The sequence below is a fragment of the Aulonocara sp. 'chitande type north' Nkhata Bay genome, linkage group LG7 (genome assembly GCF_057382095.1).
Source record: "Aulonocara sp. 'chitande type north' Nkhata Bay isolate Kocher_YH1m ecotype deep benthic linkage group LG7, A_spYH_male_GT1.1, whole genome shotgun sequence".
Lineage (NCBI taxonomy): Eukaryota > Metazoa > Chordata > Actinopteri > Cichliformes > Cichlidae > Aulonocara > Aulonocara sp. 'chitande type north' Nkhata Bay.
In genome coordinates, this window is record NC_141350.1 from 49,937,711 (window position 1) to 50,081,411 (window position 143,701).

Consider the following 143,701-nt stretch of genomic DNA (forward strand, 5'->3'; position numbering starts at 1 on the left):
GCAGCAAAATTAATTAATTTCAGCTTCTAAATGCTAAAGTCATTGTTTGTGTGATGTTTGTCTTATATTATCAATCATTTTAAATCTGAGCTTTCTTTCTGAGCTTGTTCAGAATACTGTCTTTAAACCTAAAGTAAGTTGTTATATACTAAGAATAACCTTTAACGATGGAAATAAATAATATTTTGTCTTTACATATTTTATTTTGTGGAGTTGAATGCTCTTTCATTCAATCACTCACTTAAAATTACCCTATACGTTAGCGACACGTGGAAACTACAATTCCCAGAAAACCTAGCAGTTGTCTCTCTGAGGTCACCAGGAAGCTGCTTCTTCACAACAGACGGTGTTCGCTAATTATTCACCGGCGTACACCGCAAGCAGCCCAGCTAGGCGGAGTTAACCACTCTATTAAAACTAGCTCCCCAGTGAACTCCTTCGGAGTTGTTTACTTCGTATAAACCTCTTCTGAACAAAAAAACATCTTTTCAGCTGAACAGGTGAGGACGAGCAGGAGGCTTGGAGGACGGTATATTTGAGTGAGAGTTGGGTTTTATACAGCCTGTTGGTTGCACCTGTGTAATTTGGCCAGAATTACTTTTTATACATTTAGCTACGATAGTAACTCTATGACAGTTATGAGCGGTTTGGTATGACTGTTTCGTGTGTGTTTCTTTCTTAAGTTTGTTACTGTTATGTCGTAAGCATGTAGTTGTTGTTTAGTACACACGTGATTCACCCCAAAGTGTTTCAGACATATCCAGCGGTCACTGTAACGTCAGTCTGCTCAGGCGCCCGGTGCACGCAGCTTCAGCAGAGGTGTCTTGTCTTCTCCTTGAAAGTAAGCCAAACTGCTCCTTAGTGCTATACAAAGTGTCGGACGCAGTGTGAAGATGTGCTCCACTTGTGGTGCTGTAGCCTCCCCTTGTTGCTTCGACTGTTCATGACGCATAACGTAACCGAGAAATAGCCCGTTTTGGGCCAAACTGCAGTCAGTGATTGGCTCAAAAGCATTGAGTTTGTTGGTAGTGTAGTGTCGTTACTTGGGTACTAAACGGAGCTACGTGTGCATGGTGCCATAGACAGTATAAAGTAACGGAAAGAAAGGATTTCAGTATAAAAGTAGAATCTTATACTGTCTGTGGACATTTGTGTACTGTAGTGTGCATGGTTGCACTCACTGATAATGGATGTCACTTTGACCTTTGAATAAAATACTCAGGTCCAGTTTCAAAGTCTAAAGTTTAAACGTCTCTGTCGCTGCAGACCACCAGGAAGGCTATTTCAACTGTGGTTTAGTTTGTCCTCTTCTGGTAGTCTTGGGTGCTTGAAAAGAAGACAACGGGACTTTCTTGTTCTTTAGTTCTGAAACAACTATTGGAGATTCTTAATGATCCTGGTTCATTAACTCACTATTGTGGATACCCCAGGATAATTCAAGGTGTGAATTGTTTTTTAAACATTACCACCCTCTGCCACAATGTAAGCTATTAAGGGCGCATGGGTCAAATTGTGACTGGGGAGGGATCTCAAGACTGCATTGTAGGTGGGTGATAGTTAGTGTCTGCTTAGTGACGGTCATTCAGAGTGGATGTAGACAGCCTCCTTTATCCTTTTCTTAAACAATTTCTCTTGGTCAAAAAGATGAACATCTACTATGACCTGGATGACTGAGGACCTGCACAGACATCCATCTTATGTTTTTACTATAATACATATTTACATGTATATGTTATACTTAGAGACTTAGAGAGTTTTATTGTCATTGTGCAGTTTCTTGCACAGCGAAATTGGGCAGCTGGACCACAAGGTGCAAAAGTAAAGAAGGGAAAACAATATACAATGAGGGGAAAATAAATAAATAAATAAAAAGCAATATATTTTTATACATATATGTGTGAGTGAACTATATACATGGTGTATGCATAGGAAACATTGAAACAGAAAATAGTCTGTCAGTATACTCTACACTACTTGCCAAAAGTATTTGCTTGTCTGCCTTCACATGCATATGAAGTTGAGTAACATCTTATTCAAAAACCATGGGGTTTAAAATATGTTGGCCCACCTTTTGCAGCTATAAAGGTGCTCTGTCAGGTTGAGGTCAGGTCTCTGCAGGCCAGTCAATTTCGTCCACACCAAACTCATTCGAAAAAAAGATATATCGAAAAATATATATAAAAAGATAAAAGGATATCGGTGAGTAGTGGCAGCAAGTCGCGCCAGCGTTCACTCAACCGGAAGATGATAACTTGTACCTCCAATGGCATTGTGGAACCTGCTTTGTGGACTGATGTACAGTTTTGTTGGAACAGGAAGGAGCTAAGTCCAAGTCCCCACACAGTGCAGCATGTTTTACACCGCTTTAACTGAAGCTTTGGATTGCACTTGGCGATTTAAGGCTTGGATACAGTTGCTCAGCCATGGAAACCGATACCATGAAGCTCTCTATGCAATGGTGTTGAGCTAATCTGAAGGCCATGTGAAGTTTGGAGGCCTGTCGTGATTGATTCAGGAAGTTGGAGAAACCTGGCTACTTCTATGCACCTCAGCATCCACTGACTGCTCTCTGTGATTTTAGGTGGCCTTCCACTTTGTTGCTGAGTTGCTGTTGCTCCCAATCACTTCCACTTCCACTGACTGTGGGAGTCACTCTGGCACTGATTGCTTTTTCACAACAGCAATGTCCTTAATAGTAGCAGATCCAGTTTTTCTTGGTTTGTTTTCAGCAGACCAACCACATTAAAACCTCACCAATTTTACACTTAACCTTGGGTAGGTCACTTAAGAAAGTCCGCAGATACGCAATAGAACCAATATAGGACTTTTAAGACCAATATTGAAGCTGATATTTAGTAAAAGTCTGATCATTTTTTTCTTTCAGAAAACATAGCAGCTACATGTAATTATTTATGAGTCCTTATTAAGCTAATATGACAGTGCTGTATAAATTAAACTGTTTTATTGTCCCAATAGAGAAGTTCCAGAGCTCTGGTTGATGCAATATCAACACTCATAATATGAGTATTTCTGTTGAATGAGCATCATCCATCCCTCTGAACTCTCTTCAAATTTGTCTTCGTCTTTGGATTACCAATGTTTAAATAAACCAAAATGCGTGTTTCTTTCATTTCATATATAAACTGTCTGCCATAAGAAAACTCACTATTTTGTTTATCTTCAGGCAAATTCACATTACAGTACAGCTCAGGTACAGTGTTGAAGCTGTGTGTTATTGCCTCTTAACACAGTCTGGCTCCATTGCCAATAGCATTCACACAGAGAGTAGTGTTCTAAGGATCCTCTGATACGATGTGGCTTTGAAATCTGTTTTTTGATTTCTCACTCTTCCCAAGGTCGACCTCATTCCCCTTAAACAGAAGGTTTGTCGCCCAAGGATTTTTCACCCGAAATTGCACTTTCAGAGATTTGTCCCGGTTGCCTGTGTGTTTCCCTTTGATGCGCTGCAAAGCTTTCCATCTTAAAAAGAAAAAAATGATGTTGCTGTGTTGCAGCATGACCACAGCATCAATTTAGATGTTTGACGGATGTGCAAAGCATAAAATGGGCCCCCTTTCTCTGTCTTTCCCACAAAATGTAGGCACAATAATAAAAGATCATGTGATTGCAGGTCATGAGCAACATAGAAATGAGATCACATCAACTGATGTTACCAGTCCAGGAATGGGGCTGCTACTGTGCTGTTATTAACAGCTTTTTCTCCTCTGTCACAATGTGACACCCACTTTGAGCTGCAGGGCATAATCAGACCGTACCATTTCTGGCACTGAGTCCAGAAATGAAGCTGCACTTACAGTTAGTGCTAAAGGTTCCTCATTACAGCCAGTACAGTGTTGCTGTTATTGTTTTCATCTCAGTTTGAGTGTGTTTGTCAGTGAGTCATCATGGAAAACTGCTGTTCTGGAGACATGTACTGTTATATGAACTACATATTCTTGCAAACACTTTGACATAGACTGGCAGACTTTTAGACTGTATGTGTGTCTGAACAGATTTTTGTCAGCTAAACTTAAATTTCTCCTAACATCACAGGCTCTGATATTAGCCTCCCCACCCCATCCCCCCCAACTACTGCTATTGGTGTTGCATTGGATTGCATTAAACTGAAAGAAGTTTCTGTTATTTGATCCTATAGTCCTTTAATCATGGCACTGGCTGGGGTTAGAGTTATTGAGCTGGCAGGCCTGGCACCCGCACCCTTCTGCGGCATGATCCTGGCAGACTTTGGTGCCAAGGTGATCCGTGTGGACCGGACCAAAGTTCCTATGTCTTTGGACACACAAGCGCGGGGGAAACGATCTGTGGCCATCAACTTGAAGACCACGGAGGGTATAGCTTTGCTCAGGAAGCTCTGCATAAAGTCTGATGTGGTCCTGGAGCCGTATCGCAAAGGTGAGACCTGCAGCACAATAGTGCCAGCAAGGTGTCTTGCTCTCTACAACATTATTGTACTTATGTACAGAATTACTTAAGTAATTATAATGTTTAAAAACAACTTAATTCTTATAAATTCACTTACATAACAAGTTGGCAATTTAGGGAAAGAAAACTATATATCCTAATGTAACACAGAAGTATGGCTCTTTGAGTTATATAAAAAAACTTTGTGTTTTATTATACTCCTATTTTTTTTACACATAGAAGATTCTTAATTTTTAAATGCCATTGACTCTTATGTGTCTTCAAAGGGTTTACATAAGGTGACAAGCCACGTAGGAATATGAAAGTCTTTGAAAACCAACATCAGCAGTAGCAGAAACAGAAAAGGTAATGTGTGATTAAATTTACATGTGGACTTAATTTTGACTGCCCAGGTGTTATGGAGAAACTTGACCTTGGTCCACATGAGCTATTAAAGGAAAATCCTCGGCTGATCTACGCTCGCTTGACTGGATATGGTCAGAGTGGATCTTATGCCACCGTAGCTGGGCATGACATCAACTACACTGCCATGTCAGGTAACACAACTGTTAATGCTTTCAGATCAAAATTTTAGACTCATAAGACTGCAGACTTCATCAAATATTTATATGTATTTATTATTAATTGACATTTATTTTATCCTTCTTTTACGTGTGCACATGAGCTGTGAAAACAGGCCCTTTTAAGGGTGTCTGCATCTCACAGTTAGAAATGAGCTCAATGCTCCTTCATGTTTAAAAAAAGAAGCCAGTTAAGGTGGTTTAAGCACTGATCTAGGATGCTTCCTGGTCACTTCCAAGGTGAGGTGTTTTGCAGCAGAACCAGGATACACTGAGAGAATATGGGCCAATCCATTAAACACCAACATATTTAAATAGCATCATTTCAAAATTCTTTAAATAGAAATGTTAACATTTTCTTACCTACCATGTGGCGTTACCTTAACAACCACAAAGGCTTTTTTTTTTATCCTTCTCTGGCTTTGTGATTAAACTGTTTTCTTGTTTCGTTTTTTTCAAAACAGTGTAGTTAGAACCATTTCTTCAAACTTAAAATTCATATATAAAAAGGTATGTACTCACATTCCCAGTTCCCATTTTAAAACTTCATGGCAGCGCTATAAACTGTGTGAAGGACTGCAGACTGACACAGGGTTTGAATAAAAGGGTTTGAAATGACAAGGGAGCCTTCATGAACTTGATAATTTGAGGTTGGGATAACCCTAAAAAAATTAAAATCTTAACAAGAGTGTAATGTGTGAATCTCTGAGAACAGTGGGAATGGGTTTAAGTCACTCATAAAGATGTCGGCATCTCACCAGAAGAACCGGAGGCAGGGACCTTTTCTGGCCATTCACTGTAAAGCCTAGAGAGTGTGGGAAAATCCCAGTAGATCAAGAGTTTCTGAAATATAGACTTGCACATCTCGGAACTAAATCATATCACATTCAAAGCCACTTTGATCACTTTTCCTCCCCATTCTGATGTCGTGGTGGTTGTGTTGATCATGTCTGCATGCCGAAATACACTCAATTGTTATTGGCTGATCAGATAGATAAAGGTAAAGATTCCTTTATTGTCGCTATACTTGGGCATCGTAAGGTGTAATTAGAGCAGAGCTTGCATTTCAGCAGACTAGCGTACATACATTCTTACGTGCTCTCACTCAGATATTTGTGTTAATGAGCAGTTGAGCATGTCTATCTATTAAAAGGACAAGTGGGCGTATGACTACAAACTCCCAAATGAGGTCTGATAATGTAAACGTACTTTCTAGTTGTGCCTCCAATTAAACAAGCCCCAAGAAACCTTTAATAAAGCAGGATTTACTGCTTTATTAAAGGGTTCTTCTTCAGTCTTGTTAAAGCATTAATGAGAATTTTAGAAGAGGTTCTAGATATTTCTTTTATTCATATTGTTAATATCAATCAGTTGGCACCGGTTATACCAGATGAACTTGATGGATTTTTGAAAATATATTAAAAAGCATTTAACCCCCCACACACATTCCCCTCTCTTTCACCTACGTTTGGTGTCTTTACGAAATGAAAAAAGGCCATCTGCATGGCCTCTTGCACTTTCATGGCCATATGCTGGGTAATAAATTGTACTCACTAACTGCAGCATTATTTTATTTTATTTTTTTCAGAGAGTCTTTGCAGTCACCCTAAAACTCTGTTCAAGAACACATTTCTGTTATAATTAGCCCATTAGTGGTTTCCTAATAATATCATTTTAGTTTCAGCAAAGGAGGTGAAATATTTTATACATACATTTACACTTACAAGGATGCATTTTAAAGGTCTAGATAACAAGTTTTGATAGTCTGTTTGGGCTTTATTTTGCAGCACACCAAGCCAAACTATCCATGTTTATAAAGGATTAAAGGGAATGATGACATCAATGTAAGCCGAGCCAAAAATATTGTCTTATATGGTACTTTGTGAGAAAACAACAGAAACGATTTTTTTTGGCCTTATTATAGGGCCACAGGTCAGATATGAACCCGGGCCGGCCACGCTGTGCTATACAGCATATGGTCGTCGCCTCATCCCAGTAAGCTAAGTCGGTGCCCCAAGGTCCTTTTATGCTATTCCTTTGTTACAGGAAAAGCAAAAGGAGGGAAAAAATACAAAGCAAAGGTTACATGCTGCTTTAGCAATGCCAGCAATGGATTTGACAGACTAGAAGAAAAATAAACCCATTGAAGGAGTTCTGTTCACTTGCGCACCACTAAATATCTTTCATGCATTGCTGTTTGTTGTGGCTCTTTTGTTTTCACTGAGCTCAACAATACTTGTTTTTCTGCGTAAAGCTTCTACTTTTTCATTCCTGTCATAGGCCTTTTATCCCGGCTGGGTCGCAGCGGCGAGAAGCCTTACGCTCCACTGAATCTGTTAGCAGACTTTGGAGGCGGTGGTCTTACGTGCGCTCTGGGGATTGTCCTGGCGCTGCTGGAGAGGACAAAGTCAGGGAAAGGACAGATCATTGATGCTAGCATGGTAAGCACCACTGATGTAAACAACTACTATCATGAACTGTATAAATGTAATAGTTAGAAATTTTTGTTTTTATCATAACATGCTTAAGGTGCTCGGTACAAAGTGCTTGGCACATATTCAGACTTACAGAAGCCCTGCAAACTTAAGACTATGTGTTCTGTTTTATGTTGCACTGCACTGTGGTAAACTGTGTGGCTGTTATACCTTTCCCCCTGCAAGAGCATAGGAAACACTAAGCACACTATGAAAAATTAGTTTAATGTACTTATTGTAGTATAATAAAAAAGTAATCAGTGCGATGTCCACTCCGCTGCCCGTGTGAGTATCTTCAAGTGATTGTATTTCCTGTGATAGTAGGATAAGTCATTAGGTGGATTCCTTGCAAACATCTGGTTTATTAGGCAAAGACAGAAAAATGCTAGTGGGTGTGAAGCAGTTATAAATGTGTGCTCTGAGCTTGTCTTATGACAGAAAAATGTTTAGAACCAGGCGGCTGAATTAAAGTGATAGAAAGTGTTAAAGTATTTACAATGATTTGTCAAAATGCTGAAAAAAAAGAGCAGTATTCTTTGCTCTGAAGTGCAGCTACAGACTGACAGCCCTCACGTCAAATGCGCTGCACTGTTCAGATAAACAGAGTTGAGTCTGTCTTTAAACAGGAACATCACAACATCCTTTGGAGATTTTTGTTTAGTGCAATACGTTTGCAACCCTTTTATCCTGTTAGAAAAAAATAGCTACCAGTGTGGCTTGAAGTTGCAGCAGTTCTACAGTTTTTACATAATCCATCCATTCTTCTGTTCTCTTCTGCCTATCCAACTCAGGATCGGGCTATCTGGAGCCCATAGCAGCTGCCATAGGGCAAGAAGTGGGATACTTTTAAATAATAATTATATAAAATACTTCACTAACTGAGCGGTCCTGTATACTCTCAAGCCTATTAGACTATTTATCTATTTGTTGCTGCTGTCAGTGTAATGTTATAGAATAATATGAACTTAAACTAAACGACTTCAGAACTTTAACATATAACAACATTTACAGGTATGTTGTAATGTGTTACGTGTGTGTGTGCGTGTGCGTGTACGTGCGTGCGTGCGTGCGTGTGTGTGTGTGTGTGTGAAATCATGTAAAAATGCAACGGTATAAAATGCTGTGTATTTATAAAATGATAGATAGATATTCCTCTGCATTCCTAAGACAACAGTCTGCTTTTAGGATGGACTTTTTCTGTTTTCCCACATAGCATCCTCTGCACTTCACCGCTTCTCTTTAACTCATATTTGCAAATCTCTGGACAGGGAGGGATAAAACTCGATCATGTTTACTGAGATCAGCAGCAAACCTTTCAGATTAAAAGTCATAAATACGTGAAAATGATGCAGCTCTGTAATGTGTTTTACAGACTCATGGATCGCAGGTAATTGACGGCGGGAATGACGGTCAAGTTAGAGATGATCTTTTCACTCTGTCTTTTCACGCACTCTATCAGCTCAGCACAGCAGCTGTGCCATCAGCTGCAAAGCCAACAAACTGTACATGTAATTTCAGAGATGCCCTTCATAACTGAAGGATGTGCCAGACAGCAGCTGTAGTAGATAGCTGCAGTTTCGCAAGTTGAAAGAAGCTGCACATCTCACCCCTGTGGGGAACTGTTCACTGATCACAAGTTCTGAAAGTGAAAGTTATTTTGGCTGTAGAGAGATTTGAGATGCAGTGCTAAAGCTCAGAGAGGGGATGAAGTTTAATATTTTTACATTTTTAACTTGGGTACACAAGTTTGAATTTATTTGGGGTTTTATCAGATCCACTTAAGGTAAAAGGTATTAATACAGGCTCAAAGTTTAACACCACTTGAAAACGGGCAAAAATCATATTTTGCATGTTTGGACCTTAAAAATGTTCCAAGTAGAGCTTCAACATGCAACAAGAAGAAGTGGGACTGAGACAAAACATTTTTCTGAGCATACAATTGTTTGAAAACAATGCTTAAGCTGAAACAGGCCGTTTTACAGCAGATGAAAAGTTTAGGACCACACCTCCAAAAAAACTGTAAACCCCCCCAAAACATAAATGAAAGTTCCAAACATGAACTCAGTAGTAGAGTTGCAAAGGGGCGGAAAATTTCCGGTAAATTTCCGAAAAGTTTCCGGTAAATTTCCATGGTAAGTTAAGCTTGGGAATTTTGGAAATATTCCATATTGGAAACTGTCCATGGAAATAATGGGAATTATGGAAATTAATGGGAATTTAGGAGAACTAACTGGGAATATATTATTTCCAAGCATAAATATAAACAGAAATCATAAGAAAACCTCCATGCAAAATCTTTTCAACAGATATTTAAACAGATTTATTTGTAAGTACAGTAGAATAGAACACGTTTCAATAACTTGTTTCATGGATGAATAAAAACAGAAATGTTGAGTTCAATATTACCATCCCCTAACCCCGTTCATTCAAAAATGCCCCCTGTCCAAAAATCTCCACAAAGTCCCATTCAAAAGGTTAAATGAAAAATGCCACTTATCCTCCAAAACGTCCCATTAAACATGCAAATCTTCCTTCAAGCAATCCTCTTTTCTCATTTTTGCTCAGTCAATAGACTCTTCCTGGACCTCATCATCATCCAACAACATGTCCACTTCCTCAGCATCCAACTCTGAGTCTTCCTCTTCAGTGTCACTTTCCAGCCTTGTTGAGGATGGCTCTGTGTCAGGCTCAAAGAGCCGTAGGCTTGCCCGAATGCCGACCAGCTTTTCCACTCTCACATTTGTGAGCCTGTTGCGAACCTTTGTGTGGGTGTTTCCAAACAGTGACCAGTTGCGCTCAGAGGCGGCTGATGATGGTAGGATTTGGAGGAGGATGGAGACTACAGGTGCAAGGGCCTCAGATTCACATAGTCCCTTCCACCAGGTGGCTGCAGATATGTGCTGGCATGACTGCCATATTCCATCCCCTTTCCAAAGGCCTTGCTTTGTACGATACTTTGCTAAACTGCCTAGAACTTTGCCTTTATCGAGACCCAGGTGGTCAGACGTGGCTGTAATGACCGCATAGGCACCGTTGATCTCTTCCCCAGAAAGTATGCCCTTCTCATATTTGGGGTCCAGCATGTAGGCTGCTGCATGCACTGGCTTCATGCAGAACGCCCTCCGCTGTTCCAATGACTTGACCACAGCCATTTCCTCTGCTTTCAGTAGTAGGGAAGTGGGCAGAATTGTCTGGATTTCTTCTTTGAGTTCTGCAAAAAGGCACTGGACATCTGACAAGATGGCACCATCCCCCTCTATCTTTGCTATTGCTGCTGCAATAGGTTTGAGGATTTTCAGACTGCTAGATACTCTTTCCCAGAACACATCATCCAAGATGACCTTCTTGATGTCACTGTCGATGCCTACAGACTGGGATATGGCCATCTCTTGCAGAGACTCCTTTCCCTCCAGAAGGCTGTCAAACATGATAACAACACCACCCCATCGCGTTATGCTGGGAAGCTTCAGTGTAGTACTCTTGTTCTTTTCCTTTTGCTTTGACAGAAATGTAGCGGAAGTTACTTGTTTGCCTTTAACATATTTCAGAACTTGCTTCGCTCTCTTATTCAGAGTGTCCATTGTTTTTAGTGCCATTATGTCTTTTAGGAGAAGGTTTAGTATATGGGCAGCACAGCCAATAGTAGTTATATGAGGGTAGGTCTCCTCCACATGTGCCCAGGCAACCTTCATGTTGGCTGCGTTGTCAGTGACCAGTGCAAAAACCTTATCTGGTCCAAGGTCATTGATGATCACTTTTAGCTCATCTGCAATGTATTGGCCTGTGTGTCTGTTTTCCTTTGTGTCTACACTCTTGTAGAACACAGGCATAATACATAATCACATAATCACATAATACATAATACATAATACATAATACATAATACATAATCACATAATCACATAACTACATAATCACCACAGAGTGGTGATTATGTAGTTAATAATTCCTTGTCCCCTGATATTGGACCATCCATCAGAGATGACTGAAATACAGTCAGCTTGGTCAATGGTCTGTTTCACCTTTGCTTGAACTCGACTGAACTCTTCATCCAGTAGATGAGTAGACAATGCATGTCTGGTTGGGGGAATGTATGCTGGTCGGAGAACATTCAAAAATCTCTTCCAGTTCACATTGGATGTCAGCATCAGGGGTGAGCCAGTTGCATAGATTGCACGAGCGAAACACTCATCTGCGTTTTTCTGGCTAGTGTCATCCATAAAATCAAAGAATCCTCTGATGCCAGAGGGACCAGGAGCTGATGAGTGGGTATCTGAGTCTGATACAGCTGAAACAGATTCATTTTCCCCTTGAGTGGAACTCCTGGCTGCTGCATGTGTTGGGCCTTGAGGAATTTTTTTGCACTTTGCAGTGTGCTGCTGCATTTTTGTGGCATTCTTCACATACGTCTTATCACAATACTTACACATATATACAGATTTCCCTTGTACATTAGCTGGTGTAAAATGTCTCCACACATCAGATAGCGCACGTGGCATTTTTCTGTAAAATAAAACAAGAGCTTGTAAAAATGCTAATGCAATGCAAGAGATCGTAATAATACAATTGCAATATGATAATAAACAGATATAAATAGTAAGGCTAGCTAAACAACTGGAATGATCTTCAAAACAAAAAAGCCAAATGAGGAAGCTAGCATCTTCTTTATGTTATACTAGCTATGGCTTATTTAGCATCTAACAGATGCTAGCATTTTATTTAGCATCTTATCAGATTGCTATCTACCAGATTAATACATTTTATGTGATATTCACAATTTAAACATTTAATGAATATATTTTCCCATAAAATCATCAAAACTTACCTCACTTGTTAAGTCCACAGGCTCAAATGTGTGCCTTCAATACTCTTTGTCCTTCAGGCTCAAAAGTGTGGTCCATGTGTACATGTGATGGAGGCATGCACAGTGCCAGTAGGTGGTCTCAATAGCCATGCAGCAAGCTTGTGCTCTGTAAATGTGATTAAGGAATGGCATGGATATTCAAGTGTATTTGAATTGCATTTGTTTGTTTTTGTCAATATTATGCTAAAATATGCTTTGCTCAACTATATTTAAGTTCCCTAAGAAGAGCCAACCTTCAATTTTGAAAATTCCCAGTTTACTCCCATAAATTCCCGTTGATTCCTGTTTATTCCCATGGAAAGTTTCCATCTTTGAAAATTCCGGGAATTTTGCAACCCTACTCAGTAGTGAGTAGCTCCACCATTATTGTTTTTGATCACTTCAAAAATTTGTTGTGGCATGCTTGATGCAAGCCTTTCCATGAGGTGACTGGGAACATTTCTCCAAGTGATGAAGATGTCCACACGAAAGGCATCTATTGTCTGGAACTGTTGTCCATTTTCGTAAACTTCCGTTGCCATCCATCCCGAAAGGTTCTCATTTGGATTTAGATCACGGGAAGAAGTGCCTTGTCCTGTGGGCATTGTGCACTGTAGCATTGTCTTGTTGAAAAACCCAGTTGTTACCATGCAAACAAGGGCCCACGAGGGATGCTCTCTGCAGCATCTGGACATAGCCAGCAGCCGTTTGATGCCCCTGCACCTCCTGAAGCTCCATTGTTCCACTGAAGGAAAAAGCACCCCATTATGGTGCCTCCTCCACTTTGGCGCATAGAAAACATTCTCATCAGAGAATAAAACTTTCTCCCACCTTTCATTGTCCCATGTTTGATGCTCTCTTACAAAGTCCAAACGGTCAGTTCTGTGGTGTTCAAGGAGACGAGGTCTTTGAAGCCCTTCAGTCTCAGATGCCGTCTGATTGTTATGGGGCTGCAGTTGGCATCAGTAATGGCCTTAATTTGGGTCGAGGATCGTCCAGTGTCTTGACGGACAGCCAGTTGGATCCTCTGGCTCAGTGCTGGTGAAACCTTTTGGGGTCTTCCACTTGTCTTTTTTGTTCCATAACCCTCAGGATCATTTAAGAAATTCCAAATGACTGTCTTACTGCATCCCACATCCAGCAGCGATGGTGCACTGCGAGAGACCCTGCTTATGCAGTTCAACAAACCTGACAAGGCAAAGGCCTTTTAACTTCTTGTTAGTGATGTTGATTGACTACATCTAGTAGTTTTCTCAGCTGCATCCAAGCGTTAGTGTAAAGCATGCTGCAACCAGAGTGAGTTGGGCTCAGCACCGTAGTTCCAGTGAAACCAACTGTTAGTACTCTTACTAGCATACCAAGATATTTTGTACAATTTCACGTTCCAACATGACTGTGTGCACCAGTGCACAAAGCAAACCCCATAAAAATCCCATAAACACACTAAAACCTTGTGGGAAACCTTCCCAGATCAGTGGAAGCTGTTACAGGTGGAAAGGGTGGGCCAACATCATACTAAACTTATGAATTAAGAATGGGATGTTTAAGTTTATGTGCATGTGAAGGCAGAGGAGCAAATAGTTTTGGCAATATAGAGTATGTATTAGCGCTGTATTCAAATTCATAGAACTGTTTAATGCATTTTATGTTTGTTTGGTCTGGTGTAATTTATATTTTCATGCTGTGTTACTTAGTGTCCTCACCCTCAGGTTGTTAGTGGCATAAGCATATGCATGTCAGCATCCACTTAATGAGGGATGCGAAATGCAGAGTATTACAATTCAGTATAAAATCTTTGGCTTAAATTCAGCCTTTTTATGAAACTTATAATATGTGTGTTAAATAATTTTTTTTTATTAATGCATACATAATTATGGTTTTACCCTACCTACCTATCCTATACAAACATGATCAGTACATATGTTGACTGGATTTTACTGTAGTATAATCCAGTCAGGTACAGCACTTTTATGATGGCTTAAAAAAATCTATCCTCCAATTAGAATAGAGACAGTTGATTAGATTGTAGAGGTGTTGGGAAAAGACCATTAATAACCACAACGTAAGACTGCACACTAAAACTTGCATCTTTCGTATTGTATTTAATTAATTTTAACGTATTTTTATTTTACTTGTAGAATTCTTAAGGCCAGATTTACTAGTGGGTTTTTTTTTGTTGGGGTGGGGGGTTGTTTAGTTTTTTTGAACTACCAAAAAGAATAAGCAACTTTGATAAGCTACTATTGAGATGTCCTAAATAGGCATGGTGATAAATTGCGACTGAAAGGCAATTTTGAATGTTATTATTTGTGATGTGCAAATTTATAGAAAATATCATATCAAAACCCAAAATTAAGATACTGTAGTATTTATGTTATTCTTTCTAACTTGATTTTCAAAGGTTTGAGGCTGGCAGAGTGGCAACTTCTTGCATTTTGTGCCAGTACTTACAGCTTTATTTTGTGCCTGATATGGCTGTCAGTATTGCTGCTAGGAGCATTTGTTCATTTGGGCTTCCAAGAGGAGAATGTTATGTTGGTGCAGGTGGACTGCTTGAAGCTGTGGGGTGGTGCCAGAGCTGTGGCTCTGTCCTGTTGTTCTTTATGCAGTCTCAATCAGTTCCTTTGCCCACCTGTTTTTCATCTCCTTCCTCTGCTGCTTTAAATGACCTGATTCAGTCTCATGGCTCTTCAGCCTTGAGTTTTGAGGCAAGCTGAAGGTTGAGGTTAGTTCCTGCAGTTTTGTTGGTCCTGGTGAAGTGCATCCTATCCACTCGTTAGTCCCTGGATAAGCTTCTGATTATTCACTAACCTTTCAGCATGTGGCATTTTCTCTCCCCCACTATCCAGCTTACTGTCTTTTTGTTGCTCTTTTTGTACTTCACTATTCTTTTTTCAACCATTTTCGTTCTGTTAATGCAAATGGAATGAAACTTCCCAAAAGTGTGTATTTTTTTGGATTTTTTAATTTTCAACATCAGCTCCTTAATAATATCAATAATATTCACTATACACCAAATTGTTCCTCTTGATTATATCGTGGCTATTTTTGGCCAATTGAAACCCATTATAACCACCTTTTTTGATTCCTTGTTACTGACAGTACTATATCATGCGATTTAGGTAAAAATGGTTTCATTCTAAACTCAACACATGAAAATTGTAGTTTTTTGTTAATTTATGTTGTAATTTATGTTAGGTCAGTCTGTCTAGTCTGTCTAGCTAGCCAGCTAACTAGGCCTCTTAGTTAGCTAGTTTAGAGTTTTTCTGTTAAATTATGTTGTAAATTTATGTTGCATGTAGCACCTTGGTTCCTGGAGGAACGTTGTTTCGCCTCACTGTGTACTGTTAAACTGTATATGGTTGAAGTGACAATAAAGCCAACTTGACTTGACTTGACTTAATGTTTTTTACCAAATTACATCATTTACCCATTTTTGGCCAAGCAAGCGATTTCATGTAATATTCCGAGTTTCTAGTAGCGGCCTTTGATGGCTTACCACACTCCAATGGACCAAAAATAATGAAACAATTTTGACATAGGTTTGATCTTAAGGATCTAATAGTTTGTGTTTGAGCATGACATTGCAGCACAAACATGTATTTGCAAGATAGACTGGAATAAATAATGATGCTGCAGTGAATTTCTGTCGATGCAGGCTATTGAGCCCAGTCAAACTCAGCTTTGAAGCACATGCTAAAAGCACTTTTACTCAGTATTTTTCATAAAAAGAGACCATACCCAAAATGTTAACTCTAAAAAAAACCAAAACCCAATCACAGGACATTTTGTTCAAACCTGCAGCTGCAGCTGCAGCTGCAGCTCAAACGACAACAGCACTGTTTCTAACATTTTGAGTTATTTTCCAGTGTTAGAAAATCAGCACTGCTCAGTGTTAGCCATTGTTAATCTTCAAAACTGACTAGGTTACTTTTAAACATATAACACTGTCAAAAGTGTTAATTTAACACTCAACAGTGTTGTATTTAACACTCAGAGGTGTGGACCCATATAGACACTCTCCAGTGTTAAATTAACACTGGAGATTTTGCTGTGAATGAAGTGAGAAGAAGGTGCAAAAGGTGCACCTCCAGGATTGCAGCAGCAGCCCCTTGCACCAGGTGTAGAAAGTGTGCTACAAAAACCACTCTACTGTGGTTAGTACATCTTGCTGCTAATGAGGATGAACACAGAAGCACACACTGGAATATAAAATTGTGATTTTCTTCTTGGCCATTCATTCAACCCCCCCCCCCCCCCCCCCCCCCCCCCCCCAGTAACATTGTTACTGTTACTGACCTGCGATGATGATAAAAAAAAATATTAGGTTTCATCATTCATATGCTAAAAAATGTGAACTCTATTACTATTTTCCCCCAAAAGCGTAGTAATAATACATAATCTGACTGGTATTCAAAGGGTATAATATCTGAATTTGAATTATATTTTGGTTTTCATGACTAGGACTGGTGCTAATTTAAAAAATCAAGTCAATGAAAGTAGAAAAATGCTTTAATATATATGAATTTTATAGACATTTGTAACATAAACAGGGGTGGCCATTTTTGGCCACGAACAAGCTGAGAGGGAGTTTTTTTGTTCTTCTGTCACTGCACAAAAAAACAAAGACGCATAAAATTCATTGATACTGTTAATTATTGCTACACATCTAACCTCCATCATGGTTAGAAAAGAAATCAGATGGCATGTATTATTTTGAAAAGAAATTGGGGTTTTATGATGTTTTCCATTTATGAGTTCCTAGGATTATGTGATCTAACTGGTATTCAATGGTATTCAATAATCAATGTTGATGTGAATCAATGACATGCGCCAGACTCTACTATTAAACTGGTGTTTAAAGGGTTAAAATTTTTAAAAGTAATAACTATTTTATATTTATGAAAAGAACTGAAGTTAAGCTTTATGCAGAAAAAATGGCAAAAAACCATAAAAATAATAAAAATTTCATTATTCTATAAGTAGAATAATGCAGATGTTGTTTTTCAAGTTGTTAATGATACTACATAGACAGAACATCAATTTGATTAGTTTATTATATTGCCTTGGATTCTCTTTAATGAAGCGTGAGGTTGTAGAAACACCTGTTGTGGCCTGTTCTATGTGTCAGTGCAGGAGCTGATTAAATGCCCAGCAGTACACCAACTGCATCACAACTACCAACTGTGACACATGTTTGACATGATTTCTAATTTTTCTCTCAACATCACTGGTCTGCTATCAATTATATTATTAGTGTCCATTACTGTCCGTCCGTACCTGACATGCCTATCGTTTTGATGCTTAGGTGGGCTGCAGCCAGTGCCAGCACGCTCTGTATCTGAAGGCAGGGTGCATTACACGCTCATCGTGTGCTTTTCTGCCATTCTGACATACGTGGACATATTTAAATTCACACCTGTGGGCACTTTACAGACAATTTCAGGGAATTTAGAAACATTGATTGTGAAAGAGTCACTTGAAGGTATGATTACCTGTGTGTGCAGCTTCCTTTGCTTTGCTGATTTTCCCCCCATTGTTTAGTAATCTACTCTGAAGCTTCAGTGTTCATTCTCACTGCCCTCCGAGCTCTTTTCAGTGAAACGACTCTGGAAGGCTCGCTCAACACTACACTTTATACTTGGCAGCAGACAACAGACAGGCAGTATTTAGATGATAATAGAAACCACAAAAACAGCTAAATATAACTCAAGATAATAAATACTGGGTGCTTGTTCAGCAGGTGGATACAGACACAAGTCCAATAAGCAGCTGCTTGCTAATGTTTGCCAAATCGATTTAAAAATCTATGATATGTCAGTGTTGTGTTCCTTAGTTGTTTGCGTTGCTTCCAAGCGGTTAAAGACATCAATGATTGCAGGTTTTATAGCTTTAAATAAAGACAGACAATGATCTCCTATTTTTCTCCTATTTTTGTGTCAGCTCTTGCTCTTAGAGATCTTATTGAGGGGATGAGTGGATTCAGCTGCTGTATACAGTATGAGGTACACAAGAAAACAGACTATTAACACTGCACTCCACACTTATGGTCTCATTGTTCTAAACCAGAAATGCATTTTTCATGAGTGAAGATCATCAAAAGAGAAAGCAATATTCTTCAAACAATAATTTGGGGGTTTTTTTGGCAGCGAGTAACAGTGAAATCACTGAAGCCCCGACTAGCTGGAGATCTTTCTCCACTCTGCTTTGTCTCTGACGGCTCACAGAGCTGTATTATATAGATGCACAGCTTGTAAAATCCGGGGCTGATGCCAGCATTGGTTTTTATGATAACCATTTGGCCGGTACTAGTGCCTTTGTGCTAATTTAGTGCTGTCGTTGACCCTTCTAGTGCCAGGCAAGTAAAAAAAACAAAAAAAAACGTGAGGGGAAAAAACAAAGTCCAAGCACAAGATTAATGTGACTCAAAGCTTAAACTTCAGCCACTGCCATAGTTAAATGTTAATTATGTGGTATGTATGTTTAGCTGATGTATTGATAAATCCAGTTAAACGTATTTGCTCATGTAACCCTTAATAATAAGCATGCTGTCAATTAGAGGTCACACAAAGTGATTGTAATCAGCAGTAAGAGAGTGATGGTAGTTACTCTCTTACTGCCTTTGCAGAAGGACTATTGCTGACTGATTCCCTCCCAGCAATGTTATTATTTGCATTTTTTATGTCATGCATTCATTATTTTTTTGATCAAGCTTTTTCTGTTTACTCAGCAGCAGTGGAAGCGACACCAGTTTAAATAAGCTCTGAATACAGAAAGCTGTGTTAGTATTTAGAATGTGATTTGTGCGTGTCGTTGTTGCACTGACACCACATTTCATCTTTGCTTTGTATTTTCTGTTCTCTAAAGATTTTCATGCCAACCTGCTTAAAAAACAATATCCTCTGTCATATGTGTGACAGTTATCTACACTCACACTAATGAATTAAAGGAAAAAATAAAAATGAAAAGAAAATTGTTTCTTTTTTTTCAATGACATGAAATATGAATCCCTGTCTTCCTGTCTCATACTCTTCAGGTGGAAGGAGCAGCATATATGGGTTCGTTTTTATGGAAATCTCGTAGTATTGGTTTGTGGAACCGGTCTAGAGGAGAAAATATGTTGGACAGTGGAGCTCCCTTCTACGATACCTACCAGACTTCGGATGGACAGTTCATGGCTGTTGGTGCCATTGAACCTCAGTTCTACAAACAGCTGCTTAAAGGTTTGTTGACTTATTTGAATCAACAATAGGAAACATTTATGGTGGCTAAGAATCAAGTTTAAGGTTCAATCCAAAAATGAATGAATCAGAAAACTGCCTGTAACCCATCCAATCATGACTCTGATCAATATTTGAGCAAAGTGAAGCATTACAGTACACTGCCAAAGTCTCGAGCTAACCCTCATTGCTTCATATTTTACTTGGAAAATTGGAAATGAATGCAGCGATTTGTTGAAACAGGCAAACACTGAAACTGAATTCTTATAACAACTTTTATTCTTCAACACAGCTTGGATTCTCCTACACAAGCTTTTTTTTTGTTGTCATTTTTAAGTGGTCGTCAGGAATATTTCTCCTGACTTGTTGAAGATCATTCAAAGCCCTTCTTTGGATGTTGGCTGCTTTTTGTTTTGTTCTCTGTCAAGATGATCTTTCAGTAATATCTTTTTCAGTGATAACTCTTTCAGTAATCTTGAGGTCTGGGTTCTTTCTATCCAGGTATTCTTTTACTGCATTGACAGTGTGTTTTGATGCTGAAAAATGAAGCCGTTGCCAATCAGATGCTTTCCGGGTGGAATCACATGGGGGATCAAAATCGGACAGTAGTTTTCTACTTTCGTAATTCCATCGGTTTTGAAAACATGCCCAACACCACTGGCGGAAATGCAGGCAGAAACAGAAAATTTAGCATACCTCAGCCTTCTCTCCCTGTTTGCCTTCCTCAACAACAGCGTTTTTAGAGCCACGCTTCCACTGAGACTAGTTCTGATGAGGCTTCAGTGGATGAATCAACTGAAGGGCCAGATGCATCTCTCAGCTTCTGTGTCAGGTGTGGATTTTTTTTTTACCTTTTTCATAAGGACGTGACTTTCAGATACTGCTCATCTGCTGCAGAGTTTTTTGGTCCTGTCACTTTTTTTTCCTGTCCACCTGTCCAGTTTCCTCAATATTTTTTACATAATGTACATCATGCACATGTGTCAAGTTTTCAGCTAATGGCTCAATGGTGCAAAAGCTATTGAAGGCCTGTCAAACTGTCATCCCCTGAGTTAGGTGCCTTTTTGAGGCTTGGGCGATTCATAGGTCAGTATTATGTGGCACAACATTTCTCTAAAAATGGCCAAAAAAGAATGACGAGCCGCCTCTTATCTCTCAGTAATATGAAGCGTTGGTAGGTCTGCACGGCTTCAGGGTGCAGCATGTCACCATCAATTTCTAGGTCAATGCCTGAGAGTAGTTTGTCATCATGAAACTGCCCCAGTGGGAAATGTCCCGTGGGAAGAATTTCCAGAGAATTTCCAGAGCTGGCGGGACCTCATTCTAAGGACCCGCACTTCCAGGACCCCGCATTCACAGTGCCACCACGTTGTGGGATGGATTATCTCAATATGGCAGATGTGCCCACTACCACACATTTGGACTGATTTGTGACCACTGTTTGGGAGGGATGGTTATATTGTGTATCTGGAATGAATTTTAGGTCTCTACGTCCATCCCATGGGGAATGGGAGCAAAAACAAAAGTGTTGCGTTTATATTTTTGTTCAGTGTATATATATATATATACCTTTTATGTATTCATTATATGAAAATACTGCGCTGCTGATCACTCCTGTCTGTCGTATTTGGCTGAAAGAGAAATTGTGCATAAGAAATTACAGAAAAAAACTGCTATATTAAAGTCAGTGCTTAAATCCTGCACATGGAGTCATTATTCATTATTTAGTAGAGCAGTAACGAGTGGTTAAAATGATTACATCATGTGGCCAACTTGGACCTTCAGCAAGATCAGCAGCCCATACTGAGATGAAAGTGTTGGCTGCTTCTGCACCAGCTTGTTATACTGAAGTTTATTTAACTTGATATTACTTTTGGGTCATAAAAAGTTTTGTTTTTTTGTTTTTTCTTTCTAGGCTTAGAGTTGGATGCTGGAGAGTTGCCTTCTCAGATGAGCTTTGATGATTGGCCAGAGCTCAGACGAATCTTCACAGAGCGTTTTGCCTCAAAGAGCCAGGCGGAGTGGTCAGAGATTTTTGATGGGACTGATGCTTGTGTTACACCTGTGTTGTCTTTTGACCAGGTGAGCTCACACCCACATAACCGGGAAAGAGGCTCTTTCATGAAGGACTCCAGTGGGGAAGAAAGCCCCCGACCAGCCCCGGTTCTGTCTCGCACTCCTGCTGAGCCTTGCCTCACCTCCGACCCCGTTACTGGAGAACACACGGCTGAGGTCCTACAGGAGTACGGCTTCACATCCCCACAGATAAACCAGATGCTGTCAGCAGGAGTCATAGAGTGCAATGCTGTGAAGGCAAAGCTGTAAACAAACAATCAAAACAGTCAAGTTATAAATGTTTGAAAATCACACAGTGGCACCACCTTTTAAGATTTGAAGGAATCAGTAATTAAACATGTGATTGACATACTGGAAATAAACAACTGGTTTGGATAAAGCAAAGCTACATGCAGAGCACATTTGAGTGACTAACAGTAAGATTATGTCTAACATAACTGCGAACAAATCAAAAGAGAAACTAAGAAAGTTATTTTCTTTTCATAAGCTAGGATTTCACAGGAGGCTGCTGTGTGCAAAGTAAACAAAGATTTTTACTAATTCACTTCTGCCTATGTGTCTTGATTGGACAAGACGCCCTCAGAATATGTGAGTGAATTTTTTTTTTTTGCAAAGCACACCTACTCTATTAATCATAAACTACTGATATCTGCTAAATTATCCAGCTCAGGGTGAGCAATGGTCATACATAGCAAAAGAGGATTGGATATCTCCTGAAAGCTCAGCAGTACCAATAACTTTAAATTAATCAGACTTTGTTGTTGTTTTGCTCTCCCACAACAGCTTTTGATTTGTGTGCACTAATTCTGACACACAGATTGTTTAGAAAAAATGGTTGTAGCCAGACATGATGTCACCCACTAAAATCATCTTTTCAAGACGTTGGCTTGGGGTTTCAAAGCTCACCCTGCGTTTTTTTATTCTAAAGAAGGCCATAATTTACACGATGAATGTCAAGCTGTATTAAATGAGATCAGAAACCAGTGTTCGTGATTCATCGGTAAACTGTTTACTGAAGTTTTCAATTAGCATTAGGCTTGTTTACACTTAGACCCCCGGAGAGCAGTCATTTTGGTTTTCTACCTTAGACCCCTGCGGAGTCATCATTTTGCGTTTCTACCTTTAAAAGCCGGAGAGCAGTCAGTCAAATGCTGGAGTCATTCATATGTATATTAGGTCGTTACCTAGGAATTCTGGAGGGAGGGGAGTGGGGGTGAGTGATTGAGGGGGTGGGGGAGTGGAGTGTTGCATGATGTCTTGGAAGCGGTTTCGTGCCATAGTTCCAATTATCTGTGGGTTTCCCAGGTTTGCTGACCAGCAGTCATTTACCGATGGAACCCTGTAAACCCCCCGCAAGATGACAATTGCAATAAATGCCATTAGTTCAGGGAGGTCCATGAACCAATGAACATGCTCCATGCACCACTCAGCAGGCCATTTGTAAATATGTGTACAAATGGTTGGTTTTTTGTACTGTTTTTATCAATAAATGTCAGCAACAAAGGACATACAAAGGACATGTGTTGATTTCTCCCTAAGATGGCAAACTGAAACACTGAAACACTCCACTCCCCCACCCCCTCAATCACTCAGTGAGTGATTGAGGGGGTGGGGGAGCTGCTAAAAGCGGTGAGCTTCCTTTTGTGTTTCATCTTGATGCATTCTCAATCATCCAGGGAAACAAATCTCCAAAAGTCACCAACTTGGAGTGTTTCAGTTTGCCATCTTAGGGAGAAATCAACACACATGGGTGTATGTCCTTTGTTGCTGAGATTTATTGATAAAAACAGTACAAAAAACCAACCATTTGTACACATATTTACAAATGGCCTGCTGAGTGGTGCATGGAGCAAGTTTTGGGTGGCTTGCGACCTAAAATCCAAGTACACAGATGCAAAAAAAATCAGGCCACTGTGCGATGTGTTCACTGCTACAGGTACACATGTGGTAAATGCAGACGACAGATACCATGGCAGTGCCAGGATTGTGAGTGATTGCTGAAAATGTTGAAATGTACTCACTCACTTTTTATCATTATTTGTAAATATGTGTACAAATGGTTGGTTTTTTGTACTGTTTTCATCAATAAATGTCAGCAACAAAGGACATACAAAGGACATGTGTTGATTTCTCCCTAAGATGGCAAACTGAAACACTCCACTCCCCCACCCCCTCAATCACTCACCCCCACTCCCCTCCCTCCAGAATTCCTAGGTAACGACCTAATATACATATGAATGACTAGCCAATTTAGCTTCCACTTCCACCATTTGACTGCTCTCGGGTTTTATAGGTAGAAAGGTAGAAGCCTGGGGATGCTAGTGTTTATATCCAGAGGAGCTGCCCCCTGCTGGCTAATTGAAAGAATGAAGTTCTGAGGGACTTCCATGGGCTTAACTTTTCAAAACCACATGGAGACCTGTGTCTAACATTCAGTAGATCCGACTTTCGTGTTGCACTAACTGCACATTTCAGAGACAGGAAACGTTACGCCTACAAAGTGAAAGTAAAACTACTGCATTGATTATGTTGACAGGAGGCAACTTGGTCCTTTTTCGTGTAAGTGAAGTTTAAGTCACTTACCAATATCTCTCTTGCAAGCTACTAATGCAACTCTGCAAGCTCAAGTTAGGAGGCTCTGAAGATGATTCAGATTGACTAAATAAATTACTCAGTAGCTCATTGGGTATACATGTTCAGCTGCTTGTTAATCCTAATCCAATTAGCCAGTCACCTGCTGAAGTTCAAACTGAGCATCAGAATGGAGATGGAAGCTGATTTAAGTGATTTTAAACAGGGCACAGATGTTGATATTTCAGAAACGGATGACCCGGCAGGCTGGCTGCCTGCTCAGCCCTCTCTAAAGTTCAAAGGTAATGGTCCTAAAAAGAGAAAATATCCCCTGAATGGCAGTTATTTGGGTGAAAATGTTTGGTTGATGCCAGAGCCCCGATTAGAATAACCATTCATTGCAGTCAGTGTATGCTGAAGAGCATTTGTGAATTCACAACACCTCAGATCTTGAAACTGATGGGCTACAGCAGCAGAAGACCACACCGGGTGCTGTTCCTGTTAGATAAGAACAGGAAAAAGGCTGCAATTTGACAGTGAAAGAATGATAACGCATTGCATGCTCCAATGAGTCTCGAATTGCAGGAAATGGTCAGAAATTGATGTAAAAAACAATTCTGCTTTGTATCAATGGTTCATCGTTGTGGCGGTGTAATGGTGTGGGGAATATTTTCTTGACACACTGGACCCCTGAAGCAACTGAGCATCATTTAAATACCAATGTGTCCATGCCAGCTAGCCCAACCCCCTCTGTGACCCTGTGTTGGATAAGAGTTACATAGATACATGCATGCATGTATGTCAGAGGGCCCGGTGGCGCCAGTGTCCGGCAGCCTCGCCTCTGTCAGTGCGCCCCAGAGCAGCTGTGGCTACAATGTAGCTTGCCATCGCCAGTGTGTGAATGTGTGTGAATGGGTGAATGACTGAATGTAGTGTGAAGCGCTTTGGGGTCCTTAGGGACTAGAAAAGCGCTATACAAATGCAGGCATTTACCATTTACCATGTATGTATGATTGATTGACTAACCTTGTAGTTATGTGAAGAGAACAAGTAAACTGCATTACCTAAATACAAATGATGTGGAAGAACATGAGAAATTACCATAGTTATGTTTAGTATGCCTCGAGACAGTCAGTAACATCTCAGAAATATTATTAAATATTTATTTAAAGCCCACTACTAATAAATACAGACCTTTAAATTTAAATTTTAGAGCCCCAATCTGCTCAGCAGAGAAGATGGTGAAGCAAAGAAAAGATGTGCAAATGAGATACTTCCCTCCCTACGTATTCATAAATACTTGCAATCACTCATAGATGTTGTTAGTCGTGCATATTAAAAGTGCTAACGAATTTCCAGAGGATTGAAAACATAAATGAAACATAAACATAGTTTCACAACAGTCTAAAACGTAAAAGAAAAATAGCGTAGGTGTGCGTATATTACAGTCTTATTACAGATGGCTCCCTAAAGTATTTCCTAAGAAGCTGAAAATTTTAAAATACACATACAGGAGGGTAAGGAAATCCTCACAGGAGATATTGCATTCTTTAGGAGCTTCTTTTCTTTTCTCATCTGTAACATTTTGTACATCACAAGTTATTTAGTCATCTTGCTGCATATTTGCATCGCTTCACTGCAGCCCACTGGTGCCGCTAAAGGTTCGAATGATTTTGCTCCTGAAGTAAATCAGTCTTTTCCCCCCCCCCGACTTCATCGAAAGTTGGCAAACACCTCCACAATGCCTTTTTAAAATGCAAACATATTCCTCTTCCCTGGAGTATTGCAACACGTCTGTCTGTACAGTATATATCATTCCACTGTGATCGCATCCTTTAAAGACAGAACAGGGAAGTACAGCAGGAAGTACTAGCAGTAACAGTGACCCAGTGTGCCGAGCGGTGTGCTTTAATGTCTGCAAAACTAGCAAAGCTTTAATGACTCACCATATATTTAAAATAATTGGCTGTGTTGGGAATACATGTAAACAAGGACGAATGTCATTTGATTGAGAGAGAGCAGAAGTGTGCAAAGATTTAAGGTCAGTCCTTCAGAAATCAAGATTTCTCATTTGCTCCTTATTGACAGACATTTTTTATTCTTCGTAGACAGAGAGCTGAAATGTTTACCTCTAAGATGATGATGACCTGGAATTTGTGGCATTCAAAATCAAATTTACTTCCCAGTAAAGCTAACATCATCTTTGACTCTTTACAACTGAGTGTTTCCCTCCATCTAGCAATAGCAGAGTTGCCAGCTTTGTTTACCTGGTCAGTTTTTACTTGTTCCTGCATTTACTATTACACATTGTGCTGCAGTGTAAGACCTTGAGACATGTAAGAATGTGAGGAATGTCTGCGTTGTGACTTGAAACATCTGACTCTCATCATGTCAGGTCAAATACAGGGCAACTGAATGTGAGCTTGCATCATGGGATTACCTTTAAACACACTTTCATGTGAACGACTGTCAGAAGTTTTAAGGAATAATGTAAAGCGAGAATGGCTTCAAAAATAATACTGTGATTTTTTAACTATAGCTGTTATGGTGTACAGAGAAAAACAAGTGATCTGCTATGAGGAGGCTTTATGAGGATGCTTTGCTTGAGCTGTAGCTGTTCCAAGTACAGTTGTTGTCAGTACAGTTGTTTACATGTCAAAAATTTAATCCACAAATTTTCAGTAGGCTTGATGTCGTGGCTTTGGCAGTTCCAATAGCTTAATGGAGCCATTTTTACATAACTGCAGGCCATCAGTGCAAACAATTGTACATAAATACAAGTTATTCAGTTATGTCACTGATGTATATAAACTGTCACCCTCAGATGTAAGGAAATTGTTTAGCATGCACAGGAACAACCCAGGAAGCACCAAAGCTTAACCCTGCCATGAAACTGCTGGAAAACCAGCATCATTGTCCACAGTGAAGCAAGTTTTACATCGTCATAGACCGAGAGGGTGCTGACCAAGAACAAAGCTCCTGCTCTGAAGTCAACACCGTCAAGCTTGATTAAAATTTTCAGCATATGGATTAGCCAAATGCCTTCTGAAGAAAAGTGTTTTGGTCAGACGAGACAAAGATTGAGTTATCTGGTCACAATGACAAGAGATATGTTTAGAAGAAGAAAAGTTAGACCTAAGAACACTGTACCAACTGTAAGCATGGTGGTGGTAGCATCATGCTCTGGGACTGTTTTGCTGCCGGTAGTACTGGTACATTGCACAATTTGGATGGAGCAATGAAGGAAAAACACCTCCAATTTTAGCTCCACCTGATATCAACAGCACTGTTCCAAAAAATAGTAATGTCAAAGTATCTTACTGTATATTTTACAGTTTTAAATAGCCATAGCCATAGCCCTGACACTACATACTGCCCTGTCACACCTGGAGAAGAGAGACACGTATGTGAGAATGCTGTTTGTAGATTACAGCTCAGCATTCAATACCATCGTTCCCTTGAAGCTGGACGGGAAACTGCAGGATCTAGGACTGAGCAGCTCCCTCTGCAGCTGGATCCTTAGCTTCCTGTCTGACAGACGCCAAGTGGTCAGACTGGGCAGCATCACCTCATCCCCCATCACACTGAACACTGGTGCTCCACAGAGGTGTGTACTGAGCCCTCTCCTATACTCACTCTACACCTACGACTGCACAGCCACTAACAACTCCAACATCATTGTGAAGTTTGCGGACGACACTACAGTGGTGGGTCTTATCACCAACAGTGATGAGACAGCTTACAGGGAGGAGGTCAGCGCCCTGACCCACTGGTGTCAAGACAACCATCTCACCCTCAACGTCGCAAAGACAAAGGAGTTGATAGTGGACTTCCGGAGGTTCAGAGAAGTACACACCCCCATCACCATCAACGGCGCTGCTGTGGAGAGAGTGAGCAGCTTCCGCTTCCTTGGTGTACATCTGGCTGAGGATCTTACGTGGTCAGTACACACAAACAAAACCGTGAAGAAGGCGCAGCAGCGCCTCTTCTTTCTCAGGAGACTGAAAAGATTCGGCAGTACCAATGTACCTGCACATGTGATGTGACAATAAAAAGTGATTTGATTTGTTTTGTTTTGTACTGTCTAGAATATCATGAAATTTACATAAGTAGACTGTGATTTTACATGTCAAAGGTAAAATAACATAACATCACTGTAAATATAGTAAAACACAATTTACTTGTTTTTTAAATATATTTTTTGTACATATGCATATTTAGATTGTAAAAATACATTCACAAATGTATCATGATCTCACAAATATCTGTCCGTTATTTGAAAGATCGAACTGTTGAATTCAAATGTAATGCTATGGAAAAGTATATAACATGATTCCTATAAGCTTGTGTTACATCACATAAGTATTATTATTGTTGCTATTTAGGGCGATCGTGGCTCAAGAGTTGGCAGTTCGCCTTGTGATCAGAAGGTTGCCGGTTCGAGCCCCGGCTCGGACACTCTCGCTATTGTGTCCGTGGTCCAGACTCTTCACCTGGTGCGATATGGCAGCCTCGCCTCTGTCAGTCTGTCCCAGGGCATGCAATCCATTATTATTTAAACCAACTGTTAACTGTATATTTGTACATTTACGTATTATGATTCATATTGCCACATTCATTTACCTTGTTTATAGGTAATTTCATTGTTACGTTAAAATGTTCCTAATTTAATGTCTAAAAGCACTTGGAAAAGGCAGAATCCCATGTGAAATTAGCGCAACAAACTCTATTTTCATTACTGAAAATGACTGTATTTTCATGAGAAAGTTATTTTCTGTTATTTTACGCTAGTATTTTGGCGCCCCAGCTGCCGGAATATTACCGTTTTTTAAAGATGTTTTTGTAACAGCTATTAGGCTTAATAGTGAAAACTTGGATACGGCTCCAGCAAGGCACACACATCAAAGCGTGTTTTGGAATAGATAAAAAAAAGGCTAACATTAAACTTCTGAAATGGCCTTCCCAAAGCCCCACCAACTCTCTCTTGACCCCGCGTGGATTGGAGAAAATCCAAAATAAATTCAAACTTGTACATCTAATTCTTGTTTTTAAAGCTATTAAAGATGTATGCTGTACAATCCTGGGAAAAGAACAGTTCAAAGAAATCATTGTGAATGTGTGTGTGAATGGGTGCATGACTGGATGTGTAAAGCGCTTTGGGGTCCTTAGGGACTAGTAAAGCGCAAATACAGGCCATTTACCATTTACCATTAAAAGCTCAAAATTACCGTGACATTTATGCCCATGATGAGTGCATCTGCAGCTCTGACCACAACTATAATGTGAAAACTGCTTTGTATTTAGAATGTCTCTTACAGTTCTTTTAATGCCCACAGACTCCATAGTGCTTACATCGGATGTCTCTACTATAAAGCAGGAATGGGGTTTAGCAAGGTAACTTTAGACTTGGGTTTTCAAAGTTAAAGAAGAGGAAAAATAAGTCTCTAATAAGGATTTTAATTGCCTTGCAACATTTTGAGCTGTTCCTCAGACTTCAGACGCTTTAGAAGTCTTGACGCTTTACTTTGTGGATCTGTCTCTTTTTCTAATAGGCTAGATCTTTTTTTTTTAAATCTTTTTTTTATTAAGTATCACTTCAGCATTCGTAAAGCTGAATATTGGGATATATTGGTTGTCTATTCTAAATATGAACATGACAAACACAAACTAATCTATAAAGTGATATCATATGCACAATGTAGAGCAGTCTCAAAGAAAGTGGATTCTCCAGTGTAGTGGTTTACATTTTCACCTAAAATAATAAAAGCTCCCCAGTTTGATCACACAAAGAGAAACCAGTCCCTTTGGCATTGTCTCAAGAAGGGCATCTGGTGTAAAAAATAAAAATCTGTCAAATCAAACATGTGGAGCTGCTTGCCATGATGACCTCTTGTGTGCATAAGGGAGCTGCCGGGAGCAGCATTCATTAGAAAATGAAAATGACCTTTTTCTTCTCACTTCCTACATCTGACTGCTCCCACCTTTACCCCAAGGGATCACATGCACCATCACTTGATTAACTGAAAGTACTTCTGTAGTCAACCACAAGCCCCTTGTGATTTCATGGTTTATTGTACGAGTCGTCCATCATAGCATGTGCTTTGAGGAGCCTTTGCATTAACAATAGCTTTATTTGTATAGCACCTTTTTAAAACACGGAGGTACAAAGTGCTTCAGAGTTTAAATGAAACCACACATTATATATAAGTGTACGTGTTCCAGTAGTCACACATATAGACTTTTATAGATACATCATATGGAAAATATTTCCAAAAAGAGTAAAACAAAGGATTGAGTAGATGCTGACATAATTAGTTTTCAGCAGTCATTTAAAGCAAACCAGTTCACTCAGTGCATCATTTGTCCAGTGGAGGTTCTGAAGTCTTAAAGCCTGTCTCCATTTTTCAAAGGCTGTCGAGCACGGCTTTTTAAATAAAGGTCACATAGATGCATCAGATTCCAAGAAAGACTATCTTATAGATTCACCGCTGTCAGTATTTACTGACTCATCATTATAAAAGTACCTCTTACTCTGTAATTTACAGTGTTGATTAGGTGAAAGTTAAATTAAAGAATCTTTGAGAAATTGGTGATGGGGCTAAAGAGATTTATTATCTTAAAAATTATTATAAGTGTCTCTTATCCATACATCTAAGGTTGTTCCATCCATTCATTTTATTTCTGTCTGCTTATAGCACATCAAGGAGTATTTTCCAAAATCGAGGGGAAAAAAGAGCAGCTATATTTCAGACAGAAAGCACATAGGCATTAGTTCTTAAACAACAGCGTATTTGTGCCTACCTCTCATACATAATGCCATGTTTCGCCACCAGAAACTGACAATGCAGAAAACAATATGTCACAATTAAATTCATTTGAAATAAATCAAGTAGTTTTCTTAACTGACACATATTTAAACTGTGCCACTTAAAGTCATCACTGGTATTATTCCATACATTTATTACATCAACAGAAATGATGAATTTGGGGATGTTTTTCCCCCCAAGATGAAATAGATGGTCCTCGTTAAAGGGCACAGTCGTACTTAAAGGTCACAGATTGCAGAAATTTACTCCTACATCTGTCTTCCTGAACTGTCTGAACAAAATGTTACTGAATGACACTGGCAGTGCTTCAGTTATAGCCTAGCCACACTTTTACTTTATAAAATAGCACCAAATAACCACATGCAGCCGAAGCTTTGGCCCTGACCTCTTTTAAGGTGAATAAACTTAACAAGATGACATTGTTATTCTTAGACACAGGAGAGGAAATATAACACAATTCTGGCCAACACACTACTGCAGGATTCACAGCCGGCAAAGAGTTTGCACATTTCAGGCCATGGTTCACCATTTGAGTGTATGCAGGCAAGCGTGTGACGACTGTTTTCCCATATACTTCCATAGGACTGGAAGTCTTTTTGCACTGGGTAAATTGTTCCAACCTCAACAATTAAACTATGTTTTATTATGTCTAGAGGGTAAATTAGAGAAAAAACAATGTTCTCTTAACATGGCATCCTTGGGTAAACATAAATGTCAGCTTGTTAGCTCAAAGCATTGTCCCGTGATGCGTATTTTAACTGGCACTTGTCCTTTATATGAATCTTTTAAAGACTACCAATATGAGTTCAGCGCTTCCAAACTGCCTTTTTTTTATTTGTTTGTTTTTAGGTTAAAGGAGTGGTGACTATTAAAGAAACAGGCGGTCAAAGTAAATTCTCCTGAGCCTGTTCTGATGTCATGGAGATTTGATTAAGACCACATGAAAGACTTTTTCGTGGAAATGCTAATAATTCACAGAAATCTGAATCAAGCGGTTTAGTTAATCAAATGCTATGCTGGTTTTTTTTCTTCTGATCACTCAAGATGTTTGGAAACCGCTTAATCTTGATGATATAATATGTTGCAAGAGAAGTTCAGCTATGAGATAAGGGGCATGAAATACTATTTCAAATGAATTTAAACTCATAAAAAAGAAACAAGTACAAATAGCTCAGGATTTCCTAACTTCATTTGATGTAATTGTTAGCATTTTATTCTGGACTGGACCTCTGGGAAGTGGTACGTCACTGCAGGGTGTCCTGTCACGCTGCTTAGCACTGATTTGTCCTAAAAGATTAATCCTTTATTATAGAGATGGGGACTTATACATACTGGGGACAACTGCTGGAAGATATACTTTCAGGATGAAGTCTGAATGGTTGAAGTACGAACAAAGGATGGTTTGTGTGTCACTTGCATGCAGACTGCGTGTCTCCTGGTTCATGTCCTCTGATGATACACACAAGATGCTAATTTTGAGAAAGACGCTTAACTTTGAGACTGCCCTTTAGGTAGCAGCCTTAGGTAGCTGTAACTGCCAAGTATTTAGAGGTCACAGCATTCTAAGAGATTCTGCTATATCTAATGTCGTCATCCACACTTGAAGAGCTTGACAATCAGCCACTGAGATTAAAACAAAATCAAGAGGTTTGGGGAGGGGGTCAAAATAATACAAAAGCACCTGAGCTGCCATTAGTGCTAAATTAATATTGATACTTATGGATTGCAGTTATAGGGATTTTTTTTTATGATATAGTAGTGAGGACAGTGTTTAATGATTGTAATGGTTATACAAAAAACCCTTATTGAAGATTTAAGAAATCAAATCTATTTATCACGGCTGCTATGTCTTAAGTAAAACAGCACATGATATCATGTCATAATAGGCCTTTTTCTCCAAGTGTTTCAAAACCACCCCCATGACTTGACATTTATTGATGTCAAGTCATACATTTTGTGTTTATTTATTCTAAATTGATCTGTAGCTCAAAATTTGGCATACACAGAGGCAATAATACTGTGGAGGCATGAAATATAACCAAAATGCAAGAGTTAACCGGTAATGTTACAAAGGAAGGCTGCTTAAATGTACAATTACCACCCCTCTCCTTACCCTGCCTCCAACCAAAAACTGAATACCTGCACAAAATGACATTTATTCAGTTTTGAGTTGCATAAAAAAAATCAGTCAATTAAACTAACCCCCTAAATTAGATTTGCAACAATTAGGTTTACATCATAGCTGCCATAAATTAACAGTATTTAATTTTTTAACAATATTTCGAATGACCAGAATCATTCTGTAATTGTTCATTCATCAGTATGCACAAGCTGTTTATTCAAATGTATTATTTTTAATGCCAAAATATAATTAGTGTTGTTGTCCACAAATGTTCAAATTAATTGCTTTACAAATATGCTGATAAAAAACAGTAAAGTACACTTTTGGATTAAGATCACACATTACAAATATTTACTTGCACTCCTAAACAGATAAATATTGTTTTAGCTGTTGTTTCAGTTGTACAGCACACTAGTGTGCCGGCTCACGTTTGGATAGAAAAACATGAATTTAGCTTTGTGAATTCAGTCATCTTTACTTGTTTTAAAGTAAACACTACTGGCCAGTCATTAGTGGCCAGTAGTGCCACCCATTGCCAAAACTAACTCAGCCCCATGAGCTGCCCGAGGCCTTTACTAGACAGAATAGGAAAAGCCATTCTGTAATCTCTTTAAAACACTCCCTTCTTTTTCCTCCTCCCTTGTCTTTCTCTCCTCCTCGCCGAGTCTTGCTCAGACCTTCACATGCAAAATAAAGCTGTGTGGCGCTTGAACTCTTTGCTCAGCTATGCAGTAGTGAAGAGGATTAACTCAAGCCAAGCGCCAGTTTTGGCATTTCATCCATCCCTTGGCAGACGGAGAGAGACTACCAAAAGCTACCTCTTTGCCTCTCTTCATCTAAATCTCCTCTTTACTCCCTTCCTGTTCTCTTTTTCTCCTTCTGTCCTTTACCCCCCTCATTTTCAATTATGACTCTGTTATCAGAAGATCAGTCTGTGAGGCCCCAACCCTGCCGGATCTCTGAGCCTGGCAAACACATCAGCACTTCTCTGCACCAGGACTCAACAGACTGCAATGGCAGCAATGTGGACTACGTAGACAGTGTGGAAGACTCTGTCTTTGGAGCTGTGGAGCCTCACAGGCGCTCTCGGGGGCGCCTTATTCTCCACGGCCTGGTCATGTTTGGAAGGGAATTCTGCTATGCCGTGGAGGCAGCTTTTGTCACGCCGGTGCTCCTGAGTGTGGGCCTGCCCCAGAGTCTGTACAGCTTGGTGTGGTTGATCAGCCCCATCCTGGGCTTCCTGCTCCAGCCCATCATCGGTTCAGCCAGCGACTATTGCCGCTCGCCGTGGGGCCGGCGGAGGCCTTACATCCTGGCACTGGGCATCCTCATGCTTGTGGGAATCACCCTGTTCCTTAATGGAGATGCTGTCATCTCAGGTGAGGGATCAGTGAAGAAAACTTGAGGGTGAGGAATTCAGACAGAACAAGAGTGGAGGTAGTGTGCTATCTGTAATCTTGTTATGTCAGAAAATGCTTTGAGGCCACGCTAGCTTTGATTTAAAAGTATTCCAAAGATTTACTATCAGGCTCCACTCCTGTAGCTCCCACTTTGGATTCGGGAAACAGGCACCCTCTCTACTTTGAAGAATAGGCTTAAAGCTTTCCTTTTTGATAAAGCTCGGGCTGAATCAGGTGACCCTAAGCACTCTCTTAGTTACACTGCAATAAGCTTAGGCTGCTGGGAGGGGCTTCCTGTGATGCACTTAGCATTTTTTCTTCATTCACCTTGTTTCACTCTCTGTGTTTATACACCACTCTGCATCTAATCATTAGCCATTATTAATCTATGGCTCTCTTCCACAATAAATGAATGTCTCTTTCCCCTCACGCCCAACCAGTCAGGGCAGATGGTTGCCCCTCACTGAGCCTGGTGTGAGCCTCCTGTTAAAAGGGAGTTTTTCTTTCCCGTTGTCACCAAATGCTCCTGTGATCATTGGGTTTCTTTCGAATATTGTAGATTCTTTACGTTACATACCTTATATAAAACGCATTGAGGTGATTGTTGTAGGAATTGGTTTGATATAAATACATATGAACTGAACTGATTTAGGTTTTGCTGTCTTCTTTTACCTTCAGGACAAGGTTAAGGGCAAGTTTCAACCTCTTTGTAAGACTTTTAAAGACTCTGAATCCAAATTTCTACTTGTGCACAGATTTTGGGGGATAAAATGATACATTCATCATGAAAGGAAAAAGTAGGGCCCAGAGATGCTCCATTTGAATCCATTAGACCAGCGGTCCCCAACCCCCGGGGGTTGGGGTATAAGCCTGGTATAAGTTTTATTTTGTTGTATTTATCCGCGACACCTTAAAGGCCGGTCCATGAAAATATTGTCGGGCATAAACCGGTCCGTGGCGCAAAAAAGGTTGGAGACCGCTGCATTAGACTCCAAACAGCATCACAAGAGCGTCTGCACACAAAAGAATCTGTTACCATTAAAAGCAATATTAGGTTGGGTAAAAAGCCTTCTCTTAAAAAACAGAAACACTAACTGATTCACTGCTGGCAGTGACAGCGTGTGTGTGATTGTTCAGCATCCTGTGGAATCATTCAGAGATTAAATGCACATTTGGCCATAATTTAAGTCACTCTGATTTGAAGCACATCATCCACTTAACCCGAATCATTGTTTTTGATTGAAAAATCATGAAAGCAACACTCTGCAAAAATGTGACAAACTCAGATTCAGAGGTTTGCTTTGTGAGGAATAATGGAAATCGGTGTGTATGGGCAGCTTTATTTGCTGTAAGCTGTACATTTAAAATGCAGCAATCAGCTCAACAGTAACATTCGTTAAGTGTCTTAATTGTGTGTAGTTTGAACCTTTTTCACTCTTGTGCCGTCTTTGCCTGGATATCAGCTGTCAAAACACAATTAAACTAGATGCAGTATTGTCGTGGTTAATTTCCTTTTCAATCAAACTTAGTAGCGCAGATGTTGAGAGTTTTTATACCATGCTGAACATCACATTCACAAGTCACTGCTATGAGTTTGTTGGGTTTTTTACCTCTTCATTTATAATTTTGATGGTGCAAAAATAAATGTAAAAAACCCACTCTGTTCTGATATACACACACAAAGAGAATTGTTTTTCTTCAATATCATCCAAAGTGTTCAAGGTGGTTCAGTTTAGCCTGAAGCTGTTAGAGGATTTTTTGTGCGTGTTTTCAGGCAAAAATTACAAAAATAGACAAATAAACAGCCAAGGAATTAAAGATAAAGGCTCCTGGCTTTCTTATAGCGCTCTTATGAACTATAAAGTATGTCTCCTGACGTAGGCTGGATAAGCTGATTATCTCTCCATGTTCCCCGGGGCCGTAGTAAATGCCAAAGCGGTCGTGTGACATAATGTTTTCTATTGTCGTAGCTGCCCTCTTCTTAAAGATGAAAAACCTAACGCTGGCCTGCATCTCCCAGAGTTGCTCTTTTGGTGTTAAATTGTTTTTTTACTCTTTTTTTTTTGCGACTTCAGACTTTCTTTTTAAAGAAGTGACAAGTTAAAAATCCTTCCTTTACCTGTAGTTTTAATGGAATGATAAACCTGTCTTTCAGTATTTACTTGTATCTCTTAATGAAATGGTAAAATTGTCTTTAATAACTTCTAATTACACTTTCTCTTGTGGTGTTATTTGACACCTTTCATATCTCTAAAAGAGCAGCTTAGTGTTCAAGCATTCAGGTTTTAAAATATAATTGCTATGGCGTCAGTTGTAATAGGTTTTCTTTTTTTAATTATTGTATTGTTATTTTAAGTGCCTTCTGATGTGCTAGTCCTCTGAGGTTCTTGTGATGTGTATCAAGCCTAATTAAACTTGTGAATGTGACAGATAAGGCTCCTTAGTGTACTGATGTAGTCAGTGTATTATTATTTTAATCTTTCTCTGTGGTACGTGCTGAGTGCTGATGTGTACTGTTGTTTTCCAGCACTCGTCAGAGATAGGTCTCTGAAGAGCATATGGGCCATCGTGGTGGTGATGTTTGGAGTCGTGCTGTTTGACTTTGCTGCAGACTTCATCGATGGACCCATCAAGGCCTACCTGTTTGATGTATGTTCACATGAAGACAAGGAAAGAGGTTTACACTACCATGCTCTCCTCACAGGTATGTAGCACAAACACTGTTTGGTTCTTGCTTCAATACTCACAGCTTTTGTGTTTTGTTTAGACTTATTAATGCCGGTTACGTTGGTGATTGTTTCCTTTTGATGGATTTGGACTTTAGTTTGGCAATAATTTTATGTTCATTCTGCATCTGAGCAACTCACAGTAACGCTTTATGGAAGTAAGCCTCCAAAACTTCTCCTGCTGTGACTGAGTGGGCGGAGATGCACATATAGAGGGAGTGTGAAAGTTTCAGTGAACTGTGTCTGTTTGTCAGCGTGTTAAACTGTGGGTGGAAGCTATGTCTGTTTTTTTTATTTGTGAGTGCAAACAAGAGTTCACTTGGGAAATGTTCGATAATTTCAGATATATACATATATGCTTTTCTTAGTAAATTTGTCTGTAACAATAAAAGTTAGGTCAGGCTTGGATGAAGCACGAATATAAGAGCACAACTGATAAAACAGCTGGCTGATGATATTAGCCAATATAATGGTATAGATAAATAATTTTCATTCATCAACTAATAAATGAAAATTTAAAAAAGTAAAGAAGAGATGGGTATAAATGTCCTTCAACCATGTTATGAGTTTGGGCCTTTTCCCACTAGCGGGCACTCTTTATGACACAGAAAGAAATTTTTTTAAGGTTAATTAATAGAAAACAAGAATGTTGTACTCATAAATATACATTGATTTGTGTGTAATTTTGTCTTTCAATAAAGTAATGCATACTCTGGAAATAATTCACTAAAAATACATGCGGTTTGCCATCATATTGCGCTGTCATCTTTAATTCCATCACTGTATGCTTCATGTATATTGCTAGAAACCAACCACATAAATAATACATCCATAAGTTCCTTTCAATTTTAAAATCCTCTTTCTTCTTACCTCACGCCTCATCTCAGGGCTGTGACAAACAGAACCATGCATGCACATGCTATTTTTTTTACTGATAATGTCATAATTGCTAGCTGTCAGCAGATTAGATTTACCCTCCCATCTCCGGACAGCTGACAGCGAGCTGGCTAAACAACAATAGCAACAGTTCGTTATAAGCTAACATTATGCCAGCTAATCTTAGGCTCGAGTGTTCTAAAAATCACCCTTTGATTAACAGTGTGATGATATTTCCACATAGTATGAGCTCTAACAAAGTTAGAGCTACTGGCTAACAGCAAAAACTGCAGCGCTTACTGCCTGGCTCTTGTCGTCAGGGCATGAACCACCACAGTGCCTCTTGGTGTTTCTGTCCTTGCTTGACTGTTTGCCTTCTAGTTTTAATTGTGGTGTATTTTGCCCTCTTTGAAGGCTGTTGGTGAGAACCATGCGCACATGACGTATCAGAAGAATACAATGTGATGGATGTTTCAAAATGCAGTTGGTGGCACATATGAATTTCAGTTTGCTCCCTGTTTTTCCTACAGGGTTGGGACACCTGTCAATACTCATATAAAGCCAAACATAAGATGTATAAATATCTACACAAATGTTTGTGTCATGTGCCTGAAGAAAAGAAATATCAGCCAATTTTTTAAATTTTTAAATCACCAAATGTTGGTCTCAAATTTTCTGTATCAGTCAGGATCTACTGCCAAAAGCATTTGTTAATCTGTTTTCACATGCATATGAACTTAAGTGACATCCCATTTTTAAGATCTTGCTTTGTGTACTGGCGTACAGTCATGTTGGAAGAGGAACAAAGCTGGGAGCATGAAATTGTCCAAAATGTGTTGACATGGCGTTAGCAGTTCCTTTCACTGAAACTAAGGGGCAGAGCCCAACACTGAAATCCTTGTTCTTTTACCTAGCCTACCTCTCTGTGGCTCATTTGCTGTTGTTCCAATTCACTTGGGTGGAAAGACTGTGGAATATGTAGCAAGGAAATTTCACGACTGGACTTCATTTTGCTCCTGAGAGCAATCCATTCTTTCACAAATGTTTCTAGAAGCAGTCTGCATGCATAACTGCTTGATCACCTGTGACCACGGTGACTGGAACACCTGCAATTCAATGATTTGGATGGGTGAATGAATACTTTTGGCAATATAATGCATCTGAAAGTAACAAAATAAAAAAACTGTCTCCAGCGCATCTTGCTTTATTGTTTATATTCATTTGATGATATTTCTCATGTTAAGCATAACATCTGTGTTTAGTAGAGAGGATAATGCTCTTTACAGTTTAAATGCTCTGCTCAATTTAAAAATTGCAAACACGCCAATATAAACTGTTCATTACTACTATAAGAAAAGTCTAAGCATTAACAAAGGATGGTGATTGTGTGTATTCATAAGGGATTGCTCAAATACTGTGAAAACTGTAGGGTTTTAGTGTTTTTGAGCTCAATTCTACAGTATAGTTTTACAGTTAAAAAGTCGAACACCAAACCAAAATGCAGGACAGGTGAATGAAAAATTGAGCACAACCCATCATTCAAAAGCCTGTAAAACCACTTTTAGGAGCAATAAATTGAGATGATCATTATCAGTCTCTCACATTATTATGGAGGGTTTTGGGCCCAGTCTTCTTTTTATAGTTGTTTCTGTTTATTGAGGTTTGCAGACCTTCATTCACACACATCTCTATTAAAGGTCCACTACAGCATTTTTAATCAAATTGAGGTCTGGGCTGTTCGGCTATTTTGTTGTAGATTTGCTGTTGTGCTTGAAAACGTTGCAGTGTCTCATGACCAAATTTTGATTAATCTTTCGCTGTTGGACAGATGGCTTGACATTTGATGCTGGAATACTTTGGTATACAAAGGAGTTCACTGTCGACTCAATGACTGAAAGGCCCTGTGGCTACAAAACAAGCCCAAATCATCAGCCTTCCACTACTTCTGCATGTTGCAATGTACACTATGACCAAACATCTTCACTTTGGACTGCTCTGTTTCAAAGGTCTTGTAGTTCACTCAGGTGCAACGCTGTAACCTGTGAGGTGCTCAGCGCAGGTTGTGGGATTTTTGAGTTTTGGGGCATAACCCTCTTGTCCAAGGCCAGAGCATGGAACTGCAGTGGAGCTTTTGTGTGAGTGCTCTCGTGCCTTTCATAACTTTGCTCACTACATTAGCTTTTACCCAGCACTTCATGTTATGGCCAAATGGTTGAACTGATGAATATATTTTCCCTTTTGCTGAGCAGGTTTGCACTACAAAAAGTTCTCAGGCACATATTGGATGTAGCATGACATCAACCAGCACATCAGTTTCTCCTATCAGTTTTCATTTCCGTCTGATCCTTACTTCTGATTAAATAACACGTTTAGGCACACAAAGCTGCTGCTGTGCTTTTGACAAGACTCTTTGGCAGGAGGGCGAGTTAAACGCTTTTCAGTGTGGTAAATTCATTTGCACCTCAAAGAAAAGGGGTAAAAGATTAATATTATCACTTTATTTACGTTGCTGGAGGTATAAATTCAAATATCCTTTAAAAAGTTAGTATGTATACTAGCCTGCTTGAAGATTAAAGTTAAATATAAAGTTGAATATAGTTTGATGTGCAGACTTTAAGATCCCCCCTGCTTCCCCCAATTTCCATTTCCAACATTTCTGGAAGGCAGTGTAATTCTTTTTAATAATTTGAACTGAATATAATTTGAATATAATTTCCATGTCGATACCCATAATATTTTCACATTGGATGAGTTCACAATGAACAGATAAACCTGCAGCATATTGTAGTGCAGTAAATGTGATATCTTTGTATATTTTTGTTATTTCCGATGCACTAATGAAGCATTATAAACTTAAAGAATATTTCCCAAAGTAACTCACAAAGAAAGACAGACAGGAAGTTTCTTTATGGACATGATGATGATGTTTTCGGTGTGAGCGTAGTGGTGTGCTCAGCTCAAATGTCAGCAGGCACTGGGTGGTGTGAGCATTTGAGTGAGGCAGTAATCCAGCCGTGAGCTAGTCATGTGTTACAGTCATGGGTCTTAGCTGAGAGAGACCGGAGCCAGGCACATGACTGCCATGTCTGGTATGTGAAGTTTTAGTACTGTACTGAATACTTTTACATCTGAAAGTCACGTTTTTAAACCATGTTAATCAGTATAACATGCATATTATTACTGTACAACAGGATTTCGTAAAAAAATAATTCCATCGATAGCAGGGTTGAGCTAAGACTGAGATGGTCATATGAATCCAGTTTATCAGCAACATACTAATAACTGTTTGACGAGTCATTAGTCAAGCTGAAGGCTAAGACCTCTATGTGCATGTTAAGTATTAATCTATAAAGATTTGTTTTCTAATGTTTTCGGACTTTTTCTGTGCCCTGAATCACCAGAACAGCGTGCTCTCTGTGGGTGTAGACCTCCTGATTTCCAAATGAACCTCTGGGTTTTCCTCTCCTACTTAACAAAACATAGACACAGTGGAGCTGTGACTCCCTCCATCGGAGACAGGGGAGGGTTAGGCAAGGACAAATTTGCATGTTAAGATATAATTTAGTGCAAAGATATGAGTTTTAGGGTTGTAATTAATGTCAGGAGATGAACTTTATCTGTGGACTTTTGTTTGCAGCAGTGCTTTTTAAAGCTTGCTGTTTTGCTCAGATGAGGTTGTTGGTACCACCAGGGGTACTTTGGAGAATTGGAAAAGGTGTGAAACTTGGGTTTTTTTCTTATTTATAACAATGTTAGTCCTGCATTATTCCTAAACGAATTAGGATTATTTTTTAAATGTAGCTTTGATAAACTGCATTTGATATTCAGCATTCTTGTTTTCATTGCTACGGCAATGTGTGAGTAGGAACCCTTGATTCTAATATTTAATGAAGGATTAAATGTTACAACAGTATTCAGAGTATAGTGAAAGAACGCAATTGTATGAGGCCTTTTTGTGCAATGACAAAAGAAAGCAAAGAAATAAAAGAGACCAAGAAAAAGACCTAAGAAAGCATGTGATCATTGCAGAGAATGACAAAGACTTTATAAACCCTGTTTTTTAGATTATACAGCCAATTCTTTGTCATAAATAAGGAGATGTTTTTTGAACTATTGTATGTAAGTGATTGTCATAACAGGTTTGTTGTTTAAAAAAGCTCAATGGCTCAATCCTTTATTGTACTTTTTGTGGTGGCAAGGGGGTATTTGTCCTAATAAAATACTTCACGCTGGGATGCAGTATTTATGATGACAAAAGTTTGATAACCATGGGTTTACATTTTTACAATAAATCTATGCGCTGTTTGCAGCACCATCACGACTGAGAACAATCAGCCTTGAGTCTAACCACTTCAGCCTTTTTTTTTTACTTTTTACTTGAGTGAAACTGTAGGTGCAGACAATAGAAATCTCAACTATTACAGTGGTAGAAAAGACCAGAAAGAAAAGAAAGGAACTCTCTTGAACCAGGAATTGATCCCACATCAATCTTCAAGTCATGCAGACATAAGTGAAGCCTGACTCCTGAAGTGGTTATTACTGTACCTGCCAATGACTAAAATGTAGAAAAATAGCCTCTATTGAGGTGAGCAACTATAGAGGGCTGCAGAGGCAAGAGTTAGTGGACAAAGTTAGTGATTCAACAAAAACAATCAAGTAGTTTTATAACACCAATTCATAAAAAGTTTGGATGCTGTGTAAAAACAAAATGAGACAGTCTGCAAGTCTAATAAAGTTTATTCACAATAGAGCACAAAGAACATTTTAACATTTTACTATAAGATATGAGCTCATTTTGAACACATCTCAAAATGTTCAAAGTAAGAGGTGCTAAAAAGAAAGAGCTGAATGAACATTTTACAATGAATTAGGTTATTTGGAAACATGTCAGTAACACGATTGGGTATTTAAAAAAGTGTCTTAGAGAACATCATCTACAGTTCATAGCATCCTGAAAAGATTTGAAACTCTGGAGAAATCTCTGTGGGCACAGGACAAGGCTGAAAATCAATACTGTCTGCCCGTGAACGTCTGGACCTCAGACTGCACTACACTAAAAACAGGCATGATGCGATCATTGAAATCACTGCAGGGGCTCAGAAACGCACAAAAAAGCCATATATGAACATGATCGAAGCTCATTTCAAACGGGCAAAGTGGAAATTAGAAAATCATGGGATTTTCTAATGTAGGATGGCCCCTACATCTTTCTTTGTCCTCATTCTAAACAAGTTTTCTGTGTGCTAATGTGAATAAAATAAAATTGATGAAATTTGTAAATCACTGAAATCTATTTTTTGATTAATATGTTACACAGTGATTGCCTACATTTTTTTTGAATTGCTGTGTAATTCTGTCTTTTTAATTTTGTTATTTGGTTATTTTGCTTATGGCATGTGGTCAGTTAAACACGTAATCACGTTAAAAAAGAAAACTCAGTCTCTTCCTGCCATTTTAGAATAGGCGCTTTATAAGAATAACTTCATCACATTATAAAAACTATTAGTGGTGTACTTTTATGTGTTGCAAAAGCCACCAAGTTATAGAGAGGCAGTGATTCACTGAGGGTTCACTGAAGGTTCACTGAGCTATCCATAGCTCAGCAAAATTATGACGCTGACATAAAGAGACAGCTGTCTCCATTAAGCAAAATGCTCGATAATGACGCGGTCCATCTCGAGTGTGGAGGCTGTGTCGTTAATCAAAGACTGGTGTGATATGTCTCTCCAGCGTTGTGTGCGGGTGATAATTCGCTTCATAATAGTACGCTGCGACGGTGACAGACAGGCTAAATCCAGATTCCTGATGAGATATATCCATTGCCTGGATGTTGATCTTAGCTTATGTCATCTAATCTTAACACTGACATTAAAGTACAGACAATCTACATTTGAGCTTAAGCACAAACACTTGTGTTAGAAATACTCTGGTAAAAATGGAAGTATTGATTCAGGTTCTTCATGCAAATAAAAGTGAAACACTAAAAAGTAACTCTTTTTCAACTCCACAAACAGCTTTTGTGCAAACCTCATTGAACCTCCACCTGCCAATTTCATTTAACAAGCAACACTGCAAGAGTGCAAACCTTCACCGTGGCAGTTCACTCTCTGGGCAGTATTTGTATTTAAGAAAACAGTGTTGTATTTTTTATGAATTCATTTTGTTTTCATTGGGGTTTTTTAAACACACTTTCAGACGTTTGTAGTGCAGTGAAAAAAATTGCAAAGTTCAGGCTTTTGTTGTTCGTTTTGTTGAAACCTATTTTGATATACTTGACAAAATTGATAATACATATATATATATATATATATATATATATATATATATATATATATATATATATATATATATATATTATCAATTTTATTGTTATGGATATAATACATGTGTAGCATTCATTTAGTATTTTTTTAATATGCAATAATAAATGCCAAGTGAAAGTTTTTGCTCACCAGCTTATTTGGTTTTCCAAAAAAACAATACAATAAAATAAATTTTAAAATGTATTCAGGAGCATTATACTGTAGTCTGTATAATGTATTTAAACAGTTAAAACCTGTAGTACACACTTGCAAGAATCATAGTTTCTAAGTTGTAAAGCTTTTTTGTCAATTTTTGACCAACAAATCATTAAGTTGACCTTGAAGACCTTTTATTTGTTAGCCTGACCCCACTCTACACCCCTACACAGTTTTACCAGAATTCATTCAAAGCTTTTCAAGCTGTTGTGAAAAGCTATCGTGTTTACAGACAACATGACTCATGCTACCAAAAACATAAACACTTTGGCAGAGTTAATAAAAAAATATTAATTCGTGGGAATATTTTTTCAGCCTTGACTCTAATGAATGTACTCTGCTTAAACATCTGCTATGTAGAACGCAAGCAGAGGAAAACAAGGGAATTAAAAAAAAAAAACTCTATTTGCTGTTACCTACATTATAGATGGGCCACTTTGCCTAAACAGAAAAAGTTAGGAATGGATTCAGAAGTTGTGGGAACACTAAGATCAATTTTCAGTTCAATTCAATTTTATTTATACAGCACCAAATCACAACAACAGTCACCTCAATGCACTTTATATTGTAAGGCAGACCCTACAATAATAAATACAGAGAATAACCCAACAATTATATGACCCCCTATGAGCAAGCACCTTGGCGACAGTGGGAAGGAAAAACTCCATTTTAACAGGAAGAAACCTCCGGCAGAACCAGGCTCAGGGAGGGGCGGGGCCATCTGCCGCGACCGGTTGGGGTGCGAGAAGAAAGACAGGGTAAAAAACGTGCTAGGAAGAGAGACAGAGATTAATAACAAGTATGATTCAATGCAGAGAGGTCTATTAACACATAGAATAGAAGAAGAAACACTCGATGCATCACGGGAATCCCCCGGCAGCCTACGTCTATTGCAGCATAACTAAGGGAGGATTCAGGGTCGCCTGATCCAGCCCTAACTATATGCTTTAGCAAAAATGAAAGTTTTAAGCTAACGTTAAAAGATCAATGTTAGTGGTACAGCCTGGGACAAAAACAAAACAAAACAAAACACTAGAAGTAAGTCACATTCATTTCTTTTGTGAGTCCCAGTGGAGTTTGTGTGCATGACGTGATCAGTTGAGCAGCGCTGCCTTAGGTCTGATTTAACCCACCGAATTTAACAAGATATAACCACACGATCCACAGTGGGTGATTTCCAGTCCCTAGACAGCATAAACCTTGTATAAAGGTGGGATTCAGTGAGTAAATCTAATAAGCATTATCATCTTAAATTTATATTGATGCCTACTACCCTTGGTATAACCAAACTCTCTGCACCAGTTCAACAGTGCATCACTGTAAACTTCACCACAGCAATGAAAAGTAACCAGTGTATCTTGCACTAAATTGCCCAGTATTTTCATGTTATCTTTGAATAGCGCAAAGATATACTTAAAGTTGTTTTGCAGGATATTTCACAGTATGAAAAAAAAACAACTAATTTCATCAATACATCAGGTATAAAGCTGATATCAAAAGCTTATGAAATTGAGGACATTTAAGCTTTAAATTCTGAGTCTATCAAATGTCACTGAGCAGCACTTAAAAACAATCTCTCCTCCCCCTCTCCTCTTTCCTCATCGTTGAGTAAACTTCGCTCTCATTCTTTTCTCACCCTGGGAAATACAGCAGTGATCCTTCACACTGTCTGACAAACTGCACAGACTGTTGTGTTTGCTGACATTTGTTGAGCTCTTTAAAAGATGCATTTAAAATGACTTGCCACTTAAAAAAATATTACTCCCTTTGTGCTCGCTCCTCTTCTGCAGCGCTATTTCATCTCATCATGTGTCATAAGAACCGATGTGGGATACACCAAAAGGATTCCCTTTTATATGTTACTGTTTCTCCATTTACAGTGAAATCAGTTTGATGTCTGGAAGGTGAGTGAGGTCAAATAGCTCCCGTTTGAATAAACCTAAAGTAACAAGTGTTTAAATACTCAAATAAAGCACAGGTATCCAAAAACTCTATGTAAGTACAGTAACAACATATTACTTTTCCCACATCTGAAAATATTCAATTTTTTTCTGTCATGAGTTTTGAAATGTGCTTGTCCAGTGGTGTGTGCCAGTAAAAGTAATAAAATTACTTTTCTATTCATTTATGGAACATACTGTATGTACAGTCACATTTGGTTCTTTTAAAGAGTGTCAACAGATAAATGCGGTTTGCTTGAATAATATCTCAGATAAAATCCACTTTTGAATCGGTTATTTGATCCAACTGATTTAATAATTTAATTTTCTTTTATGGGAAAAAGTACGTTTATTCTTGGCACCAGAAGCTGTTAGCAAAAACTAGCTTTTGTAGCTTGTTTCTTTTGACTATTTTTCAATGCATAATTCCCAGGGTTTCAGGGTTTTTTGGAGGGGAATGTCTTTCATGTGCTGCCTGTTTCAAATCCATCACCTTACACTTTCCTGCAGATGGCCTCTAATCATCTTCCTCTCTTCACTCTTTGATATGATGCAAAATTCATAGTCGTTTCAGAGATCGCAAACACAGCAGCCCCTCAGGCACTGAAGCAACAACAAACCAGAACATTTCTACCATTATAAAGGAAATGTCAAGGCATTGAGTCACATAATTGTATGTTCAATGACATGTTCACCAAATGTTTTCTTTTTCTTTGCACCCTTTCCATAGAGGTCAAATTTAACCAGTCTAGTCCTGATGACATACAGATTTAAGAATTACCTGATGGAAGATTTTGGGATGAATCTTCTTCTGGATGCTCTTGATTTGAATTTGGATAAACTGGTTTAATAATAAGCAGAAGCCCACTTTTTCTGATGTTTTTAGCCTGGATAAAAGATCAGATAGAGATTTTTAGATCTTGGTATGATGACATTACCAGAACAGTAGGCCCTGGATGTCAGAGGTTAAAAAAGATGGGCTCCACTGCCTACATAACAAAAGGCACTAGATAATAATGTGAAATAGGTTTATCAGAGGAGATAAACTAGTTACAGCTAGTTGAGTTAAGCTAGTTGGCTTACACCTTAACTGCTTTGGTTACTGTCAAAGGTGTCATGGAGTCATTTATCCACATTATTACAGCTTTAAGCAACTACAGAAAGCCCGATAGAGACTAAAAACAGAGCTTAGAATCAAGGAGATGTTTGATTTGCATTCTTTAGTTGGTCTTAACACAACACACAATAAATGTCAGTGCAAATAACTGTTTTCTAGCTACTTCGCCATATCAGTTCAAAAGGAGGTTTCCCAACTCTTGATGCTGTCCCCAAGCAGTTGAAAATAGTAGTTATTTCATCAGTCACCGCTCTAGTCACCATGTATATAACTAATAGAGAACAAGTGCATTTGATTCCTCCCCTTTACCTCTCACTGCTCTCAGCCATGCTTCTAGAACAATTCTTGGATCTACGCATTGTTTTAATCTTTCATTCTGTGTGCACCAGGCCTGGGCGGAGCATGTGGTTACCTGGTGGGAGCTATGGACTGGGGTCACTCCGCGTTGGGCCGTCTCTTTGGATCCGAGTACCAGGTCATCTATTTCTTCTCAGCGCTGACCTGGGGCATCTTCCTCACTGTGCACCTCTTCAGTATTCCAGAGCAACCTCTGGGCAAGGCACCATCTCCATCTGATTCACCATCCAGCCCTCTTCGCCTGCTGAGCTCTCATAGCAATAGTTATGGAGCACTTAAGGAGCCTGTCTCTGCTGTAGTCTCTGCATCTGTCACAGATCTCAGGCCCAGATCTTTCTCAGCCCTGGGAGAAGCCAATTCAGTGACCTCAAGTGTCAAACAGCCAAACAAAGAGGTATGTAACATGCATAAAAAGTCTTTCAGAGAGTTTAGTGCATTAAGTGAATTACACAATACAGAGAGCCAATAAAACTAGTCAAACCTTGAAGTTGCCACAGACTATATTGAGATTCAAATGGTTAGTCAGGGTACGCTTGGCAGAGGCAACTATGGAAATAACACACTGAGTCTTATAGGAGTTTGAATACTTTCTCTACAGTAGTAAATGATGTGAGATGCAGTATTCAGGGAGTTTCAAGACTATTGATACACCTGCCAGTTCATCTTACTACTCCTGCTTTGCTGAATGCTTTGCAGAATATCTTAGTACTTGATTTGCCCCCCCCCCCTTTTGCTTTATTGACACCAGCCATGCAGCTGGCATGAACTCTCCAAGTTTGTATAAATCCTGAAAAACTATGCTATCCCAGCAGGATCTAAGAGGGTTCCACAGAGTATCCCAAAGGCCGCTGAGATGCAGGAATGCCTTTCAAGAACCCCTATAAGTACAGAGTGAGGCTGGGGTCAGCGGAGTGTTCAGGAAAGACCAATAGAACACATCTGCCCGAGTGTCATCTCAACAACTGCTTCAGTGCAGACAATACAACTTCCAACTTTATAAGTTCCTGCATTAAAAGTATATCCAAACTTTCCAAAGATTTTCTAGACTTATATATTTGACTGATGTGATCTCAGTCTTTTACATTTCAGAGGGATTGATGTGATCACCTTCCTCAAAATCACCTTTACAGTTTTCATTTAAGTGTTTGATGAATTATCTCTATGATGTCGACTTTTTGCCTGAATATTCTTCCTCCTTCTTTTGTAGATTCAGCTTTCCATTGATGCTTCACATTTGTTTGTTTTTTGCCTGTTATATTAGAAAGGTTTAAGAAAAAAGATGCTAAAAGAATTGCTCTGTATATATCTGCTACACTAGAAAATTAATAAGGGATGATTGTTCCAAAGAGCGTAGTTGTTTTTTTCTTTTTCAAGTCTTCCTTTTGCTTTAATCATCCTTAATCCTTAATCCTAAAGCCAACTCCTTAGTAGTAGTCCTTTATGCTGAATCCCTTCATTCAATCTAATTGCAGCCTTTTATGGGGCATGCATGTTTTTTTAATTGTAGAGTCTTTTGAAGTGTTGTCACTCATGGGCTAAAAACACCACTAGCCGTGAAATACCAGCAGACTAATGAGCACTCTGAGAGGGTTTTTTTTCCTCCTGTCAGTTTTTTAGCTGCTGGCACTGATGTCTGTGATGTTTTTGTGTATTTGCAGGACCAGAAGAAGATGACGTTCAGGTTGCTGATAAAAGCTATTGTCAATATGCCAAGTCACTACCGCTGCCTGTGTGTCAGCCACCTGCTGGGATGGACAGCGTTCCTCTGCAATATGCTTTTCTTTACCGATTTCATGGGACAGGTATTGATTTGCATGTGTCTCCAGTGAGCTTTTTAGAATTTCAAATAGTAACCAATCAATAATCTTATTTAGAAAGCTGGGCCATTTGCGACCTCATAAAGGTTACAATTCTACTTGATATTTATCATCGCTGCGTCCTTTCTTTCACATGTTGCTGTCAGATTGTGTTTCTCGCCAAGGCCTTTGTCTGGTGGAATAGATGAGAAAAAAGTGTTTATTTTTCTAAAGCCTTGAGTTTAGAATTACAGCCAACTCACCACAACGTTTTTGAATGAGGACTGCTAAAATGCCAGCTGTTGCTAGACAGCTGCAACTATAAACTGTACCAATAAAACTTCAGAGCAGATGTCTTCAGCTGGATATTAGTCCAATTAACCACACTGCAAGTGTTATATTTGCACTAAAAATGCTACAAAAGGCACTAACAAAAATGGATCCAGTTCAATTTCTCAAATTAACTGAGCTGATTTCTAAGGTCTACCAATCTCAAAGCCCTTAATGATGCATTACTTTAATCAATTTACATACCAACAAGCAATTTAAGCAAGTTAAGAAAATCATTTTTTAAAAAGGTCATGAATAGAGCCCAGCCAACATGCAATATTTGATGAATTAAAAATCAAATATTTTGATATATTGCTGTTTTCTTCTTTTAGATACAGGAAACCTAAAAAAGATTCCCCTTACATTAATACTTATTTATTCACGATATTACACACCATTTGTTGTTCGTGGTGTTCTGAACACGTCTTCCCGACAGGAAATTGCAGAGTACCTGTTGGTGGATAAACTCAAGTGGTGTTATAAAGAACTACTGTTATTTTTTGCATATCCAAGTGTCAATTTTTAAACAGATATGCACAATATCTGAACAATAGAGGGTTTTTTTTCCCCAATATAAGGTTATTTTCTCTATTTTATCAATTGTTTTACAATTTGTGTGTGTGTGTGTGTGTGTGTGTGTGTGTGTTGTGATCTAAATGTGTCAAGTAAAATATAAAGGTGCTGCTTTTATTCCAGTCTGTTACAGCTAGTGGTCTGTCTATAGGTGACCATTGGCTTTTGGAAGACTCCTTCCTTCACACTCATTGGCTAACAACGTAGTCATTAGCAATGATTTTTGTGATGTCAGACTGTGAGCAGCATTAGTGCTTGTGAGCTTCTGATTGGCCATCAGATCTAGGAGTCAGGGTTTAATCACCACCTGTTCAATGGCCTTGGTGTGTTCTTGACGGTGATTTTTTTGAATTTTCATATGAACAGCGATAATTTTTCCAAATAAAAACAGAAAATCCTTGCATGTGGAAACCGTCTCAATAATCCAAGCAAACAAAACAAAAACAGATAACATATAATTATCTAATTTACTCAGTTAGTTTGTTTGCTTTGTTTGAATATGGCAATTTAGTCTTTGGCAGAAACAATTAACAAAAATCATATCAGACTTATGTGATATCCCTTAAAATGACTTACGTTCAAATGAGGTAAGGTTCAAAGCAATTCAAAGCAACAACATTAGAGAGGAAAAGCAACACACTGCAACATGTATCTGCGTTCAAGCTCCATTAAGCTGCCTGCTTGTGTGGGGGCAGATGGAGGGTGAAGGGAGGTGCGGCGTGTTGTTATTGTTGTGTGCAATCCTCTGTTGACATGTGCCATTATGATGAATGCTTTCAGTGTCACAGTGTGAATGCTGATCAAAGGATGCTCTTCACACCATGACTCTGCCTCGCTTCATTAAGCACAGATGCACCAACTTATCTAAAATTGCAGGCTTATTTCTTATCTGCAATGAGAAATGCATAGTCAGGCTCCCTGTTCTGCAACAGGGCTACAGATGTTTTGTTCATAAGGAAAATAAAAAATAAAAGCCTGATTTTAACAAGAAGTTGGCCAGTATCTGATATACAAATCCTTCCTTTTTAAATGACCCTCCTCTCGTTTCAGATTGTGTATAAGGGGAATCCGTACGCCGATCACAACTCTACCGCCTATGCCACATATGAGAGGGGAGTAGAAGTTGGCTGCTGGGGATTGTGCATTAATGCAGTGTCCTCTGCTCTCTACTCATGTAAGTGGCAGTAATGTGTGAGGGGAAGCTATGTGAGAGAGTGGCAGGTGGAAATGGATAACAAAGGGAAATTACTGCTTTTGCTTTGGGATTGCAGGGAACTCCATTAGCATGCTTTTGCCAAGGCATCCTGACCTGCGTTATTCTGAACACGTAAGTCCACATGTATGCTTCAAACATCCCCTGTTAAACAGCACATGTGAACCTGAGAGAACTGTTGTGCTACATACAGGGTAAAGCTCAGCCAAATAATGAAGGCTTGGCATGAACTCAGCTTTTTTAGTCTTTTGCTGTTGAGAAGGAGTCTTGGCTTCTAGGAAATGTCCAATTATATGTACAGACGGTTTTGGTACATCTAATGTACGCTAATCTAATGTTCACATAATTATCTACCCTGACTCCACACGCCTCATGCGGGTTTGTTGATCCACCAGTAATTTTAACTTTCCGTGACGTACATGTCTGTGTGTTTTCAGATGTGCAGCGCTTCCTCCTCTCATACATCGGGCTGAAGGGATTATATTTTATGGGCTACCTTGTGTTTGGATTGGGCACCAGCCTGATTGGCCTTTTCCCCAACATCATAGCAACGCTCGTCCTCTGCAGTGTGTTTGGTGTCATGTCGAGCACACTCTACACCATCCCATTCAACCTGATAGCAGAGTATCAACGTGAGGAGGAGGTAATAAACTGGCAGTAGAAACACTCACTAGCTAAGGAATTGTTCAGGTTTCCTCAGTTTAAAAGGATCACATGGTTCTTAAATGAGCACATTTGTATATTGTACACGATACTGCATAACTATAGTATTGATTTTCCGTTTTTTCCACAGTGTAAAACATGTTTTGTTGTCAGTTTGCAGATAAATAATAACCCCATACTCCAAAATAATTATCTTTTTCCTAGTATAACTTTTGGTTTTGGGAATGAATCAAATGTAGCCCTAATGTGTCCTTATGTGAAACTGTAACAGGAACAAATTGATTGACAAGCAATCAATCAAGAAAATAATTTGCAGATTACAGTAAAAACATAAAAAGAAATGATTATTTCTGGTGTTTTTTAAGAAGCATACTGTAAGAATTAAGATGATCGAACATTTCTGAATGATGTGAATGAAAACTTCGATTTAAAAGGGTACATAACGACTGGAACATTTAGCGTAGCTACTTCCTTTAATCATGCTTTCCGATCAAAATTGGAGACTAAGATAAAGCATTGCAGTGATGTGCAAAATCTTAAGCCACACCTCAATCTTTATATTTTCGTCAGAAAATGTGCAAAAATATGTCAATATACATGGGAACACGGTATGTAAGGCAAAAACAGAGTGTGTCTGATTCTAATTCGTTTGAAAGTCAATGTTTCGTACGACCACTTTTGTGCTTCAATAGGGCCTGAGCTCTCTCAGGCGTCTTTCTTGTCATTTCTTAGTCTTCAGGCAAGTTCTCCAGGCGCCTTGAAGGACATTCAAAGCCCTTCTTTGGATGTTGGCTGCCCTTTATTCCATGGTCTGTTGAGATGATCCCACACTGCTTCATTTATGTTGAGGTCTTGGCTTTAGGGGGGTCCTTGGTGGCTGATTTTATTTTGTGTTTTTCTATCCGATTTTTCTACCCTGCACTGGCAATGTCTTTGGGATCATTTTGATGCTGGAAAATGAAGCCTCTGCAAATAAGCAACTTTTCAGATGGTATTCCATGGAGGATTAAAATCTGAGGGTACTTTTCTGTATTAATAATTCCATTCATTTTGATAAGAACCCAGACACCTCATGCAGAAATGCAACCTATCACAGAGCCTCCGCTGTGTTGTTACAGATGGCTGTACCAGTCACTGTTGACCATGCCTCCTGACCTCCTCTTTACATTCTGATTTGAACCAAAATTTTCAAATATGGATCCATCACTGCATAAGACCTGCTGCCACTGATTTTCCAGTTTTTATAATTTGGTATTCCTCTGCCTTTTCTCCTTTTCCCTTCCTGCTAACCTTCGACTGAGAACATTTGCATTGAGGCTGCTAAATCTGTCAGGTATGTCAGGTCTCTGCTGGTTTCTTTTTTTTTTTTATTTCTTAAGGACATGACTTTCAGATACTGTACATCTGCTGCAGATTTTTTTTATTTTTCCTTTAGGCCTGCAACTTTTGTCCTCAACTTGGTGTATAGTTTTCTTAAGCACAAACTGCACGCCATGGTGAGATATTCTGAGTCTTTGGATGTTGTGTATCTGTGTTATCTTTGGCATTTTTCATAGATTCAACTAAGGAAATGAGGAAAACAATCCAAAGTTTTTTCATCAGGCTGCTGGTAACAAAGTGTTTAAAGTAACAAGTTAAAAACTGGTTCTTTTTTTGTCTGATATGTGTAGACACGACGCTGGTTCATCTCTTGAGTTAGGTCTCTTTGTATTCTTAAACAAGGTCAGTCAATCTTCTAAAAATGTGGACTGAAAATGAGTGAAAAGGTAGCCAGCATGCACAGACAAACTCTGAAAGATCTTCAGAAAGTCTAAAGAACTATTCCAGGAAAATCTGGCTCCTTGGAAGCAACATATAAAGAAGTGAGGTGTGGCTTAAGACTTGTGCACAGTCCCATATTTTACTCCTTTAAAGTTCAAGTATTTACAAAAGACAGATCAAGAATGAGGCACTTTAAAGCCCCCGAAAAAACTATCCTAACTATTAATCCCATAACACAACTGACTCTACTCCTTCTGGCGGTTTTCTGTAGAAGTATTTAAAGTCCTAATGGAAACCAGAGATATTCACGAGGCTCTCCAAAACCATAAATATATGTCATTATTTATTCATCAATAGAACGAACGACTGAACTGACGTTTTTGTGTTAAATTGTTGTAATGCACCTTTTATACCTGTTAAATGGGGAATTAATTGGTTTAAATATATCAAACAGTAGCAATCATCTGTCAGTCAAGTACACAGGCATTCATATTTTATTGTGAATTTGAAATTGCATCATTCAGTGTTACATCATTGTTAGAGGCTGTTCTGCAGAACAAGATTTTTGGCAAGATTTTGCCACTTATGTAAGTTACATTTATGCATTTAAATACCAAAAAAATAACCGTATTTCCCGGACTACAAAGCGCACCTGAATATTAGCCGCACAAGCTAAAATCAGGGGAAAATCCTGTTTTGTACATACATTAGCCGCACCTGACTAAAAGCCGCAGGTGTTTCAATGTTGACTTATCATATGTAAGAGAATATGCACAAAGGGAATTGTCAGGAAAGAGATGGCTGTTTGGAGACATCACTTTTATTAATATTTTGAAAAACAAGTTATGGGTACATATTTGCACAACTTTTTAGGTATATGTAAAAGTAGCGGTAATTACAAGTACGAAACATGTGCTGTGCTTCATAAATGAGTAACAAATGTAGTACATAACAATAACCTACAGCACACCAGAAAAATAGATTCGGACTACCTTTTAGGCTCAAGAAAAGTCAGTCATTCACCACCATCTTCCTGCGCACTAAAACCACCAAAGTCCTCTTCTCCAGTGTCGGATATGAACAGGCTCAGGATGGCTTCGTCATCCACTCTCCGCTTCTCTCCTTTGTTGTCACTTTCAAAACCAAAGAAATCCTCGTTGTCAGTGTCAGAGTCGAACACCCTCTGAAGGGCCGTGGCGGTGTCCTCCTCTCCATCATGCAGCAGTCCAGTCCTTCGAAATCCGTTGGTGATCGTGGATGTTTTCACACTTTTCCACGCTGTCAGATTCCACCGAAGTTGAGCATAACTTGCTTTTCGCAAGTTTATTGCCGCTCGTCATCCACGCCTCCCGCTGAACGCGTAGAGCTACTTTGAAGCTTGTTTTTCGCGCTACTTGTACGGCACTATGTTGCCTGGCGGATGGACATGTGACCAACATACCACTCTTGAACCCCGATACTGTGTGTCTGATCACATGCCCTTCCGCCAGGCAACGTAGTGCCGTACAACAGCGGAACAAACAAAACAAATCGTCTTACGATATGACAAAAATCATGGACAATCCATAGAAAAGCCGCACCTGACTAAAAGCCGCAGGGTTCAAAGCTTGTGCAAAAAGTAGCGGCTTATAGCCCGACAATTACGGAAAATAAAATATCAGATTTTCATTTTAAAGGTTTGGAATAACACTAAACTTCTTTTCCCTTTTTTTAAGTGTCCACATAAATGTTTTAATACCGCTTATAGTATTGCTGCAACATTCTCAAAAAAGTTTATATAGTTCATCTATAAAACATTGGTTTATAATGGAGCACTGTAACAAAAAATAATTTCCCCCAGGGATCAATAAAGTATTCTGATTCTGATAAACTGCAATGTCATTCATAAGTGGTTGCCTCAAAAATCAATTGTTTATTTTTTTCTGTCACGGTCAATCAATACCTGATTGAACTAAATCAGGTGAGAGTTTGATGGAATTCAACTTGCAACAACTGAAGCGAGGCTGAAAAGAATCTATCTTTTTAAGAAGCTGTTTCTTCATATTCTCAGAGCCGTCTGTTTATCCAGCTGTTTGTTTGTGTTTTTTGCCACAGCCTCTCTGATTAAACTGAAATTGATGTTTCCATATATTGCTCTCTTGTTTTCCCCTCCCCGCCATCCTCCTCTTCTCTAATAAACCTACAACCTCCTGTGCTTCCAGCAACAACTGAAGCTGCACGGAAGCAATAAAAGTCCTCGAGGTTCGGGAATGGACTGTGCCGCCCTCACTTGCATGGTCCAGTTGGCTCAGATCATCGTGGGCGTGGGGCTCGGTGCTCTGGTCAACGCGGCAGGAAGTGTGATCGTGGTGGTCCTCTCGGCTTCGACCATGTCTCTGCTCGGCTGCATCTTCATTGTCCTCTTCATCAGATATGTGGAATGAATGATTCTGCTCAAATACAAATTTTAATGATATTGTTTTAAATAAACAATGATTGCTAATTATATCATCATAACGTCTGCAATTTTTAATCTTACCTCAGTGGCCAATTAACTGCTAATTATGACAATTTTTTTTAGGTTTCTCTGGTCTGATAGATCCTAAAAATGGTCTTTTTTGGCTAAAACAGCAACTGATATCTTCTTCAGCTCTTGTCTCGTGGTGCTGCAGGCCAGATATTTGCCACATTACAATGCACATAAACAATTTCATGTAGCTATTGATACTGTTAGTTCATTAAGCAACAAAGTTTCACAGCAGTAGTCTAAAGTGCTTGCAGGCATCTGGATCTCTTTTAGCTTCTTGGAGACATTTCACCACCCATCTGCAAAGGGTTCATGACATGAAGACACCAAACCAAGAGGGGTTTTCACTGAAATCCACATTGCTGAATGATCTGTGCGCCGGCATGACTGGTTGACAAATGGCCCGGAATAGTGAAGGGACCAATAGTGAAGGAATTGGACAGGAACAGATCAATAAGATCGAAAAAATCAACAGCACAGCAGAAGTATAGACAGTGGTTGCAGTGGATGACTTCATTACTTTTAAAACTCTGCTTCAGCTCTTTGTATGCTATAACTTCACTCATCTCTGCTCTGCCACGTCTGAGCCATAATATCATTCATTTCATTTCATTTCATTCAGTATTACAAAAAAGCCAGAGTAGCCTTGCAGGTCAAATTTTATCAGTCACACCTGTTAATGCAGCTCCCGTCTCCTAGATCGTGGCACTTGTTAGTGTGGGTTGGTTTTACAGGCTTGTACAATTGGTCCCAATGGAAGATATTAAAGGCTAGAACAACCAATTAGAGCTTTTTGGACAAAGGGTAAGACACCTGGATGTCAAGTCAGGCTCGCCCACATCAGCTCCAGAACCCTGTATTATCTACAAGGTAAAACTCATAGATTAAGACTTTTTTTTTTCAGAGAGCCAAAATCAACTTCCTGTATAGGAGTTTTGTGGGTGTACTGATCAACAGTATAAAGCATTGCCAATAAGAGCAGAGGATCCTGCAAACTGATGCACGACATGGTTGTAAATACTATCACTAGGAGTTTTTACGGCAATGACGGATCTTGGAGCCTCTCTCCTGGAAGTTAGCATACGCTAGCAAAGACATGGCAGCAAAAGGTTAAGACATTAGCAAGCAAGGCTTTATATTATCAGCACACATAAATTACAATAATTTGTGCCTGAAAACATGTTAGTTGATCAATCACCAATGACGTACAATAGATCTGGGACTTACAGATGAATTGCAGTTAGCAATACTAAACAATACTACCCAGTAAAACTATCCAATAACATCTATTTAATTTTAATCTACCTACAAATACCTGTAATTCACCATAGTTGATTTTAATTAGAGATCTTGTCTTTATCCCTTTTTTCTAGTGTTCATGTTCAGCTAAGCCGAACAACTGGTGACTTTAGCCCTTTCAGTGTTGTACAATTGAGAAAGAGAGTGTTAACAAGTTTCATGACAAACTATTCATTTATGGACTGCTGTTTTTTTCTTCTATTCGGGTTGCAAGGAGTGTTAAATTTGCAGCTGCATCATTAGAAATCATGTCAAATTTTGACATATTTTCGATTTACTGTCCAAAGCTATGTCCCATTTAGGTAATTGGTAACACAACGACCGAGACTGCCCCGGCTTGGACAGTCTCGGTCGTTGTGTCCTTGGGCAAGACACTTCACCCGTAGCCTACTGGTGGTGGTCAGAGGGCCCGGTGGCGCCAGTGTCCGGCAGCCTCGCCTCTGTCAGTACGCCCCAGGGTGGCTGTGGCTACAATGTGGCTTGCCATCACCAGTGTGTGAATGTGTGTGTGAATGGGTGGATGACTGGATATGTAAAGCGCTTTGGGGTCCTTAGGGACTAGTAAAGCGCTATATAAATACAGGCCATTTACCATTTAAAATATTTCTCAAAGGCTCTCAGGTTAATTTTTTGAATCTAACAGACAATTTTTTTGACTCAAGGATGAACTGATTACAGTTAGTTAGTTATCAAGGTGACTCCCACACAGAACACAGTGAAAATTTTTAACAACAAATATGGACATTAGGACAAAATATCACACCACTGTCTAAAATGATCAAATAAAGAAGTAACAGCATTTTGAATCAAACCAACTCGTGTTTATGTTATTGTTTTTATTATTTATTTAGTGCACACCCAAGAAGGGTAGAGACAAATGCTCTGTTATATTGTGGTTCACCAATTACATGATAAATAAAACAGAAAATCTAAACTCAAGAGAATGCAATTTGACCCGCGTATGTTTGCCCATTTACAGAAAACATATTTCTAAAGGTGCTGCTGAGATTAAATTTTCACCTGATGTCGGTAACAACTCGATCCAAGCATGCAAAGAAATCAAACTATAAATGTCACTAAAATTGAACTCGTTAGATGCCATAATACACCACGTTTGGAGGTCAAGAGGCACTGCAAATCACCCCCAAAACACCATACCAACAGTCAGGGGCGATTTTAGCCCATTTTTGGGGTGCTTCAGCACCCCAAAAATGAATGAAAGCACCCCAAAGATTTCTTACTTTTTTTGACAATATTTGCTGTTTGTGAAACACACTACTAAAAATATAAAAAGCATACAGTACTTAATTGAGATGGAACACTTTAACAACAAAAGTATAGATAACCCAGTGTATAGATAACAGTGTTTCAATATTTATATCTTTTATTAGATGTGCATGTGGTTTGGTTATTTGCCTTTTGGTTGAAAGTACACTGAGAGAGGACTTTTTTATTAGTGATTTTAAAAATATGTTTTTTAAATCTAATTGAATACAATCTATTTGTGTATGATTGTCAGTCCAAAGAGGGAGAGAGGAAAGAGGGAAAAGTACAAGGTCAGGACGAACCAGGTAAGAAAACAGACAGGGAACAGTGACAGGCACAACAGAAACTGTTAAACTGCCAAAGAAAAAAAAACACAACTAATTTTACTCGTACAATCTGGAAGTTGTGTTCTCCCTATATTAAAGCTGCTATACAGAGTCTGCAAAACAAACTGGGTTGTCAGCCCTAGCACTGCATTACCATGTTGAACTTCAGTCAGAGGAAGTCACGGTTGCCAAAAACTTTTTGAATCTCAAGAGTGAGGCTGGTGCCATTCCAGATATGTTAACATTGTACAATCTTCTGGATAATCAGATCTTCCCCACACTGAAAACTGTTATTCAGGTTGCCCTAACAAACCCAGTTAGCAGCTGTAGCTGTGAGAGGTCTTTTAGTGTCTTGAGTCAGCTCCATACCTGGCTGAGAAGGACCATGGGTCAAAGCAGACTCCAGCACCTGGCTGTGATGTCAGTTGAGAAAGAGATGCTGGAGAGACTTGACCACCAAAATGTGATAGACAGATTTGCCAACCTCAAGGTGAAGCGACATAGGATAAAAGAAAAGAAAAAAATCTGCAGAGCCATAGTAGCATCTGCACTAAACATCTTTTCATACATTGTATACATTGTACCAAAGGCCAAGGTGTCTCATTTTTCTAATTTTTTAATAGTATTTTGTACATTTGTACATTTCAAGGACTCTATTTTTGGAGTGTATTTTTTATATATCTGTATTATATCATACATACACTTTAAAAGTGAATCTCTGTCCAAAAAATGCACTCAGTTTACTTTTTACTCACTATGAGAATCATTGTCATCATCAGTTTTTGTTTTTTTGTTTTTAAATTCCAATCCATTCTTCTTTAGCAGCATTTAAATAACCTTTATCAGATTTGATGGTTTTGTTACAGACTGGTCAAAAAAGTGTTTAGCTTTTCTTGCACAAATGTGGGATTAAATTGTGTTAAAATGTACAAAACAGTGATGTCATGTTTTGTGATGAGGACCCAGGCACAGAGAGACTTGATGAATTTAAGAATCTTATGATTTAATAAAGAAATTTGCAGACTTGCACAGAGATGGTAAAATTATGATGACTGATAATGGAGATGAAGACAACAGACGATGAGGACAGGGAGGAACGGGGGTTTAAATGCACTAAGGAGACAGTCAGAGGGAACTCAGGAAACTGGAGACATTTAAGGATGCAGGGACTGACAGAGACAGGGAAGAAGGCTCATCATGACGAGTAAAGTTTTTCTTGCCTGGATGGGCAGCTCTCTGGGTGCTCAGCACCCCCAAAAGCTCTGATTCTAGCCAACAGTGTAGTTTGGAGGTGGGAACATCCCCGGTGTGGGGCTGATTTTCAGCATACGTGAATGAACTGGACGAATGAACGGAAAACGCACTGAGACGTTCTTGATAAAAATATGCTGCCATCTAGCAGGATGATGAAGATGAAACGAAGGTGGACGTCTCCCGTTTCAAGACAGTAATCCCAAAAGCACAGCCAAGGAAATTCTCAAATGGTTTCCGAGAAAGAAAATTAAGTTGTCATCTAGAAAGTATTAAATACATTTCATCAAGCTTGCTCAGTACTTTTTCTCTGTGTCATTTCTCATTATCAAACATAATTTATCGACATCTATGGTTTAATTTCATTGCATGTGTGGATTGGATTGTCACCAACATCTGGGGAGAATCTTTAGAAATATATTTACTTGGCAAATTGGTGACATATTAAATACTTATTTTACCCACTTCCTATATGTATTTGGAGATTATGTATTGGAATTTCAGGAGCGGGGCCACGCCTCCAAACCCGCGTCTTCCGGTTGTCATCTATATAGGTTACCCCCTTCGGGGCCTTCCCCAGACCGCAGCTCAATTCATGTCCAAGCGTTCACCTTTACCTACTAAAACCTAAAAATGAGGACGTGAGCCCAGCTAGTGAAATATAATAACTGGAAAGTTGCTACATCTGAAACCTACACAAACGCAGTATTTCACAGATTTGAGGTAATTCCAAAAAAGTTGGGAAGAATGTAAATAAAAAAGGATCTGCAAATCCCATAAATCCAGATTTTATTCACAATAGAACATAGAAAACATGTCAAGTGTTTGAACTGAGAAAACATTCAAGCGAAACATTAGTTCATCTTGGGATTTGATAACAACAGCATGTCTCAAAAAAGCTGGGCAATAAAAATAAAACGCTTGAAAAACATTTGGTGCTAAAAAGAAACGGTTGGAGAAACATAATAAACTAACTAGGTTCATTTGCAACAGGTCTGTAGCCTGAGTGGGTATAAAATGAGCGTCTTAGGAAAAGTTCCACGTGGACAAAAACTGGTGAAATTGCACTTCTTTTTCTTATACTAAAATTTACTGGTTTCACTGGTCTGGCCGTACATGGCCTTGGATGCAAAATGAGTTTGACATTCCTGGTCTATAATATCATCAAAAAGATTCATAAAATCAGAAAAGTTGATTTGAATTAGACTGAGGCAAAGTGGAAAACTGTTCAGTGCTCCCATCAGTGCTCATTTAAAAAGTCTGCATCTCTGATGGAATTAAGGTGCATTAGTACCTATGAAATTGGCGGATCTGAAAAGACACCATCATTGATGAAAGCTTTTAGAGTTCCATCCAGGTGACATCTTTTTCAGCGAGGTTCTCATGTATTTCAGCGAGACAGTGTAAAACCACACCCTGCATGTATTACAACAGAATTGATCATAGTAGAGTCCAGACACTGAACTGAGCTGTCTGCAGTCAGACCTTTCACCGGTTGAGAACATTTAATGCAACATGAAATGGAAAATATGACAAAGAAGAGCCAGGAATGGAGCAGCATCCCTCTCCCAACTACTCTCCTCAGTTCCCAGCTGTTTATAGACTGATGTGAAAAGAAGAGAGGATGCCACACTGTGGCAACTTTTTAGACATGTGTTTGATGCAGACAAGTTTTCCTCAGTTTATTATGTCTTCTGCGTTCTACTGCGAATAAAATATGGCTCTACAAATTACTGCATTCTGCTGTTATTTACATTTTGCACAATGTCCCAACTTTTGAAATTGGTGTTGCACATTTATAGCCAATTGAGTGAATAAGATAAATAGAGTTCACAACAAAAAAGCCTTTGCAGATTATCTAATCATATTTGCATCAATGTCCTTTACATCCAGACCCATGTGAGGAGGAGATATTAGATCGCCTTCTGAGCAATGAATATTACATTAAAATTTCTAATCATGATTTTAATTCAAGTCATTTTTTATTACTTCCATCAAAGGGGATTTTACTTACTTTCCACAGGTCCCATGATATGTGTGCGTGCACTGTGGGTTTCAGATTGAACACCCACATGAATCATTTCTCTGGTGTACTAATTTAAAACCGAGGTCCTGGAGCTGTTTGGCATTCACTTCACTAGATTAGCCTGTTGCCATGTGTATATATATTCTCTTCATTCCATAATGTTGGTTATTTTTGTGGGTTTGCAAGACATCTGTTAGTATTTCGGTGTTTTTGTTTCTTTTTCTGTCACTGTTTTCTGTCATGGGCTCACAGCTTGAACAGACGACGAACTGAAGGCTCTGGAGGCATATTAACCAAATGAGTCTTTAAATGGTCTTAAGCACTTAATTGACTGTATTATTATTTTTTTTTTTTTTGGGGGGGGGGGGGGGGGGTTCAATGTGGACACATAAATAGCTTTTCAGGGAGGATTTTATTCTGCTCACACTGCATCATTAACACGTGAGAAAGGGAGGAGAGGGAGGAGACTGAAGCTGTCAGTGAAATGCCATTTTTGACTGCTTTTAAATTCGATTTATATTTACTGAGAACTTTGCTCTCTGTTTATTGAAAGTCATCGCTGCCCTCTCAGCGAATGGATGTGAGTAAATGAGATCTGATTATGTGCTCCCATCTAGCAGTCACAAGTGGTGGGGTTGAGTGGGGTGGTGTTTTTAGAGGAATTATTACTCATTCTGTGATAGGTTGTGGTCACTCTCATTTTGGCATGTAAAGGTATACGTTTGTATTTTGATTTCTAAATAATGGAGCTTGAAATGAAAACACTTTTAAAAGCACGTTTTTCTAAATTCATCAAATTGCAAAAAAGAAAATCAAAACAAAAAGCAGCTAAATAAAAATGAATCTCCCATTTAATTTATTTTTAAAATTCAGTAAATTCTGCAGTAGCAACAAATATATGCAGTGTCCGTCATACTTAATTATAACACCTCTTCTCCATATGCATCAATCAAACTTTGCCTCCCACAGTTCAAAACATCAGTCTATGCAGCCCTCCGTGGACCCCCCTCCCCCCCCAACACACACACACACACACACACACACACACACACACACACACACACACACACACACACACACACACACACACAATCAGCACAGGTCTGTGAAACATTCTCTGTAACATTATAGTGGCATTTAACAACTAAATGTCATTCAAGATAAGGACGGGGCGAAGATGAGTAAATGTCTCACATTTTGTTGATGCACCTTACCTGCACATTTAATATATGTTTTGACACCTTATTAAAATATGCGTATTTTCTTATAGGTAAGAACGCCAGTAAGTTGGCTTTTTAAAACGTCAACCAGGGTGAAGCCAAAGTAGCATTTCTGTGGACAAACATGAGTCATAAGCGCTTCTGTTTGACGTTTTTCCTCCTCCAACTTGGACAGCTGTGAGGCAAACAAAACTGACCTGATTGATGTAAATGTGTATGAATACAACATCACAGAGGATTTAAAACGTGCCTTAGATTAAGCGCTGTTCTGGGGTAGGTCTCGCCTGTCATTGTAAATCACTTCCCCGGGAGGATAAAACACCACTGCGGGCTCCTCGGGTGCGCACACGGGGACCAGGACCTGCCCTTGCTCGTCCGCCTCCGGCTTTGTGGTGGCTGTGATCGGTCTCAAGGTGGTCAGAGTCGGCGAGGTCATCCGCCAGAAGAGTTTTTTCAGCGCTTTTCTGAACTCCCGCCTCATAAGACAGTACAGGATGGGATTCAGGCAGCTGTTGGAGTGCGCAAGGCACACGGACACGGGGAACACGTACACTTGCATGCTGTAGTACTCGTAACTGAAGTGAACCACGTTGAGTTTCACGAGGATGCCCCAGGCTGTGAGAGCCTGGTTGGGCAGCCAGCACAGAAAGAAGGACAAGACCACTATGGTGACGGACTTTGTGACTTTGGCGCGTCGCTTGGCGCTCGAGGTGTTGATGTTTTTGGAGGTGATGAAGCGCAAAAGGAGCAGGTAGCAGGCTGAGATGATGCCCAGAGGCACCACGAAGCCAAGCAACACTTTTTGAGAGTGATAGAGCGCGAGCCAAAACTGCGCCGATCCGTTGGTTTCCGGGAATTTGACGAGGCACAGGTCCTCGTTGGAAACTGTCACCGTCGTGGAGAAAACCGCGTGCGGCAGAGCGGCGGAGACGGCGAAAACCCAGATGATAACGGTGATGGACCGCGCGGAACAGCAGTGAGCCCGCCTCCGCCTGCCTTTCAGGGCAGACGCGAGTGACCAGTACCTCGCCACGCTCATGGCGGTCAGGAAAAAAACGCTGGCGTACATGTTCATTGCCGTCACATAGGACACTATCTTGCACATCGCTTTGCCGAAAAGCCAAGTGAAGTCCAAAGCGTTTTCCACAGCCCAGAAGGGCAGAGTCAGGACGAACTGGAAGTCAGTCACCGCCAAACTAGTTACGAAAAGGTTGATGGAGGATTTTTTCCACACATGTTTAGACTTCATTAAGTACAAGACCAGCAAGTTTCCAACCAGACCCAGCGCGCAAACCAGAGAGTAAATGATCGAGATGATAATCCTTACAACAGCGGCTCCATCTCCCACAGAGTCAGCTTTCTCAGAGTCTGGCAGGTGGAGGTAGTCCTCGTACGAGCTGTTGGTCGTGTTGAAAACATAGCTCAAGTTAAAGGAAGCAGCATAGACAATCCCTGGCGAGCCTTCATAAGCAGTGTCGCTAAATTCTCCAGACATTTTTTAATTAACTTTTATCCACGAGAGTGTTTAAGTCATGATCAAATCCAAATGACTCGCACCACTGAAATAATCTTTGTATTTGGCTCTATGTGCGAGTTTTCTGCGAAACAAAAACAAATAAAATGTTTCTGTGCGCACAGGCGACACAGTTCTTCACGAGCTTGTTGTGTTGCTTTGAGATTTTGTCAGTGCGCCTCATCTCTCCAAGAAGCTTCCTGACGCAGCTCACGTATAAACGTGGCGCTGTCTTTGGTTCTGGTCCTTGGTGCAGATACCACGAAGAGGGTGGGGGTGGAGGGGTGTTCCACGGACAAGAAAATTCAGAGCATGGAAATAAATTGTTAAAAAAAATTGAAGTGTCTTTATTTTATGCATGAATGTATTTATTTCTTCAGATCATCTGGAACATTTTCTTCCTCACATCGCACTCTCTGTATCATGCACAAACCCTACACACAAACATAAACACCGATTGTCAGACACAATAAAAGACGATTTCTTGAAGGCAGTGTTTTATTATGAATCTTTTTTCTCTTATACTGATTCCACTTCAGAACAACCTTGTGCGCAAGTAACCTGAAAGTCAGAGAGTCACCTGCCTTAATGCCGCATGCATGTGACAGGACAATGTCGTTCATCATACAGTCGCACAACCTTCAAAGACACACTATCGTGTGGAGTTTCGAGGACACGCGCTTGGCAGCATAAACTTTAAATATCACTGGAACCTGCTATTATTCCTGCACTACATTAAGAGTCACAAGAGTGGTCCTCACAGCTATTCAACATGCAGCTGAACGAGAAAAAGAGTAGTTACGATATAATTGCCAGTTTTTTGGATCAACTTGTGTATCAAATTCACCTCTTCTTTTCCCGTTCATCAAAAAGTAGCCACTGAGGGGATAAACAACCAATTCTGTACCCGTTTCTACAAAATAGATTACTCAAAATGTGAGCTATTACTCCAAAAGACAAATGGAAAAAAGGATCTTCTATGAGTTCACCTTGTAGTCTCAATTTTGACTCATTTTTTGCACATTTTTGAAGTTCCCACATCAGCTCATCGAAGCTTCAAAGAAAACAAAAATTAACCTTCAGAAAGTTGCACAAAAATCTTTTGAAATGAATTTTTTCTAGGAATGAACAAAGTTTCCTCAGTTGTGTAATCCACAGTGGTAAAGAATCTTTAGATCTTTTGTCAGAACGCAGCAGACTCTTTCTTACTGCTGACAGTCTCGTCCTACGTGTTTCAGTAACTAATTACTGATTACTTCCCCAAAAAAGTAATCCCGTTACTTTACTGATTACTTATTTTCAAAAGTAATTAATTACTTAGTTACTTTTTTAAAACACGATTTACAACCTGAAGAGGTGATAAAGTGATAGATCTTTCAGCCCAATTCTACTTTTTCTATATAATCCATCATACAAAATGTAATCAAATGGAAAAGTCTCTTTTTTTTAACTTGTTTTATCAGTTTTAATCTTTTAACTTTATGCATCAAGCAAAAATTTAATTATATGCAACATTCTCTGACTTGAATAAATTAGTTTAAGATTTAAACCTATTTTCTACACATTCCAGCACATAAAATAAAATATTTTTAGTGTTTACACTCACTCTTTCAAATAGATGCAAGTAAAACACAGCAGAAAATAAATAAAGTCAAAGACTCAGCGGTCCTTTTGCTCTATTTTCACCAGTAAAGCAGGACTGTGGTAGGCGGAGGTTTATCCTGGTGCAGGTGTGCCGCGGTCAGTTGAAGAATCTGCGAGTTTCTCTGTGAATTTCCCATTACGTCATTTTGCACTCCGTGCTTGCTTGGAAGTTTAGGGGTTTTTTCGCTGTAAAAAGAAGTTTTCTTCCCATGCACGATGGACACTAATGTTTTTGTCACTTTTTATGGAATCAAACTCAAAGTAAGGTCAGTACTTCCACGCTTTAAACGCTGCACGCTCATACTCTCTCCCACAATCGATATGTGATCCATTGTTGATCTGCACACAGCTGTTGTCACTAAAGGCGTGTCACTAACAGCGCACTCGCTTACGTCACTGTCGTGAGACATTCTCGCAAAAAATCACGGTTTTAGTAACGCAGTGTTCCTACGGGAAAGTAACGGTAATCTAATTACCGTTTTTGCAATAGTAATCCCTTACTTTACTCGTTACTTGAAAAAAGTAATCAGATTACAGTAACGCGTTACAAGTAACGCGTTACTGCCCATCTCTGGTTTTCACTAACAGTAAATTCCTGCTGTATCTGACTATTATGTGTATTATGAGTAGAAGTGACTGCTATTGTGCATCGGAGTGCAGAGCTGAACCAATCACAGCCGCAGCGTCACGTCACGTGACTTGTTACGTACAGCACAAGTGCCAATCCGCACATGTTTATTTGTTTGGGAAGCAGCCAGCCACCCTACCGCCCGGGTAATGGAGGAAATGAGTGTGCCGACTAGAAAAATCAACCGAGCGTGACCGAAGGTTACCGAAGAGAAAACAGATGATGGTTCCAACGCCGGAGAGATTGTCGAACGGAAGAGCCATAGAAGTTCCGTAGTGTGAAGGTATTTCGGCTATTTCAAGTCTGACAAAAAACAGAGTAGCGTGCACTGTAAATTGTGAAAATGAAAATAAATAAATAAATTACATAGCACTGGACACAATCCAGGCACAGCAGAAAGAGCATTAATAAATGCCTAAGTATGCAAATATTTAGTATATTATTTGGCGAACTTCATCAAACAAAGCAGCTGAGAAAAAATCTATATATACTTGAGAAGTTTCTACCAGCAAGTTTGCGTTTCAATACCAAGACTGTATATAAAAGATGGGCGTAGCTTCAGCGTCTCAAAAGAGAAGCTAATGCAGAAGTGCCTGTAAGCCTGAATTCCTTTTAAAGGCCACCAGGGGGCAATAGCAACAGAATTCTCTCACAAATTCATGGCTTCAGTGACTCATTTTTGGTCATACTGATTAAGAAATTATCCATTTTGTATATTTTGATCACCCTAATTGTCAGTGATATGCTCACTGACTCTTAACTGACAAGTTATTAACCAATGAGCATATGGTTTCTGCAGATCCCTCGCTCCACCATGTCTGTTTTTAAAACATCAAAACGGTAATGAAAAAATGTTCATCTTAAGGTTTAATAATAGGAGTTCACGGACCGACGGCTGTGTTACATTAGTAGTAGTAACTATCTGGTTCATTTAAATCTACCTCTGGTTTGTCTTCCACCTTGGTGTGATTCACGTGGGCAGGTGTGAAGACGGTAATTGGACTTAAGTGTGCACCAAAACCACAGGGCCAAGAAGACCTTTAGAGAAGGTGGCCTCAGTCCAATTCCAAAAGACTAAATGCCTTCCCAATGCCAGGTATGCTTTGCATTCTGGGATGTAGCAGGTTGCCACAGATGTGCAGCGTACACAAACAGTCAGCCATAAAATTAATGTAAATTGTAATCCAGTATGCCAGAACACAGCAACTTCTTCCTGCATTTACTTGTTTGTTCTCGGTGTGAAACACCTGCAGATTGCTAATCTGGTTTAGGGTTTATTCCTTTTTTCTTTATTCGTTTAACTTTTGTTTCATAAAGGTAAGATTTGAATTAACCAAACTAAGATTGTTCCATGAATCAAATTCACTGCCAGCATTTTCCATTATGTTGGACACATTCCCATTTAGCTTGATGGGCACCACCTGATAAAATTGGTTTTAATGTGATCTAACAGCAACTTACCCGCTGCTAATGCAGAAAACCCAATGCAACCCAAGTTTAATCTCTTATTCCAAGAAAACAAAATCTGAAGGCAATTCAGCTTTTAGTTCTTAACCTCATGTGGAGTTTAGGAGCACTAGGACTGCTTGACATTAGTGCTCTACATTTTTAAGCTAACTTTATGTCGCGGCTGAGGCAGCAGTCATGTGGTAGAATAAATGAGGACCCAAAATGCAGACGGCGGTGGAGATGCGAGGGGAAGTTTATTTACACTGAAAATAACAGAGGTGAGGGCAGAACTGAACATAAACCTAAACTGGGTGAAACTAACAAACAAACCTGGGACATAAGGTCAGCGGGAGAAACTCAGAGGTGGCAGATGAGGACGGCTAGACAGAGAGCGAGAGAGAGAGCGAGAGAGAGAACGAGAGAGAGAGAGCGAGAGAGAGAGCGAGAGAGAGAGACAGAGAGAGAGACAGAGAGAGAGATGCAGAGGACCATGGAGAATAAACACAGACAATCTGACAACAAGCAGAAGCCAACACACACTATAAATACACACCAGGTAATGAGGAGATGACACACAGGGGTTGACACAGCTGACACTAATGGACATAATGAGAAGCAGACCTACAAAGTAAAACCGGAAACACACAGACTGTTTTACAACACCAAATGCAGGGACCCGAACGGAGCACAGAGGGAAGACACGGGTAGGGATAATAAACACAACAACCAAACCCAAAGAACTAATACAAATTCAGAATAAACACCAAACACAAGATGAAACCAAAATGAAACACAAAATGCTGGGTCAACGACCCAGGACCATGACACTTTAATTACAGTCTTCACACCACTGGGACTGTGAACATAAATAAGACATTAAGTCCAGGGCCCTGTTTCAGGAAGCCGGTTTGGAAAACTCAGAGTGAAAAACGACACTCACGGTTGAGTAACCCCGAACTGTCCAACTCGGAATATTCGGTTTCAGAAAGGCTGATAACAATTAGTTCAGTCAACGCGGAGTTGCTTTAACCCCAAGTGAAGCGCGCGGACGAGGATACATAAAGCCCTGATAAGCGGAGCACAGATTAAGCGAGTCACCATGGAGACGGAGGGAAAGAAGGCGCGGTCAATGTATCTTACAGCGCTTGAGGCCGAAATTCTGATGGCAGCATATGCCGATAACATGCAAATTTTGCGGAAAAAAGTAACACAGCCTCAGCTGCAAAAGCATGCATGGCAAAACATAGCCGACAGAGTCAATGCGTGAGTGTTAATTTAAACATTGATCGAGGGATTTCCACCCATTTAACACGTTATTTTATCATATGTTATTTTATTTGTTATTTTATACATTTTATTTTGTGATGTGATGTGAGCGCAGGTGCAACCCAACAGGCCCCAAACGTGCCTGGCAGCAAGTAAAAATGAAATATAAAAATATAGTCCAAACAGGTAAGGTGTAATTGTATTATGAGCCATAGTGCTTGGTCTGTTTGTCCCATGTAAATCAATTGCAGTTAGAGGCTACATTAATTTTCTTTCTGTAAGCACTTATTGAAATTATCTGAGCACATTACAAGTACATATTTGCTTACTCTGTATGCTCAAATGTGGCCCGTTATAGCCAACAGAAAAAAAGCGGAGGCCCGAAAAACAGGTGGGGGTCCTCCACCACCACCACTCACAGAGGCTGAGCAGTTGGCCCTCAGCCAAAACAGTGGGCGCCCTGTGGCTGAAGGCATCTCTGCGGGGACATCCTCTGAGTCAATAACCCCGCAAGACACAAGTGCCTACATAGGGGGTAAATGCAAAATAATACATGATGTGCGTACATCCTTTCTTCACAGTCACCTTTGCAGTGCTACTCATTCATTTGATAAACTCGTTACCATAATGAATTATTTTGTAGTGAAGTTATTTTCCTACTGATTTTGCCTTCCCTCAGCCTTGGTTGTCTTTGAGAGCATAATGACAATGAAGTGTAAGGTGATTGGTATGTTTGTTAATTGCCATTTGGTCCCTTGTAAGTTATAAGTGACCTGTATAAACCTCATATTCTATCAGTTGATGGTGGTGGTGTACTGCATCTGGTGCAGCCGCCTGTTGAGCCAGACCAACATGCAGTTGTGAGTAATACTCCACAGATTATATGAGTTTACAGTAGAACAGCAATGTTGTCTATTTCTTTACTACAGGAAAATAATGAAGAAACATTGACAGCTGTTACAGAGGAGGAAGCAACAGAGACACTCTATGAGGTTTACATCTTTTAATACTTTGTGTACAGGAAACACAGGTGACCAATAAAGCCAGTTGAACAAAAAATCTGTTTATTCTTCTTTCAACATGTTGAGGTGATGGGTCAAAGGAAATGATTGTGACATATGGTGTCTCTGACTGCTCTTCCATCTTGTATGTCCGTGGGAGGGTCAGGATGTTCATGGTTTGGATCACTGCTGATGTTTGGTTCAGAAGGACAGTGTTCTCCTCTAATTGTGGCAATGTTGTGAAGAATCACACATGCCACAATAATGTCACATGCCCTTTCTGGGGTGACCCTGAGTCTTTGCAGGCACTGGAACCGGGCCTTAAGCATTCCGATAGTCATTTCAATTCTGGCTCTTGTCCTGCAATTAGCCAGATTATATCACTGCTGTGGGCCCGGTTCAGGGTCAGGGTAAGGGGTAAGCAAATAGGGTAAACATGGATACCCCCTATCACCAAGCAAGTAGCCAGTGAACTCTCCTAAGACAGAAGGGTACACTTCAGTTCAAATGTCCCTGAAGCAATTGGTCTTTATATATTTTAAAGTATTCTCAACTCACCATGTCCAAATTTTGTGCTCAGTGTACATTCACGGAATATTTGTGAGTCATGGACAGAGCCTGGCCACTTGGCTTCCACATTTGTGATAATGTTGGCAGCATCACATATGATCTTCACAGTGCAGAGAACACAAATTAGCATCCATTACTATAATGAAATAATTTGTTAGTTTGAAATGCTACAGGGAGCTATGTACCTGTACATTAATGCTGTGGAAAGACTTCCTGTTCACATAGTCTCCTTCATTTACTGAAGGAGCAATAATTGGAATGTGAGTACCATCTGTACAGCCAATCACGCCTGGGAACCCTGAAAATAAATGTGCAATTTAAGTAGTAGTCCAAGTATCACCACATCATACATTAAGTTTTGTTCATCCTGATACCTGCAATTTTGTGGCATCCCTCTTTGATAAATCTTGTGGGTCTATGACCGGGGAACACCACAGACGAGTACAGGAGACGTTTCAGTGCAACTGTAACATTCCTGACTGCCCGACAGACGGTAGCCTTGGAAACGTGCTCAGCGTCACCAATATTATACAGAAAGCTCCCGTTTGCAAAAAACCGAAGTGCAATACAAATAATATGTAATGAACTGAGAGCATGTCCGCGATGTGTCACATGCGTAATATATGGCCTGAGGATGTTATCCAAATAACTTATAGATTGTGCTGAGAAACGGTAACGTTCGCACAGAAAATCATCAGGAAATGATAAAATGTCCAAACGCGCTCTGATCACTCTCTCCCGGCGGAGAGCTCTGCGGAGAATTTGGGCTTCACGATCTACTGGCTCTTCAAGGAAGTGGCACGCCATGTCCGACACTTCCTACTGTCAGGTTTCCGACAAAGGGGCGGAGACAGTCAGGGTTAGTTGTAGTAAACCTGCTAGGGGGCAGGTTAGCTTCACGGAGTGTGTCGTCATAGTGACTCACTCAGGCTTCAGCTGAACTCGCTTTGTGAAACCGAAAACCCAGAGTTTTCGTTAACTCAGGGTATACTTACTCAGTTTTTCCACTAAACCGGCTTCCTGAAACAGGGCCCAGGCCTTGATAGTGAACATAATCTTCACATTCTTTGGTTTTTACAGAAAGTCCAGTCCAGGTATAAATTGTCCCTTTGGCTGTTACATTTAAGAGAAAGGTCAGGAAAGGTCTCCATTTGCCAAATCACACAACAGTCTGTCAGCTCAAGGCCAGAAAAAAAACCAAACATTTAATACATGGAAACTACATCACATTGTTACACAGTGTTTACTTGAGCCAACACTAATGTGGATATACAAATCAATACAGCTGTATCAAATGATAGCAAGAGGAATAACAAAGACCATTATACAGACTTTCTGTTATACAGATTCTATTGGCCTGTTTTTGAGAACAATACATGCTCAAGGGAAGGCTGTAAACTCTCAAGAGCCTCAGGAGAAAGAAGGCAAGAGCAAATTTTGAGCAAGAGCGTAATGGTGTAGAAAATCTCAAAAGAGACAGTCGGTGCATCAGGAATGTGGAGAATATGTGAGGGTCATGCTGTAAGCACTTAATAAAACAATGTAGTTTTCTGAGATTTGGTTCGAAAACATTTTGCTATATTTTTTTTTTTTTTTTGTGTGTGCTTTAATGTTATTGCCAGTGAGTAACTGACTACTTGAGGCACGTAGGCCAAGTCACAGTGTTCTGGCATCAAGTTCTTGATGCCAGGTCTCTCTTGGAAATTAGATTTTTAATCTCAATGATATTTTTTTACCTGGATAAATAAAGGACTAATAAAAAAAAATCTTGATCCTGCAGTACCCACATTTTCTTGTTTTTATTATTTGTTAGCAGTGTGGGGCCTCAGATAAAACTGGAATGGCTGATTAGTAATTTACATATGGCTTATCAATTCTAGCAGTAAGTTAACCAGTTCAAGCAGCAGTTTCATTGGATAAGACACACAGGATCAAGGGGGTGAAATGAGCTATCATCAACAACGATGAAGGAATTTTATTCACATTATCCATAAAGCCAGGTGGACAGGGTTCATTTTCTGTTTATGGAACTCTAAATGAAAGATGAGATTGTCTAAACCCCAGAGGTACTCTGCTTTCAGTGAACATTTGCTCTTTGTCTTGATCTGATAAGCCAAAAATCTTCCGAGGAAACCAATGTATAGGACACACCTCCACGGCACTGAGGATAAAATACAAATAAAAGCTGTGTGAGAGGGAAAATCTTTGCTGTTTCAATCACAACTGCCTGCCTTCTCACTAGATTTCAACTTGTTTTAGAAAATATCTTCACACAACAGCTAGAAAAAGTAACTTAGACTGGTACAGGTGTCATTCTCTATGCCTAGATCAGGTGTTTCAAACACAAGGTCAGCAGGCCAGAATCAGCCAGGCAAAGACTCCACAACCCAGGCCACTGGATGGCTTTGGAAAGTAGGAAGGAGGGCATAAATTTCAACTGTATTTTGATAAGTTTCTATGTTTTTCTATTGATAAAGACCCCTCCCAAAGCCATGCGACACCAAAGTAAGTAACAGATATAAAATTAAATGACCGAAAATTATAACTATTATATATGATGTATAATTATATATGTGTATGTGTTGAATATGGAGCTACCAGGTAGGAGGAAAAAAAGAATAACTCAGAGAAGAATTATGGATGTGACGAAGGATGACATGTGGAGGGTTGGCGTGACAGAGGAGGAGGCTAGGTACACAGTGAGATGAAAGCAGATGAGCTGCTGTGGCGACCACTAAAGGGAACAGCTGAAAGAAGAAGAATTGAATTTAAAAGGATTCAAAGTTCTGATTTACCTACTGGCTCTATGTTAAGTATCACTGGTGAAAAACAAAAAGTCAAATATTTTCTTCTCAAATATAGCAGATCAAATATGAACCAGCGTTAAACAGGAATAAAGTTAAGGACATACAGGCCTAGTACTGTAAAAATCATGTATTTAATGTAAAGATTTAGAACTGCCTTCCAGATCACATACTTTTCTACTGCAGCCCTTACAAAGTGTGTATGTGTGCACACATTTAGAATAGTCACATCATTGCACCTTCAATTTTAAGTCTCTTGCTGAGTATGCAGAGGTCTGTGAACATGTGACTTACTGAATTATGTTTATTAATTTAAATGTGGTTGTGCTCTGCTGACCTCCAGTGGCATTATTAGGACCTACAGCAGCTGAACACAAACTGGTTGGAAAAGTGGGAGGATCCAAAGCCCAGCAACTCTTCCTCCTCCCCAAGCTTGCTTCCAATGCTGATTTAAGTGCCATCCGGTGTTTGGGAGTTACAGCACAGCTGTTGGAGCCCCTATAGCTGGCAGAAATACCAGAGAACAGATGGAGCTGATAGCAGTCATGGTGGAGAGTGAATCGAGATAGGCTTGTAGTTACATTTCATCAAAGGTCTAATGTCCACCGGAAATAAACACGCACAGTCATTTAAGGTGTTGTTTATGAAAGAGGTTTTTACTGCCTCTAACAAATTAAACATCTACAACAGTTTGGCAGGTTTCCGTCTCTCTTATCACATTCATTTCTAAGTACAGCAGACACACCCCTCATATAGAAACTCCAGCATACCCTTGCTCTCGCACTTTTGAAGTCAGCTGCGTGCTCTGGCCCAGTGAAATTAGGTCAAAGATACTAAACTTTCACTGTCAACAAAGTCTAGCAGAGATTTACACAGACATTTTTTTTCACAGTGTGATTGGTGTTCAGAGTATTTTTAGTGCTTATTAATCAGTTGGTTTCATTTATGCGGATAAAAATGTGAGAATTAGCCCACTTTAAAGACATCCTAGGCAAAGCATTTCACTGTGGCAGAAGCCAAGAACAAGTCAGTCTTGTCTCCACCTGCAACCAAGACCATTTTTCACATGATCAAATTCAAACTGACTGTGACCAAAACAAATCACTGAAAACAGAGATTCAAGGGGTTTAATCATGGCATTGCATGAAGTCCTGCAAACTACAGCTGCTGAGAGGATTGCACAACCAATCACACCTATACACCAACCAGTCACCTGAGGCTGGCACCACAAAAGTGAGTCAGTCAATAAAAAGTCCCGTGTCAGCTTTACTTTTTACTGCTCTAAAAAGTATGTTTACAGCCTGGTACGAAAAAAACAAAAAATAAAGAATGCCTATGGAGAGCTGGAATGGGGTGGGCTTTTGGATAATGGAGTTTGGTTCATGGCTGCTTTGATTGACAGGTGTCTAGACACTGCAGCTGAAGTCAATAAATGTCTCTAGGCTTCAGCTTTGCTACTTTGAGCCATTAAACTGTACCATACCATCATTTGTTGGTACCTTGGAAAGTTATCAGGCTTTATTTCATTTTCTAAGTCAGACAGATGTTTTTGATAGGATTTAAGGGTTGTTTTCTTTCTTTCCTTCTTTTAGATGATGTAGCAGTTTTACACATTTGCTTAACACGTGAAAGATCCCTGTTTTAAGCCTTGGAGTAGACAGAAATCCCTTGGGGCTAGTGTAAAAATGTGCCAAATCTAATATGTGGAGTTACCTGATGCTTCATCTCCTTGTGAAAATGGCAGCAGCTTTTTTGTTTTTGTTTTTTGAGCAACATTCTGGTCCACACTGCATTCTAACTGGTGGTACTAACATACCATGAGGCACATCAGGGGACCGCACTGGGGTAGGGCAGCCCACTCCTCTAATGTAGGTATACTGTGGACATGCTGCACATTTATAATGGCTCCCTGTCTGCTTAGTGTGAGCAACCCACATTCAGCCCATGCCATGAGCTGCCCCACTGGGGCCAATCTGGACCTAGGCTCTACATTACACAGTGGGTTGCCCACTGTGTAATGTAGGCCTGTTCACAGTAGCTCCACATGGGCCCCAAGAGGGCATCTTTGCTGGGATGGCTGCGTGCAATTTTATGTAATACAGTGTATTACTGCAGTCTACCCTGACTTCACAGTCCAAATCGATACCATGCTATGAGTAGTATGTAAAGCATTAGAGCTTGTAATCTGTACTGCCACCGTGGTTTACTTGTGATTTGCTAAAAAAAAAAAAAAAAGCATCGACCAGGCTCTATCCACGAATGTACTGTTGTGGTGTTTTAAAGTACAAAGCGAAAAAAGGCATTGCATTGTACTCCAGGCAGTGGTAGTGATGAGCTAATAGCCTGTTTTGTTTTTCAACTGCTATTCCTGCAACATGGTTGACTCAGTTGTGACATCTCTCCCATCTCTGATGAAGTGAAAGGAACGTGACATATGCGCACAACACAGAGAAACAAAGCAAGTGCCAGCAGGTATGTTAACAGGAAGTACACAAAAAAGACAAAAAAAGAGCTGGCATTCTAATAGGATTAGTTTTGTAAAAGCTGTTTCATGTCATTGAGATTCTTTGTTTCAATATGACGTGTCAAGTATCGTTAAAGTTTGGTTAGACCAGTTTTTCTTCATACAGAAATGATCTTCCAGAGATGCAGATGTAAAGTAGTAGCGCAACAGTATTTAGCGCGAGTTGTCAGCTGTTCATGGGGTTGGCAATTCCATCTCCCCTTTCTGACCCAAAAACACGACCTGATGCGTCCACCTGGATTTGCATGGATGCATCAGTGTGTGTAAAAATCTGCCTGTGGATGAGGCTGATAGTATAAAAAGTGCTGGATACAGTAAATTACAGTTAATTTACCTTGGAATCAACTATGACAATAGTTACAGCCAATATAACGCATAGCTGTACAATACAGTGGTGTAGACTCCCGATCACGTGAGGACCTTGATAAAGGTATAGTCATTGCATCAACAGGGACCAAGGCCATTTGGCCAAGGTCAGCAGTGGCTTCTCTCTGACTTGTATATCAACAAGACATTAAAAGCCTATTGTTCGGGACTAGAATGAGAGAGCATATTTCTCCCACACTAGCTTGATGATTCAGTAGACAGACACTCACTCTATCTTTAACACCATTAAAAATTACCGTTTTGATAAAGCTAATAATTAGGGCTGGATGAGGCATCCCTGAACCCTCCTGCTGTTATGCTGAAATAGAACTAGCATGCTGGGAGCGTCCCATGATTCACTGAGTGTTTCTTCTTCATCCAACTCTTTTCAATCTGGGTTTATGCATCACTTTGCATTTAATTATTAGTTATTATTATTATTATTAATCTCTGCCTCAGTTCAACTGTGTGTCTTTTGTCCTGTCTCCCTCCCAACTAGTCGCGGTGGATGGTTCGCCCCTCCCTGATCCTGGTTCCACCAGAGGTTTCGTAATGTTTCTTCCCACTGTTGCCAAATGCTTGCTCATAGGTTTTTTCTGACTGTTGGGGTTTTCTTTGTATTATTGTATTTTCTTTATCTTACACTTTAAAGCACCTTGAGGTGAGTGTGGTTGTAATTTGGTACTATATAACTAAAACTGACCTGAACCTGTGCTTGTGTCAGATGCCTCACAGTATGAAGGCTCTACGTTTTAACCTGTCCAAAGACTTGCTTGTCCGGTTAACTGGTGATTATGAAGTGGCTCCTTGATGTGACAATACAGGGAGTGCAGAATTATTAGGCAAGTTGTATTTTTGAGGAATAATTTTATTATTGAACAACAACCATGTTCTCAATGAACCCAAAAAACTCATTAATATCAAAGCTGAATGTTTTTGGAAGTAGTTTTTAGTTTGTTTTTAGTTTTAGCTATTTTAGGGGGATATCTGTGTGTGCAGGTGACTATTACTGTGCATAATTATTAGGCAACTTAACAAAAAACAAATATATACCCATTTCAATTATTTATTTTTACCAGTGAAACCAATATAACATCTCCACATTCACAAATATACATTTCTGACATTCAAAAACAAAACAAAAACAAATCAGCGACCAATATAGCCACCTTTCTTTGCAAGGACACTCAAAAGCCTGCCATCCATGGATTCTGTCAGTGTTTTGATCTGTTCACCATCAACATTGCGTGCAGCAGCAACCACAGCCTCCCAGACACTGTTCAGAGAGGTGTACTGTTTTCCCTCCTTGTAAATCTCACATTTGATGATGGACCACAGGTTCTCAATGGGGTTCAGATCAGGTGAACAAGGTGGCCATGTCATTAGTTTTTCTTCTTTTATACCCTTTCTTGCCAGCCACGCTGTGGAGTACTTGGACGCGTGTGATGGAGCATTGTCCTGCATGAAAATCATGTTTTTCTTGAAGGATGCAGACTTCTTCCTGTACCACTGCTTGAAGAAGGTGTCTTCCAGAAACAGGCAGTAGGACTGGGAGTTGAGCTTGACTCCATCCTCAACCCGAAAAGGCCCCACAAGCTCATCTTTGATGATACCAGCCCAAACCAGTACTCCACCTCCACCTTGCTGGCGTCTGAGTCGGACTGGAGCTCTCTGCCCTTTACCAATCCAGCCACGGGCCCATCCATCTGGCCCATCAAGACTCACTCTCATTTCATCAGTCCATAAAACCTTAGAAAAACCAGTCTTGAGATATTTCTTGGCCCAGTCTTGACGTTTCAGCTTGTGTGTCTTGTTCAGTGGTGGTCGTCTTTCAGCCTTTCTTACCTTGGCCATGTCTCTGAGTATTGCACACCTTGTGCTTTTGGGCACTCCAGTGATGTTGCAGCTCTGAAATATGGCCAAACTGGTGGCAAGTGACATCTTAGCAGCTGCACGCTTGACTTTTCTCAGTTCATGGGCAGTTATTTGGCGCCTTGGTTTTTCCACACGCTTCTTGTGACCCTGTTGACTATTTTGAATGAAACGCTTGATTGTTCGATGATCACGCTTCAGAAGCTTTGCAATTTTGAGACTGCTGCATCCCTCTGCAAGATATCTCACTATTTTTGACTTTTCTGAGCCTGTCAAGTCCTTCTTTTGACCCATTTTGCCAAAGGAAAGGACGTTGCCTAATAATTATGCACACCTGATATAGGGTGTTGATGTCATTAGACCACACCCCTTCTCATTACAGAGATGCACATCACCTAATATGCTTAATTGGTAGTAGGCTTTCGAGCCTATACAGCTTGGAGTAAGACAACATGCATGAAGAGGATGATGTGGACAAAATACTCATTTGCCTAATAATTCTGCACTCCCTGTACATGTTTGGGGTGACCTCTCATCCAGTGTCTGGTTTAAAGTCTGAAGAACTGGATAGAGTTGAGCGTAAGATAAAGAAGCCTTTATGCATCAAATACATGAAGTCTGTTGAAATAATGTGAATATATTGGCAGCAGATGACTATCTGAACCTAACTGTATGCACCACAGTGCTGTCAGAGGCATAAACAGATCATCAATCTGCACCACACAGTGAAGCCGCAATTATTAGTGGACCACTGGAGCAACACATAACATATGTGTCATCTCAGTTATTTTGTTTTTTGTGAAACAGAGAAGCTCTGAAGAAGTTTTTGCATTATAAATTTTCCATTTCTAGTACATCCACTCCCCTCCTGCAGATAAGGGACCACAGTGAGTTTCTGCACACTTACCTTCCAATCTAGACAATAATCTGCAACATTGCCTTTGAGACCTTCACAGAAGCGAAACAGGAGGCACCACACAAAAGACTGCAGATCATGATTTTCAAAAAGTGCTCCGCTGGGTAGGACAATATCAGACCTCAAAATGGTGAGAACTCACCAATAAGTACACTCTGCTAACACAAAGCTAACCAGACCAGCTGCATTCATTTATATTCATATTCACCAGACGGACATGAGGGTAAATCTTCTTAATATAAAATAAATCTTCTTACTCATCTCTCTGCATTTTCAGACACCCAAATAATTAGTTTGAGTTGACCTCCTTGGTGTAACAGTATGATATCTCTGTCTGCCATATTGTAAACGACGTATAAGAATAGCTTGGACATAATAGCTTAGCATGTCGATACCTAATAGAGAATGTGCATGGCATTTAAGGTTCTACTAAGATGACAAAATTGTGAATTTTAAACTCTTAAGATAATTTTGAATGTAGTAAAATCTATCTCTCATGTTTCCTTAGCATACTTTTAGGATAATACATGTAATAGATGCTGTGCATGTGCATGACATGTAATACAAAAGTATTTTACTGTGTATTTTACAGTTTTGTACTGTTTTTCTAGAATATCATTCAATTTACATAAATAGACTGTGATTTCACATTTCAAATGCAAATTAATGTAAAATCACTGTAAATGTAATAAAACATAATTTTCTTGTTTGTTAAATGTATTTGTCTGTACACATGCATATTTAGATATATAAAATGATTCTTATAAACTTTTTTTACATCAAATTATTATTATTATTATTGTTATTTGGGGCGATCGTGGCTCAAGAGTTGGCAGTTCACCTTGTAATCAGAAGGTTGCCGGTTCGAGCCCCGGCTCAGACACTCTCGGTCATTGTGTCCTTGGGCATGACGCTTCACCTACTGGTGATGGCCAGACGGGAATTGTAAAGCGCTTTGAAGGTCTCAAAAAGCTCTATATGAATGCAATCCATTATTATTTAAACCAACTGTTAACTGCATATTTCTGTACATTTAAGTATTATTATTCATATTGCCACATTCATTGACCTTGTTTATAGGTAATTTCATTGTTTAATCACATTAAAATGTTCCTAATTTAATGTTGAAGAAGCCAAAATCCCATGTGAAATTAGGGCAACAAACTGTATTGTCATTACTGAAAATAACTGTATTTTCATGGGAAAGTTATTTTTTGGTATTGTTTTGGCACCCCAGCTGCTGGAATATTACTGTTTTTTTAGGATTTTTTTTTTACGGTGTATGCAAAGCTGTGATGGTTTTAAGGATAAAGTCAGTTACAGGATAATTCCCATTTGGGGATGTAATGCTGCAGGTTTGTGCCAGCAGGATTACATCTCTTTATGTCGTAGGATGATGGTGTGTTATGTTCACTGTCAGACTGGTATTTTTTGGCTCACACTGCTGACACAAGTTACAGCACCATAGCAACATAACAACCCCCTGCAATGAAGCATAATTATGATTTAATATGACTGCAGTATGTCTTGCATGTTTGTTTATGTAGTCCAGAGTCTGTGTTGTGGAGGATGAAATAATAGTTTCATATGAAAGGTTACAGAGATACAGTTATCTGCAGGAATTTGCACATCAGCAGCGATCGTGAACATTTATTAGCCTGCAGAGTAAAGGCATGTTCCATTTATTAGAGAGCACCACATAGTGTCAGTTTCATTCGAAAAGACAAATTAGAAAAAAATGGCTGAAGCAAATGCAAATGCACAGTGCACGTAGGAGGCACATTTACTGACAGGTGACATATAAACATGAGAACAAGCTTCTCTGACTTTGTCCTCACTCTCTTCAGACTGCATTTAGAGCTCATACACATACAGATACACATTAAAACCCCAAAGTGAAAGGCTAGCAAGTTTGGAAACTGTCTCATACAGTGGAGCGCTTTTAGTTAAGCCAAGCCTCCACACACAGGCTCAGCTGTTCAGCCTCTGTAGCTCAGAGGCTGCTCGGCTCCAAATATACAGATCAAAACAGCCTTCAGCACAAGTTCTCCTTGTCCTCCTCCAAACCAGGAGAATCCAGAACCTCATTTTATACATACTGTATATGTGTGTGTGTGTGTGTGTGTGTGTGTGTGTGTGTGTGTGTGTGTGTGTGTGTGTGTGTGTAATTATACATGCTTTTCTTGCATTGCTAATGTTTCTGAGTAACAATATTCGGTGTTAGTTCATTTCTGTGGATTGCTGAATACGTGATAACTGTTGATTTTACTGGTGCCTGTACAATAAACACTCTGATCTTGTGACGTGACACTAAAGCAAAACCAGCCTGAAACAAATAGGAGCAATACAAAAATGACACAAAGCTACTAAAACAGCAGCTGGCAGTACTCTTGAGGATTTCTATACATCTAATGGTTTGTTCACATGACGGGAGTTTATGGAGTGCCGTATCTTCGTGCAGTCCTTTTTCTTCCATGTCTTAGTGTCCATGTGTCGCCCACGAAGGGCACTATCTGGTCAGCCGGATCAACTGTTATCACTGCCTGCCAAATAGTGTCACAGCCTTTTCCAGGATAGCAACAGTTTATTTAGTGCGGTGCAGCCCAGCAGCACTTAGTCAGAGGGTAGATGAGCCTGTTTCTCCACAGAAGTGGAAAAATCACCCGTGCCAGCACACCAGCAGCTAAACACAGCTCTCCGACTGATATTTATCATACATCCTGGACGGCATCTTCTTTGCTCTCACACTTCTTTGAAGAGTGTTAAAAGGAACTGTATAAACTCCCATAAAGTGCACCGACAGATGCACTTTATCCATAAATGCCTCGGTGCCGTTCACAAACCTCCGACTGCTTAAGCGAAGGTGACAGCTATCATCTTTTATGTATAAAAGATTCCCAGACACGTTCCTCAGCTAGGTTCTCATACAGAATTTGTGAGGGCTTGCTCTGCTGAGTCCGGCTTTAAAGTTGAGCCTGTTGCATTGCTGTCCATCATCATGCCAAGCTTCTCCGTCCCATTCCTTGGTTCCTCCCTTTGTCTGTCCCTTTGCAATCTCCTCCTACGACTGAGAAAGAAACAATCATGGCCAACAATCAAGAGCCAAGAGCTAATCATCAGTATGCAGCAGGCATCCACTCTGATCCTTTACATGCATTCCATACAATGGTGAAAAAACATTTCATTTAGCCCCTCACATGTACACAGACTTACCGTGAACAGATGCAGATGAAAACAACAAGAAGAATTAATAGCACAAGCCCTGCGATGGCACAGGTAATTATGATTCTCTGTTTGCGTTGCCCTGTCTGCACCTCCAGATTTAGGTACTCACACCTGGAACCAATGTAACCGAAATGACACCTGTGACAAAGAACATAAAATGTGTTCCTAACTTCATTTTCGTGTGCATTTTTCTTGCAAGGCATCTGTTCGTCTACTTCTTTAACATGCTCGGACGGAACCCTGGAAGCATTGTCGTGCAGGAACATAAATGACAGGGCTTTCTTTTGCACCCTGTTGTTTGTTCAAATAAACATCCTTGTTGTCAGTCTCTTGTCACTGTCTCTGCTCCACAGCTAAATGATTTTGCAGAATGAGTTTTGTTTAAATTACATTTTGCACAACTTGAAAACAGAGTTTGGAAATCTGCGCCTCACCTGCAGGACGGTGCATCCTGGTCCTTTATGTAACGACACTCCCCATGGATGCAGTAATACTCAAGTTCCTCTGGGCATTTTGAGAAGTGCCCATTCGACTGTCCAGTATCTACTGTGTCTTCTGGAGGAGTAAAATGTGTAGAAAGGGGAGGAGTCTAATCATTGTTAGCAAGCACGTATAGAAGCTCATAAATACAGAAATTAAACAGTGAAATTTGTCAGTTGTTCTATATAAAGCATAGTTTTGGTAAAATAGTCTACTCTATGATAATGCCTGTTTCCATCAACAATGACCCTGTCACTATTACTAGGCATAAAATAGTCCCTTATGAAAGCCCTCACAAAACTACAACTTGGGCTGGTAGCTGGAGTTTGTTCCCTTTAACCTGAGATAGATGAACTGTGTTCCCTTGTTACTTGTCTTTTTAAAGCTACTCAAATGCTTATATGTAGCTATGGAGTCCTCCAACTGTACTTATGGGGAAAATGTGTATGTTGCATATCGAAGCTATTTTCTTGATCTTATGCCAAATCAAAAATATACTTTGTTTAGAAAAAGCAAAAAGCCTTTTTTGTTTATGGTTTGAAAAAGTAAAGCACAATTTTTTTAAATTAATATTACTATTTATCAAATTCTAATGTCACTGTCACTGACTGTATACAAAACAGATAGATAGATATATCGAGCATATAGACACTGAGTGAAGTCAGTGTGTTAGTGCCTTAACCCTGCGTTCTTTCTAATGGTCAACAGGGGGAGACTATTGCGACTGCCAAAAGAAATCAGATTGTAGAGAAGTCTTTGAGTAAATTATCCTACGTTTGATTTTGGAAAACATTTTCTTAAAGGACTCAATGTTTTAGAGCCTTCTTCAATACAGCATAATGCTTATTTTGTAAATTATGGTTCCAATAAAATGGTCACCGCTGAGAAGTCCTAGTGCCATGTGCTGTTCTTGATTTCAGGTATCGGTTGCACTAAAACAACTTCTAAGAATAAGCTGTATCATTACCTAATCAGCTCAGTCTCTACTTCAAATAGCAAGACCAAGTTCAAGTTAGAGCCCCCGCTGCTTTTCAGATTTCTGTCTTTCATATCGCCTGCAGTGTATGGCTAACACAAAAAGATTTTCTTTATGTGCCTAGTATATAGGCCTAATGGAGATTCATCAGTCACCTTGTCTAAATGAACAAATGTACCAAAAGCAAATGAGCTCATTTCTCCAAACGTCTATTTCTGTAACTGTGTCATGATCTTCTTTGATGTACTCCCTCACCTTCTGGCATGGCATGATGTGTGTATATATAGACTGTTTGTAACACGATCCACTGAAGAACTGTGCAATGCATGCCAGGAAAGGCCTGGTGTCATCGAGATCTCATTAGACACGTGTCTCTACAACTTGAGCTCCAGAAGAGCTGGGATGCTCTGCAACATCTCAATAATAACTGAATATGATGATTTGCAAATCTCCTTATTCCATATTTTATTCATGATAGGACATAGAAAACATATCAAATATACGAACCGAAAATCCTTTAAGAAAAAGTTTGGCTCATGTTGAATTTGATGGCTGCAACATGTCTTTAAAAAGTTGGGACTGGGCCATGTTTAACACCAGTCTGTAAACAATTGCAGGACTTTTGGAAAATTTATGTTTTCCCATTCTTATCTGATATGAAATTATAGCTGCTCAGCAGTCCTGACTCGTCTTATTTTCCATTTCATGATGCATCAAATGTATTCAACTGGTGAAAGATCTGGACTGCAAGCCAGTTTAGCCCCTGAGCTCTTCTACCATGATACTTATTGGCCTTGGGGTTAGGGTTAGGCTTTGCTTTGGAGACTTTTGACCTGAATGCTGATCATAACCAGATTGTCTTTGTCCTCCTTAATCCGGAGCGCACCGTGATCCTGTTTTACAAAAAGAATTTCAAATTTTAGTTTGTCCGATGACAAAACAGTTTTCCACTTGCCCTCATTTTAAATGAACTTTGGCTCAGGCTGCATTTCCGGATCATGTTCATGGCTTTTTCTTTGCACGACAGAGCATTTGTAGTTGGCACGGTGAACTGTGTTCGCAAACATTGATGTCTTGAAGTGCTCCTGAGTCCGTGCCAAAACGTTCCTGCCAGAATCATACCTGCTTTTAATGCAATACTGATTTTTAGCCTTGTCTCTTACCCACAGAGAATTCTCCAGACTCTCTGATTATTTTGATGATATGATAGTATTATTACCGTAGATGATGAGATATTATATTAAAAGTGCTTTGAGAAATATCATTCTAAAATTGTTCCACATTCCACATTTATTTTGCAGATTGGTGAACCTCTGCCCAACTTTACTTCAGAGAAACTCTGCTTCTCTCATAGGCTCTTTTTAAATACGTTATCGTGTTAGTGACCTATTGTCAGTTAACCTAATTAGTTATAAAATGTTCCTCCAGCTGTTTTTTTTACCACTTACTTTTCCGGTCTTGCGTTGCCCTCATGACAACTTTTTTAAAACATGTTGTTGCCATTAAATTCAAAATGAGCTCATATTTTTCACGTAGTAGTAAAATATTCCAGTTAAAAGACCCGACCTATTTTCGAAAATCCTCCTGTTTTTGTTCACATTTTTGAAGCATCTCAGCTGTTTTGGAAATCAAGTCGTTTCATTAAAATTCTTTACAAAATGAAATGGGATTCTGTTTTCATCCTCTCCCTTTTCTCTATCACAGACACACATGATAAAACACACCCTGACAGCTGCTGGTTAGCCATGGAGATGAACTTCTGACCACCGGTTTCATATAACACTTCTTCTGAATACCGCTATCTTTACAAGCGGCTCTCATGACATTATCTTTGAATATTGAGCTTGTAAAACAATAGTGCTGCGACATCAATGAGAGCGCTTCACTTGTTAGCTGAAACACGAGACCCAGTTTGCTGTCATGACCTCAGTGCTGAAAGGAAAAATCTCATGTTACGAAGTTTAAAGAGATAGTCTGGGAAGTAGCTTTATTTGCTGTCTTGCCAAGAATTAGCCGAGATGGGGCAACCGATACCACTGTCACTTCGTGAGCTATAAAGCTAACACTAGCTGCTGGTTTGCTTAGCAAAAACAGTGGAAAACAGGACATAGCTAACCCGAACAAGTCTTTAGACCCTATAAAGCTCACAAACTAAAATACTACATCTTTAAAAAAAAAAAAAAAAAATCACAAATCAAAGTGAAAAGCGGTGCTAAATAGTGTGTTTCAACCTGTTTCTGCGCTTTCTGCACACCTTAGCTAAACAACGGTGATTGTTTTATAGATATACAAACATAAAGTCAGTTTTCGTTTCAAATCTTAAATAGAATCTATTAATTTCAATTCTTTTCAAACTATTAATTTGGACTGATTAGAGCTTTTCTATTATATAGTCAGCTATTATTTTAATTTTATTTTGTGTCTTTGTCTTATATTCATTTTAGTTTCTAGAGTGAAAGTGTAAGTTTTAGTCTTTTTTAATCATTATTGTATAGAGAGCATAATTCAGATGCGAGAATAAGGAAATCAGTAAAGGTATTACAATAAAAACTCTGAACTTTCTGGAAGAAGTTCACATACAGTCTTCTAGATATCCACAGTCTCAGTAAGCATGTCCATCAATGTCTTATCAGCAAAGTCGTAATAAAAACTTTCACCAACAGATACTAAAACTAAGCATAATTCCTCAATATTTTAATTTTATTTTAGTTAGCTTCCTAAGTTCAAAAAATTATCTAAATTAATCTACATTTTTCCAAAAGAACACACACACACACACACACACACACACACACACACATATATATATATATATATATATATATATAAATTTGTGCTATTGTACTTAATCCCATATAAAATACAACACCCATGTTATGGGTCTTATCTAGTGGTTTATTTCCCACCAAAATCCATCTAACAATGATGAGATTGTAGTTAAAATTTGCTTAATTACAGAAATTACTCAGCAGAGGTTGTTGACAATACCTCTGTACTAAGGGTTGATACATTTTATATTGTGTATTGTATATTGTGACTCCTCAACAATATACTTTTCCAAGTGCGTCTCATACCAACATCTGTCTTACTACTTCTACTACTGAAAAAGTCAAACCAAAGAAGCAGTTATGACACCGTCACAGAAACGCCCCTTACACCACCTTTCCATATCTACCTGTGCAATTGTCTCTGTTGCCATGGAGATGACAGTCGGACACAGTTCCAGTGGGAGGCGCGTCTGTGGCATTCCACTCTGCCAGGCAGTATTTGCATAAGGTCAGAGCTGCAGCCAGGAGCACAAACAAAAAGCCAATCACACACAACCAACGTACGTACACCTGCACATTTTAACCAGCGTTTAGCCGCATTGTACTTACAGGATCTGGACAAGCGATGACAGGACTTTTACTACTCTATAAACATCCTCTATTACTTTTCCTGGTCACTGTATTGGCAAATAATTGTTTTTTTAATATATAAACCTATAGAAAGGACAACGTCACAAACAGTTTCCAAAACTTATATTAAGGGAAGCCTGATTTGATGATGATTAATGATCACAGAAGATGCACATTCCTTGTGCATGAGCTTTTCATTTAATCATTAACCACAAGTGAAGCTTGTTGTACAAGTACAATTATTCCACAAGTTGCTTAGCAGGGAATTGCCCGTAAACTTGTTTTGGCTCCATTATTTTGATAACACATGGTTTTAATACCAGTCAAAACAACATAGAGCTATTCAAATGACATTTTAAAAACTAGATATGAGAAGAAAACTGGAACCGTACAGGACATGCATTTAAAACAAGAACTATTTACATATCATTTTAATATTATCCTTTTGGGTTTTTAGCCTTCTGCTTATGGACAATGAGAAAGAAAGGTGAACAAGAGAAAAGATCTTACCGATTACTATTCCTACATAGAGTCTGTGCACTTTGGCCATCTCCTCACTTGATAAAAGTTTTCATCCAGTATATTAAAGTTCAGTGTCATTAACAAACAAAAGTCAAACTGGTTCAGTCCTTTTTCAGGGGTCAGCGACCTTTGAAAAAGGTGTGGAAAGGCTGTGGAAGTTCCCCAGTGGCGTGTCGTATTGTGGTTCTTCATTGATGGTGGCTAATTTCATAATCAACCGGGAAAGCTTGAAGCTATAACCAAAGCACGTCAGCTCGCTGACTCTTCTGTGACTGACCTGAGCTGCTGGGTGTGAGAACAGAAAAAGGAGGCGGCACTGAAACCGAACTCCGATCCCCGCCCATACTTTTAAAGCTTTAAAGGAGAAGACAACTCCATTCAAGCTATTCTGTTTATTTTCTCTGTAGAGAACAAGTTTGCCTTTATACCTGAGGTTTGCTTTCTTAAGAATGAAATGACAGGTGGAGCATTCATTGACAATACGTGGCACCGGTTTAGCTTAAAGGGACTTTAGATTCTATTTTTAATTTTCCATTCCACTGTCCTTCCCTCATTCCCTGGAACAGAAAGCAGATAAATGTAGGTGGATGGGTAGGAGATAAAATCTGATAGTAAAATAGATGGCTGGAACAGCTGGATTCCTTGCAGGTCTGCACTGATTCCTGGAGAGTTTAAGGAAAGTGAAATAAAGTTTAATGTGGAAGTTTAAATGGTTGTAGCAACCTTCTTTTACTTACACTTTAAACTTCAGTTACATCATTTCATTTATTCATTTTACTACTTTTAGGTGAAAACTTTCGAAGAAAAAATAGAGTAAAGAGTTTAAAAAGAAAATAGGAGTAGTGGAGAACCACTCGTCATGGGAAGTCCCTCGGCTTATCGAATAGCATAGCTTTAAGGTCACATGATCCAAGCCTAACTATCAGCTTTATGAAAAGGGAAAGTTTTATTTCTAATTTTAAAAAGTGGAAAGGGTGTCTCAAACACAGCTGTTCACAGTAGAGAGGCCCAGTAGCTGAAGGCTCTTCCTTCCATTGTACTTTTGTAAACTCTAAACCTGACCAGAAGATGGTGTAATTTCACACTTTTCCACACAATAAGTGGAGTAGAGCTGGAGAGCCAGAATTCTTGCTGATTGCCAGGTGTTCAAATACTTATGTGCAGCAGTGCTATACAAATAATGTCATAAAAATTATACAATGTGATTTCTTAAATTGTTGTTTAAATGCTGTGTGACACAGTGGGAATGCACCGACAATGTGAATTCCAGACCCCTCCATGATTTCATGATCGCAGAGTGTTCAAATACTTATGTTGCTCACTGTATATGTTTGAGTCTATATGCATAACTATGACCCTGTATGGATGAAAGAAAATCCAAAATCAATTCAAACTTTTGCACCCATTTCTTGTTTTTGTTAAAGTCATTGAAGATGTGTAATGCTACACAATCATTCGACATTGGAAAAGAAAAAAGAATAGTTCAAAGAAATCATTAAAATCTCAAAGTTATCATGATGCTCGTGCCGTACTTTAACTCCTTTTATCACATACAGTTTAGAATCACCAATTAACCTAACAGGCATGTCTTTGGACATGAGAGGAAGGCGGAGTAGTGCAGGCACAAGGAGAGGATGCTAACTCCATACAGAAAAGCTCCAGCTAAGATTCAAACTAGGAGCCTTCATCCTGTGAAGGCATAGCACTTCACCACCTTGCCACCTTTAAATCAGTTTAAACTGGATGTTTAAGCTGGAGACATGAACTTGCAGTCAGTAGCTACAGTGGCTTGCAAAAGTATCCCCCCCCTTGAACTTTTCCACATTTTGTCACATTACAGCCACAAACATGAATCAATTTTATTGAAATTCCACGTGAAAGACCAACACAAAGTGGTGCACACGTGAGAAGTGGAACGAAAATCATACATGATTCCAAACATTTTTTACAAATAAATAACTGAAAAGTGGGGTGCGCGTAATTATTCAGCCCCCTGAATCAATACTTTGTAGAACCACCTTTTGCTGCAGTTACAGATGCCAGTCTTTTAGGGTCTGTCTCTACCAGCTTTGCACATCTACAGACTGAAATCCTTGCCCATAAAACAATTACCAGCACTTCTAAAGCTCAGCGCTTAACACCCATTTTATTTTTCTTTTCTTTTTTTTATATAAACATATATCTACACACTGACTGTAAATACATGCTTACATATGACAATAGTGTCTTAAATCCTTTTTCTCTGACACTCTGAAATCCAGACTTCTGCCTAAATAAACTGCAAAGATACACGAGAAATGAGAACTAGGAGTTTATTTAAAGCATCTGCAGAAACCGCTAAAGCCTTGTTTGCAGAGCAAAGGTTGCTAGCAAAGGAGGCATCATGACAGGAGAGCTATTGAGACTCGCCCATGCAGCGACAGGAAAAGGAAGTGATAAGGCAGAGCTGTCTCGTGACTGGCTAGACTTGTTTTAGGGAGATTAAACAGTTTCTTGAACAATGTAGACATATAAAAAAATAGAAGTTCTGTTTTAAAATAAAATATACAAATGAACTGACTAAACAGACAACGACTTATGTAAACTGTCGCGCACAAATACAATGAACAACATGGTTTTTATATAGTTTGTAAAGCACCTTCTGCACAGAGTGCATTTATTTTATTTTATCTAAGCATTCTCTTCAGTTGGAACATCCAAAAAGTTTTAAAAGGCTCAAAGGATAAATGAAAAGTGGCATTTTGTCTTTGCAGTTTTGAACAGGAAGACCCAGTTTCCTCTCTCTGGCTGTGTTCCTGACTTAGACTGAACATCAGGAAGCGCAGACGCCACGAGATTCCAAGGCATAATTTAGAGCTCAGCAACAAACATCCGCTTTGAAAGCTTTACAGATAATCACTGTAAGACTGTTTGGTGCAGAAATGGTGTTTTCACAGCACTTTGTAAAAGCAATTTAAAAGAAAAACTGAAAAGACTGTACGTTCACGGGATGTGCTTTAATGTGTTTCACCAAAAAATTGATGATTTACAAAACTGTGTAAAAACATTTTTAGAAAAACATGAAATTAAAATCTATTACACTATTAAAAAAACAAAGCAAAATTAATATCTTCTTTGAGTGGGATGCCACTTGTATCCACTTTGTCTTCCACTGCAAAAGGTGCAAAACCTTTTATTCCACATTTGAAATCGAGACGTAATAACAGGCGTTACAAAGAAACAAAGCTGCACATTTTATGGACCCTGACCTTCACACTATGGCACAAGAGCGTGGTTCTCTGAAAGGGTTGCTGCCTGTGGGGACTCCAACCAGCAAGGCGTCTTTTCCTGCGTTCTGCAGACAATACTGCTGGAGCTCTGCAGCTGCCTGGGACACCTGGAAGCAGAAACATAAAAATACACTCAGATGGTACAACTTTGTAACTCACATAAAAGGATTAAAAAAACACACACACACACAAATCAAGTGCAGGCCTTTTGTTTTCTAGGTTGTGCAAAACCAAAATCTGATATGTGTAACTGACACCCAGAGTTTTATTAGCATTTACAAGAGCAGATTTGACAAATTTATAAATTCCTTCATTTAAAAAAACTAAAACATTCATAAGATAATATAATGCTTATAATACAGAATACAGTGATAGTAATACAATACATAATACAAAATTATAAATAGTTAAATACATTTATAGATTATTAGGGTTGTAGTTGAGGTGGCACTATTTTAAATTGAATATACTGATTACCCAGTTTATTTTTTTAAATTAAGTAATACTTAGTAAATAACCCAAATCTTAAAATTATTCACAATAAATTGGAACTTAGTAGTAAAAAAGCTAATGCAGCTTATATTTATAATCAGAAATCTTGAACTTTTTGGAGTTTTTGCATTAAAAATAATTTTTTGACTTAATGATTAATTAATGGTGTGTGTTATATTAATCTAAAGCATGTATGTATTCATTAAACTATACAGAGTGACTTTTCTGTAGTGTAATACCGTACACTGAGTGTTATAAATAAAATAGATTAAACAATCTTATTCTAAATCTTATTCTAAAATTAATCTAGTTGCACTTTCCCAACATTCATAATGTACATATTAAACAAAATAGTTACATCAATCAACAAAAGCTAGTTTGTAGAAAGCAAGCAGTCGTGTTCTGTAAAGATGCCAGTTTTACCTTGATTCTTTCCACACTGGCCTCAAGCTTCAGTTGTTCTACCAGCCGTCGCATGTTGGATAAATTGGAATTGGAGGTCATGTTGTTTATAATTGTTTTGGGAGAGAAAAAGTCCTTGGGAAGGAAAAAGGGGGAAAAAGATGTCTCTTTAGTCTTTTGCTCTCTGCAGTTGCCTTCACTAATGGGCAGCAAATGCTGGACAGGAACAGAGTGGCCGGGTTTCTTTCCAAATGACCTCAGTGCACTCAGCTGAAGAAATAAGGAGTGATACAAACACACTGACCTCCCTGTGTACTACTAGAGACTTCATAGAAAAGTGTTGTAGAGATGTATTTTAAAAGGGAATTCAAGCTCCATTCACCCAGATTAAAAGTACTAGTATATTCAAAAAAGACTGTAGTCATTTTAATAGTGCGTTTCCTTAGAGATACAATTGAACCCCCCCCCCCCCCCCCCCAGGAGTAATGATATGGGTTTTATAAAATATAGCTTTTCTCAAATATGGCACAAATACATCTGGAATCTACCATTAAATATCTTTAATGATTTTCCCCCAATGAGGCTTAGTATTAAGTAGCTTTATGTACATAAAGGTTTACATAAAATGTTATCCAGTACATCTCTGTTATAGCAGATGATGTCATTAGTGACATTATTAATGAATCCTTTCATTTTTGTTTCGTGTTTTCCTCTGTTGTGTTTTAAATTTCTCTCCCTTCTGTTGTTTTTGATACAGAAGCTCTTTTAATAAATTATTACTATTGTGAAAATGATTTATCCTTTTCTGTCAGCGTTGCTTGTATGCATTAGTACTGAGACTAAAATATACTCTATTTTCGTCGTTTGTTTCGAACATGTAAATAAAAAGTAAAATTAATGAATAGCTTTCAAAACTACACTGAAGACACTGAGAAGTGAGATGAAGTATAAACAAGTTTATAATAATTTACTGATGAGTAATTATACCCCGTTTAATGCTATTTGATCATAATTAACCTCAACACACATACGCACATGTGATTTTTAAACTTCTTTAACGTTGTCTAGTTTATAGCTTTGCGCATGCGTACACCGATACCGGAAAGCGTCACGAGACGTCGTGCTTTACCTATCGCTATGGAGTAGTTACGACAACTAAGCTAACTGACTGCTTCTTAATGCAGTGTACGTGCGCGCGCGTGTGTTTTACCCACGTGGCTAATGAATTACGGCGGTTTCTGCGTCCTCATTGGTCCGCAGGTGATTATCGGGATTGGCTGTAAGCTACTTTTGCTGAAAGGTAAACGGAAACTTCCCCGGAGAGTCCACACTTCTGAGCGTTGTGTTCAAAACTCGGCAACAAATATGAGCTAAACGAAACTCTGAACAAAACTCAAAGCAGCCGGACTTCAGCAGACATGGTGGAGGTATTTTCCGGACGCACACTCCTGAACAAGGACGGAGAGTTTGTGGATCCTGAAGAGGCTCTGCGGAACAAGGTGGTGGGGATCTACTTCTCCGCGGGATGGTGCCCGCCGTGTCGGGACTTTACCCCAATCCTGTGTGACTTCTACACGGAGCTGGTGGAGGAGAGGGATCCTCCGGCTCAGTTTGAAATAGTTTTTGTGTCTTCTGACAAGTCAACCGATGACATGGTTGAATATTACCACGACATGCACGGAGACTGGCTCGCTCTGCCTTGGACGGATGATTACAAAAAGTGAGTTTCATAATCTAATATTTCACATTTGAACTTAACGTAACATAATCAGGTGTTTTATTTATCTTATACCTACACAGTGCAGTCTGTACAGTCTACTAGGCAGTGATCCAGCTTATGTAAAACGCTGATGCGCGTCACTGTCGAGGATTAGGTTTAAGCGACATCAAGTCCAGAGTGTTCTCTTCAAAGTGTCCTTTATTTGTTTATTTTGATTTCCAGATCACGTGATTTGAGTTATTGGAGGGTTGCGTGACTAAATCAAAGTCAGATCCGTACACCTGTGAGTGCAAACTTTTCTCTCAAACATTTTTTTCTTAAATAAAAGCAGTTATTTATTTATTACATAGCTACTTTAAAGTCGAGTATCAAGTTGTTCAGTTTCTAATCTTGGATGGAGTTGCAGCTATTCTGTTCATTTCTTTTTCTTCCCAAAGTTAAAACTGGACTCTTTGAATGTTCTGTTTAACCATACCAGTAGTGTGATTTAAATATATTCAGCAAAGCAGATGAGTATTGAAATAAAAACATCAAACATAAAAACATCCATGTGCCATTAAGTTAGCAGCATTTGAATGCTGTATCTAAGCAAAGTGAAGCTGTTTTTCTTACATTGTGTTTAGGTGTGTTGATTAATTGCAGCCAGTAATCATCTTTTATTTGTAAAATTTGAATTTGTGAGATATCTGTAGCCACAGTTGCCATCAAACTGCGTTGTTATGTGCAAGAATCTCACATGTATTCATGGAAAACTATCAAGTGTATAATAGATTCTTTACAGTGGAAGAAGTGTCTTTTTCTAATAAAGGCGCTTCTTTGTCTTTTTGTCCTCTCGCAGTGAGTTGAAGCATCGCTACAAGATCACAGCAGTGCCCAAACTGGTGATCGTGAAGGAGAACGGCGACGTGATCACGGACAAGGGCAGGAAACAGATCCGAGACCGGGGCCTGGCCTGCTTCAGGTCCTGGTTGGACGCTGCTGAGATCTTTCAGAACTTCAAGGGTTAGGAAAATAGAGGGCCTAACGAAGCTAATAAAATCTTCCTGCTTTCCATTTCAGTGTAGCCGTCTGACAGGTCGCCAGATCACCGGACAGCTTATGTTTCTGTTAGATGAAGATCTGCTTGTTTTTAATTCATCTTCTGCCCATTTTCCCGTCAGAGGTCAAACACCAGTAGTTAAAAATGCAATTTCAATGAAGCATGAGAAAGAATAATCGTATTTAGATTCCAGTAATTCTTAAGAGCTGGTCTAATGATGGTTTTGCAGTTATTACTTGGGCATAAGGAGTCAGTCTTGTAGTGTAGTGGCCATATAGTTGGAATAATGACACCGTCAGTGATTAGACTGGATTCATCCAGTTCTTTTTGCCACTGGATGTGAAATCTGCCTGTAATGTAAAGGCTTGACTGCACAACCAAACCACGACGAGGGCAGCGCTCTTATTTTTACTCCCAATACCTGAAATGGTAAGAAATGGTAGCTGATGAAACACCTCTTTATCTATGGTAAAGAACAATTGTGAAGTAGTGGGAAAGAAACTTCTCAAATCGCAGATCTTCTGTCATCCTATGCATTAACGATAAACCCTCAGGCACGTCCGATAGAGAAATTGAGCATTTCATGTGACTAATTCAAGCCAGCTGCTGCCGTTAAAGTACATGTATACAGTTAATGCGCTCTTCAAACATTTAGCCAGACTTTGCCTCTGTTAAATATGTATTTTGTTTCTATATTACTCACCTTTGTACATAAATGTAGTTCTATCTCAAGCTGCCTGTATATTTTTATATTCTGTTTTTAATGAGTTGTTAAGATGGGCTATTATTAAAAATTTAATAGAAGAAAACTATTCTGTTTTAATTATGATTATTATTACTATTTTTTTTTTTCAAGGTTTGATTATGTGTTGTAGTGCTGAAGAGCTGTTTGATGAACAAACAGAGTGATTCCCTTTTGCCTCATTAAACTGTGGAAAGCCCACAGGATCTGTTTCCATCGTGCTGGCACATCTACACGCATGGTCCTAATTACCTGTTTCCCTCGTGTGCGCTGACACAGCTGTTATCACTTTGTGCACGAAGCATCCAACAGACCTGGTGAATAATGATGCGTGTGCGCGGGCCATCTTCTCCAGGTCTTGTCTGCTTCTTAAAAAGAAGACAAGACCAGAATCTCAATTCTGAGATGAATTGAGTCGAGCATCCAGCGTCTCTTCAAGGACCTTTGTCAAATCTCAGAGGACTGTGCAGACCAAAAGATCTGAGTTTATTGATGCAAGTCTTCAAGGTAACATAACTCCAACTGCCACGTTAGATGGATTATTTATTGTTAAAATATACTGCAGTTTGCATCATTATTCCTCTGGGGAAAAGGATGAAGACGGTGCATTTCCACGGTGTGCCATGTGGTGTAGCTGCAACACCATTTATGAGTGTGAAGACTGACGGTTCAGTTTCGTCTTATTAAAGGGTGTTTTCACATTTATCTGCTTATCGCGGTCAATTGATTTTTCATCCGAGTGGGAGAGATCTGAGTAATGTCTGAGTATTTATTGATCGTGTTGAGGAGTTATTAAAAAGAGAGCCACCGGCATGGGACCCTATTTACCGCTGTTCGGTCTATTTATAAGGCAGTGCGGATGAATTTTATTCATTCATATAAAATCCTTATGTCCTTTGCGTGTAAAGGCCACTCATTTCCTGGTCCTCTAATGGCAACGAAAAGTAACTTTTCTTGTAGGCTACCCGTTAAAACATTTTGCAAGTAGCCAAGGATATACATCTAAGTGTGTAATTCCTTCAAGTTCAGAGGCAAACGCTGGACTCTTCTGTTTATTAGATATCTCTAGTTTCTACTTACTTGCTCATCCAAAATTGAATAAATAACTTGTATATTAATGCAGATTATGTTTCTAAAGTGTATCTGAGTACTTCGCCACCGCTGTGTATCGATACTCAACAAGAGAACTACATTTTTACTCCAAAGACAACAGTTTTTGCTCCGTGCCTGTCACATGATTTGGGTCCTTAGAGAGCCCCTCGGGTCACTTGTAGATGAAGATGTGGGCTACACATTTGGACTTCTTGTTGGCCTTACAAATGAAAGGCAGTAGTGTTTCCTGCTGCTGTAACGGTGTCTTGAGTAACAAGGCTGTCTTTATGAGAGGACCTTGAGAGAGGGAGGCGGAGAGCTGGGCGGACCGGCGGACCTGCACGGAGAGAGCGCATCGGGGTCAAGTTGATCACATTAGCTGTCTGACTTCCGCTCATAACCTTCAAAATAAAACTTGTTTAAAAATATATATAGTCCCTCCCCCCCCCCCCCCCCCCCCCTCAAAGGTTGTTGCTAGATTTAACCTGCTGTCATTCAGATTATTCATCAATCAGTAAAATTGTTTAAAAACCTGAGGCAAGTCAGTAAGATTAATAATTACATGATAGGGAGAAAGCTTTCTTAAGAGTTATATAATAGGGTGGCCAGAAAGGTATACATGGAAAGATGAATGAAAATGTAGACAAAAAATTTTTTGTATTATCAGAGCTCTTGAGTTTAAAAACAAAAAAACTACAGTAGTGCCAGGAATATACAGATTGTTTTCCTGTTTTGAGCAATATCATAAGAAAAACAAAGCAATACGAACTCTTTTTGGTTTTCCAAACACACAGAACACAGAGAGCAACTAACAATGTCTTTCTCACTGAATGGACGGAATAAAAATAGTAAGGGTAAAGTTAAACAAGTAGACATTGCATGTGGGGGTTAATGTACAGTGAGATTTGATAAATATTTCATAATTTCATCTTTGAAAAAAACCTCCAACCTTTCACTGTTAAACTGATTTTTACATGACTTAAGGCACAAAGAAGTAAGTGGACGACTAACAGAGGAGCATGATGAGACTTTTCGCAAACAGAACGCCAGTATTTTGTACTGCAAACAAGACAACTTGAGGGGAAGGAATGGGGAAAGTTACCCTATGTTAAATGCAATTTCCCCAGTTGGCTGGGATACTTTTTTTTAAAAATCACCATTCAATTAAAAAGCAGTAGTTTGGGACACAGTCTTCATTGCTTCATTGCTTTTGTTTGTTTGTTTGTTTTTTGTTAAGTTGTTGCTGGTTTCCAGTTTCCAATCATGATGGCAACAAGCCACATCATCTCTTAATTACTAGCGGATCAGTACTTTGTTTTTAACGCTTAAGTTCAGTATGTAGCCCACTGGACTGTATTAAATAAGTCGTTTTCTTGGAAATGAAAACAACAACAACAACATTACATTGATTTAGTGGTCATTATAATGTGTTCAAAAGTTGCAAAAATAATATCATGATTCATTTCATAAATCATGACACACTGCTCTCCCAGAAGTTTCCTTTATGGGTTAAGAGTATCAGTATCGATCAGCATCGCCAATACTGGCCCTGTATTTACTTGGTATCACTTCTACTCTTAACCACGTTTCATTATCAGAAATTGTTGCTTTTAAGGATTTGTGGTTTAATTGAACAAAAATCGAATAACTAATATGAACTGGGGAGCTTTGAATAAGTGCAGGTAACTATTTTCCATTTTTAGTGCTTTTATTTTTATTTCTCTTTTTAAGCTAATGTAACTGGCTTGGATGAAAAGCTTTAGCAAAGCTTGATACATAATTAGTGCATTTTATTGTGAAGGCAGCAGGCTTCTCGTGTTCCGGTGCTGTTCTCGCTGCTCCGCGGTACAAACGCTCACACCCGCTCCTGGACAACCGAAGAGTCGTCTGTGGACCGGTGGAGGGCTGCAGGACGGTTCCGCAGCACCGGGACTAAACAAACCTCCGCTCCGCTCACAGTGGACCGGACTGACGACTGCTGGGACAAGAGGTAAGTTGTCCGCATGAGAGGACGCTGAAATACAGATGTAGCCTGTCGATAGCCGTACTGTAAAATAACAAAAGCCTAATATTTTAATAGGGAACATGTGCGGAGTTATTCTCACTTATTCTCTATCAGTGCAAATTGTTAGTTTATATTTGGATTGTCTGTAATTACAGGGTTTAGCGATCAACTTTTTGTGCGTAATTACGCCCAACTTATCAGGTCATTTCCCCCCATAATGCGCTTTATGGAGATATCAGGAAGAGGCAAAGAAACGTGCAAAAATGTGTCCACAATTTTGAATTTAACTTGTGTTTGTTTTTGCAGCAGCGCCTTTTCTGACATTTAATTCATCCATCCCACACTAATATTTAATACCAATGCAGCACTAATCACTGACGGGGTCCAATCAGTGACTCATGTGTAAGGTCACTCCAGACCAAAACCACATAGAGGATCTGAACAAAACATCACCCACAATGATTTCAGCTGAGCAGACCCAGATAATAAAATTACATGCACTCAGTCAAAGTGTAGGCTTCTTTCTAACAGTATCCCACTGAATCTCACTCACTCTCTCTCTCCTGCTCTCTCTCTCTCACTCTCTCTCTCTCTCACACACACACACACATGCATACATCCAGTACACACTGCTGGAGGTTTTTATCACAGAAAAGGCTCTAATCCTGCTTAGTGCGCTTACTAACAAGTACCTAGCACCCTGAAATATTTGGTTTGCATGCTGGCAGAGTAGATTGTTTTTTTTCCTCAGACTTGAAGAGTGAAACTTGAGGGATTACTCAGCGTGTGAGTTTGTTTGGCAGGCAGACCGTGTGTGTGTGTGTGTGTGTGTGTGTGCTACAGGTCTGTCATGGTGTGCACTTTTTAAAAGCTGATGTGACAATAACATCAGCTTTTATGTGTTAAGTGCACGTCTGTGAATGTTTACAGTTTTGCTCTCCCATGCTGCACCATCGTGTTTCACATTTCAGACAACAGTGTCGTGCGGGATAATTAGCCATTGACATTTCAAATGCTCTGATGTAACATCCCTGCAGCACAGTGACAAATGAGATCTGATGATATTACAGTCACCCTCGCTATGTGTCTTTTGATTCTTTCAGATGGTTCCAGTCTTGAGAAAACTATTGAGTTAAATGCAGATCGCATAAATGGCACTGATTTATCGCCCTGCGTTGGTAGGGCCGGCTGACAGTTAACAGTATAAATTATCAACAGCAGATGGTGGAGCTGGTTTGGTAGCAGTTAAAGAAACCTGTTGTAACCCCTTAAAGCCAAACCACAAGCCTTCACCTTAGCCTTGCTGCGAGGTTAGAGTTGAGAAACGTCTGATGGTAATTTCTGTTCTGCGGTGTGCGGCTTCAGGGAGAACAGGGAAGTCGTGAGTTTGCCTCATAATTGTTTAGTTTTTTTTCCCATTGCACAAGAAAAGCAACGGTGAATGCGCTGCAGGTGTTTCTGGTTGAGATGAGCAGGTGTAAAAAAATGTGGATGCGCCGGATTTCTTCATTTTCTGTCAGCTTCAATTGTTTGCCGTCTTGCCATAATCTGTTGTCATCTATTTATAACTGTCCACCTGCAACCGTCACCGTCAACAGCGGTAAGACCCGTGACACAGGGAGTGTCTCACTGTGTAAACCACGATTTATTATATTACATCGCGATTATGCAGAGGCTTACTGTGCCCTCTATGAATTGGATTGCGGTTTTCATTGTGCTTCTGTGGATGAGTTACTGCCGTCTCAGAAAGGGCAAATTAGCGGGCAATGTATATATGTGTATATAACCATCCATCCCTTTCCTTAACTGCTTATCAGATCCGGTGTTGCACTGGCTGGAGCCTCTCCTGTAATAAGGTGAAAGGCTTGCTGCTGCTGGCCGGCAGGAAGGGTGGGGGGGGGGGGGGACAAGTGCGTCAGATATCAGTGTGTTAGTCTGTACCATTAATTCCCCTATTATAAGAGGTCCAATTGCACTAATGGACATTTCACATTCATAAAAAGCAGGAAAAGGTTGAAATTTCTGACATCAGTGAAGCAGAATGTGGGAAGTAATTCGATTTTTTATTTTTATTTTTTTTTAAACTTAAGAAGTGTCTGCTTTATTTTCAGAAGAGTTGCCACTCTTTATTCCCTGCTGCAATGACCCATTTTCCCCATGGGGACCATTAATGTTTAATCTGATCCAATCTAACCTAACCGTGAAGAAATGGAGCACTTGAAGAGAGGGAAAGCAGGGGGCGGGGTTGGACGGTGCATGTTAACACAGACACTTGTAGTGAAGTAGAGGCGTGTAGGCTTTTTCGTTGTTTTCGTTTTTTTTAAAGGGCCTTCCAGATGGCACGCCGACTGGAAGGATCCGGAGAAACCGGCCCCTAATGAATGGGAGGGAGAATCACCTGAGGGGACAAGAAACATCAAAGAAAGCTTTCTCTCACCTTCCTACCCTCAAACAGACTCTTTTAATCCCGACTTTTTCCTCTCTCTGCTTCATTTTCTCCTTGCAGCATGTATCTCATCTACTCGCTTAATAGTTCCCCTCGAGTTATCTGAGGATATAGTTGTCAAACTCACCACCCACTTTCTTTCCCCACTCGTTTTCAAATTTTATCTTAATTAATCTCTCCTCCTCTCCTTTCCTTTCCTCTCCTCTGCTGTCCTTCCCTAGAGGATGTTCCCCAATTTTCCAGTAAGATAGCCAGAGGGCAGGTTCAGACAGCACTGTGTGAAAAGAAGACATTCAGTGAGGCCAACAAGCACACAAACACATTAACATCCCTGCCCTGCACGGTAACAAGTATACCACTCGGCAGAGACTTCAGAGCTAGGATGAAGGAGAGGCAGACAGTATGGAGCAGAGTTTAAGCATGCATGCTTCTGTGGTTTGTACGGTTGCTTGTAGACATCTCAGGGGTCAGTTACTCACAGACAGTTTATGTGTATGGAAGGAAAGGGCCGAGGTAGGAGGAGAAGGTTGTTTTTAAAGGATTAATATTCTCTCATATGAACGTGCTTTACAGATGAGTATATGAAATGATGGGACTTAGAGGAAGATTTAAAGAACGCAACATTTTTTGCAACCACTCATAATTGTATATGGTCAGTAAAAAGCATAGCAATATACTGAATTTTCTGATTTATTTATTTGCATACAGTAGATAAAGCTATTGCTCCTAGCTGGCCCTGGAAGCCTGCCTGTGTTGTGAGATTCCTGTTTTTTTGCCTTCAATATTTAGTTTTGCTCACTGCAGCGCCAAATGTGATGGGAGGAGTGGGCACGGCTGCATCTGGGTGGGTTTACTATGAAGGGAGTTGAACACAGCCAGGCTTCCTTTGTATTAGCTGGCTCGAAAAATACCAGTCAGAGATAAAAGTGGCTGCTTTGCAGGTCATGTGGCTCTTCTTCCGCACAAAGTGATTCCTATGAGTGCACCCACTCCAATCGGGGATGACGATGATAATAAAATGGTGATAAAATTCTATAAAGAACAGTAATAACACAAAATTAAAATATGACACGTTTGCAAATAAGGCGAGAAAAAAACTGTTAATTTGGAATTTAAAGCACAGAGCGGTAAACATTTTAATTAATTTATCGCTGAGCGCCCTCTCAGTGCTGCTGTTTATTTCTGAGATGACGACTGCTCATTAGAGCCCTGAAACTTTAAACTGGATCCATTTAAACATTAATGGTTGTGTATCCTGATAACAGAGACGTTAGCTTCCCGGCACAATATAGGGAGATAAATTTTATGACTTGATAGACGTGTTGTGTGTTCCGGTAGCTGCAACTCCAGCAGTGTGAAAGAAGCTTAGAAGCAGATTTTTAAAAAAATATATACATATAAAAACATTTATACATTTTCCCAGTCACCAAATAATACAACACACAGTTTGCACTAGTGTAACTTTCCAGCTTGGTTTAATTTGTGACGTTAGTAAAAGCGGCTTAACAATTTGCACATGTAAATGTACTCGCCCATTAAGGAATCGATATTGGACTCAACAAATGCTGTAAATAAAAGAATGAAATTAATGCAAAGTCTGACCATAGTTTGCTCCCTACCAGCTTATGTGTTCACCATAAGTTACCAGTTGGTGATTTAGGTAAAAAGAGAGCCACATGACACAGGAAACTCTGACTTTAAGCTAAACCATTAATCTTGCTTCTTAGTACACCCCTCTAGGATTCACATGGTATCGTGCTTGTGACTGTTTGTGTAGGTATTTGACTGCACCCACTGAAGGATTCTGGGCATGCAACCTACACAAACTTGCTTGTGTGCAGAGAAAGAAACCAACCGGATGTAGCTCGACATGGATTATATGACGTGAAGAAATGCAATCTATGATATGTTCAAGTTGAACGCTGATTATCTGAAAAGATTATTTTTTTTTTTTATCATTTTATCTTGAAGACGTCAACTTGGATCCACTCTTTGAAGCTTGCCTTTCTTTCTTATTGTGGTTTAGTAACAGTGCAAATAGATAAATGAATCACTTAAAGCACATTTGTTAATGATTAATAGCTGATTAAAAAAAAAAAAAAAAAGTCCACTAGGTTCACCAGTGTATGAATGTGTGTGGGAATGGGTGGATGACTGGATGTGTAAAGCGCTATACAAATACAGGCCATTTACCATTTTTACAAGAAACAGTCGATCAGTCACAATCCATACAGTTATCTCCAGAGAAGTTGCCGGCTGGGTGGCAAATTTGATTGGCTGACTGGCCAAAAAAACAAAAAAAAACAACAAGAGCTCTGCTGGAGGACAGTTTATGCATCAGAAACTGTTCAGTAATCTAAAATTTTTTTTATAGATTGTTTTGAGAGATATTGCCGTCTGTTAAAATAACAAACCTCGGAAATATTGGAAAGTCTGGCGCTTGACTGTTTTTGTGTACAGCCGGCATTCTCTGTTTTCTCAGATTATACTGTGCTCACCTTTGTTCTAGATTGTATTATTGTTAATTTTAAAAAAAAAACACCAACAACTTTGCGCACCTTTTCCCGTGCTGCAACACATATTTTGGACACTGCCCTCTAGTGACAATTAATAGCTGAAACATGTAGACAACAGTTGCGTGCAGGCTCTGTGTAGACAATCACATAGGTGTGATTGTAGAGGCAGAGCTGGACTTGACCAGAGGCTCTGTAGCCCCTCCTGATATGTCAAGTCATTACACTCAAGCTGTGACCTCTGAAGTCACGGGAAGTGGCATAATTTGCAGTTCCCTAAAGGTGAGTGGGTTGTAATCTTCAGTGTTTAAATGACGGCGTGTTTGGAGCCTGTTACAAAACCAGTTTTGATATGATAAATAGGCATGAAAAAACATGCAAAGACAGAAACCCCCCAGCATTTGATTCAAACCCAGGACCTTTTTACTGTGAGGCAACAGTGGTAACGACTCCACCACTGTGCCTCCCTACGTCTAGCCTGCTTCTTTAAATTGTTTTAAGGTTTAAAATGAATGCATAACTCAGGGCGCGGCCACTTTGAATAATTCACGAGTGCCATTTTTCTTTGTTTGGGGATTTGTTTTTGAGCTGCTTCCTATTTGCCAAAATTAGCATTGCACAGTGAAGGACAGATAAAGGAACTAAGCTAGAAAGCCAGTGCTGTCATGAGCTGAGAGCATGAAAATATGGTCACATCTACTTTCCAAACCCAACATGGCACTAGGCAAAACAGCTGGGCTTAAGATGGGAGTCCACAAACTGTGGGGTGACGTCACTTTGGCGACATCTATCTTTCTCTCATAATCATGCAATCTGTGCTGGCATTCCTTTTATATCTTCAGTCTGGCGCTGCCACCATCCCCACTGATGTCTGTGGGGGAGTATAAACAAGCACATCTTGAAAACAGCTGAATGCGAAGTAGGGTGAGTATTGAAGTCTCTTTTTCAGAGACTAAGATTTATGAACAGTTTGCTTGTTTGTTTGTTTAGTAAAATGTGGTTTTTCAGAGCGTGTTCTGGCATGAGCATGTTAAGATTTCCCCTCATGTGCACTGTAGATCTGAAAACGATCAAAACCCAAAATGCACAAAGTAATGGAAAACAGTGGCTGCCATGAACAGGAGAGAAAAAATCTACAACTTTGAAGTGCAACTATATAATAATTCAATAGGAGATGCAGATATGAGAGATAAAAAGCTTAAATGTGCAAAAGTGCTGATAAAATCCTGAACAGTATAAGTACAGTGTCTTCTGTGTGTTTCTGCTTTACAACCACCCCGCCTGATTTTCCAGGCCATTGCACTCTCTTTCACACAAACACTCACACCCTTTGAAAAGATGCATATACTGTGAATTCCCAGTGCATATGTTTTTATGAAAGAGCGGTCTGATGGAGACAACAAAGACAGTCTGCTCTTTAAAAATGACAGCAGGGATTAAGATGCTTCGTTTGTCGCGATGTTGCGGTCACGAGGTTGCTTCTCAAATGCCTCAGGCACTTAAAGGTTGGCCTGAAGCACAGAGAGGGGCACACAAACAGAGATATGCTGTCACCTGCGTGTGATTTCTGCTTCACAAGTGTGACTGAGACTCACAAAATGGGGCAACGGACAGAGAAGAAATTCATTCTTTCTCCCCCCCCCCCCCCCCCCCCCCCCCCCCCCATTTTTTTTCTAAGTGCAAACTCCTGCAGCTTCAGCTACTCTCTCAATACTCGTTGCTACACTTTGCTCACACGTTATCTCCTCTCTGACTTATTTTCACAAAGATGAGCACAACACTTCTAACAGGTGTCAAGAGGAAGACAATATTTTTGATGCACAGATGCGCCTATTTCAGTAGAAGCACACACAGTGAAACAAACAGGCATAAATCCCCTGGGGACAGGAAACAGCAGCGGGAGGGGAGGAAGTGATTTTAGCGGCTGACCCAGATGCTGCTGCTGGGAATATCTCTGGTCACCAAATACTAAATCATTCTTTTTCTCGGTCCTTACTTTCTTTTCTTTGTGACAGGCAGATTATTTTTCCGCTCTCTACTGGATGTCTCTCTGCATCTGTGTTTCTATTTCCGGCATATCTAATAATGGGGACAGCACATTTATCAGCTGCGACATCTCAAAAAGTGAAGAAATGTAATGTGTTGGTAAACAAACTAGCGTTCGTATTGCCTGTAGATGTATTTGATGCATTCTGCAAAAGAAACGTGGGAAAAAGATTTCTCAAAAGAGTAGCTCAGTGTACTATGAGGACTGAAACAACCATCAGGAAACTGTTATCAGGTGTTGGCCCTGCCAAGCACTGACTTAAAGGTGGAGGTTGAAGAGACACGGTGGCAGAGAGAAAACACAGGAACTATTGTGGTAAACTTCACGGCAGGTTTGTTTTTTGGGCTGTTGAAATTGATTTATACTGAGAATCTGATCAGTTTATATGATTTCCTTTCTGAGAAACAGTATGTTTGGATTTACGGTAGATGCAGACATCTGTGGTTTTCAGGTCTCTGAAGGATCTCCACAACAAAGTTTTCTGCTAGCACAGACGAAAACTTTAAATCAAGTTAGAAATGTTTTTGAATCTATAGCCACACCTGCACTCAAGAGTACTTGAGGCTTTACTTGGCTAAGGGATTTGAAGCTTGAAGTGCTAACACAAGAATCCTAACAGCATCAGTGGTGATATGCTCCTTTTAAACACATGCAGTCATGTCAATTCACTTCAGTTTTATTTACGTAGCGCCAAATCACGGCAACAGTCATCTCAAGGAACTTTATATTGTAAGGTAAAGACCTTACAATAGCACAAAGAATACCCCAGCATTCAGATGACCACCTATTAGCAAGCATTGAGTGACAGTGGGAAGGAAAAACTCTCCTTTTAACTGGAAGAAACCTCCAGCAGAACCAGGCTCAAGGAGGGGCAGGCATCTGCCGCACCAGCTGAGGGTGAGGGGAGTAAAACGGGACAAAAGACATACTGTGGAAGAGAGGTGGAGATCATAATGCCTAATGATAACTAATGGCAAAGTGAAGAAGAAAGTTTTTCAGAGGACTCTGTGCAGTCCTGTCAAACTTTCAATTTATCCTTAACTGCTTTCATAGAAATTAAGAGGATGAGTAGCAGCCAAGTGCTGCTACTACTTGATTAAATGAACATCATTAGATAGACTCACACTGTATCTGTGAGTCTATCTCTGCAAAAACATTTGGTGGTTTTTTGCTGGTGTGATATTGTGACATTGTGTTAACACAATGTCACAATATCACAGTGGACCTGACCCTGCAATACTCGGAGAAACTGCAGAAAGTCCAAGAGCTGCATGCCAAACTCTGCATGCCTCAGTTAGCATGTTACATGTTTAAGTTCAGGACAGTACAATTAGAAAAAGACTGAACAAGTATGGCTTGTTTGGACGGATTACCAGAGGACAGCGTCTTTTGTCTAAAAAGAGGATCGCAGCACAGCTTAGCTTTGCAAAGCTGCAAAAGAACAAACCACAAAACCTAAGAGATCTATGCATAAACGGATGTCCACAAACCTCAATGGACTGAAGCAACGCTTTAAAGAAGAGCAGGCTAAATTTCCTCCAGAGCCTTAAGAGAGACTGATAAAGTCGCACAGAAAATGATAAATGATTGCATTAAGTAAGTAAAGGTGCTTCTACTTTCTTTTTCACAGGCCTGAATAATGTCTCTCACTATTTTACCATAGCTTGTTAGCACAGATGTAGCACATGTCAGACACATTGTGAGAATAAACATTTTATGAGCATGCGTTTACTTTAGTGCTAGATGGTAACAGGAAACTATATGCCTGTAATTATTTCTCTGCGGTGTTTTTGAGTTGAGGCCACGGCTATCCCCGTGGGGAGTCAAATAACCAGGGCTGAATCAATTCATTCATTCCGGTGGGACTCGGCGGTTTGACTGCAGGACTCTGCTTATAAATCAAAGTTACACCAGCCTTCTTTGCAGTGATGAATCTTTCTCACATACCTTTATGACTTGGAATGACCACATTGCCATAGACAACATATACTTTTGTTCTGTCAGGGGTACATTTGCAAAGGTTTCAAGAAGCTGAACTAAAATAGCGCAGGGAGAGAACAATCACCCCAGCCTTAGTCAGCTGATGGCTCAGTTGACGATAATCAATCTGCATGCTAACCTAATCACCTGCTGGCTGTAGCTTCATACTCTCCTCCCACCACGAGCTTGCATTTGACAATGCAAAGCAGCGCATTTGTTCCTCAGTAAAAACGGGAAATTGACCATCACAATGCCAGACCCAGGCACACGCTGTAATTCGTGTGAATGGCTTGTGATCACATTTACTGGCATTAGTTCGAGCGCAACTGTGCTACAGGAAGTCAAAATCATCTGGAAAAACCAATGTAATTATTTAGAGGAGGTTCCCTGCAACTCTCAGCTAATGAGAAGCTTTTGTGAACGAGCCAAAATGAACTGATTAAACTGCCATTAATGTCATGCCACATGTTTTGAAGATCCATGGCTCCATATAATGATATCATGAGGACTTTTTCTGTAATTCAAAGGACGATACTCGATGTGAGGAGCCGCAGCACGCTCTCCAGCACTAACTCAGCCACTTTTCCCCGAGCGTCCTCTCCTCAAACATTTTTTTAAGTCAGCAGCGGAGGTCCTGCTGGAGAGACGCCCTGTCTGTCCTGATTCAGCCATCTGTTAGAGCACAGTCCAGTATTCACTTCTGCCATATACTAATCCTTTCATTACGCTCAGCTTCAGGCTGTCCTGTCAAAGAGCTGACTGTGTGGGGAGTCAAGAGAGACCGGGACTGATACACAGAGATACATTTACAGATACATACAGGAACACTGAAACACCTTCCCACAAGAACATATATATGCATAGACACGCACACAAAACGTCTATTTATGCTCAAGACTTGCATTCAGACATCCAAATACACCATACTGCTGCTCACCTTTCCCACGCAGAAGACATAAAGTACAGAGTTATCGCTTAAACTTTACAGCTTGTTGTTCACCACTTAGTTTTACTTTGTGACGTTTGACGTTTTTGGATTACCACAAAACACAAAGCACGTCTGGTGCTGATCATGTCAGTGGTTGTATCTGCATTTGGCTGGTAGCGGTGAATGTTTGTCTGTTGTGTAAGATCAATTTTGTGCTGACTAAATGTTCTAACATGGCTAGATCAAGTCTTTTTGGGATGACGGTTCCTTTTTTGGGACAAGTTGTTATTTTACCATCTGTGCCAGACAAAAAGTCATAAGATCATCACTTTTATTACAGTTTTTCTTTCGTAACATAAATCGATGGGATATTCTAACCAAGCCCACAAAATTTGTTCTAAAACGGTGGTCCAAACAACTAACGTTGCTATCCACAAAGCCATCCCAGTAAAAATGCTGCTCAAGAGCTTTTGTGAGGAAAGTTTAAATATAGTCCTCGAAAAAAACAACAATGCATAACCCATCATTCAGAAGCATGTCGAGGCAATAACATGGACTAATGGTTTTCTATATGGCTATCAGTCTCTCACATTGCTATAAAGGAAATTTGAACCACTTTTCTTTACAATGTTGCTTGTTGAGTTTTGCAAGCATTCATTAAATACATTTATTTGTCTTTGAAGGGCCTACTGCGGCACCTCAGTCCAGGTGAGGTCTGGACTTTGACTGTGTCATTGCAACACCTTGATTCTTTTCTTTTTTCAGCCATTCTGTTTTAGATTTGCTGCTGTTCTTTGTCCTATTGCATGACAATTTTGTGCCAGTTGACAAATTGTCACATGGATGGCCTCACATTTGTCTCCAGATCTCCAGATCCACATTTGCCGAATGGTGGACAAACCAGACATCTTGTGGTTAACTTTAACATGAACATGTTAAATGAGGACTGCAGAGTCGGAGATGTAGCTTTTTGATTTTTTGCAGTTTGTCTGAGCATTGCATAATCTGAGCTTTATGCCAATAAGTTCATCAATTGCATCAACAGCACCGGGCTGATAATAACTCTTTTAATTCATATGGAGAAAGTAAGGGTGTATTTACTTTACTGTCTTTATTGCATGACTGTGGAAACATAAAGAGCAATAATATGACACTACAGTCCACTTCATGTGCACATACCAATACACACACTGCAGGTACAAATAGCTGCATAGGTGTATACATATTTTCCTCTCTATTCCCTGATCTCTCTCTCTCACTCACACACACACACACACACACACACACACACACACACACACACACACACACACACACACACACACACACACCTTAGCACATATGAACTATAACTTCTGGAGTTTCAAGCTCACGCTCCCTTACTTACTGCGTCATATCTTCAGTGACAACATTGTTTTCCAGGAGCTTTAGTCCTGAGGCAATGCTTGGTTTGGCAACTTCTTGCCACCCTAAAACTAATATGTCAGAGTAGCCTGGTCTATTTCTGATTCAGTGCATATTTAAAGACACACCCTCCAGTGTTTAGAGAAAGCTGGTGCACGTCAAAATGTTAAAAAGAATTGTTTCCAATAACTGTCCTTTCTGTCTCTCTCCTTTCTGTTTCCTTTGTCAGGAAAACAGCTTTGGAAAAAAAACAAACAGATGACTACTGAGGATTAGAGTTCTATGAATTTTTTTTCTTCTTTCTTTCTGCATCAGTCGCATTTGTATAGGAGACTATTTGGCTGAGCATTCGGATACTGGAAGGAGGACAGGAAGAGGACAACATGGACTTAGTGGGAGAGTCAGAGCAAACAGATGAGTCACTTATGAGTGACAGATGATGCAACAGTGTCTGGAACAGTTTCTTCTCACAGACCATGGAGCTAATTGGACCAAGAGAAAGGAAGAAAGTGTTTTTTCACAAGTGTCTGCCTTTTTTCTTTTTTTTCCTTTATTTTACCAGTGACACAACAGTCTCAGGCAGTTGGGAACCAATGACCTAATTCAAATTAAATGACCTCACACTGATATGTAGCCCGCCTCCTCACCGGGTGATGGAACATAAACACAAGTCAGACATCATTAAGGCCAGAGTGTGTGAGGTTACATGATACCTCTGTGGGTTTAACCAGGAGGAGTGAGTTTTGATGTTGCGTGCAGTGATGTTACGGCGCGGACTACTGTTGTGGGTGTCCCGTGTCGGGGGGCTTCTGGTGCTCCTCTGCTGCTCACTTTCGCTCCTTTATGTGATGAGATGCAGCCCGCCATACTCTAATGACCCTCCACTGAGTCATATATTACCCCACGCTGGATCTAATCATCCCAGCTTGGGAGGCACGAGGCCGGAGACCGGAGCGGGAGCCGCTGGGGTCGGAGGAGCTGGGCCTGCCCACAGCGGCGGTCCTCCGAGTGCCCACTCTTACCAGGTGCTCCTCCAAGAACGTGAGGAGCAGCACCGCCTCCACATCTCCTCCTTGAAGAAACAGATAGCTCAGTTGAAAGAGGCATTGCAGGAGCGCAGTCAGCAGTTGAAAGGAGTACAGGAAAGCCTGAAAAGAGCCAATGGAGGCCCAGCAGAGGGGCAGGAAGGAGGCGCTGCCTCACAAGGAGGTGGTGTTGGAGAAGCTCAGGTAGCCAAGAGCCAGCCGGCGGACCTACAGGAGTTCCTGAAGGCCCAGCTGTCAAAAGCTGAGGTGACCTTCGGCATCAGGTTGCCCAGCGAGTACGCTGTAGTGCCATTTGAGAGCTTCACCCTGCAAAGAGTATACCAGCTGGAGATGGGGCTGACACGTCATCCGGAGGAGAAGCCTGTGAGAAAGGACAAACGAGAGGAGCTTGCGGAGGTCCTAGAGACGGCTCTGCATAGCCTCAATACGCCTTCATCTGAGCAGGACCGCAGGAGTGCAGTGGAAAAGGCCCAAGCTAGCAAAGTCTACACACCATCTGACTTCATAGAAGGTGAGAGTATGTTAAATCTCAACCCAATCTCCTGAAATATGTGTTTATCTGCAAATATTTTATCAAAGGTAAACGTGTATGGTATCAACAGAAGCATCAAAGTCTCAGCTTAAAGCTTAAAAGTTGCACCTTTTGAAATGTGTTGGTTGCAGCGGTATGGCACAACTTTTACTTGAAGGGTGAATGTTTCTACTTCAAGTTTCACTACAGCTCAGAGTGTTTGCAGACAAGGCGGCGTCTTCCACGCAAGCTACAGAGCAGCCAAAGCAATCATAAGGAGGTTTTTGTTGTAGCACCTTCTTTGCACCCAGCAACCAACCAATACCAGTGACAAATACCCACAGTGCATCGCTGTAAAGGATAGCGCCACACTGGATTTGTAATGCAAGATAATATGAGGGCCAGCAACACAATAATCATCCTATTTTTTTATTGTTATGTAATTGTATTTGAATGTGCTAAATTGCCCTGCTACTGTTGGCTACTGGGATATTGTATAACTAATATATAATTAAGTTTCTTAAGAGCTACTTGGTTGTGTTCTGCCGCTGATTTCACTCTTTGCCTTTTGAATTTAACAAATTGCACATTAAATAATTAATAATAATAGAATTAAATGCATATTTCTTTTTGACACTGTGTTAAATCTAAACTCCACTAACCACATTTGTTTTACTGTCAACAGCGTTTCTCCTCAGAACACAATTACTCTATTATCTTCTGCTATCTTGCTTTACCTTTCTCTCCTTTTCTTTTGTCAACATGAATCCCTGGAAGGTCAGAAATATGTGTATTTGTGTAAAACCACAGTCATTATATCCTCCTAGTTTGTTCTTCTGCAGCTATGATCATAACCTCAGGAAATGAGCACAGCTGCTGCTCAATCACAGCGCAGGATCTCTTCAGACACGGTGTTTTAGTGTGTGTGCCTACTCTTTGAAGGTCACTATCTTCACTGTGTGAGTGGGTGGAGGTTTTAAAGAGAGTGATGGGGCACCTAGCTCTGTAGAAATGAGCCAAAGGTCACCATGTGGAGCTCCATGCATCTGTGTTAGCTTGTGCGTGGTCCTGTGCAATCTAGGTCTGTGTTTATGTGGTTGTGGCTTTAAAGGATGTGCGTGCATTTGTGCATCTGTTTGTGTTCACGCAAGTGGTCTCCACATTTCTTTAAGTCAGCAGCAGGGAAATGCAGTTTTTTTGAAATGAAATGGAGACACTCGCTCACATCTCTTGGGCTTTTTTCCCTTTAATGGGCTTGGACATCGATTTTAGGTGATTCTCGAACAAACAACGTTTTATCCAACCAGTCAGACAAGTGAAAGCCAGTCTAGATAGCCAGACTAACACAAGCATCTTTGGGGAGTTTGAGGGCTGCATTAGCAATCTAGTGAGCTGAAACTGTACACAAACACTAGAGGTATGCAAAATGAACTTGCCAGCAACTATGTTGTGGCCTTAGAAAGAGAAAAAGAAGTGCAGTTAGACTAAAAAGACAGAGACAGGAAGTGGCGGCACTCAGTCTAAATAGTTTAACGTATTTACTAAATGAAAGATTATGGTGTCCCTTTGGGAAATGAGGCCTTGGCTCACAGGAAGCAGGCCAATTTAACAGGAAGGCCTTAATTCAAGCTGCTATTAGGCAAAATCTATGGCCGCAGAAATCCCTCTGTTCTCTTCTTCTTTTGACATCAGTAGTATTTTGACTCTCTTCCATCTGTCTGTCTGTCTTCTGTCTTTGAACACCAAAGTTTTTTCGCATTCCAATTCCCAATTTTTTGTTCCACTAGCCTCATGGGGTATGTTTGCAAGCAGTAATCTGTTAGTAATGTCAGAGTAATTGGAAAACAACCTCTCTATGGGGAAACAAGCTGACATACAGCGTCCATCAAGATAACTGACAGACACCGTGGAGAATATGTGTGGTTTACGTGGCCTCATTGCCTTATTTTTTCCACACAAATCATATCAGTCCAGTAAAGAAAGTATTGATGACAGAGATGATATTTGTAAAAAATAGGATTCCATGAAAAAAAATGAAATATTTTACATTTAAAAACTAGAGATGGAAAAATATTTTACTTAGCGCACAGAATTCTTATGGGGAGTCAAAAGAAAGATGCACTGTGGAGAAACCAGGAAAACAAAATTATTACGTGAACTCAAGAACAAAAATTAAAATCTGCCTTTGATTCTGGATTGTATTATATTGTCAGCAGTTACATTAGAAGTGTGATATCACTCTTTTACCTGAGGGATGAACATAGAGCTAGAGCCATTTCCTGTTAGCTAAGCCTAGCTTAAACACACACACAAAAAAAAGGTTTTTAGAAGTGCTCCCAAGACTCCAAATGACCTCAGCAGGTAGAGTCTGCTCTGACCCTTATCCTGTAAAGAGCATCGGTGTGCTCCAGTCTAGTTTATTATTCAGGTGAACACCCAGCTACCTAAAAGAGTCCACTATCTCAGTATCCACTCCCTGGATGTTCACCGGTGTCAGTGTGGTGGGTCTGCGTCTCCGGAAGTCCACCACCAACTCCTTTGTTTTCCTGGCTTTGATCAGCAGGTGGTTATGCTGACACCAGTCTACAAAGTCCAGAGTCCACTGTCTGTACTCTGAGTCGTCCTCACCTGTGATGAGGCCGACTATGGCACACTAGCTTCAAAATGTGGCCTCCTTGTTTGAGGCTTTATAATTTACAACTTACCCTCCTAAGTTTTTTTGTGAACTTCAATCAAACCTGGTAATTTACTTTAATAAGCAGACAGATTCCTATAAATATGACACTTTTTTCAGTACATGCTTACATCAGTAAAATTACCCCAAAAAAACAGACTTTAAATTAATATAAATGTAAAATAACATGAAACTAAATAAACATTTTTTTAAATTGAGAAAAAAAAAAAAAGCTAAGCCTAGCTTAAACACTGCAAGCAGATGATAATGGCAAATCAGCAGAGAAACAAAAACAGCTTTCAAATAATTGAGAAACTGAAATGAAAATTATTTAAATGAGTCCCGCAAATTCTTAATGTACAGGGTGGGCTATTTATATGGATACACCGTAATAAAATGGGAATGGTTGGTGATATTAAAGTCCTGTTTGTGGCACATTAGTATATGTGAGGGGGCAAACTCCTTAAGATGGGTGGCCATTTAGAAGTCGGCCACCTTGGATACAACGTGGATAATTTTATTCTTTCATGAGTTATTTACAAGTTTCTCTTTGTTCACAGCCATTGACATGTTGAAGAGGTTAACACGTGAGGAGCGGATCGAAATTGTGTTGATATCTGGTGAACGCAGTAACCGGTTCAAAAAAGCGCCCCTCTGACAGCTAAACCCATCTGTTCTCTGATTGGATTGTTACATTTGTGATTGACATGACATTGACCAATCAGATGAAAGGAAGAAAAATAGGGTCAAAATTCATACTTGTAACTTGCAGGGTTTTTTTTGGCTAAGTCCACACACAAATCTTTTTTACGCACACACAAATTTTGTTTACACATACAAATCCTGATTTACAAGTACAAAATATTTATGACCACATTTTGAGCCCATAGATTCTGGGAAACGCAGTTTTCTAATGAAAAATACCTGTTAAATGCTCCCTTTTGGCAGAAAATTAAATCTATAATTAACAGCTCTCACTAAACATGTGGCTAACACTTAAATCACTTACAAAATAACCAAAATGCTGTTATCAAACAATACATGTACATGGTCCAGTAAGCTGGGGTGTTTACATGATATTCAACTGGTACTAAGATGCCCAAGGTGTGTCAAGAAACTAGGCCCGAGGACCGTTATCCACCATCTGTCTGAACCTTTGATAGAAGACAAAAACCTTCGAAATTCTTACCCTGCCATCTGAAAGTCTCAGCAGAAATCGAGGCACCACACTGGGTAGTCTTTTTCTAATCTTATTTGTCCACTTTTGGTGAGCCTGTGCCAACTGCAGTCTCAGTTTACTTTTCTTACCTGAAAAAAGTGGTATGGATCATCTTGAACATGTTTACACATTTAAATTAATTGCGTCTATGCCATTTGATTAGCTGATTAGATATTTGTAATAAGAAGCAGTTCAACAGGTGGATGAGTGAGCATATAGTGGAAAACAATTACACCCTTACTGTTTTATAAGAAGAAACAATGATGTTGACTGTATTTAACTTATCTGCTCCTGATTTCATGCTCCAAATCTCCCCCGCCAGGTATCACGCGTACAGAAAAGGACAAAGGTACGTTGTACGAGCTGACCTTCAGAGGGGAGTCAAGTAATGAATTCAGACGCCTGGTCCTCTTCCGGCCCTTCGGACCACTCCTGAAGGTGAAAAACGAGAGAGTGGACACAACCAATGTGCTCATCAACATCATCGTCCCGCTCTCCCGACGCACGGACAAGTTCAAGCAGTTCATGCACAACTTCAGGTGAGTTAGATGTTTTGACCTGCAAAGTCGACAGACAGTTGCACCCCTATAAATTATTCGTGGCGGCTCTTTCTATCGCATGTTACTAATTCAGAAAAATGCGATACTCAGTGTTATTCAAACCAAGTTTCAAACTTTAATTAAGGATCAACCAGACAGAGACAGGGGCTGAGGAGATTAGAGGGAAGAAAATTAACATCAGAGCGATTTTATTTTTACTTTTTTTGGGCATGTAATTAACATTATTGAAACTGCATGCTTTGTCTTATCAGTTAATTTATTTTGCTGCTGGTAGGCATAATCTGAATATAAACAAATCTGAGAGACTTAAAATGACTCAGACCAGAACATGAATAAAGATGTTCTCGGTGATCACAGCCATTTTTGTCACCTCATTACCATAGGGAATCTATTTTCATACACACTTTTAACGCGTATGACTAACACCTCAAACACACCGCACTGTAGCTTCAACCACACGTAGAGCCAAGCGGGTGCACGCATGAGACAAAATCACAACAGATTTTTTTTTCTTTAAGAAAAAGGGTCAGGGTTAATGGAGTTTTCTAAGGTGAAAATAAAATGAGTCATTTCCGTAATTTTCGTAATAATTCACACTCACAGCTATCAAATCTAATCACCTGAGAGCAAAACATGCTTGGTTCAGCCCTGCAGCCCGTCAAAGCTGAGGAAATGTCTTCCTTAATGTCTGTGATTTATTGTGCTGCTGCTGCTGCTGCTTATCACAGCTCTTTTTACATGGTAAATCCTACTTTAGTGGCAGTGTTGCAGCCCATTAAAATGCCCCCCTGGCAGACCAGCGGTACTTGATATACAGCACGGCAAGAAGTGTACTTACTTGAAAGACTTGGGGAGTCGCTGAGCAAACACTTCACCCTCATCTATTATAAAAGTGCACTGAGTAAGAGAATAGTGTGTGTGTGCGTGTGTGTGTGTGTGTGTGTGTGTGTGTGTGTGTGTGTGTGTGTGTGTGTGTGTGTGTGTGTGTGTGTTCGAGATAACATTGGGTAAATCCAAGCTTATTATGAGTTCTTTGTCCACAGTTGGAATTGAAAATATGCTTAATATATTAAAAGGAAAGACTATGGAGATAAAAAGTCCTGCTTGTGAGATTTGTTTGTATGCAGGCAGATTTTTAAATTGATTTCTTGCTTTTTACACACTCAAATAATTAAGAGATGGGTTTTTGTCTGCTCTGGCCCCAGCACAGAATTAGACTGCCTCATCAGATCCCAACAAAAAATCAATTTATTCCAATTTACTTCTAGACCAACATTTATAGAGGGCCTTTTATGCGACAGCGTCAATAATTGCAGCAAAAATGTTGGCTCAATATTCCCCGCACATTTTATTTTTTTTCAAGCATTTTTGCCTCATGTTGTGTGCTATGAATGCTATGAATCGCCTGCCCTAACGTCCCTTTGGGGAAGATGTTGACAAACTGCGTGTGCACATCTGCGCATTTGCATGCGTACCTCGTGGGAGAGGTGAATTATCTGCAGCGTGTGCTTGTGATATATTTGACACGTCTCCATCAAAGAGCTTTCAGGCATCTCCACCTGGTGTCTGTTTTACTCACAATAAGAGCTTCCTCTGTGTGTTAATACGGGGTCAAAATGGGGGTAAAGCCTTGAATACAGATACAAACGATAAATTTTATTTCCTTTTTTAGAATAAATCATCAGGAAATAGTGAATGTTTAGGTTCCAAGATCCAGTATTCAGTCTGCTGGCCAAAGCCCAAAGAAATTCAGCTTTATAAAGCAGAAATCAGAAAATACTTGGCTCTTATGATGAACTACTTAAGCAGCTATTCATTTCATTATTACAGTTGTTGTGTTTTGGCACTGCATGGATAGATCCTCCAACCAAAGCTGTATTTTTAAAACCCCTCATGTCCTCTTCCTTCCTGCACACCCCCAAATCCCATTCTCCTCACACACTTTCATCCTTAATATCGCTTCCTTTGCATGTTTGTGTTTATGTACAGGGAAGTCTGCGTGCGTCAGGACGGCCGGGTCCATCTGACGGTGGTGTATTTTGGGAAAGAGCAGATGAGCGAAGTCCAGAGCACTCTGGAGAACACATCCAGGTGGGTTGGAAGTGGAGCCAAGAAGTGGTCTTTGAATTATAATTCCCAACACAAGAGTATGAAATGCAATTTACGTAATGAAGTGAACGCAGCCCCAGCCGTGTACCCGCTTTTGGAACGCGCTGTAGAAATGTTTCCACTGTTTCAACTCTTACCCTATAAACATTTCCTTGGTGCACAAAGCGCACACACCTCCTGGCTCGCCATTCTGCCACAGCCAGTCATCTGTCTGATAAATAATAGAGCAGTGTGCCACCCATGCCGGGTAGCTGAGAGCTACCAGCCAGCACAGATAAATTACAACAAGCCTGTGATCCTGCTGCCCTCTCGCACGGACACCCACATCTCTCGGAGAGGGATCGCTGTCGCCCAATCGGGAGTCAGATCCGCTGCGCCGCAGATTCCCTGAGGGGGTTGCTATGGTGACACTTGTCGTTTCCCCAGCCTTCGAAGGTTTTTGTGTGGCCTTGAATCAGTAGGACTATCACCGGGATCACACAGCGTGTCTTTGTCTCACCGTGCTGAGAGGAAACCGTGGAGATTTAAAAAAAGATAGCATTGCACGGTCTTAAAGCAAAGTGTCAGATCAAGTGTAGAGAAGGCAAATTTAGAACCTGTGAATGTGAAAGGCAGACACAAAAAACATACAGTTAACCCGAGGCCTCATTGATTTTAGTGTGGGAGCCTTCTTAAATAAGTGACAGTGAAAGTTTGTACAAAACAGAAATTGAAAAGAGTTGGAGCTGAAGGTGCAGTCTGGGAAAGAACGGCATTAAATAAACTGGAATTTCCGGTAGTTTTTCTGCTTTGAACTTCCATCTCTTTGTACTCTTCTCATTCTACTGTATTCCTGAGCTGTGTGGAAACATATCTGGGTGTGAATCACTGGGTGTAATCAAGCCTGCACTCCTCTTCCCTTTTATCTAACATTCAGGCTGAGGCTGAAATGACTGGGAATTATCATGGCTTGTTGTTCTCGTATCTGGGATCTGACACAGACAGACTATGCACAGATACAGTCAAATGTAACCTGCTCTTTAGCTTGCAAGGAGAGGTGCACGTCTGTATGTGTTGCTGCAGGTAATGATTTATTTTTAAGAGTTAAGCATTATTCTTTTTTTTATAAGCGGACTGGAGTCTATAAATGCCAAGTATAGTGACAGAATTACATCCCAGCTCTAATCTGACACTTTAACTGTTGTCACCCATTTATAGCGTACATGAATGGACTGGTGTTGGAAATTAGCTTTAACTATATAATACCCTGCTCACTGCTTTTAAAACTGTCAGGGTTTTTTTGTTTTTGTTTTTGTTGTACAGCTATAAAGATTAGATAAATTTACATAAACTAGTACATGGCCACGCAGCAGTATTGTTTGCTGTGTTTGTGCAGTTGTTAAGCTAATCACTATGAGAAAAGTCAGAAATAGCAGTGGTACTTCCTGTTTATATAAATAAATAGATAAATATAGGAGTCATTGTGTGCAAAATGGATTTACGTCTGTGTAATTAAGGGACCACATCAACCAGTCGTTGTCTGGTTGTCTAAAAAAACAAGTGTATTTGTTGTACAGTCATCATCCAAACACTGCCCACCCCCATTAAGTGTGTAATAAATTATTGGTATAATAACTGTCATCATGATTGCATAGATGTAGTGATATCTATGGGTAAACCATGAATTCTGTATAGCTATATTTTAGACTTTTCATATAGTCTATAAATACAGTGAATATAGTAAAATGATGTTATACATAGGCAGACAACTATTCTCACTCACATACACACCTGTTGCCAATTTAGAAGCACACATTTACCCAACATGCAAATGCAAAGGTGCAGAGAGAACCCAGGCACTGGGAGAACGTGTAAACAGCACACAGAAAGGCCAGCCAAACACAACACATTCTTGTTATGAGACTATAGTGCTAACCGTCATGCCACTTTGTCATGAAATCAAAATGACACAATGCTTTTATAAAGTGTTATAGATGCATAATTACTATAAATGCACCATTTTAGCCCTTCGGTAAATGGTTGCCTATATCAGATATAGAAATGAACCTTCAGGGGTTTAACATTTACCTTTTTCCTATTTTGGTTGCTCAAAAATTGGCAATGTAGAAGGATTTACCAGGTAACCAAACAGACAGATTGATACCATGAGGTAAACATTAATGTTAGCATGCTAATGATGCTAGCATGCTTTGATGTTAACCAACATACTTTAACATTTTAGGGTTAACATCTCCTCACTAAACACAAAGCACAGCTAAGCCCTGATACGTGCAGTTATACAGTGATTTAATTAAAGAGCAAGGTGTCGCAAATCTTCTAAGCTTTTTTTTAACTAAATGACATCTCCCAAATGTGAGCTAATGCTTATTTTATTTTTCCGTTTTTTGTTTTTATCAATTTTTTCCTTTATACATACATAGCTCCGACTTACAATAGTACTTTCTAAGTACATTATATTATATACCCTGCAACATTTTCTTATTTTCTTCAGTTTATCCAGATTCCACCCTAAAAACCAAGTCAAGGAGAGGACTGACCAGAGGGCTGTTTCTGTGAAACGAAACTGGTTCACACAGAGCACATGCCTTAATTGGCCAGCAAGTCAATATCTGTTTGCAGCATGTTGGCATCATTAGCGACTGATAAGATTCTGCACTTCCAGCAAATTCAATTTAACACTATAACTTGGTTTAGTTTGTCACATATCACCTCTAGCTATTTGTCTTGGTGTTTTTTTGTTTTTTCTATTAAATCACATTGCAGTCACACTCCCCACTTTTAAATAGCACAGTGTCCCTGCTCAAATTTGTTTGGGAAGCATTTACATGACTACCCACAGCCAATATAAACTACTTGAGGCCAATTTCCCAAGAGCCTAACAAGATCTAAATTGTCCGGGCTCTCAGGCAGCTTTTCAGCCCATATCAACCTCTCTACAGGGTTTAAATTATTACCTTTTTTTTACTGCAGGTGATCATTATTTGAGAGTATACGTATTAAAAGTCAGTATAAAAGTATTTGCTATTAAAAAGCAAGGTTCCAGAAAGCAGGGCCTTACTCTCCAGCGATTCTGTCTTTTTTTAAACATACAGAAAATCAGTTGCAGCTTTCAAATGTGGTTCTTAACACATGCACACTTCAAGGCCTAAACTCAGACTCAAACCCACAGGGCCTTGTATGTTTTCGAGCCTTACATGCTAGAAGATAATGATTCAACACAACATGAGTGGAGCAGAAACCAATGGAGACGGAGAGGGGGGCGGATTGTGTGTAAAGGATGGAGAAGAATGAGTGATCTGTTCTGTGGAGATACCAGTCGATACATATGAATAATTACTGTGTTTCAGATGCAGAGGGGAGCCAAAGGCTGAGGGAAAAACAGAGCGAGAGGAAGTAAGAGAAGAGGTGTAAAGATAAGATATCAGAGCTGAAAGAACTTGAACAAACCACAGATTTTTCCGGGGATGGAAAAAGGGTGTCACCAAGGATTATACATGAAAATCTCACAAAGATAAAAGGCCCAGAAATTTGGAGAGACAAAGCATCAAAGGATGAGATCACTTTGTCATTCCTTTCTCTTTATCTTGTAGCAACTTGCCTTTTGCAATTTGTGCCATTACTTCATTGCACAGAAGGGTTAACGATCTCAGAAAAACCCACTGGGAGCTTTGAGTGAGCACGAAAATAAAGTTGAGAAGTTGGAAGAAGATTATAAGTGTATGAAATAATATCCAAATCTCTCATGAGTTTGAAAGCTCTCCAATATTCATTATGAAGAGATCTGATGCCTTTAATACAGATCTATTTTGAAAAAACCATTATTAACTTTGGTAGGTGTCTTGCCTAAGGGCCTCAGTCAGAGAGTGATCATGAGTCTACATTTTTTATAGTTTGCACTTACCCCTTTATTACATGCGTGGACTGCTGATTCCCCTGCTCGCCATAAAGAACAAGCATCCAGAGAGGTTATGCATGCCACCCCCTGCTCTGTAAACAGAAGACAGCCAAACATGAAGTATGAGTCGTTTAAAATTTATTGCACGTAAAAAAATCATAATTTGAAAAGAAAAAAAAAAGCAGCTACTGGCATTGCTGAATACAGAAAACACTTGAGAGATGTTGAGTAAGTGGAAGTTGACTTTTTTATTTATATTTTTATGTATGTATTAGGTGGAAACTACAGTTGTACCAGTGAGTCTGTGAGGCTGGCCTAAATGCTAAATGCTCACATATTAATATTTAGCAGGTGCAATTCCACATCTTTATTTTTGCTAATATTAGTAAATCAGCACTAAGGACAATTTATAGCTAATCAAATATAGCTTGTTTTGATCAAACAAATATCTGTTATTACAGAAACTGGATTGGAGGGTGGCGAGGTTTTGCAGATGCATATGATGGTAACTTTTGGGACGTACAACAATCGTGACAGTGTAGAGTGACTCGCCTGCAGCCAATTGGCAAACGTTGGAAAAAAATGCATATTACTAAGAATATGTATTTCCTACAAATATGCACATATTCTTTTTTGCCTTTTATTAACTCGTTGACCAAGACTTCCTAGCAACTGCTTTGGTAGCTAGCAGATTGTGTCCCGTAGTTTGCATGAAAGGCGCCAACTTGTCCGGAAACACTTGGCTACTATCCAAGCTGGAGTGAAACTGTGAAAAGTGCGACTCAAACTGGAAACCCACAGGAGACCGTATTCCTTCAAAGTAAAACTTGTGCCTCTTGAAACATGTTAGCACAGCTTTTGCTTTTAAGGATGTTTTCCATGTCCGGTTTGTGTCAAGTTTTGCCACTGCACGGCTAGTAGTTAGAATTAGTTTGCAGACAGGTCAACATCTTCTATGTAAACTACTATCGACTGAGGCTTTTAATGCAGGGGACAGATGTAATCTAGCAGCATCCAACAACCAATATGTCAAACAACTCTTTCATGGTATCACGCTAACAGCGTCACAGCTAACAGATTGACTAGCACTAGCTATTTATTTTGATTAGGCTGTTTATTTGTCAGCCTGATGTGATATTAAATAGGGTGCCAACTTTGGTTAGTCATTAAAAAAATAAAATCCTGGATTCTAATCCAGTCTGTGTATTCTCTTTATGGATTCCTTCTGATTACTCTGGCTTCCTCCCATAGTCCAAAGAAATGGGGTTACACTTTGGCAAATCATTCAGACATATACCGCATGACTAAATTGCAAGCTTGCTTCTGTGATATCTTCAAGAAGTGTTGAAAATGAAGAGAAATGTGTATATGGCCTCATATTAGATGCACCATATTTGCAGTCAGTCCTCCCCTCCCTGTCCTGACTGAGCAGAACTAACAGGATCAGACCTGCTGCTTAGACACAACAGGGAAGCTCTTTACAGATTCACTCAATCTGACACAATTTCAACAATTTCACTCCTACTAAGTACCATTAGGTACCATCACGCCTACAGTAAACAAATTGACTATTTTAGATCATAAAAGTGTGTGTGTTGGGAGGAGGAGGCTGATGCCTGTGGGTAGGAAGGGAGAAAAAGAGCAGATATAAAAAGTAATTTAGAAAACAAGGATTTATTTCTGGATTAAGTTGACACACAAATGTGGGGTCTATGCTCATATTTCTGGACTTGCAGTCATGACACAAATACACATAAATGTGTGGAAGCATTATTCAGAGAGGAAAATCACTTGAAGCAAAGCTTAGATTCTGTATTAAGAGCGACGTAGCAGGCAGCGACTGCTTTGCAAGCCTAGAAAACCGCTTTATAGTCAGCGTCATCTTTTCCTATTCGAGCCAGGAAGCATTTTAGCAGTGGTATGTTAAGTAATGGCACTCATTCAATATACAAACTCTTGATGTCTAATATTAAATAAAATATGCATGACAAAATTTTTATAAAACACGCACACACACTTACTTAGCCAGTAAAAGTGTATCCCTGGATGAACTGTTATTAAAATGAACCAAAGAACAAGCCATGAAAATCCCAACTGATTAAAAGAAGATAATGAACAGCAAAATGCCTTGAAAATAAACCGCTTACTCCAGTATCAAATTACAAGACAATAACGTTGATTATATTACAAATAAATTAACTCAAGTTCCCTGTTGAAGGGCCCTCACAGGCTGCCTCATCCAAGCTTTTTGTCAGTCACTCCAGAAAAGGAAATGCAATCAAGTCAGTTATCCCCCCTGCCCACAAACATACCTCTACCATGTGCTTGATTGTGGAAATATTTTCAAAAGCACCACCCACTCGCGGACCAGAAGGAACACTTATACCGCATGCCTATAGGATTGAGCAAGAGACAAACTCCTGGAAACAAGTGGAGACGGTAGCATTTTGTTCCTGAATAATATTAGTAATCAGGATATTCTGACTAAGCTAAATGTCTCTGTAAAAATTAAACACACTAAGCAGCTAGATTAGCATAAAGACTGGAAACAAGGGCGAGGCAGCCTGGCTCTGTCCAAAAGGAAAAGTTTTTTTAGGCGTATTTTAAGCTGCTCCTTAATCTCCCAAGGGATGGATCCGCATGTTTGATTTGGCACAGATTTTCCAGATGCAGCGCTCCCGTTTTCATCTGGGCTTGGGACCAGCAGTAGAAGTGAACTAGCTTGTGGCCCACTAATGCTGGGTTTGTGTCTCCTTCCAGTCAAGGGACCTTTCACATGTACAACCAAAGTGTCAACCACTACACCAATGGACCAATCTGACATCTAAAATCAGTTTTAAAGAAATAGTCGGGCATCTGACATCTTCTTGGTAGCAGGTATGTAGTTAGTGGTACCACTAACTTTACAAGTCCTCACAGTAGTTTAGCTTAGTTTGGCATAAATACTGGAAACTGGGGAAAACGTCTAGCTCCACATCTCTGTCCAAACGTCCTTAAAAATGGTATCTATAATGTTCACGCCTTCTATATTGTTTGTTCATTCTGAAATGATGATCCCAGTTTTTGTTTCATTCTTTTAAAATCTTCAATGCGAAAATGACTTTAGTTGTTCTCAGTGGATTTCCTAGCAAACAGGGATAAACTACAGCTTTAAAACTAAAGACACGAAACAAAGAGCAGAAGGACGTCCGGCAACTTCACATAAATTCTCGACGTTACTGTGCGTTCTGGTTTGTTTGCGAGAAATCATGATGTATTTGCAGACTGAGCCGATGGGAAGCTCGTCTCCCATTAAAGTAAAGCCTGAATCAACATGTGAATAAAGCTCCTGTTGCGTTAACATTGTTTAAGACAAACAGAGCTATTGTTCTCCGTCTCTGCCATCTGTGGACGGTTTAGTGCCAGCGGGTGGGTCCGCGGGGACTCTTGTGTGTAGACGGTGAAACAGACTGACTCGGCTTGAGTTTATAGACTCGAGATGTAGATGTGGAGGCCAGGCTCCGTGCACTGACAGCACAGAGCGGGCAAGTTAGCGCAGACATCCAGATATTTCTACCTGTATATGAACATTTCGCAGATTTTCTAAAGTTAAGACAGTTCAGGGATGTGAAAGCTTTTTTTTTTTTTGTCTGTGTCTTTAAATGACAGGCAGAAGTGGTTTTTCAGACTATATAAAATAGTCTCATTACTGGTGTCATGTTTTTGTTTCTTTTGAATTTAGAGCCACTGGGGACCAGAGGGTTTCATGTCTTATTTATGGGGGAGGTTGAACGGAAGGGAGCGAGACAAAAGCTTTACACAGCAATATACATGAATCAATTTCACACACTGAACATTGTTGCAAACGTGACACACTCGCACAGCGGGGATTTAGAAATGTGGGGAGTATGATTCAAACCACCTCAGGCCAAATGTTTCTTCTGGTCATCCAGATTTTCCTTGACAGAGCGTGTTTCCCAGCATCGCATGGATGAAGGAGGGTGATGGATGCAGTTTGTCCTGCTTCACACTGAGATATGCGAACTGTTTTTTTTTCCCTTTCTTATTCATCCTTTATTCAAAGCCCATGCAGTTGTGTGTGTGTTTTTGTCTGAGTCTGTGAATGCGCATACATGAGGAACGGATTAGTCACAAACAGTGTAAATTGTTATGCTTAAAGAAAAGCCGCAGCTGTGTACATCTGGATCCAGCTGTTTCTCTTCACTCGTGCTTCAGCCTTGAACAACTCAGTGGCCAGTGACAGAACCAGCTGAGTTTCCCATGAAGCGGAGTAAAAAGAGTGGGAATTTGAGCTGATGTGCACTTTTGTGCGTCATCATGTTTAATCTCTGGGTGGAACGTTCAAAAAGCAGAAATCAGAGGATTAGAAATTCTAAAGTTGGTTAAGCTGAATTGTGGCGCATGGCCCTTCAGCGAGATGAGCTCTCAAGATTTGTGAAAAATGTGGGAGCTGCGCTATATTTCAGTGTTAAAGTGGCTGCATATCAAACAGTCAAATCACCATTACCAAAGTTCATTACCACCAAGTAAGATTTAAACACAATTCAGCTAAGTAGAAATCATAAATTAGAAACACAGTTGCAGCACAGTAATTTTTGTGAGGGGAAATTAAAGTGTGCTAGAAAAATTACTCAATCAACAGCAGAGCCCTACAGCTAGAATTTATTCAGCAGCATAAATACGGCAATTAATGCTTAATATGTGGTATGTAGATAAAACGGAGTCATATATGGAGCACAGAATCTGCAAACATAGGAAAGATCTGCCATATGTTAAATAATAATGTATAGAAAATGTCTGACACCACTGCAGTGGTAGTAGTGCAGCCTCACCTCATAGCAAGTAGCTCCTGTCTTTGAATCCACTGGCCGGCTGTGGCCTTTCTGTTCTCCTGCACCTTTCACGGGTTTGCATTGGGTACTCCGGCTTCCCCTCATTGTGCAAAGACATGCATGTTGGGATAACTGGTGATTTTAAATTGGCTGCAGGTGTGAAAGATTTTATGTCTCTATATGTTAGCCTGCATTAGACCGGTGACCGGACCTGAACCAGAGAAGCGATTAAGAGAACGGATACAAAAGATGGCCTTCAAATTATGCCGCAAGAACAGTTTCATTTCGATATAAGGGGAAAGCATTTGGAAGAATTGAACATGACTTATTGAGATGTGGGATTTAATTAAGCTGTTTAGTGATTAGACTCCGATGACCCATCGTGGGAGAACGGATTGTCAGAGGTGATAGGAATAATGACAGGACCCACCCGAATTTAGACACTAGTGGTGAAGATGAAGATGGAGGCTTGGATGGAGCTCTGTTACCGGGGTGAGGCAGTGATGGGGAGGAAGCGGGTTGCATGAATGATGCGATGATGTCAGCACTGAGTTTGATGGCGTGGGAAAGTGAAAGTGACTTGAAGAATAGACTCGCAGCCCAACATCCAGGCAAGCAGGCAGATGAGTGATTACAGATGCTCATAAACTACATTTGTTCAGATGAAATTATTAAAAACTGTATTTATTTGAGTGCAATCAATAAGAGAAGTAAGTTCTGCTTCTGTAGTGGGTAAATTGTGGCATGAGGATAACTGGGGACAAAATGTGAAGCAAGCAAAGTTGAGTGAATATGATTTTTGTAGGCTCTTCTTCTTTGTGTCGGTGCCTCCGTCTACAGAACATACATTATAGCAGGTCTCACTACCATCTTGTAAATCTTGCTGCTTTCCTTCTGTTGCAAATCACTCCTGACATTCATGTCTGCCCACTCCACCCTGCCTGCACTTTCTTCTTAACCTCTCTTAATGAGTCTGCTGCTTTAGATTGATATGATTTTTGTAGGCAAAATAAACAACAGTGCTTGCAGATAACACCATGCTGTTTGTTATTTCACTGGAATTCAACTTTCTTTCCTATTAATTCATTAAATTGTGAGGCTTTTTTTCTAGCTTCTAAAGTGCTTCTAAAGTTGGCTAAATTACCCAAACTACTTCTCTTCGCCTTTCTAAAGGGAAGCAAATTTTAAGAACTACACGCTGATGCAGCTGGACGAGGAGTTCTCTCGGGGGCGGGGTCTGGACATCGGCGCCCGAGCTTGGAAGGGAGGCAACGTGTTACTTTTCTTCTGCGACGTGGACATCTACTTCACCGCCGACTTCCTCAACACCTGCCGACTCAACGCACAGCCTGGTGAGATGACTGCTGTAAACTCCCATGAGACATGCGGCATGCAAAACACTTTAATGACAAGACAAAATGCCAACTCTGGGTATTTGTAACAACCCTGGTGACAGATTTTTATAATTGGATTTTCAGTTATCTCAGGCTGAGTTGAGTGGGCCTGTTAAGTTTTCTTCTTATTTTCTATTGTGTAGTAGTAATGCACACATTCCCATCAGATTACAGCTGCTTCATCTAACAGTTCTTTTTTTCTGCATCTCAGGTAAAAAGGTCTTCTACCCGGTGTTATTCAGCCAGTACAACCCCAGTGTGATCTATGGAAGTCCCGATCGTATCCCAGCAGTAGAACAACAGCTGGTAACACACACACACATACACACACCTTCTTTTCATCCCTTTTTCAAACCCTGCCACGCACTTGTGGAAAATACCACACTCAGCGTGGCGCTGCATTGCAGAACAGTTTAAAAACACTTCACCTCTCCAGTTGCTATAAGTGGACAAATCCTGTGTGTTGGACTAGTATTTCTTTCCACACGCTGTTTAACGCTCGCTTATTTCCTCCTGTAGGTGATCAAGAAAGACACGGGCTTCTGGAGGGATTTCGGTTTCGGCATGACCTGCCAGTATAGGTCCGACTTCCTCAACATCGGTAAATATGACGGTTATTTACAATCCTGACACGGGCATCGTGCCCATCGGCGCATCTTTGCAGCGAGGAATTGGTAAACAGTTGCTCCTGGGGGCTGATTATCAGTGTGCAGGTGTTACGTAACGCAGGGCGAAAATGGTCCTCTGAAAATGTGCACTTTGCCACTCTTAACGGCGCCACCGCTTAATGGATGTAAAAAAAAAAACCCTCACGGCCCAAATGGTTCAGTATCGCATTACTTTTCTTAACAGGGAGGAGATTTTATTATATCACTCTGCGTGAAACAGCTCTGAGCTGCAGCAGCATATATTAGCATATCTCATCGCCCCGTGTCCTCTCCATCTGTATATCTGGCAAGGAATATTGGCTCTGTAGACAGATTTACATCAATTTAGTTTGCCTCCAAAGTGAAATCAATTAGAGGCTACTGTGGAACTCTGAGTGCTTTATTGTTTAGGGCCCACACACATGCACACACATTCATGCAAATGTCCTCACTTAACTATGCCAAATTGTAAAACACAGCTCCAAGGCCAGGAGTGTTGTAAAAGGATAGTTTGGCATTATGGGGAAATAGTAATGTTAACTCACTTTATGTTCCAAGTTGTATTCCACTTCATGTATTTATTTATGAGCGCGTATCGATCCCAGAGCTGAAAACTAAATGGGATCTAAAGAAAAAAACACAGAAGACATTAGAAACAGAATGAACAGCTAGCCTGGCTCTGCTGAGAGATGATTAACTAACACAATATAAAGATAAATATGCAGTAAAAAAAAAAAAAAGTTTAAAAGAGTTTAATTGATGCATGGCAAGTTGGCAGATTATTTTACATAAACAGAGGCCAGCTGTTTAATCGTTCAGCGGTGGAGCCAGGCAGTTTTTAGAGGAGGGGCAAGGATGAGACCTTTAGTCACATTATGGTGGTGCAGAAATCGATGTTTGTCGCATCATTATTGTCATTATAAGGATGTAAATACACTCATTAGCCATGTTATTAGGCACTCCTTGTTAGTATCAGGTTGGGCACCCTTTTTTCCATCTGAACTGCCTTTCTTCTTCCTGGCACAGATTCAAGAAGGTGCTGGAAACATTCCTCAGAGATTTTGGTCCGTGTTGACATGATAGCATCACACAAAAGTCTGCACATCCATGATGGGAATCTCCCATTCTGTCACGTCCTGAAAGTTGTTGACTGGATGGAGATCAAGTGACTGTGGAGGCACCGAACTGAATGTCACGTTAATGAAACCAGTCCAACCACACGCATCAAGGCAAAGCGTGTAACAGACACGCTGGTCCGCCGTGTCCATTTCCCCCTTTGGATCTCTAAAACGTAAATGTACATGCATGCAGAAGTTGCAGTGATCTGCAGTAACAGCAGAGGGACAACTACCGGTAAATCTCTTAGGAAAAGAAGGAATGCATGTAACGTCTTTGTAGACTGATAAAGTTTTATTTCCAATTTCATTCGTTTAAAAAACAGCTTTAATCCAAAGAGCATGAGATGGGTGGAAAGAGGATTTCCATCTGGGTAAACAACAACAACAACAAACTGAGAAAAACAATTACATCCTAATTATTTCCACTCAGCTGTAAAGTGGGTGAGAGAAACAAATAATGTGGTAAGTGGGTCTGCTTCTGTGTTTGTGTCACAGTTTTCTAAAGGAATCTTTAAAATGAGACGGGGAACAACGAAACACGTGCGAGAGCTAAACACGATTAGCGTCCACAGTTTCCTTTCTCACCGAACTCTTGATGTGAAATGAAATTATGTGTCTCCCCAAACGTATTTCTTTATAAAAGCATAATTTAGTGGTTCATGTTTGCACTCTTTGTTTCATCATAAGGATGTCCTTTTGTTTTTTTTAGGCCACGAGTGCACATTCAGAAACAAGCACAATGCATCCATTTGTGCAAATGTTGTGTCTTATCTGTGTTTGCCCCTGCAGCTTGAATTTAAAACAAAAAAATGCAAAATAACAAAATAAGGCAGACAGGGAGAGACGGCATAAACAAAATAAAACTGCAGGGAGGTACAAAGTGCAACTGAAAGCAGGCACGAGGAGTTCTGGCGTCTAATGTGACAGGTTTAAGATCGCCTGGTCACAAAGTCCAAATGTCTTTTCTGTCCCCACAAGAAACAACAAAACAAGGCCGTGGTTATGATCACACACCACAAACTCTAATCAGATTTCATAATCAGCATCCAAAAACTCTGGAACTAAAAAAATGTTTAGAAAATTGTAAAAATAAAATAAAAATTTTTTAAAAATGCGGAAAGTTTCCTATCGCACGCTCTCCTTCTGTTCTGCCCAGGAGGTTTTGACATCGACATCAAAGGCTGGGGCGGCGAAGATGTTCACCTCTACAGGAAGTACCTCCACAGCAACCTTCTGGTGGTTCGAGCGCCGTCGCGAGGCTTGTTCCACCTGTGGCACGAGAAGCACTGCGCCGACGAGCTCCCGCCCGACCAGTACCGCATGTGCATGCAGTCCAAGGCCATGAACGAGGCCTCGCACGGCCAGCTGGGGATGCTCTTCTTCAGGCACGAGATTGAAGCTCACCTCCGCAAGCAGAAACTGCAGCAAAACTCGAACGTTAAGAAGACTTGAATGCTGGAGTCAGCGGCTGAATTACGGTGGCTCTCTGTGCAATCGGAGCTGGTGAACCCAGCTGATCTGAACTTTATGCTTTAAGCGGATTGCTGTGAAATGCTCCTGTTTGCTGTCTTGCTGAGAACTATTGAGATGGTCTACCCGGGAAAATCCCTCCCTGTCTTGTTGGGTTAAGTTTTTTTTGTTCATCTTTTGGTTGGGTCTGTCTAGTTCTCTTTTACCTGCATTTCCAGTCTTTGCACTAGGCTAATGCAGGCTTAAGTCTGTCTTGTCATCTAACTCACACCTAGAAAACAAACACGTGGTTACCAAAATCTAAAGCTTCTCCTTTTAATGACAAGATGTGAGGACTTTGTTTTTAAGGACTCAACATAACAGAAACTGTTTTGTCTGCGCATCTTCACTGTTGAAGTGGAGAGTCGGACACTTCCTGCAGCATCCATCTGTACTGTAAGGTGCTTTTCAGCGCTCTCCAGAAGAAAACGTGGAGCCTAAAATTTTGAGCTTTAAGTTGACTGTGAACTGCGTGCCTTCTGTGAATAACTCCTGAACACTGTCTGCTCTGGATGGTCAGTAAAACTAAGTGATCCTTCCTGCAGGTTTTATTGGGGAACACTGCCACCTAGTGGGCGGGGGTTGAATAACGTGCTTGTGAACAATTAAGGACTTTTATAAAGCCTTAAATGGTCTTGTAGGTTGTTTTTAATATATACATATAAATTATTGTTTATTGGTCTTCTTTGTTTTATTAATATTTTTAATTTTTGTAAATGCTACAAGCTTCAGGCAGTGTTTGGTGTAGGCGTTTCACTTTTGTAGTGAAGTGAGAGTATAACATGAATCACTTAATTTCTGGGTGTTTCCCAAAAAGTGTGGCATATACAGATGGGTTAGAAATGACAGGAAAACCCAACACAAAGTTATGAATCTTAGTAAGTTAATTGACTGCCAGTTGTCAGGTGTCTGTCTGTCTCACACATTGGTCCAAAATATGTGTTTGAGCAGGCTGAGATTTGGAGACTTTGAACCCTCGTGTCCTGTAGACGGGGATTGTAATCACATCTGGATAGACATGTTTCATTAAGCGATTGAAGGTGGTGCGCTGGCTTGCAGCAAGATTTCCCTCTAAGTAGGGATGAGTGGACCATTAGGCGTGAGGTTGAAATGCCCGTCACAACATAAAATCACTAAATCCCCTCGCTGTGGGGTTCTAGCATTCAGGCCTGTACCGGTTTTTGATGCCAGACATGAGAATGGGATCAAGGATGACTCATCCGGCCATGGCACTTATTTCCACGTTTCTGACAAATAGTGCTTTAGTGGGTTTGTCCACAAAAAGTTCAGCTGTGCATTCATTTTGATACAAACCACAGCAGCATCTCTGTCTGTGTAGCTGATGATGGATTGTTATGCTGATGTCGTCAGATCGCTGACACTCTGCCACCTGAGGAAGAGTCGCTCCGTTTGTCTTGCACACATCAAATATGCGCCATCAGTTGTTGTTTTTAAACCTACCCACTGATTTGTTTTCCCACTCTGCTAAATGCAGATGTCACTTTAGTCACTGTTCCCTGTGAAACACCAGCGAGTCGAGCAGTCTCGGCGACCAAAGCTTCCTTTCTTCTTCATGCAAAAGCGAAATCAACTGGACCTGCCCACCATCTTTTAATTTGTAACCCATCTTTACATATTTATGCCCACAGTGTGACTAAAGATCACTTCCTTTTTAAATATTTAAATTAAGATAGACGTGAACATGTAGGCTACTTTGTGTTTTCATTTACTTAATTTGCGGCCACATAAATTAATGTGATAAAATGTAAATGTAAATTATTGACGATGACTCAGAAAGTCAGAACGGGACTTTTAATCTTAAGGTTTTTATTCCACGTGACTCAAATGTGACAAAGATATGAAAACTTGCCAGTGCAATACTAAAGAAGAAATGTGACATTACACATGTTTGAGTGTAGTCACAGAGATACACAGAGATACCTGACTTGTCTTTTGTGTTTTATTTTACACAAAATCACATTCTTCTGTGTGAAAGTCATTCAGATGATCCTTTTATATTTGATTCTTTTATGTTCAAGATATTTCTTTCACTCCATGTAAATGAGCTAAATAAACATTTGTTTATACTTTATGACTTTGCTTATGTCATATTCTGTAGTTATCAAATCCAGTATACCTATAAGATGGTTTGCATTACAGAAAATATTCTTTTTTTCTACTTTCAACCGTATTTTGACACGTGTAATAACACAGACATGTTCATCTCTGTTTAGTTCTTTCTTATGTGTTAACTCTTGATCCAAAATGTCCAGTACAAATACATTTTTAAAAAGTAAAAACAAAAATGTTAAACAGAGAATATATTATTACAGGATAATACCAAATAATGCTATTTATGTTTTTTTTTTGTTTAGTTTGCTTATTTTCACAATAAATGTCATCTAAGTTTTTACGTTTTTTCTGTTATTTGATCATTTTTGCAGCGTCTGTTTTTCTTTCATTACACTGCTTTTTTTCTAAATGTTTTCTGTCAATAAAGACATCAAGGCAGAGCCAGTCGTATGTTCTTTAAAGGTTAAATAAAGTCCTCTTCGCCATATTGATTAAAGCAGTGTTTCTCAACCAATGTGCAAGATTATCTGGTTTCATCATGCTAGGCCAACAAACCATTCGGGGGGTTTTTTTGTTTCTTTTTTAAAGGGGGCATTTGCATCACAGAAGAGCCAATGATGGTTCTGATATCTGGGAAAAAAATAAAAATAAATTATATATATATATATATATATATATATATATATATATTAGGGGTGCAACGATACACACACAAAAATGTTCATGCCTTTTTAATTTGTCATTTATTAAAATTATAAATATATATTTTAACTCAAAAGTACAGTTTTTAAATTTAACCCTAACCCTTGTGCGTGTTTTTTATTTTGACAGCGAATGCGCACCTGCTGACCACTTATGTGCAGCCCTGGTTATATAGCTCATCATATTGCAGCCACAGAAATTCTTTTGTCCATGAAACCATAAAGCTGCACTTTCTTTTTGCCTTATAGTCTGATTTGTCATAACTTTTCCGTTTTGTGGTAAGCTTTTCTTTGGCTGTCACTTCTTCACCCTGACCTGTCTTATTTGGCTCAGCAGAACTGAAATATATATCCTGCTGCTTTTACACACGCATTCACATAACGCTCAGCGATTCTCTGGGCGATCAACCTCTTACATGTTTAAGCTGCGGGAGATTTCACTTGTCATGTTTGCGTAGTAAGCTAACAATTAATAAGACGATGTCAGAGGAATTGGTGCACAAATTATCACCACTCACCAATCAGTACTGTCGCTCTCTATACACAGTTCGCGCGATTGCAAAGTGAAAGCAAAAAAACAAGCGCAAATATGTCACATATTGACAGTGGCTCACCGATGCCAATGACATAATTACCCAGCTACATTTCTGAAAGAATGCAAAAGCATTGACATATATTTTTCCTTCCTACAATAGCCCGACGGGCAGGGCAGATATCGATTTTGGTAGCCCGACTGGAAAAATCGCTAGCCCCAGGATGTGGGGAGAGTTTATTACAGAGAAATGGCTCTTTCCAAAATAAAAGCTATACTATCCGCTTCTTCTGGGCTATATTCTCAGCAGCATATTAAACATATCAGGTCCCCATAAGGAGAATCATTGTAGCATGCGTGCTTGTTGTTTTTGTCTTTGCACTAGGATGATGTCGGCGTAAATGTGCAGTCATATTCGTTGTGTTCCCACTAGTGCTTTCAGGTTAATCTCGTTGAAATGACCTTAACGCCACAACAAGGCAAATCTCCGTTAACGAGCTACCGCCGATCCCCCGTGCATGGGGCTAGACGGCCAACACGTTAACGAGCTAACTGCGCTAACACACTAGTTCCCACCCATGTAATTGAGCATTGCATGGCACATCCAACATACTGTTTTACTTTAGTCCATGACTCGCTTACCTTCAGGGTCATACGTCACATGAAAACCAAAATAATTCCAAACGCCAGATCTGAATGAGGGTGGGGGAGGTCCATGTTGCAAGGAGAGCTTAACTTCTGTCTTGCTAGCTTGCCCTGCGCTCTTCCTTCTGACTATGCTGTCTGTGTTGAGCGCTCAGTGGATCTGCGCTCGACAGTGCAGCCTAGGAGGAGTAGTCGAACGCAGATTCACTGAGCGCCCAACACAGACAGCATCATCAGAAGGAAAATTGATCAAATAAATTACAAATGTTGTATTGTTCGATACATATGCGTACCGAACCGAAAGCACTGTATCGAACGGTTCAATATCGATACGAATAGGGGTGCAACGATATTCGTATCGATATTGAACCGTTTGGTTTGAACCGCAGATCCACTGAGCGCTCAACACAGACAGCATAGTCAGAAGGAAGAGCGCAGGGCAAGCTAGCAAGACAGAAGTTAAGCTCTCCTTGCAACAAGCAAATTGAACCTCATTCAGATCTGGCGTTTGGAATTATTTTGGTTTTCATGTGACGTATGACCCTGAAGGTAAGCGAGTCATGGACTAAAGTAAAACAGTATGTTGGATGTGCCATGCAATGCTCAATTACATTGGTGTGAACTAGTGTGTTAGCGCAGTTAGCTCGTTAAGGTGTTGGCCGTCTAGCCCCCATGCACGGAGCGATCCGCGTTAACGGAGATTTGCCGTGTTGTGGCGTTAAGGTCATTTCAACGAGATTAACCTGAAACCACTATTGGGAACACAACGAATATGACTGCACATTTACGCCGACATCATCCTAGTGCAAAGACAAAAACAACAAGCATGCTACTAACTTTAGCCGAGTCATTTAGACAGCTGTTAGCACATGATTCTCCTTATGCTGCTGAGAATATAGCCCAGAAGAAGCGGATAGTATAGCTTTTATTTTGGAAAGAGCCATTTCTCTGTAATAAACTCTCTTTTCCAAAGATGCATGATTCCTCAATCAGATACAGGGCTTGCAATATCGCTAGCCTGACGTCCTGGAGCTAGCGATTTTTTCAGTGGGGCTACCAAAATCTATCTCTTCCCTGCCCGTCGGGCTATTGTAGGAAGGAAAAATATATGTCAATGCTTTTGCATTCTTTCGGAAATGTAGCTGGGTAATTATGTCATTGGCATCGGTGAGCCACTGTCAATATGTTACATATTGAAGTCGCGTTTGAATTTGCGCTTGTTTTTTGCTTTCACTTTGCAATCGTGTGAACTGTGTATAGAGAGCGACAGCACTGATCTGTGAGTGATGATAATTTGTGCACCAATTCCTCTGACATCGTCTTATTAATCGTTAGCTTACTATGCAAACATGACAAGTGAAATCTCCCGCAGCTTAAACATGTGAGAGGTTGATTGCGCAGAGAATCGCTGAGCTTATGTGAGTGCGTGTGTAAAAGCAGCAGTATATATATTTTAGTTCTGCTGAGCCAAATAAGACAGGTCAGGGTGAAGAAGTGACAGCCAAAGAAAAGCTTACCACAAAACGGAAAAGTTATGACAAATCAGACTATAAGGCAAAAAGAAAGTGCAGCTTTATGGTTTCATGGACAAAAGAATCTCTGTGGCTGCGATATGACGAGCTAAATAACCAGGGCTGCACATAAGTGGTCCGCAGGTGCGCATTCGCTGTCAAAATAAAAAACACGCACAAGGGTTAGGGTTAAATTTAAAAACTGTACTTTTGAGTTAAAATATATATTTATAATTTTAATAAATGACAAATTAAAAATGCATGAACATTTTTTGTATCGAAAAAATATCGAACCGTGACACCAAAGTATCGAACCGAACCGAACCGTGAATTTTGTGTATCGTTGCACCCCTAATATATATATATATATATATATATATATATATATATATATATATATATATATATATATATATACTAGGGGAGGCAAACATGTTAATACAGTGTGTTAACATGTTTAATACAGTGATTTCACTTCTTTACAGTGGGGGAAAAGAAGTGAAATCTAAGTCTTTAAGTTATCGGTCCTTTAAGACTATATATCTGTTTATTTCTCGTGCATTAACAAGTAAGCAAAATAGTGATGGCTGTTGAAGTAAACTTTTAAAAATTAGCATATCCTCTTCTTTTTAACTTTCTAACCTCTCTTTAACTTTGTCTCCAAACTGATCAAACTGAGACCTGAAATGTGACTCACTTGGATTTGAGATTTGTTCACTGATGAATATGTGATCGGGGACATCATGAGCGTGTAATACATCAGGTATGCAAACTGAATTTATAAGGTTTTAGGAACTAGAGCTGTTGCAAATGGCTGTGCTGAAGTTAGTGTTTCCTCTTTTAACTTTAACTCCTTCATGGACATTGGACATGCAATGTTTTGTTTAGAGGGTTATATAACCAATGTCAGTCAATTTTTTGTGTTTAAATATCTGCAGATAAATCAGGGTGATCACGGGACTGAAAACATTGGAATGTGAATCCATGCTAAAGAAGTGCGCACGTTCAACCACCGGACCCTAGAGGGCGATATTGATACAGCGGTTCAATGAAAAATGTTTATTTATTTGTGAAATTAAAATGCAAAAGGCAGTTTCTAAAAGCACAGCACGCATTAAACTTTTGTTTTTGTTAGACATTAGCTATAATTATGTACATACAAATTATAAGCCATAGCCTAAAAAAGCCGTTCTCCACATCTTTTAAGATGCAATAAAATATCCAAACAATCAGTCCTAATATTAGTTTAATACATGTATTTAGACATTCAGGGTCCCCAGAGGCACATCTTCATAATTCTACTAATTTTCTCAGCGGAAAAAAAAGTTAATAATTGCCTTGTAATTGTAAAAAACTTTTTTTTTTTCAACAATCTACCGATATTACTTGAACGCACCATTTTAAAGCTTCATATTTCCCCCAGCTTTACGCGGGTACGTGAAGGCAGCAGCGGGCCTTGCGTAGCTGCGATCTCCTCGGGTCTTCTCGGGTCCGCCACAGGCTCGTGTTTCATTGGATACACACAGCGACACGCGGGACAGCTGCGAGCCGAGACTCGCTGTTTGTTTTTATCACGAAGCTTTTTTTTTTTATTTATTCCAAATCGGCTGTAAATCCATCATGAAGCATATGCGGAGTTATCGGCTGCGCTGCAGTTCACCACCACCGCCCCCACCCAACTACAACAACATCAACAAACACAGCAGCGGGGCCTGTCTGTGAGCCACACTCGCTTCTTTTGATATGCAGCTGCTCTCCTGTGTCCGGGGTGGTCTTTGTGTTTATTTGGAGGGCGTCGGCTTTTATTGTGCTTTTTAAACAGCCTTCCTTTGGCTCTCATTCAATCGGAAGGAGCACAGCAGCAGCTACGTCCTGAGGAGGAGCGTCCCCCTGGTGTTTTATTACGGCAGAAGACCCGGCAGCAGACAGGGACTCAGGAAAGCACAGACAAGAGACAACATGTTCGACATGAGAGGGATCCCCTTTGTCCTATTAGATATAGTCTGTCTGGTTCTGGGTATGTATTTAAACGCCTTTTTCCCGTCCTCGCTTTTATGTACTATGCTGTTAGTCTTTTTGATGTAAGCCGATTTAGGAAGCAGGTATAAACCTGCTGAATGGGTATTTAGCAGCTTTCGTTCACGTGAAGGGAGTGGTGCTGGATTCACTGACGTTGTATTTACAGTGGTGCTACAGTACAGCTGTAATATGTGAGCTTATCTTCAGCAGCTTCTATGCAAACTGACTTTTCAGTTTGTGCTGGCAAAGCATGTGCTGATAAATAATTATGACATTAGACGCAGTGTAAAACTAATAATTCATGCGTTGAATATCATATTAATTACACTGTACCAGTAGATTTCTCTCCTGATCTTGTGGTTTGGTACTTGTGGCGCACTGACTTATTCTTTTACTTATGTAAGGGGAAGTTTGGAGTCTATATGCTGCTCTATAATCTGTGACTCATTTAAGCCAAATGTAAATTTCCTGACACTTAGTTTAGAATACAGTGCTACCTCTGCTCAGCAAAGTTTCCTGATACATGTGACCACACTTTCCCTACTGTTGACGTGTTGAATAGCCCCACGTGGTGGGACCCGTGGATTGAGTTAGAGACTCATTTCTCAGTCTCTGTTCCTACCAAAGATCTTCTCCAGACACGGCAAACACAAACTGGCCATTAAAGTGAAGCAAAGAGATTCTACCATTATAATGAAGAGCACTTTTTAACCACTCCCAACAGGGCTGGGGGGCTGGGGCTGCTTGTCCCCGAGCCTGGTTCTGCTGGAGGTCTCTTCCTGTTAAAAGAAAGTTTTTCCTCCCCACTGTCGCCAAGTGCTTACTCACAGAGTGTCGTATGATTCTTGGGAGTTGGTCTGTTGTAGGGTTTGTTGTTGTGGCTTGGCGCTATACAAATAAAATGTGATTAAATTTAATTCATATCATGTTTCAACAGGTCTTATAGTCGTGTTGATATTTCTCATTTGGCCATCGCAGTAATTGCTTTGTCTTAGATTTAAGGTGAGCAAAAAGAAACATATATCAATTAAAGGATGCAGATTTCTTTCTGCTCTACACCTGAACCTGTGTTGCCCTGAGAAGCTGCTTGACTGCCTGCGTGCAGTTCACATTCACCCTTTAATTCAAAGGGGCTATTAAATTACAAGCAGGCATCTTGTGAGAGTCTGTTTCCAGACAGATGAGGCTGTTAGCAGCAGTCATGCACTGCTGCATGTTGCCAAACATGCACATGCATGTTGTGCTGTTAGAGTCACAGGAATGTCATCTGGTAAATGTGAGATTAAGATTTTTCTTTTTTTTTTCTTCTCTGCCTATTTGTTTGTGTTTGGCCGCTCGCAGCAGTTGTAAAGTTAGCCGTGAGCTGTCTGGTGTGCGTTTCAGTCCCAGCTTTCTGGCATCTCCAGCTGCTCCAGGCTGTCAACTTCAGCTGGTGAGGAGCTGTCCCTCATGAGGGTGAGGACAGCTGCAGAGGAGGCGCGCAGAGCGGAAATACCAGGCCGAATGAATGGGCAGTTTATTTGTAGATGATGGCATATCCTGGCGTTGTGCATCTGTGCGCGCCCGTCCATTTGCAGCCTTGCGCATTACCTTTCACTGATGGACTCATGCTTTCTGCTTAAATGAATCTTGTCTTCTCCGCACCGTACAATGAGCTAAACAGGCCAAACAGCCTGCAGGAATGGCAGCAGCATTACATCAAGACTTTGGACTAACTAATCAGCCCGTTCTGGTATCCTTATGGTATTTTATCTTAGCCGAGTCCAAAGCTCCTCTCACATCTGTGTGAGTCAGTCGTCCAGCCACAAACCTCTCAGCGCAGTTTGCTGACAAATTGCCCAAAGAGTGGTTATGTCACTCGTGCCGGAAGATGTTTTCATCTTTAAAATGTAATGTTGCAGAGTATAAACCAGTATTTCTTGTGTAACCTGATGTAGTTCTTACTTACTATTAGGACAGGTACTGCATTTCATTACAAGGTAGTGCAGCTGTTGTAGATGTTCAGTCTTTTTCACCATATAATCACCAGTCTGAAGTAGTCCTGAACTAATGCCACACATTGTTCTTATTGTTCTTGTTCTTCAACATTATTAATAAAAATAAAATAAAGCAAACAGCTTTTTATGATATATTGATTTGTGATTTTGTTCTTTTCATCAAATTTAACGACACAAGTAATACATAATAAGGTTTGTGCCGTTTGACACCTTCGTTCTGTATGATATGTTGTATGTTTTTTTAACGTGTGAATTTTTTGCTGTGGTAATTCCTCCCGGTCTCTCCTTCCACAGGAGGTCTGCCTCTGGCAGCCTATAACCTGGGTAAGATCCGTCCCTACCAAAGGGGCTTTTTCTGTACAGACGACAGCATCAAGTACCCTTTCCACAGCAGTACAATCACCTCCACGGTGCTCTACACTGTGGGCTTCGCCCTGCCCATTAGCTGTGTAAGTAGGAGTCGCTTAAAGCAGGCTCAACATACATACACGACCCGCTTCACAGCCAATATATTGACTTGCCAACAAGCACGTGTTCCGTTCTGAGCCGGTTCCTGTGGTGTGACGCATAAGCGGCTGTTTTAGTGCCCCACCTGCATGGAAAGCAGTCTTTACTGTTGTTATCAGCTTTGGCAAGTCAAAATATCCACTGTGAGGCGGTCTGTGGGGACTGAGAGAGCAGCACATCAAAGAATAAACACCCAGAGTCGAATGGAGGACAGCAGTGACACCGCTGACTGTTACTGAGACTCTGAATATGTGTCGGCTGCTTTTACTGGAAGTGTATTAAAAAGAGTTAAAGGTGAAGGAGGATGTCCACTTTACAACTACTGCAGAACAATTAATAATAGTTTATTTTATTGTCATTGTCAAGCACTACAGATGGATTTGTGGGGGGAAAAACCCTGTAATTCACTTGTTTGGTTTCCTGATGCAGTCAAAGAACTCTAAATCACATTTAGTCCAGCAAAGCACACAATCGACTATTTCCAGATATTTAATTGTGGATAATGACTGAGGCCAGGCCTTTTGGAGGGGTGTGGGGGGTTGGTTTTATGTAAACATCAGAGAGAACTTTATGTCTCTGTTATTAATCTGTGCAACAGACATTCAGGCTGCGTCCTCTGTTCCTTAAAATAGCTGGAATGCTCTTCTGGAACAGAGCGGTTGTTTCTGG

The 143,701-nt window shown here is 39.9% G+C and overlaps 8 protein-coding genes and 1 long non-coding RNA gene across 14 annotated transcripts in view; 5 read left to right on the top strand and 4 right to left on the bottom strand.

Annotated features, from left to right (window-relative positions):
- Positions 1–371: 371 nt before the first annotated feature.
- amacr (alpha-methylacyl-CoA racemase) lies at positions 372–22,160 on the top strand. 2 transcript variants are annotated; one of them, XM_086301050.1, is made up of 6 exons: positions 372–500; positions 4,157–4,413; positions 4,836–4,979; positions 7,284–7,444; positions 19,357–19,543; positions 21,456–22,160. In XM_086301050.1, exons 2-6 carry the CDS (start codon positions 4,167–4,169, stop codon positions 21,863–21,865), a joined length of 1,149 nt encoding a protein of 382 aa, XP_086157176.1. In that variant the 5' UTR covers positions 372–500; positions 4,157–4,166; the 3' UTR covers positions 21,866–22,160. The 2 variants fall into 2 exon arrangements, with proteins under 2 accessions (XP_086157176.1, XP_086157175.1); XM_086301049.1 differs by lacking the exon at positions 372–500 and adding an exon at positions 786–841.
- A 9,017-nt stretch (positions 22,161–31,177) lies between these two features.
- Positions 31,178–56,891, top strand: slc45a2 (solute carrier family 45 member 2). Of its 2 annotated transcripts, none has more exons than XM_086301051.1 (7): positions 31,178–34,515; positions 37,064–37,240; positions 48,103–48,464; positions 49,729–49,872; positions 51,820–51,943; positions 52,420–52,625; positions 56,608–56,891. In XM_086301051.1, the coding sequence occupies exons 1-7, from the start codon at positions 34,044–34,046 to the stop codon at positions 56,827–56,829; spliced, it is 1,707 nt and encodes a 568-aa protein (XP_086157177.1). In that variant the 5' UTR covers positions 31,178–34,043; the 3' UTR covers positions 56,830–56,891. The 2 variants fall into 2 exon arrangements, with proteins under 2 accessions (XP_086157177.1, XP_086157179.1); XM_086301053.1 differs by lacking the exon at positions 56,608–56,891 and adding an exon at positions 52,041–52,096 and having other exon boundaries at positions 52,420–52,586.
- A 7,222-nt stretch (positions 56,892–64,113) lies between these two features.
- Positions 64,114–65,996, bottom strand: rxfp3 (relaxin family peptide receptor 3). The gene has a single exon (XM_086302571.1). The coding sequence runs from the start codon at positions 65,793–65,795 to the stop codon at positions 64,557–64,559; it is 1,239 nt and encodes a 412-aa protein (XP_086158697.1). The 5' UTR covers positions 65,796–65,996; the 3' UTR covers positions 64,114–64,556.
- Positions 65,997–82,488: 16,492 nt separating this feature from the next.
- On the bottom strand, positions 82,489–90,000 carry btc (betacellulin, epidermal growth factor family member). Of its 3 annotated transcripts, none has more exons than XM_086301055.1 (5): positions 89,443–90,000; positions 88,710–88,817; positions 84,513–84,667; positions 84,067–84,216; positions 82,489–83,920 (listed from the first exon to the last, which is right to left on the bottom strand). In XM_086301055.1, the coding sequence occupies exons 2-5, from the start codon at positions 88,779–88,781 to the stop codon at positions 83,776–83,778; spliced, it is 522 nt and encodes a 173-aa protein (XP_086157181.1). In that variant the 5' UTR covers positions 88,782–88,817; positions 89,443–90,000; the 3' UTR covers positions 82,489–83,775. The 3 variants fall into 3 exon arrangements, with proteins under 3 accessions (XP_086157181.1, XP_086157180.1, XP_086157182.1); XM_086301054.1 differs by having other exon boundaries at positions 84,513–84,633; positions 89,443–89,903; XM_086301056.1 differs by lacking the exon at positions 89,443–90,000 and having other exon boundaries at positions 88,710–89,413.
- Positions 90,001–92,431: 2,431 nt separating this feature from the next.
- Positions 92,432–93,883, bottom strand: gng10 (guanine nucleotide binding protein (G protein), gamma 10). Its single transcript, XM_086302572.1, has 3 exons — positions 93,639–93,883; positions 92,703–92,830; positions 92,432–92,605 (listed from the first exon to the last, which is right to left on the bottom strand). Exons 1-2 carry the CDS (start codon positions 93,717–93,719, stop codon positions 92,705–92,707), a joined length of 207 nt encoding a protein of 68 aa, XP_086158698.1. The 5' UTR covers positions 93,720–93,883; the 3' UTR covers positions 92,432–92,605; positions 92,703–92,704.
- A 1,001-nt stretch (positions 93,884–94,884) lies between these two features.
- nxnl2 (nucleoredoxin like 2) lies at positions 94,885–97,188 on the top strand. Its single transcript, XM_086301057.1, has 2 exons — positions 94,885–95,337; positions 96,176–97,188. Exons 1-2 carry the CDS (start codon positions 95,036–95,038, stop codon positions 96,342–96,344), a joined length of 471 nt encoding a protein of 156 aa, XP_086157183.1. The 5' UTR covers positions 94,885–95,035; the 3' UTR covers positions 96,345–97,188.
- A 2,782-nt stretch (positions 97,189–99,970) lies between these two features.
- Positions 99,971–135,616, top strand: csgalnact1a (chondroitin sulfate N-acetylgalactosaminyltransferase 1a). The gene is made up of 8 exons (XM_086301058.1): positions 99,971–100,200; positions 111,763–113,090; positions 117,306–117,522; positions 119,533–119,634; positions 129,553–129,731; positions 129,985–130,079; positions 130,293–130,374; positions 132,695–135,616. The coding sequence occupies exons 2-8, from the start codon at positions 112,280–112,282 to the stop codon at positions 132,988–132,990; spliced, it is 1,782 nt and encodes a 593-aa protein (XP_086157184.1). The 5' UTR covers positions 99,971–100,200; positions 111,763–112,279; the 3' UTR covers positions 132,991–135,616.
- The window catches only part of LOC147326106 (uncharacterized), a 32,178-nt gene continuing 5,861 nt past the window's right edge, over positions 117,385–143,701 (bottom strand). Inside the window, exons 4-5 of the long non-coding RNA XR_015130415.1 lie at positions 123,554–123,639; positions 117,385–117,415 (exon numbers count right to left, since the gene is read on the bottom strand). This is a non-coding gene — a long non-coding RNA (uncharacterized LOC147326106). The remainder of the gene's footprint in view (positions 117,416–123,553; positions 123,640–143,701) is intronic.
- plpp1a (phospholipid phosphatase 1a) overlaps positions 139,946–143,701 on the top strand; it is an 11,506-nt gene continuing 7,750 nt past the window's right edge. The window contains exons 1-2 of one of the 2 annotated variants that reach the window (XM_086301059.1): positions 139,951–140,526; positions 142,820–142,974. In XM_086301059.1, coding sequence (XP_086157185.1) covers positions 140,469–140,526; positions 142,820–142,974 — 213 coding nt within the window. In that variant the 5' untranslated portion in view covers positions 139,951–140,468. Of the gene's footprint in view, positions 140,527–142,819; positions 142,975–143,701 lie in introns of both variants that reach the window. The other variant, XM_086301060.1, reaches the window with a different exon arrangement.

What these genes read in the sequence shown, in the direction of transcription:
- amacr (XM_086301050.1), top strand. Translation starts at nt 4,167, where the DNA reads ATGGCACTGGCTGGGGTTAGAGTTATTGAGCTGGCAGGCCTGGCACCC. An exon ending in CCTGGAGCCGTATCGCAAAG is followed by an intron (nt 4,414 to 4,835) that starts GTGAGACCTGCA and finishes TTGACTGCCCAG; the next exon opens with GTGTTATGGAGAAACTTGAC. An exon ending in CAACTACACTGCCATGTCAG is followed by an intron (nt 4,980 to 7,283) that starts GTAACACAACTG and finishes TTCCTGTCATAG; the next exon opens with GCCTTTTATCCCGGCTGGGT.
- slc45a2 (XM_086301051.1), top strand. Translation starts at nt 34,044, where the DNA reads ATGACTCTGTTATCAGAAGATCAGTCTGTGAGGCCCCAACCCTGCCGG. An exon ending in CTACCATGCTCTCCTCACAG is followed by an intron (nt 37,241 to 48,102) that starts GTATGTAGCACA and finishes TGTGTGCACCAG; the next exon opens with GCCTGGGCGGAGCATGTGGT. An exon ending in TTACCGATTTCATGGGACAG is followed by an intron (nt 49,873 to 51,819) that starts GTATTGATTTGC and finishes CTCTCGTTTCAG; the next exon opens with ATTGTGTATAAGGGGAATCC.
- rxfp3 (XM_086302571.1), bottom strand. Translation starts at nt 65,795, where the DNA reads ATGTCTGGAGAATTTAGCGACACTGCTTATGAAGGCTCGCCAGGGATT.
- btc (XM_086301054.1), bottom strand. Translation starts at nt 89,482, where the DNA reads ATGGCCAAAGTGCACAGACTCTATGTAGGAATAGTAATCG. An exon ending in CTATGTAGGAATAGTAATCG is followed by an intron (nt 88,818 to 89,442) that starts GTAAGATCTTTT and finishes TCCTGGCTGCAG; the next exon opens with CTCTGACCTTATGCAAATAC. An exon ending in CAGGATGCACCGTCCTGCAG is followed by an intron (nt 84,217 to 84,512) that starts GTGAGGCGCAGA and finishes TCTTTGTCACAG; the next exon opens with GTGTCATTTCGGTTACATTG.
- gng10 (XM_086302572.1), bottom strand. Translation starts at nt 93,719, where the DNA reads ATGACCTCCAATTCCAATTTATCCAACATGCGACGGCTGGTAGAACAA. An exon ending in CCAGTGTGGAAAGAATCAAG is followed by an intron (nt 92,831 to 93,638) that starts GTAAAACTGGCA and finishes TTCTGCTTCCAG; the next exon opens with GTGTCCCAGGCAGCTGCAGA.
- nxnl2 (XM_086301057.1), top strand. Translation starts at nt 95,036, where the DNA reads ATGGTGGAGGTATTTTCCGGACGCACACTCCTGAACAAGGACGGAGAG. An exon ending in TGGACGGATGATTACAAAAA is followed by an intron (nt 95,338 to 96,175) that starts GTGAGTTTCATA and finishes GTCCTCTCGCAG; the next exon opens with TGAGTTGAAGCATCGCTACA.
- csgalnact1a (XM_086301058.1), top strand. Translation starts at nt 112,280, where the DNA reads ATGTTGCGTGCAGTGATGTTACGGCGCGGACTACTGTTGTGGGTGTCC. An exon ending in CAGTTCATGCACAACTTCAG is followed by an intron (nt 117,523 to 119,532) that starts GTGAGTTAGATG and finishes GTTTATGTACAG; the next exon opens with GGAAGTCTGCGTGCGTCAGG. An exon ending in CAGCAGTAGAACAACAGCTG is followed by an intron (nt 130,080 to 130,292) that starts GTAACACACACA and finishes TTCCTCCTGTAG; the next exon opens with GTGATCAAGAAAGACACGGG.